Below are 144,179 nucleotides of genomic sequence, written 5' to 3'. Positions count from 1 at the left end.
GTCTGTTTGGCCCTGTCCTTGGGTATCGTCGGACGGGGCCACAGTGTCTCTCGACCCCTCCTGTCTCAGCCTCCAGTATTTGTGCTGCAGGAGTTTTTGTGTCAAGGGGCTAGGGTCAGTCTGTTATATCTGGAGTATTTCTCATGTCTTATCCGGTGTCCTGTGTAATGTATGCTCCCTCTAATTCCCTCTATCTCTTTTTCTCTTGCCCTCTTTTTCTCTCTCTTTTCTCAGGGGACTTGAGCACTAGGACCATGCCTCAGGACTACCTGGCCTAATGACTCCAGTCCACCTGGTCATGCTGCTGCTCCAGTTTCAACTGTTCTGCCTATGGAACCCTGACCTGTTCACTGGACATGCAACCTTGTCCCGCACCTGCTGTTTTGGACTCTCTCTCTCTCTATCGCACCTACTGTCTCTAACTCTGAATGATCTACTATGAAAAGCCAACTGACATTTACTCCTGAGGTGCTTACCTTTTGCACCCTCTACAACCACTGTGATTATTATTATCTGACCCTGCTGGTCATCTATGAACAATTGAACATCTTGGCCATGTTCTGTTATAATCTCCACCCGGCTCAGCCAGAAGAGGACTGGCCACCCCTCATAGCCTGGTTCCTCTCTAGGTTTCTTCCTAGGTTTTGGCCTTTCTAGGGAGTTTTTCCTAGCCACTGTGCTTCTACACCTGGATTACTTGCTGTCAGTTGTCTAGTGTGTGTGTCTGTTGTCTAGTGTGTGTGTCTGTTGTCTAGTGTGTGTGTCTGTTGTCTAGTGTGTGTGTCTGTTGTCTAGTGTGTTTCTCAGTTGTCTAGTGTGTTTCTCAGTTGTCTAGTGTGTTGGTCTGTGGTCTAGTGTGTGTGTCTGTTGTCTAGTGTGTTTGTCAGTTGTCTAGTGTGTTGGTCTGTTGTCTAGTGTGTTTAACAGTTGTCTAGTGTGTTTGTCAGTTGTTTAGTGTGTTTCTCAGTTGTCTAGTGTGTTGGTCTGTTGTCTAGTGTGTTGGTCTGTTGTCTAGTGTGTTTGTCAGTTGTCTAGTGTGTTGGTCTGTTGTCTAGTGTGTTGGTCTGTTGTCTAGTGTGTTGGTCTGTTGTCTAGTGTGTTTAACAGTTGTCTAGTGTGTTGGTCTGTTGTCTAGTGTGTTTAACAGTTGTCTAGTGTGTTGGTCTGTTGTCTAGTGTGTTGGTCTGTTGTCTAGTGTGTTTGTCAGTTGTTTAGTGTGTTTCTCAGTTGTCTAGTGTGTTTGTCAGTTGTCTAGTGTGTTGGTCTGTTGTCTAGTGTGTGTGTCTGTTGTCTAGTGTGTTTGTCAGTTGTCTAGTGTGTTTCTCAGTTGTCTAGTGTGTTGGTCTGTTGTCTAGTGTGTTTAACAGTTGTCTAGTGTGTTTGTCAGTTGTTTAGTGTGTTTGTCGGTTGTCTAGTGTGTGTGTGTGTGTGTGTGTGTGTGTGTGTGTGTGTGTGTGTGTGTGTGTGTGTGTGTGTGTGTGTGTGTGTGTGTGTGTGTGTGTGTGTGTGTGTGTGTGTGTGTGTGTGTGTGTTAGTGACTGGTAATGCACTAGTGAGAGAGACAGTAATGGTTTGACCTTTTTAATTTTTTTTTACCTTTGTAATTGTGTTACTATTAAAACCTGCTGAGAATAGCAGCTGTAAATTCTTCCTTATTCCATGTTCCTTTTCAGAGTTTAATGACGTCTTTAAGGCTTCATCTCAACACTCCCGTCATTATTTTAAAATGCTTCTTCTGGTGTTAGTCCTTTATGCAAGCTGCCGCTTGTTGATTCGTTCGTGCATTATGTGTTAAAGGAAATAGCCACTTAGTGTGCACCAGACGGGGTTGAAAATAAAGGTGTGTACATTTTACAGACAACTTTAGTTATTTATTGAATAAACTTACACGGAACAAGATGAACCCATATTTCACTGTCCTGTAACAATACCATGACATTAATGGGTTGAGAGATGAAGAGGTTGTGGTGGTAATATTCCTCTTACACGCCAGACCACAGACACACACACACACACACACACATGCCAAGAACTAGAGGTGGAACGAGGATAGTCTGCTGGCTGACAACATGAAGGTGGGAGGAGGTGTGATGGAAAATGTGCTTTTCTAAGAACCAATTTCTATTTTCTATGTATGTGCCTTAATGACTTGGGCCATTTTGAAATCAGACACACAACCAGTGGTCTTTGATTAGTTGACGAGGGAAGTGACACGGTCTTCAGAGATGGTCTGGAGAAGATGGAGTTGAGTTAGCAGGTTGTCAGGCAGCCAGACCTCACTAGTCACAGGATTTCATCTGGAGAGAGAGGGAGGAAAGAGTTCACGGCGTAAGGTAGTTGTGTGGACTCAATAGGTTGAGTGAATGAGGAGCGGATGTCATCAACTTTCTTTTCAAAGTGGTTGACAAAGTTGTCCGCAGCGAGGAAAGGTTAGAGGCAGAAACTTAGTGGTCCCGTGTGGCTCAGTTGGTAGAGCATGGCGCTTGCAACGCCAGGGTTGTGAGCACGGGGGGACCAGTGCTCAATTCCCACGGGGGGGACCAGGATGAATATGTATGAACTTTCCAATTTGTAAGTTCCTCTGGATAAGAGCGTCTGCTAAAGGACTTAAATGTAAATAGAAAGTGGCTTTAGAAGTGGATACAGAGGAAGAGATAGGAGGGAGTGAAAGGATGATAAGTCCTCCGGAAGTTTATAAGTTTAGTTTTCCTCCATTTTTGCTAAGATGCCCGCAGCCCTGTTCTGTAAGCTCGCAATGAGTCACTCATTCACGGAGCACGAAGGGAGGTTGATGTCGCCAAGTACGAAAAGCGGTGAGTCCTCTTCAGGAAATGAAATGATCAAGTTTGTCAAGTTTATTGAGGAACTCTCCAAGGGCACCTGGAGAGTAGATGACAATAATGTTAAGTTTCAGTGGACAAGTGACAGTGACAGCATGTAATTCAAATGAGGAGATGGACAGGTGAGAGATGGAGAAAAGAGAAAATCTCCAGTTGGGAGAAATGAGTAGCCCTGTGCCATCACTACGACGACCATATGCTCTGTGACTACGAGAGAAAACACAGTCAGATGAAGAGAGAGAGCAGCTGGAGTAGCAGTGTTCTCTGTGGTGATCCATGTCTCTGTCAGGGCCAAAAAGAAGGGACTGATGTCGCACCCTGACCATAGAGAGCCATTGTTTCTCTATGATGAAGTAGGTCAGAGTGTGACTGGGGGGTATTCTAGTTTATTATTTCTATGTGTGGTTCTAGGTTATTATTTATATGTTGTTGATTTGTATGATTCCCAATTAGAGGCAGCTGGTAATCGTTGTCTCTAATTGGGGATCACATTTAAGTAGCTGTTTTTCCCTCCTGTGTTTGTGGGATATTGTTTATGGGTAGTTGTATGTCAGCACTCCATTGCCGTCACGTTTCGTTATTAATTTATTGTTTATTTTTTTGTTGCTAAGTTTCACTTTCTAATAAGCATTCGCTGCGCCTTGGTCCGTTTCTACACACAAAAGTGACGACTGACGGGCAGCATAGGCTGAGATGATCTTGTCATTCTTGACCGCAGATAGACAGTTCCAAACGTGACCAGAGACGCGGAATTCTACACGGGGTTGTGCGCGCGGGGTACACTCAACTAGAAGAGTTGCAGCGTCTGTGAAGCCTACAGGGAGAGGAGCGAACAGGTATAGAAAATACAAAACATAGTTGCCAAAGCTACAAAAAGAGTAAAAATGAGATCATCAGAAGATAACTTGGGTAAGATACTGAAGTGAGAGAGTGGAGCCTTCTTCTCTTTCCGTCCTCCAACAACTCGGGAGAACCGTCTTCGTTTCAGCGATGGTCTTCGTTTTGTGACAAGACCACCGCTTTACAGCTGCCTCTGAAAAAAAAACGGGGGAGACTGAAGTACTAATTGAATATTTGTCTGGTAAATGTGAAGAACACACCTCCCAGTACTAATTGTTGATTGTCTAGGAGAGGAGAAACCCCTCCCCCTCCAATACAGCCACTGATTACCAAAACAAGTCACAAATTGCCCCTTAATCTACAAGTTATGAGCAGTCAGCAGTTCAGTAGGCTACTGGGAATACAGGCAGCACTAAAAGTAGATGGCCCTAGCTTGCAAAAATACAGTCCCGTGACCACAACAAAGAAAGACAAAGTTGATACTTATCAGTCCTGGAGATATCAGGAGTCCTCTAGCTATAGAATGATGAGACACACACATTACCCACACATAAATAATAAACACTTACATGGTTTGGAAGGAGGGATTTTCTATCCAAGAAGGATCTTCCCTTAACAGGATCTTGACAGGTGCCTCATTGAATTGGGCTGTCTCTGAATGGGTTCTCTTTGTGCCATAAAAAGATACAGTAGTTCAAATATAAATGTACAGCTGAAAAAAGATTCAATACCACTCTGCCATAGACGGTTACCGGGTGACGTACCATGCCTCCTGGTAGCCATGTTGGAGACCACAACATCAATTCTTCCCGACAACAACAGCTGAGTGGCTATCCCAAAACTGCACACAACAGTACCTAAAACTACTTCATCATCAAAACTACTTCATCATATATCATCATCACCTATCATCACCTATCATCACCTATCATCATCTATCATCATCTATCATCATCACCTGTCATCATCACCTATCATCATCTATCATCACCTATCATCATCTATCATCATCTATCATCACCTATCATCATCTATCATCATCTATCATCATCACCTGTCATCATCATCTATCATCACCTATCATCACCTATCATCACCTATCATCATCTATCATCATCTATCATCATCTATCATCACCTATCATCACCTATCATCATCTATCATCATCTATCATCATCACCTGTCATCATCATCTATCATCACCTATCATCATCTATCATCATCTATCATCACCTATCATCACCTATCATCACCTATCATCATCTATCATCATCTATCATCATCTATCATCACCTATCATCACCTATCATCATCTATCATCATCACCTGTCATCATCATCTATCATCACCTATCATCATCTATCATCATCTATCATCACCTATCATCATCTATCATCATCTATCATCATCTATCATCACCTATCATCACCTATCATCATCTATCATCATCACCTATCATCATCTATCATCACATATCATCATCTATCATCATCTATCATCACCTATCATCATCATCTATCATCACCTATCATCTATCATCATCTATCATCACCTATCATCACCTATCATCACCGTCTATCATCACCTATCATCACCTATCATCATCTATCATCATCTATCATCACCTATCATCATCATCTATCATCACCTATCATCATCATCTATCATCACCTATCATCATCTATCATCATCTATCATCACCTATCATCATCTATCATCACCTATCATCATCATCTATCATCACCGATCATCATCATCTATCATCATCTATCATCATCATCATCTATCATCACCTATCATCATCTATCATCACCTATCATCATCTATCATCATCACCTATCATCATCTATCATCATCACCTATCATCATCTATCATCATCTATCATCATCACCTATCATCATCTACCATCATCACCTATCATCACCTATCATCATCTATCATCACCTATCATCACCTATCATCATCTATCATCACCTATCATCATCTATCATCATCTATCATCATCATCATCTATCATCATCTATCATCATCTATCATCACCTATCATCATCATCTATCATCACCTATCATCATCTACCATCATCTATCATCACCTATCCTCAACTATCATCACCTATCATCATCTATCATCATCTATCATCTATCATCACCTGTCATCATCTATCATCATCTATCATCATCTATCATCACCTATCATCATCTATCATCATCTATCATCATCTATCATCATCTACCATCATCTACCATCATCACCTATCATTACCTATCATCATCTATCATCATCTATCATCACCTATCATCATCTATCATCATCTATCATCACCTATCATCACCTATCATCATCGTCTATCATCACCTATCATCACCTATCATCATCTATCATCATCACCTGTCATCATCATCTATCATCACCTATCATCATCTATCATCATCTATCATCACCTATCATCACCTATCATCACCTATCATCATCTATCATCATCACCTGTCATCTATCATCATCACCTGTCATCATCATCTATCATCACCTATCATCATCTATCATCATCTATCATCACCTATCATCATCATCTATCATCACCTATCATCATCTATCATCATCTATCATCACCTATCATCACCTATCATCATCGTCTATCATCACCTATCATCACCTATCATCATCTATCATCACCTATCATCATCTATCATCACCTATCATCATCATCTATCATCACCTATCATCATCATCTATCATCACCTATCATCATCTATCATCATCTATCATCACCTATCATCATCTATCATCACCTATCATCATCATCTATCATCACCGATCATCATCATCTATCATCATCTATCATCATCATCTATCATCACCTATCATCATCTATCATCACCTATCATCATCTATCATCATCACCTATCATCATCTATCATCATCACCTATCATCATCTATCATCATCTATCATCATCACCTATCATCATCTACCATCATCACCTATCATCACCTATCATCATCTATCATCATCTATCATCACCTATCATCATCTATCATCACCTATCATCATCTATCATCATCTATCATCATCATCATCTATCATCATCTATCATCATCTATCATCACCTATCATCATCATCTATCATCACCTATCATCATCTACCATCATCTATCATCACCTATCCTCATCTATCATCACCTATCATCATCTATCATAATCTATCATCTATCATCACCTGTCATCATCTATCATCATCTATCATCATCTATCATCATCTATCATCACCTATCATCATCTATCATCATCTATCATCATCTATCATCATCTACCATCATCTACCATCATCACCTATCATCACCTATCATCATCTATCATCATCTATCATCACCTATCATCATCTATCATCATCATCATATATCATCATCTATCATCATCTATCATCATCTATCATCATCTATCATCATCTATCATCATCTACCATCATCACCTATCATCACCTATCATCATCATCATCTATCATCATCTATCATCACCTATCATCATCTATCATCATCTATCATCATCACCTATCATCATCTATCATCATTTATCATCATCTATCATCACCTATCATCATCTATCATCATCTTTCATCATCACCTATCATCATCTATCATCATCACATATCATCATCATCATCTATCATCTTCTATCATCATCTATCATCATCATCTATCATCATCACCTATCATCATCTATCATCATTTATCATCATCTATCATCACCTATCATCATCTATCATCATCTACCATCATCACCTATCATCACCTATCATCATCTATCATCATCACCTATCATCATCTATCAACATCACCTATCATCATCTATCATCATCACCTATCATCATCATCATCATCATCTATCATCACCTATCATCATCTATCATCATCTACCATCATCATTTATCATCACCTATCATCATCTATCATCATCATCTATCATCATCTATCATCACCTATCATCATCTATCATCATCTATCATCATCTATCATCACCTATCATCACCTATCATCACCTATCATCACCTATCATCTATCATCATCTATCATCACCTATCATCACCTATCATCATCTATCATCATCTATCATCACCTATCATCATCTATCATCATCTATCATCACCTATCATCATCTATCATCACCTATCATCACCTATCATCATCTATCATCATCTATCATCACCTATCATCATCTATCATCATCTATCATCATCTATCATCACCTATCATCTATCATCATCTATCATCATCTATCATCATCTATCATCACCTATCATCTATCATCACCTATCATCATCTATCATCATCTATCATCACCTATCATCATCTATCATCACCTATCATCATATATCATCATCTATCATCACCTATCATCATCATCACCTATCATCATCACCTATCATCATCTATCATCATCACCTATCATCATCGCCTATCATCACCTATCATCATCATCACCTATCATCTATCATCACCTATCATCATATATCATCATCATCATCTATCATCATCACCTATCATCATCATCTATCATCACCTATCATCATCATCACCTATCATCTATCATCACCTATCATCATATATCATCATCTATCATCACCTATCATCATCATCATCTATCATCATCACCTATCATCATCTATCATCATCATCTATCATCATCTATCATCACCTATCATCATCTATCATCACCTATCATCATCTATCATTTATCATCATCTATCATCACCTATCATCATCACCTATCATCATCATCTATCATCATCATCTATCATCATCACCTATCATCATCATCATCATCTATCATCATCTATCATCACCTATCATCATCTATCATCATCATCATCTATCATCATCTATCATCACCATCATCATCTATCATCACCTATCATCACCTATCATCATCTATCATCACTTATCATCACCTATCATCATCTATCACCTATCATCATCTATCATCATCTATCATCACCTATCATCACCTATCATCACCTATCGTCATCTATCATCACCTATCATCATCTATCATCACCTATCATCACCTATCATCATCTATCATCACCTATCATCATCTATCATCACCTATCATCACCTGTCATCATCTATCATCACCTTTCATCATCTGTCATCATCTATCATCATCTATTATCATCTATCATCATCTATCATCACCTATCATCATCATCTGTCATCATCTATCATCATCTATCATCATCTATCATCACCTATCATCACCTATCATCATCTATCATCACCTATCATCATCTATCATCACCTATCATCATCTGTCATCATCTATCATCATCTATTATCATCTATCATCACCTATCATCACCTATCATCACCTATCATCATCATCTATCATCACCTATCATCACCTATCGTCACCTATCATCACCTATCATCATCTGTCATCATCTATCATCATCTATCATCATCTATCATCATCTATCATCACCTATCATCACCTATCATCACCTATCATCATCATCATCATCTATCATCACCTATCATCACCTGTCATCATCTGTCATCATCTATCATCATCTATCATCATCTATCATCACCTATCATCACCTATCATCACCTATCATCATCTATCATCATCACCTATCATCACCTATCATCACCTATCATCATCATCTATCATCATCTATCATCACATATCATCATCTGTCATCATCTATCATCATCTGTCATCATCTATCATCACCTATCATCATTTGTCATCATCTATCATCATCTATCACCTATCATCATCTATCATCACCTATCATCACCTATCATCACCTGTCATCATCTATCACCTATCATCATCTATCATCATCATCATCTATCATCATCTATCATCATCTATTATCATCTATCATCATCTATCATCACCTATCATCATCTATCATCACCTATCATCATCTATCATCACCTATCATCATCTGTCATCATCATCATCTATCATCACCTATCATCATCTATCATCACCTATCATCATCTGTCATCATCTATCATCTATCATCATCTATCATCATCTATCATCACCTAACATCATCTATCATCACCTATCATCATCTATCATCACCTATCATCACCTATCATCATCATCTATCATCACCTATCATCATCTATCATCACCTATCATCATCTGTCATCATCTATCATCATCATCATCATCTATCATCACCTATCATCATCTATCATTACCTATCATCATCTATCATCATCTATCATCATCTATCATCACCTATCATCATCACCTATCATCATCATCTATCATCACCTATCATCATCTATCATCACCTATCATCATCTATCATCATCTATCATCATCTATCATCACCTATCATCATCTATCATCATCTATCATCACCTATCATCATCTATCATCACCTATCATCATCTATCATCATCTATCATCATCATCATCATCATCTATCATCATCTATCATCACCTATCATCACCTATCATCATCTACCATCATCACCTATCATCACCTATCATCACCTATCATCGCCTATCATCACCTTTCATCATCTATCATCATCACCTATCATCATCATCATCATCACCTATCATCTATCATCACCTATCATCACCTATCATCATCTACCATCATCTATCATCATCTATCATCATCTACCATCATCACCTATTATCTATCATCACCTATCATCATCTATCATCATCTATCATCTTCTATCATCATCTATCATCACCTATCCTCATCTATCATCATCTATCATCATCTATCATCACCTATCATCATCTATCATCACCTATCATCATCTATCATCACCTATCATCATCTATCATCACCTATCATCATCTATCATCATCTACCATCATCATCTATCATCATCTATCATCACCTATCATCATCTATCATCATATATCATCATCTATCATCATCTATCATCATATATCATCATCTATCATCACCTATCATCTACCATCATCACCTATCATCACCTATCATCACCTATCATCACCTATCATCACCTATCATCATCACCTATCATCATCTATCATCATCTATCATCACCTATCATCATCACCTATCATCATCTATCATCATCTATCATCACCTATCATCACCTATCATCACCTATCATCATCTATCATCATCTATTATCACCTATCATCATCTACCATCATCTATCATCATCTATCATCATCTATCATCATCTATCATCACCTATCATCATCTATCATCATCTATCATCACCTATCATCATCTATCATCATCTATCATCACCTATCATCATCTATCATCATCTATCATCACCTATCATCATCTATCATCATCTATCATCACCTATCATCATCTACCATCATCACCTATCATCACCTATCATCATCATCATCTATCATCATCTATCATCACCTATCATCATCTATCATCATCACCTATCATCATCTATCATCATTTATCATCATCTATCATCATCTATCATCATCTTTCATCATCACCTATCATCATCTATCATCATCACATATCATCATCATCATCTATCATCTTCTATCATCATCTATCATCATCTATCATCATCTATCATCATCACCTATCATCATCTATCATCATTTATCATCATCTATCATCACCTATCATCATCTATCATCATCTACCATCATCACCTATCATCACCTATCATCATCTATCATCATCACCTATCATCATCTATCATCATCGCCTATCATCATCACCTATCATCATCATCATCTATCATCATCTACCATCATCATTTATCATCACCTATCATCATCTATCATCATCATCATCATCATCTATCATCACCTATCATCACCTATCATCACCTATCATCACCTATCATCACCTATCATCATCTATCATCACCTATCATCACCTATCATCATCTATCATCATCTATCATCACCTATCATCATCTATCATCATCTATCATCATCTAGCATCATCTATCATCATCTATCATCACCTATCATCATCTATCATCATCTATCATCATCTATCATCATCTATCATCACCTATCATCATCTATCATCACCTATCATCACCTATCATCTATCATCACCTATCATCACCTATCATCTATCATCATCTATCATCATCTATCATCACCTATCATCTATCATCACCTATCATCATCTATCATCACCTATCATCATCTATCATCATCTATCATCACCTATCATCATATATCATCATCTATCATCACCTATCATCATCATCACCTATCATCATCTATCATCATCACCTATCATCATCGCCTATCATCACCTATCATCATCATCACCTATCATCTATCATCACCTATCATCATATATCATCATCATCATCTATCATCATCACCTATCATCATCATCTATCATCACCTATCATCATCATCACCTATCATCTATCATCACCTATCATCATATATCATCATCTATCATCACCTATCATCATCATCATCTATCATCATCGCCTATCATCAGCTATCATCATCACCTATCATCATCATCCTCTATCATCATCTATCATCACCTATCATCATCTATCATCTATCATCATCTAACATCACCTATCATCATCACCTATCATCATTATCTATCATCATCATCTATCATCATCACCTATCATCATCATCATCTATCATCATCTATCATCACCTATCATCATCTATCATCATCATCATCTATCATCATCTATCATCACCATCATCATCTATCATCACCTATCATCACCTATCATCACCTATCATCATCTATCATCAACTATCATCATCTGTCATCATCTATCATCATCATCTATCATCATCTATTATCATCTATCATCATCTATCATCACCTATCATCACCTATCATCATCTATCACCTATCATCATCTATCATCATCTATCATCACCTATCATCACCTATCGTCATCTATCATCACCTATCATCATCTATCATCACCTATCATCACCTATCATCATCTATCATCACCTATCATCATCTGTCATCATCTATCATCATCTATTATCATCTATCATCATCTATCATCACCTATCATCACATATCATCATCATCTGTCATCATCTATCATCATCTGTCATCATCTATCATCTATCATCATCTATCATCACCTATCATCACCTATCATCATCTATCATCATCTGTCATCATTTGTCATCATCTATCATCATCTATTATCATCTATCATCATCTATCATCACCTATCATGATCATCTATCATCACCTATCATCACCTATCATCACCTATCATCATCTATCATCATCTATCATCACCTATCATCACCTATCATCACCTATCATCATCATCATCTATCATCATCTATCATCATCTATCATCACCTATCATCACCTATCATCACCTGTCATCATCTGTCATCATCTATCATCATCTATCATCACCTATCATCACCTATCATCACCTATCATCACCTATCATCATCTATCATCATCTATCATCACCTATCATCACCTATCATCATCGTCTATCATCACCTATCATCATCTATCATCACCTATCATCATCATCTATCATCACCTATCATCATCTATCATCATCATCATCTATCATCATCTATCATCACCATCATCATCTATCATCACCTATCATCACCTATCATCACCTATCATCATCTATCATCAACTATCATCATCTGTCATCATCTATCATCATCATCTATCATCATCTATTATCATCTATCATCATCTATCATCACCTATCATCACCTATCATCATCTATCACCTATCATCATCTATCATCATCTATCATCACCTATCATCACCTATCGTCATCTATCATCACCTATCATCATCTATCATCACCTATCATCACCTATCATCATCTATCATCACCTATCATCATCTGTCATCATCTATCATCATCTATTATCATCTATCATCATCTATCATCACCTATCATCACATATCATCATCATCTGTCATCATCTATCATCATCTGTCATCATCTATCATCTATCATCATCTATCATCACCTATCATCACCTATCATCATCTATCATCATCTGTCATCATTTGTCATCATCTATCATCATCTATTATCATCTATCATCATCTATCATCACCTATCATCATCATCTATCATCACCTATCATCACCTATCATCACCTATCATCATCTATCATCATCTATCATCACCTATCATCACCTATCATCACCATCATCTATCATCATCTATCATCATCTATCATCATCTATCATCACCTATCATCACCTATCATCACCTATCATCACCTATCATCACCTGTCATCATCTGTCATCATCTATCATCATCTATCATCACCTATCATCACCTATCATCGCCTATCATCACCTATCATCACCTATCATCATCTATCATCATCACCTATCATCATCTATCATCACCTATCATCACCTATCATCACCTATCATCACCTATCATCATCTATCATCACCTATCATCACCTATCATCACCTATCATCACCTATCATCACCTATCATCATCATCTATCATCATCTATCATCACCTATCATCATCTGTCATCATCTATCATCATCTATCATCATCTATCATCACCTATCAACACCTGTCATCATCTATCATCATCTATCACCTCTCATCATCTATCATCACCTATCATCACCTATCATCACCTGTCATCATCTATCATCACCTATCATCACCTATCATCACCTATCATCATCTGTCATCATCTATCACCTATCATCACCTATCATCATCTATCACCTATCATCACCTATCATCATCTATCATCATCTATCATCACCTATCATCACCTATCATCACCTATCACCACCTATCATCATCTATCATCACCTATCATCACCTATCATCACCTATCACCACCTATCATCATCTATCACCTATCATCACCTATCATCACCTATCATCATCTATCACCTATCATCACCTATCATCACCTATCATCACCTATCATCATCTGTCATCATCTATCATCATCTATCACCTATCATCACCTATCATCACCTATCATCACCTATCATCACCTATCATCATCTATCATCATCACATATCATCATCTATCATCATCATCTATCATCACCTATCATCTATCATCATCTATCATCATCTATCATCACCTATCATCATCTATCATCATCTATCATCACCTATCATCACCTATCATCATCTATCATCATCACCTATCATCATCTACCATCATCACCTATCATCATCTATCATCACCTATCATCATCTATCATCATCTATCATCACCTATCATCATCATCATCTATCATCATCTATCATCATCATCTATCATCATCATCATCATCATCATCATCATCTATCATCACCTATCATCATCTATCATCACCTATCATCATCTATCATCACCTATTATCATCTATCATCATCTATCATCACCTATCATCATCTATCATCATCTATCATCACCTATCATCACCTATCATCATCATCATCTATCATCATCTATCATCATCTATCATCACCTATCATCATCATCATCTATCATCATCTATATCATCTATCATCACCTATCATCACCTATCATCACCTATCATCATCATCTATCATCATCTATCATCATCTATCATCACCTATCATCATCTATCATCACCTATCATCATCTGTCATCATCTATCATCATCATCATCTATCATCATCTATCATCACCTATCATCACCTATCATCACCTATCATCATCATCATCATCTATCATCATCATCATCATCATCATCATCTATCATCATCTATCATCACCTATCATCACCTATCATCATCATCTATCATCACCTATCATCATCTATCATCACCTATCATCATCTGTCATCATCTATCATCATCATCATCTATCATCACCTATCATCATCTATCATCACCTATCATCATCTGTCATCATCTATCATCATCATCATCTATCATCACCTATCATCATCTATCATCATCTATCATCATCTATCATCACCGATCATCATCTATCATCACCTATCATCACCTATCATCATCATCTATCATCACCTATCATCATCTATCATCACCTATCATCATCACCTATCATCATCTATCATCATTTATCATCATCTATCATCACCTATCATCATCTATCATCATCTACCATCATCACCTATCATCACCTATCATCATCTATCATCATCACCTATCATCATCTATCATCATCGCCTATCATCATCACCTATCATCATCATCATCTATCATCACCTATCATCATCTATCATCATCTACCATCATCATTTATCATCACCTATCATCATCTATCATCATCATCATCATCTATCATCACCTATCATCACCTATCATCACCTATCATCACCTATCATCACCTATCATCACCTATCATCATCTATCATCACCTATCATCATCTATCATCACCTATCATCATCTATCATCATCTATCATCACCTATCATCATCTATCATCATCTATCATCACCTATCATCATCTAGCATCATCTATCATCATCTATCATCACCTATCATCATCTATCATCATCTATCATCATCTATCATCATCTATCATCACCTATCATCATCTATCATCACCTATCATCACCTATCATCTATCATCACCTATCATCACCTATCATCTATCATCATCTATCATCATCTATCATCACCTATCATCTATCATCACCTATCAATATCTATCATCACCTATCATCATCTATCATCATCTATCATCACCTATCATCATATATCATCATCTATCATCACCTATCATCATCATCACCTATCATCATCACCTATCATCATCTATCATCATCACCTATCATCATCGCCTATCATCACCTATCATCATCATCACCTATCATCTATCATCACCTATCATCATATATCATCATCATCATCTATCATCATCACCTATCATCATCATCTATCATCACCTATCATCATCATCACCTATCATCTATCATCACCTATCATCATATATCATCATCTATCATCACCTATCATCATCATCATCTATCATCATCGCCTATCATCAGCTATCATCATCACCTATCATCATCATCCTCTATCATCATCTATCATCACCTATCATCATCTATCATCTATCATCATCTAACATCACCTATCATCATCACCTATCATCATTATCTATCATCATCATCTATCATCATCACCTATCATCATCATCATCTATCATCATCTATCATCACCTATCATCATCTATCATCATCATCATCTATCATCATCTATCATCACCATCATCATCTATCATCACCTATCATCACCTATCATCACCTATCATCATCTATCATCAACTATCATCATCTGTCATCATCTATCATCATCATCTATCATCATCTATTATCATCTATCATCATCTATCATCACCTATCATCACCTATCATCATCTATCACCTATCATCATCTATCATCATCTATCATCACCTATCATCACCTATCGTCATCTATCATCATCTATCATCACCTATCATCACCTATCATCATCTATCATCACCTATCATAATCTGTCATCATCTATCATCATCTATTATCACCTATCATCATCATCATCTATCATCATCGCCTATCATCAGCTATCATCATCACCTATCATCATCATCCTCTATCATCATCTATCATCACCTATCATCATCTATCATCTATCATCATCTAACATCACCTATCATCATCACCTATCATCATTATCTATCATCATCATCTATCATCATCACCTATCATCATCATCATCTATCATCATCTATCATCACCTATCATCATCTATCATCATCATCATCTATCATCATCTATCATCACCATCATCATCTATCATCACCTATCATCACCTATCATCACCTATCATCATCTATCATCAACTATCATCATCTGTCATCATCTATCATCATCATCTATCATCATCTATTATCATCTATCATCATCTATCATCACCTATCATCACCTATCATCATCTATCACCTATCATCATCTATCATCATCTATCATCACCTATCATCACCTATCGTCATCTATCATCACCTATCATCATCTATCATCACCTATCATCACCTATCATCATCTATCATCACCTATCATCATCTGTCATCATCTATCATCATCTATTATCATCTATCATCATCTATCATCACCTATCATCACATATCATCATCATCTGTCATCATCTATCATCATCTGTCATCATCTATCATCTATCATCATCTATCATCACCTATCATCACCTATCATCATCTATCATCATCTGTCATCATTTGTCATCATCTATCATCATCTATTATCATCTATCATCATCTATCATCACCTATCATCATCATCTATCATCACCTATCATCACCTATCATCATCTATCATCACCTATCATCACCTATCATCACCTATCATCATCATCATCTATCATCATCTATCATCATCTATCATCACCTATCATCACCTGTCATCACCTGTCATCATCTATCATCATCTATCATCACCTATCATCACCTATCATCACCTATCATCACCTATCATCACCTATCATCATCTATCATCATCACCTATCATCATCTATCATCACCTATCATCACCTATCATCACCTATCATCATCTATCATCACCTATCATCACCTATCATCACCTATCATCACCTATCATCACCTATCATCATCATCTATCATCATCTATCATCACCTATCATCATCTGTCATCATCTATCATCATCTATCATCATCTATCATCACCTATCATCACCTGTCATCATCTATCATCATCTATCACCTATCATCATCTATCATCACCTATCATCACCTATCATCACCTGTCATCATCCATCATCACCTATCATCACCTATCATCACCTATCATCATCTGTCATCATCTATCACCTATCATCACCTATCATCATCTATCACCTATCATCACCTATCATCACCTATCATCATCTATCATCATCTATCATCACCTATCATCACCTATCATCACCTATCACCACCTATCATCATCTATCATCACCTATCATCACCTATCATCACCTATCATCATCTGTCATCATCTATCACCTATCATCACCTATCATCACCTATCATCATCTATCACCTATCATCACCTATCATCACCTATCATCATCTGTCATCATCTATCATCATCTATCACCTATCATCGCCTATCATCACCTATCATCACCTATCATCACCTATCATCATCTATCATCATCACATATCATCATCTATCATCATCATCTATCATCAACTATCATCTATCATCATCTATCATCATCTATCATCACCTATCATCATCTATCATCATCTATCATCACCTATCATCACCTATCATCATCTATCATCATCACCTATCATCATCTACCATCATCACCTATCATCATCTATCATCACCTATCATCATCTATCATCACCTATCATCATCATCATCTATCATCATCTATCATCATCATCTATCATCATCATCATCATCATCATCATCTATCATCATCTATCATCATCACCTATCATCACCTATCATCATCTATCATCACCTATCATCATCTATCATCATCTATCATCACCTATCATCACCTATCATCACCTATCGTCATCTATCATCACCTATCATCATCTATCATCACCTATCATCACCTATCATCATCTATCATCACCTATCATCATCTATCATCACCTATCATCACCTGTCATCATCTATCATCACCTTTCATCATCTGTCATCATCTATCATCATCTATTATCATCTATCATCATCTATCATCACCTATCATCATCATCTGTCATCATCTATCATCATCTATCATCATCTATCATCACCTATCATCACCTATCATCATCTATCATCACCTATCATCATCTATCATCACCTATCATCATCTGTCATCATCTATCATCATCTATTATCATCTATCATCACCTATCATCACCTATCATCACCTATCATCATCATCTATCATCACCTATCATCACCTATCGTCACCTATCATCACCTATCATCATCTGTCATCATCTATCATCATCTATCATCATCTATCATCATCTATCATCACCTATCATCACCTATCATCACCTATCATCATCATCATCATCTATCATCACCTATCATCACCTGTCATCATCTGTCATCATCTATCATCATCTATCATCATCTATCATCACCTATCATCACCTATCATCACCTATCATCATCTATCATCATCACCTATCATCACCTATCATCACCTATCATCATCATCTATCATCATCTATCATCACATATCATCATCTGTCATCATCTATCATCATCTGTCATCATCTATCATCACCTATCATCATTTGTCATCATCTATCATCATCTATCACCTATCATCATCTATCATCACCTATCATCACCTATCATCACCTGTCATCATCTATCACCTATCATCATCTATCATCATCATCATCTATCATCATCTATCATCATCTATTATCATCTATCATCATCTATCATCACCTATCATCATCTATCATCACCTATCATCATCTATCATCACCTATCATCATCTGTCATCATCATCATCTATCATCACCTATCATCATCTATCATCACCTATCATCATCTGTCATCATCTATCATCTATCATCATCTATCATCATCTATCATCACCTAACATCATCTATCATCACCTATCATCATCTATCATCACCTATCATCACCTATCATCATCATCTATCATCACCTATCATCATCTATCATCACCTATCATCATCTGTCATCATCTATCATCATCATCATCATCTATCATCACCTATCATCATCTATCATTACCTATCATCATCTATCATCATCTATCATCATCTATCATCACCTATCATCATCACCTATCATCATCATCTATCATCACCTATCATCATCTATCATCACCTATCATCATCTATCATCATCTATCATCATCTATCATCACCTATCATCATCTATCATCATCTATCATCACCTATCATCATCTATCATCACCTATCATCATCTATCATCATCTATCATCATCATCATCATCATCTATCATCATCTATCATCACCTATCATCACCTATCATCATCTACCATCATCACCTATCATCACCTATCATCACCTATCATCGCCTATCATCACCTTTCATCATCTATCATCATCACCTATCATCATCATCATCATCACCTATCATCTATCATCACCTATCATCACCTATCATCATCTACCATCATCTATCATCATCTATCATCATCTACCATCATCACCTATTATCTATCATCACCTATCATCATCTATCATCATCTATCATCTTCTATCATCATCTATCATCACCTATCCTCATCTATCATCATCTATCATCATCTATCATCACCTATCATCATCTATCATCACCTATCATCATCTATCATCACCTATCATCATCTATCATCACCTATCATCATCTATCATCATCTACCATCATCATCTATCATCATCTATCATCACCTATCATCATCTATCATCATATATCATCATCTATCATCATCTATCATCATATATCATCATCTATCATCACCTATCATCTACCATCATCACCTATCATCACCTATCATCACCTATCATCACCTATCATCACCTATCATCATCACCTATCATCATCTATCATCATCTATCATCACCTATCATCATCACCTATCATCATCTATCATCATCTATCATCACCTATCATCACCTATCATCACCTATCATCATCTATCATCATCTATTATCACCTATCATCATCTACCATCATCTATCATCATCTATCATCATCTATCATCATCTATCATCACCTATCATCATCTATCATCATCTATCATCACCTATCATCATCTATCATCATCTATCATCACCTATCATCATCTATCATCATCTATCATCACCTATCATCATCTATCATCATCTATCATCACCTATCATCATCTACCATCATCACCTATCATCACCTATCATCATCATCATCTATCATCATCTATCATCACCTATCATCATCTATCATCATCACCTATCATCATCTATCATCATTTATCATCATCTATCATCATCTATCATCATCTTTCATCATCACCTATCATCATCTATCATCATCACATATCATCATCATCATCTATCATCTTCTATCATCATCTATCATCATCTATCATCATCTATCATCATCACCTATCATCATCTATCATCATTTATCATCATCTATCATCACCTATCATCATCTATCATCATCTACCATCATCACCTATCATCACCTATCATCATCTATCATCATCACCTATCATCATCTATCATCATCGCCTATCATCATCACCTATCATCATCATCATCTATCATCATCTACCATCATCATTTATCATCACCTATCATCATCTATCATCATCATCATCATCATCTATCATCACCTATCATCACCTATCATCACCTATCATCACCTATCATCACCTATCATCATCTATCATCACCTATCATCACCTATCATCATCTATCATCATCTATCATCACCTATCATCATCTATCATCATCTATCATCATCTAGCATCATCTATCATCATCTATCATCACCTATCATCATCTATCATCATCTATCATCATCTATCATCATCTATCATCACCTATCATCATCTATCATCACCTATCATCACCTATCATCTATCATCACCTATCATCACCTATCATCTATCATCATCTATCATCATCTATCATCACCTATCATCTATCATCACCTATCATCATCTATCATCACCTATCATCATCTATCATCATCTATCATCACCTATCATCATATATCATCATCTATCATCACCTATCATCATCATCACCTATCATCATCTATCATCATCACCTATCATCATCGCCTATCATCACCTATCATCATCATCACCTATCATCTATCATCACCTATCATCATATATCATCATCATCATCTATCATCATCACCTATCATCATCATCTATCATCACCTATCATCATCATCACCTATCATCTATCATCACCTATCATCATATATCATCATCTATCATCACCTATCATCATCATCATCTATCATCATCGCCTATCATCAGCTATCATCATCACCTATCATCATCATCCTCTATCATCATCTATCATCACCTATCATCATCTATCATCTATCATCATCTAACATCACCTATCATCATCACCTATCATCATTATCTATCATCATCATCTATCATCATCACCTATCATCATCATCATCTATCATCATCTATCATCACCTATCATCATCTATCATCATCATCATCTATCATCATCTATCATCACCATCATCATCTATCATCACCTATCATCACCTATCATCACCTATCATCATCTATCATCAACTATCATCATCTGTCATCATCTATCATCATCATCTATCATCATCTATTATCATCTATCATCATCTATCATCACCTATCATCACCTATCATCATCTATCACCTATCATCATCTATCATCATCTATCATCACCTATCATCACCTATCGTCATCTATCATCACCTATCATCATCTATCATCACCTATCATCACCTATCATCATCTATCATCACCTATCATCATCTGTCATCATCTATCATCATCTATTATCATCTATCATCATCTATCATCACCTATCATCACATATCATCATCATCTGTCATCATCTATCATCATCTGTCATCATCTATCATCTATCATCATCTATCATCACCTATCATCACCTATCATCATCTATCATCATCTGTCATCATTTGTCATCATCTATCATCATCTATTATCATCTATCATCATCTATCATCACCTATCATGATCATCTATCATCACCTATCATCACCTATCATCACCTATCATCATCTATCATCATCTATCATCACCTATCATCACCTATCATCACCTATCATCATCATCATCTATCATCATCTATCATCACCTATCATCACCTATCATCACCTGTCATCATCTGTCATCATCTATCATCATCTATCATCACCTATCATCACCTATCATCACCTATCATCACCTATCATCATCTATCATCATCTATCATCACCTATCATCACCTATCATCATCGTCTATCATCACCTATCATCATCTATCATCACCTATCATCATCATCTATCATCACCTATCATCATCTATCATCATCATCATCTATCATCATCTATCATCACCATCATCATCTATCATCACCTATCATCACCTATCATCACCTATCATCATCTATCATCAACTATCATCATCTGTCATCATCTATCATCATCATCTATCATCATCTATTATCATCTATCATCATCTATCATCACCTATCATCACCTATCATCATCTATCACCTATCATCATCTATCATCATCTATCATCACCTATCATCACCTATCGTCATCTATCATCACCTATCATCATCTATCATCACCTATCATCACCTATCATCATCTATCATCACCTATCATCATCTGTCATCATCTATCATCATCTATTATCATCTATCATCATCTATCATCACCTATCATCACATATCATCATCATCTGTCATCATCTATCATCATCTGTCATCATCTATCATCTATCATCATCTATCATCACCTATCATCACCTATCATCATCTATCATCATCTGTCATCATTTGTCATCATCTATCATCATCTATTATCATCTATCATCATCTATCATCACCTATCATCATCATCTATCATCACCTATCATCACCTATCATCACCTATCATCATCTATCATCATCTATCATCACCTATCATCACCTATCATCACCATCATCTATCATCATCTATCATCATCTATCATCATCTATCATCACCTATCATCACCTATCATCACCTATCATCACCTATCATCACCTGTCATCATCTGTCATCATCTATCATCATCTATCATCACCTATCATCACCTATCATCGCCTATCATCACCTATCATCACCTATCATCATCTATCATCATCACCTATCATCATCTATCATCACCTATCATCACCTATCATCACCTATCATCACCTATCATCATCTATCATCACCTATCATCACCTATCATCACCTATCATCACCTATCATCACCTATCATCATCATCTATCATCATCTATCATCACCTATCATCATCTGTCATCATCTATCATCATCTATCATCATCTATCATCACCTATCAACACCTGTCATCATCTATCATCATCTATCACCTCTCATCATCTATCATCACCTATCATCACCTATCATCACCTGTCATCATCTATCATCACCTATCATCACCTATCATCACCTATCATCATCTGTCATCATCTATCACCTATCATCACCTATCATCATCTATCACCTATCATCACCTATCATCATCTATCATCATCTATCATCACCTATCATCACCTATCATCACCTATCACCACCTATCATCATCTATCATCACCTATCATCACCTATCATCACCTATCACCACCTATCATCATCTATCACCTATCATCACCTATCATCACCTATCATCATCTATCACCTATCATCACCTATCATCACCTATCATCACCTATCATCATCTGTCATCATCTATCATCATCTATCACCTATCATCACCTATCATCACCTATCATCACCTATCATCACCTATCATCATCTATCATCATCACATATCATCATCTATCATCATCATCTATCATCACCTATCATCTATCATCATCTATCATCATCTATCATCACCTATCATCATCTATCATCATCTATCATCACCTATCATCACCTATCATCATCTATCATCATCACCTATCATCATCTACCATCATCACCTATCATCATCTATCATCACCTATCATCATCTATCATCATCTATCATCACCTATCATCATCATCATCTATCATCATCTATCATCATCATCTATCATCATCATCATCATCATCATCATCATCTATCATCACCTATCATCATCTATCATCACCTATCATCATCTATCATCACCTATTATCATCTATCATCATCTATCATCACCTATCATCATCTATCATCATCTATCATCACCTATCATCACCTATCATCATCATCATCTATCATCATCTATCATCATCTATCATCACCTATCATCATCATCATCTATCATCATCTATATCATCTATCATCACCTATCATCACCTATCATCACCTATCATCATCATCTATCATCATCTATCATCATCTATCATCACCTATCATCATCTATCATCACCTATCATCATCTGTCATCATCTATCATCATCATCATCTATCATCATCTATCATCACCTATCATCACCTATCATCACCTATCATCATCATCATCATCTATCATCATCATCATCATCATCATCATCTATCATCATCTATCATCACCTATCATCACCTATCATCATCATCTATCATCACCTATCATCATCTATCATCACCTATCATCATCTGTCATCATCTATCATCATCATCATCTATCATCACCTATCATCATCTATCATCACCTATCATCATCTGTCATCATCTATCATCATCATCATCTATCATCACCTATCATCATCTATCATCATCTATCATCATCTATCATCACCGATCATCATCTATCATCACCTATCATCACCTATCATCATCATCTATCATCACCTATCATCATCTATCATCACCTATCATCATCACCTATCATCATCTATCATCATTTATCATCATCTATCATCACCTATCATCATCTATCATCATCTACCATCATCACCTATCATCACCTATCATCATCTATCATCATCACCTATCATCATCTATCATCATCGCCTATCATCATCACCTATCATCATCATCATCTATCATCACCTATCATCATCTATCATCATCTACCATCATCATTTATCATCACCTATCATCATCTATCATCATCATCATCATCTATCATCACCTATCATCACCTATCATCACCTATCATCACCTATCATCACCTATCATCACCTATCATCACCTATCATCATCTATCATCACCTATCATCATCTATCATCACCTATCATCATCTATCATCATCTATCATCACCTATCATCATCTATCATCATCTATCATCACCTATCATCATCTAGCATCATCTATCATCATCTATCATCACCTATCATCATCTATCATCATCTATCATCATCTATCATCATCTATCATCACCTATCATCATCTATCATCACCTATCATCACCTATCATCTATCATCACCTATCATCACCTATCATCTATCATCATCTATCATCATCTATCATCACCTATCATCTATCATCACCTATCAATATCTATCATCACCTATCATCATCTATCATCATCTATCATCACCTATCATCATATATCATCATCTATCATCACCTATCATCATCATCACCTATCATCATCACCTATCATCATCTATCATCATCACCTATCATCATCGCCTATCATCACCTATCATCATCATCACCTATCATCTATCATCACCTATCATCATATATCATCATCATCATCTATCATCATCACCTATCATCATCATCTATCATCACCTATCATCATCATCACCTATCATCTATCATCACCTATCATCATATATCATCATCTATCATCACCTATCATCATCATCATCTATCATCATCGCCTATCATCAGCTATCATCATCACCTATCATCATCATCCTCTATCATCATCTATCATCACCTATCATCATCTATCATCTATCATCATCTAACATCACCTATCATCATCACCTATCATCATTATCTATCATCATCATCTATCATCATCACCTATCATCATCATCATCTATCATCATCTATCATCACCTATCATCATCTATCATCATCATCATCTATCATCATCTATCATCACCATCATCATCTATCATCACCTATCATCACCTATCATCACCTATCATCATCTATCATCAACTATCATCATCTGTCATCATCTATCATCATCATCTATCATCATCTATTATCATCTATCATCATCTATCATCACCTATCATCACCTATCATCATCTATCACCTATCATCATCTATCATCATCTATCATCACCTATCATCACCTATCGTCATCTATCATCATCTATCATCACCTATCATCACCTATCATCATCTATCATCACCTATCATAATCTGTCATCATCTATCATCATCTATTATCACCTATCATCATCATCATCTATCATCATCGCCTATCATCAGCTATCATCATCACCTATCATCATCATCCTCTATCATCATCTATCATCACCTATCATCATCTATCATCTATCATCATCTAACATCACCTATCATCATCACCTATCATCATTATCTATCATCATCATCTATCATCATCACCTATCATCATCATCATCTATCATCATCTATCATCACCTATCATCATCTATCATCATCATCATCTATCATCATCTATCATCACCATCATCATCTATCATCACCTATCATCACCTATCATCACCTATCATCATCTATCATCAACTATCATCATCTGTCATCATCTATCATCATCATCTATCATCATCTATTATCATCTATCATCATCTATCATCACCTATCATCACCTATCATCATCTATCACCTATCATCATCTATCATCATCTATCATCACCTATCATCACCTATCGTCATCTATCATCACCTATCATCATCTATCATCACCTATCATCACCTATCATCATCTATCATCACCTATCATCATCTGTCATCATCTATCATCATCTATTATCATCTATCATCATCTATCATCACCTATCATCACATATCATCATCATCTGTCATCATCTATCATCATCTGTCATCATCTATCATCTATCATCATCTATCATCACCTATCATCACCTATCATCATCTATCATCATCTGTCATCATTTGTCATCATCTATCATCATCTATTATCATCTATCATCATCTATCATCACCTATCATCATCATCTATCATCACCTATCATCACCTATCATCATCTATCATCACCTATCATCACCTATCATCACCTATCATCATCATCATCTATCATCATCTATCATCATCTATCATCACCTATCATCACCTGTCATCACCTGTCATCATCTATCATCATCTATCATCACCTATCATCACCTATCATCACCTATCATCACCTATCATCACCTATCATCATCTATCATCATCACCTATCATCATCTATCATCACCTATCATCACCTATCATCACCTATCATCATCTATCATCACCTATCATCACCTATCATCACCTATCATCACCTATCATCACCTATCATCATCATCTATCATCATCTATCATCACCTATCATCATCTGTCATCATCTATCATCATCTATCATCATCTATCATCACCTATCATCACCTGTCATCATCTATCATCATCTATCACCTATCATCATCTATCATCACCTATCATCACCTATCATCACCTGTCATCATCCATCATCACCTATCATCACCTATCATCACCTATCATCATCTGTCATCATCTATCACCTATCATCACCTATCATCATCTATCACCTATCATCACCTATCATCACCTATCATCATCTATCATCATCTATCATCACCTATCATCACCTATCATCACCTATCACCACCTATCATCATCTATCATCACCTATCATCACCTATCATCACCTATCATCATCTGTCATCATCTATCACCTATCATCACCTATCATCACCTATCATCATCTATCACCTATCATCACCTATCATCACCTATCATCATCTGTCATCATCTATCATCATCTATCACCTATCATCGCCTATCATCACCTATCATCACCTATCATCACCTATCATCATCTATCATCATCACATATCATCATCTATCATCATCATCTATCATCAACTATCATCTATCATCATCTATCATCATCTATCATCACCTATCATCATCTATCATCATCTATCATCACCTATCATCACCTATCATCATCTATCATCATCACCTATCATCATCTACCATCATCACCTATCATCATCTATCATCACCTATCATCATCTATCATCACCTATCATCATCATCATCTATCATCATCTATCATCATCATCTATCATCATCATCATCATCATCATCATCTATCATCATCTATCATCATCACCTATCATCACCTATCATCATCTATCATCATCTATCATCACCTATCATCATCTATCATCACCTATCATCATCTATCATCACCTATTATCATCTATCATCATCTATCATCACCTATCATCATCTATCATCATCTATCATCACCTATCATCACCTATCATCATCATCATCTATCATCATCTATCATCATCTATCATCACCTATCATCATCATCATCTATCATCATCTATCATCATCTATCATCACCTATCATCACCTATCATCACCTATCATCATCATCTATCATCATCTATCATCATCTATCATCACCTATCATCATCTATCATCACCTATCATCATCTGTCATCATCTATCATCATCATCATCTATCATCATCTATCATCACCTATCATCACCTATCATCACCTATCATCATCATCATCATCTATCATCATCTATCATCATCTATCATCATCTATCATCATCTATCATCACCTATCATCACCTATCATCATCATCTATCATCACCTATCATCATCTATCATCACCTATCATCATCTGTCATCATCTATCATCATCATCATCTATCATCACCTATCATCATCTATCATCACCTATCATCATCTGTCATCATCTATCATCATCATCATCTATCATCACCTATCATCATCTATCATCATCTATCATCATCTATCATCACCGATCATCATCTATCATCACCTATCATCACCTATCATCATCATCTATTATCACCTATCATCATCTATCATCACCTATCATCATCTGTCATCATCTATCATCATCATCATCTATCATCACCTATCATCATCTATCATCACCTATCATCATCTATCATCACCTATCATCATCACCTATCATCACCTATCATCATCTATCATCACCTATCATCATCTGTCATCATCTATCATCATCATCATCATCTATCATCACCTATCATCATCTATCATCATCTATCATCACCTATCATCATCTATCATCATCTATCATCATCTATCATCACCTATCATCATCTATCATCACCTATCATCATCTATCATCATCTACCATCATCATCTATCATCATCTATCATCACCTATCATCATCTATCATCATATATCATCATCTATCATCATCTATCATCATCTATCATCACCTATCATCATCTATCATCATCTATCATCATCTATCATCACCTATCATCACCTATCATCATCTACCATCATCTATCATCATCTATCATCATCTACCATCATCACCTATCATCTATCATCACCTATCATCACCTATCATCATCTATCATCTTCTATCATCACTCATCATCCTCATCTATCATCATCTATCATCACCTATCATCATCTACCATCACCTATCATCATCTATCATCACCTATCATCATCTATCATCATCTACCATCATCATCTATCATCATCTATCATCACCTATCATCATCTATCATAATATATCATCATCTATCATCATCTATCATCATATATCATCATCTATCATCACCTATCATCTACCATCATCACCTATCATCACCTATCATCACCTATCATCACCTATCATCATCACCTATCATCATCTATCATCATCTATCATCACCTATCATCATCACCTATCATCATCTATCATCATCTATCATCACCTATCATCACCTATCATCACCTATCATCATCTATCATCATCTATTATCACCTATCATCATCTACCATCATCTATCATCATCTATCATCATCTATCATCATCTATCATCACCTATCATCATCTATCATCACCTATCATCATCTATCATCACCTATCATCATCATCATATATCATCATCTATCATCATCTATCATCATCTATCATCATCTATCATCATCTATCATCATCTACCATCATCACCTATCATCATCATCATCTATCATCATCTATCATCACCTATCATCATCTATCATCATCTATCATCATCACCTATCATCATCTATCATCATTTATCATCATCTATCATCATCTATCATCATCACCTATCATCATCTATCATCATTTATCATCATCTATCATCATCTATCATCATCTTTCATCATCACCTATCATCATCTATCATCATCACATATCATCATCATCATCTATCATCTTCTATCATCATCTATCATCATCTATCATCATCTATCATCATCACCTATCATCATCTATCATCATTTATCATCATCTATCATCACCTATCATCATCTATCATCATCTACCATCATCACCTATCATCACCTATCATCATCTATCATCATCACCTATCATCATCTATCATCATCGCCTATCATCATCTATCATCATCACCTATCATCATCATCATCTATCATCACCTATCATCATCTATCATCATCTACCATCATCATTTATCATCACCTATCATCATCTATCATCACCTATCATCATCACCTATCATCACCTATCATCATCTATCATCACCTATCATCATCTGTCATCATCTATCATCATCATCATCATCTATCATCACCTATCATCATCTATCATCATCTATCATCACCTATCATCATCTATCATCATCTATCATCATCTATCATCACCTATCATCATCTATCATCACCTATCATCATCTATCATCATCTACCATCATCATCTATCATCATCTATCATCACCTATCATCATCTATCATCATATATCATCATCTATCATCATCTATCATCATCTATCATCACCTATCATCATCTATCATCATCTATCATCATCTATCATCACCTATCATCACCTATCATCATCTACCATCATCTATCATCATCTATCATCATCTACCATCATCACCTATCATCAATCATCACCTATCATCACCTATCATCATCTATCATCTTCTATCATCACCTATCCTCATCTATCATCATCTATCATCACCTATCATCATCTACCATCACCTATCATCATCTATCATCACCTATCATCATCTATCATCATCTACCATCATCATCTATCATCATCTATCATCACCTATCATCATCTATCATAATATATCATCATCTATCATCATCTATCATCATATATCATCATCTATCATCACCTATCATCTACCATCATCACCTATCATCACCTATCATCACCTATCATCACCTATCATCATCACCTATCATCATCTATCATCATCTATCATCACCTATCATCATCACCTATCATCATCTATCATCATCTATCATCACCTATCATCACCTATCATCACCTATCATCATCTATCATCATCTATTATCACCTATCATCATCTACCATCATCTATCATCATCTATCATCATCTATCATCATCTATCATCACCTATCATCATCTATCATCACCTATCATCATCTATCATCACCTATCATCATCATCATATCATCATCTATCATCATCTATCATCATCTATCATCATCTATCATCATCTATCATCATCTACCATCATCACCTATCATCATCATCATCTATCATCATCTATCATCACCTATCATCATCATCATCTATCATCATCCCTATCATCATCTACTCATCATCCTATCATCATCTATCATCACCTATCATCATCTATCATCATTTATCATCATCTATCATCATCTATCATCATCTTCATCATCCTATCATCATCTATCATCATCTATCATCATCATCATCTATCATCTTCTATCATCATCTATCATCATCTATCATCATCTATCATCATCTATCATCATCTATCATCATCACCTATCATCATCTATCATCATTTATCATCATCTATCATCACCTATCATCATCTATCATCATCTACCATCATCACCTATCATCACCTATCATCATCTATCATCATCACCTATCATCATCTATCATCATCGCCTATCATCATCTATCATCATCACCTATCATCATCATCATCTATCATCACCTATCATCATCTATCATCATCTACCATCATCATTTATCATCACCTATCATCATCTATCATCATCATCATCATCTATCATCACCTATCATCATCTATTATCATCTATCATCATCTATCATCATCTATCATCATCTATCATCACCTATCATCATCTATCATCACCTATCATCACCTATCATCACCTATCATCATCTATCATCACCTATCATCACCTATCATCACCTATCATCATCTATCATCATCTATCATCACCTATCATCATCTATCATCATCTATCATCACCTATCATCATCTATCATCATCTATCATCATCTATCATCACCTATCATCTATCATCACATCATCACCTATCATCACATCATCTATCATCATCTATCATCATCTATCATCACCTATCATCACCTCATCATCATCATCTATCATCACCTATCATCATCATACATCATCTATCATCATCTATCATCATCATCACCTATCATCACCTATCATCATCTTCATCATCATCACCTATCATCATCTATCATCACCTATCATCATCCATCATCTATCATCCTATATCATATCATCATCTATCATCACCATCATCACATCATCATCATCTTCATCCTATCATCATCCATCATCTATCATCACTATCATCATCTATCATCACCTATCATCACCTATCATCTATCATCATCTATCATCATCTATCATCACCTATCATCTATCATCACCTATCATCATCTATCATCACCTATCATCATCTATCATCATCTATCATCACCTATCATCATATATCATCATCTATCATCACCTATCATCATCATCACCTATCATCATCACCTATCATCATCTATCATCATCACCTATCATCATCGCCTATCATCACCTATCATCATCATCACCTATCATCTATCATCACCTATCATCATATATCATCATCATCATCTATCATCATCACCTATCATCATCATCTATCATCACCTATCATCATCATCACCTATCATCTATCATCACCTATCATCATATATCATCATCTATCATCACCTATCATCATCATCATCTATCATCATCGCCTATCATCATCTATCATCATCACCTATCATCATCATCCTCTATCATCATCTATCATCACCTATCATCATCTATCATCTATCATCATCTATCATCACCTATCATCATCACCTATCATCATCATCTATCATCATCACCTATCATCATCATCATCTATCATCATCTATCATCACCTATCATCATCTATCATCAACTATCATCATCTGTCATCATCTATCATCATCATCTATCATCATCTATTATCATCTATCATCATCTATCATCACCTATCATCACCTATCATCATCTATCATCATCTATCATCACCTATCATCATCATCTATCATCACCTATCATCACCTATCGTCATCTATCATCACCTATCATCATCTATCATCACCTATCATCATCTATCATCACCTATCATCATCTGTCATCATCTATCATCATCTATTATCATCTATCATCATCTATCATCACCTATCATCACATATCATCATCATCTGTCATCATCTATCATCATCTGTCATCATCTATCATCATCTATCATCATCTATCATCACCTATCATCACCTATCATCATCTATCATCATCTGTCATCATCTTTCATCATCTATCATCATCTATTATCATCTATCATCATCTATCATCACCTATCATCATCATCTATCATCACCTATCATCACCTATCATCACCTATCATCACCTATCATCATCTATCATCATCTATCATCACCTATCATCATCATCTATCATCATCTATCATCACCTATCATCATCTATCATCACCTATCATCATCTATCATCACCTATCATCATCTATCATCACCTATCATCATCTGTCATCATCTATCATCATCTATTATCATCTATCATCATCTATCATCACCTATCATCACATATCATCATCATCTGTCATCATCTATCATCATCTGTCATCATCTATCATCATCTATCATCATCTATCATCACCTATCATCACCTATCATCATCTATCATCATCTGTCATCATCTTTCATCATCTATCATCATCTATTATCATCTATCATCATCTATCATCACCTATCATCATCATCTATCATCACCTATCATCACCTATCATCACCTATCATCACCTATCATCATCTATCATCATCTATCATCACCTATCATCACCTATCATCATCATCATCACCTATCATCACCTATCATCACCTATCATCACCTATCATCATCTATCATCATCACCTATCATCACCTATCATCACCTATCATCACCTATCATCATCATGTATCATCACCTATCATCATCTGTCATCATCTATCATCATCTATCATCATCTATCATCACCTATCATCATCTGTCATCATCTGTCATCATCTATCATCATCTATCACCTATCATCATCTATCATCACCTATCATCACCTGTCATCATCTATCATCACCTATCATCACGTATCATCACCTATCATCATCTGTCATCATCTATCACCTATCATCACCTATCATCACCTATCATCATCTATCACCTATCATCACCTATCATCACCTATCATCATCTATCATCATCTATCATCACCTATCATCACCTATCATCATCTATCACCACCTATCATCACCTATCATCACCTATCATCACCTATCATCATCTGTCATCATCTATCACCTATCATCACCTATCATCACCTATCATCATCTATCACCTATCATCACCTATCATCACCTATCATCATCTGTCATCATCTATCATCATCTATCACCTATCATCACCTATCATCACCTATCATCATCTATCATCATCACATATCATCATCTATCATCATCTATCATCATCTATCATCACCTATCATCTATCATCATCTATCATCACCTATCATCATCTATCATCATCTATCATCACCTATCATCACCTATCATCATCTATCATCATCACCTATATCATCTACCATCATCACCTATCATCATCTATCATCACCTATCATCATCTATCATCATCTATCATCACCTATCATCATCATCATCTATCATCATCTATCATCATCATCTATCATCATCATCATCATCATCATCTATCATCATCTATCATCATCACCTATCATCACCTATCATCATCTATCATCACCTATCATCATCTATCATCATCTATCATCACCTATCATCATCTATCATCCCCTATTATCATCTATCATCATCTATCATCACCTATCATCATCTATCATCATCTATCATCACCTATCATCACCTATCATCATCATCATCTATCATCATCTATCATCATCTATCATCACCTATTATCATCATCATCTATCATCATCTATCATCATCTATCATCACCTATCATCACCTATCATCACCTATCATCATCTATCATCATCTATCATCACCTATCATCATCTATCATCACCTATCATCATCTGTCATCATCTATCATCATCATCATCTATCATCATCTATCATCACCTATCATCACCTATCATCACCTATCATCATCATCATCATCTATCATCATCTATCATCACCTATCATCATCTATCATCATCTATCATCACCTATCATCACCTATCATCACCTATCATCATCATCATCTATCATCATCTATCATCACCTATCATCACCTATCATCCCCTATCATCGCCTGTCATCATCTGTCATCATCTATCATCATCTATCATCACCTATCATCACCTATCATCACCTATCATCACCTATCATCATCTATCATCATCACCTATCATCACCTATCATCACCTATCATCACCTATCATCATCTATCATCATCACCTATCATCACCTATCATCACCTATCATCACCTATCATCACCTATCATCATCATCTATCATCATCTATCATCACCTATCATCATCTGTCATCATCTATCATCATCTATCATCACCTATCATCATCTGTCATCATCTATCATCATCTATCACCTATCATCATCTATCATCACCTATCATCACCTGTCATCATCTATCATCACCTATCATCACCTATCATCACCTATCATCATCTGTCATCATCTATCACCTATCATCACCTATCATCACCTATCATCATCTATCACCTATCATCACCTATCATCACCTATCATCATCTATCATCATCTATCATCACCTATCATCACCTATCATCACCTATCATCACCTATCATCATCTATCATCACCTATCATCACCTATCATCACCTATCATCATCTGTCATCATCATCACCTATCATCACCTATCATCACCTATCATCATCTATCACCTATCATCACCTATCATCACCTATCATCATCTGTCATCATCTATCATCATCTATCACCTATCATCACCTATCATCACCTATCAACACCTATCATCATCTATCATCATCACATATCATCATCTATCATCATCATCTATCATCACCTATCATCTATCATCATCTATCATCATCTATCATCACCTATCATCATCTATCATCATCTATCATCACCTATCATCACCTATCATCATCTATCATCATCACCTATCATCATCTACCATCATCACCTATCATCATCTATCATCACCTATCATCATCTATCATCATCTATCATCACCTATCATCATCATCATCTATCATCATCATCTATCATCATCATCATCATCATCATCATCATCATCATCATCATCATCTATCATCATCTATCATCATCACCTATCATCACCTATCATCATCTATCATCATCTATCATCACCTATCATCATCTATCATCACCTATCATCATCTATCATCACCTATTATCATCTATCATCATCTATCATCACCTATCATCATCTATCATCATCTATCATCACCTATCATCACCTATCATCATCATCATCTATCATCATCTATCATCATCTATCATCACCTATCATCATCATCATCTATCATCATCTATCATCATCTATCATCACCTATCATCACCTATCATAACCTATCATCATCATCTATCATCATCTATCATCATCTATCATCACCTATCATCATCTATCATCACCTATCATCATCTGTCATCATCTATCATCATCATCATCTATCATCATCTATCATCACCTATCATCACCTATCATCACCTATCATCATCATCATCATCTATCATCATCATCATCATCTATCATCATCTATCATCATCTATCATCACCTATCATCACCTATCATCATCATCTATCATCACCTATCATCATCTATCATCACCTATCATCATCTGTCATCATCTATCATCATCATCATCTATCATCACCTATCATCATCTATCATCACCTATCATCATCTGTCATCATCTATCATCATCATCATCTATCATCACCTATCATCATCTATCATCATCTATCATCATCTATCATCACCGATCATCATCTATCATCACCTATCATCACCTATCATCATCATCTATCATCACCTATCATCATCTATCATCACCTATCATCATCTGTCATCATCTATCATCATCATCATCTATCATCACCTATCATCATCTATCATCACCTATCATCATCTATCATCACCTATCATCATCACCTATCATCATCATCTATCATCACCTATCATCATCTATCATCACCTATCATCATCTGTCATCATCTATCATCATCATCATCATCTATCATCACCTATCATCATCTATCATCATCTATCATCACCTATCATCATCTATCATCATCTATCATCATCTATCAGCACCTATCATCATCTATCATCACCTATCATCATCTATCATCATCTACCATCATCATCTATCATCATCTATCATCACCTATCATCATCTATCATCATATATCATCATCTATCATCATCTATCATCATCTATCATCACCTATCATCATCTATCATCATCTATCATCATCTATCATCACCTATCATCACCTATCATCATCTACCATCATCTATCATCATCTATCATCATCTACCATCATCACCTATCATCTATCATCACCTATCATCATCTATCATCATCTATCATCTTCTATCATCATCTATCATCACCTATCCTCATCTATCATCATCTATCATCACCTATCATCATCTACCATCACCTATCATCACCTATCATCACCTATCATCATCTATCATCATCTACCATCATCATCTATCATCATCTATCATCACCTATCATCATCTATCATCATCTATCATCTTCTATCATCATCTATCATCACCTATCCTCATCTATCATCATCTATCATCACCTATCATCATCTACCATCACCTATCATCACCTATCATCACCTATCATCATCTATCATCATCTACCATCATCATCTATCATCATCTATCATCACCTATCATCATCTATCATAATATCATCATCTATCATCATCTATCATCATATATCATCATCTATCATCACCTATCATCTACCATCATCACCTATCATCATCTATCATCACCTATCATCACCTATCATCATCTATCATCACCTATCATCATCTTCATCATCTATCATCATCATCATCATCTATCATCACCTATCATCATCTATCATCATCTATCATCACCTATCATCATCTATCATCATCTATCATCATCTATCATCACCTATCATCATCTATCATCACCTATCATCATCTATCATCATCTACCATCATCATCTATCATCATCTATCATCACCTATCATCATCTATCATCATATATCATCATCTATCATCATCTATCATCATCTATCATCACCTATCATCATCTATCATCATCTATCATCATCTATCATCAACTATCATCACCTATCATCATCTACCATCATCTATCATCATCTATCATCATCTACCATCATCACCTATCATCTATCATCACCTATCATCATCTATCATCATCTATCATCTTCTATCATCATCTATCATCACCTATCCTCATCTATCATCATCTATCATCACCTATCATCATCTACCATCACCTATCATCACCTATCATCACCTATCATCATCTATCATCATCTACCATCATCATCTATCATCATCTATCATCACCTATCATCATCTATCATATATCATCATCTATCATCATCTATCATCATCTATCATCATCTATCATCACCTATCATCTACCATCATCACCTATCATCACCTATCATCACCTATCATCACCTATCATCACCTATCATCATCTATCATCATCTATCATCACCTATCATCATCACCTATCATCATCTATCATCATCTATCATCACCTATCATCACCTATCATCACCTATCATCATCTATCATCATCTATTATCACCTATCATCATCTACCATCATCTATCATCATCTATCATCATCTATCATCATCTATCATCACCTATCATCATCTATCATCACCTATCATCATCTATCATCACCTATCATCATCATCATATATCATCATCTATCATCATCTATCATCATCTATCATCATCTATCATCATCTACCATCATCACCTATCATCACCTATCATCATCATCATCTATCATCATCTATCATCACCTATCATCATCTATCATCATCTATCATCATCACCTATCATAATCTATCATCATTTATCATCATCTATCATCATCTATCATCATCTTTCATCATCTTTCATCATCACCTATCATCATCTATCATCATCACATATCATCATCATCATCTATCATCTTCTATCATCATCTATCATCATCTATCATCATCTATCATCATCACCTATCATCATCTATCATCATTTATCATCATCTATCATCACCTATCATCATCTATCATCATCTACCATCATCACCTATCATCACCTATCATCATCACCTATCATCATCTATCATCATCGCCTATCATCACCTATCATCATCACCTATCATCATCATCATCTATCATCACCTATCATCATCTATCATCATCTACCATCATCATTTATCATCACCTATCATCATCTATCATCATCATCATCATCTATCATCACCTATCATCATCTATCATCATCTATCATCATCTATCATCATCTATCATCATCTATCATCACCTATCATCATCTAACATCACCTATCATCACCTATCATCACCTATCATCATCTATCATCACCTATCATCACCTATCATCACCTATCATCACCTATCATCATCTATCATCACCTATCATCATCTATCATTATCTATCATCACCTATCATCATCTATCATCATCTATCATCACCTATCATCACCTATCATCTATCATCATCTATCATCACCTATCATCACCTATCATCTATCATCATCTATCATCATCTATCATCACCTATCATCATCTATCATCATCTATCATCACCTATCATCATATATCATCATCTATCATCATCTATCATCATCATCACCTATCATCATCACCTATCATCATCTATCATCATCACCTATCATCATCGCCTATCATCACCTATCATCATCATCACCTATCATCTATCATCACCTATCATCATATATCATCATCATCATCATCTATCATCATCACCTATCATCATCATCTATCATCACCTATCATCATCATCACCTATCATCTATCATCACCTATCATCATATATCATCATCTATCATCACCTATCATCATCATCATCTATCATCATCGCCTATCATCATCTATCATCATCATCCTCTATCATCATCTATCATCACCTATCATCATCTATCATCTATCATAATCTATCATCACCTATCATCATCACCTATCATCATCATCTATCATCATCATCTATCATCATCACCTATCATCATCATCATCTATCATCATCTATCATCACCTATCACATATCATCATCATCATCTATCATCTTCTATCATCATCTATCATCATCTATCATCATCACCTATCATCATCTATCATCATTTATCATCATCTATCATCACCTATCATCATCTATCATCATCTACCATCATCACCTATCATCACCTATCATCATCTATCATCATCACCTATCATCATCTATCATCATCGCCTATCATCATCTATCATCATCACCTATCATCATCATCATCTATCATCACCTATCATCATCTATCATCATCTACCATCATCATTTATCATCACCTATCATCATCTATCATCATCATCATCATATATCATCACCTATCATCATCTATCATCATCTATCATCATCTATCATCATCTATCATCATCTATCATCACCTATCATCATCTATCATCACCTATCATCACCTATCATCACCTATCATCATCTATCATCACCTATCATCACCTATCATCACCTATCATCACCTATCATCATCTATCATCACCTATCATCATCTATCATCATCTATCATCACCTATCATCATCTATCATCATCTATCATCACCTATCATCATCTATCATCATCTATCATCATCTATCATCACCTATCATCATCTATCATCATCTATCATCATCTATCATCATCTATCATCACCTATCATCACCTATCATCTATCATCATCTATCATCACCTATCATCACCTATCATCTATCATCATCTATCATCATCTATCATCACCTATCATCATCTATCATCATCTATCATCACCTATCATCATATATCATCATCTATCATCATCTATCATCATCATCACCTATCATCATCACCTATCATCATCTATCATCATCACCTATCATCATCGCCTATCATCACCTATCATCATCATCACCTATCATCTATCATCACCTATCATCATATATCATCATCATCATCATCTATGATCATCACCTATCATCATCATCTATCATCACCTATCATCATCATCACCTATCATCTATCATCACCTATCATCATATATCATCATCTATCATCACCTATCATCATCATCATCTATCATCATCGCCTATCATCATCTATCATCATCACCTATCATCATCATCCTCTATCATCATCTATCATCACCTATCATCATCTATCATCTATCATAATCTATCATCACCTATCATCATCACCTATCATCATCATCTATCATCATCATCTATCATCATCATCTATCATCATCACCTATCATCATCTATCATCACCTATCATCATCTATCATCATCATCATCTATCATCATCTATCATCACCATCATCATCTATCATCACCTATCATCACCTATCATCATCTATCATCAACTATCATCATCTGTCATCATCTATCATCATCATCTATCATCATCTATTATCATCTATCATCATCTATCATCACCTATCATCACCTATCATCATCTATCACCTATCATCATCTATCATCATCTATCATCACCTATCATCACCTATCGTCATCTATCATCCCCTATCATCATCTATCATCACCTATCATCACCTATCATCATCTATCATCACCTATCATCGTCTGTCATCATCTATCATCATCTATTATCATCTATCATCATCTATCATCACCTATCATCACATATCATCATCATCTGTCATCATCTATCATCATCTGTCATCATCTATCATCATCTATCATCATCTATCATCACCTATCATCACCTATCATCTATCATCATCTATCATCATCTATCATCACCTATCATCTATCATCACCTATCATCATCTATCATCACCTATCAACATCTATCATCGTCTATCATCACCTATCATCATATATCATCATCTATCATCACCTATCATCATCATCACCTATCATCATCACCTATCATCATCTATCATCATCACCTATCATCATCGCCTATCATCAGCTATCATCATCATCACCTATCATCTATCATCACCTATCATCATATATCATCATCATCTATCATCATCACCTATCATCATCATCTATCATCACCTATCATCATCATCACCTATCGTCTATCATCACCTATCATCATATATCATCATCTATCATCACCTATCATCATCATCATCTATCATCATCGCCTATCATCATCTATCATCATCACCTATCATCATCATCCTCTATCATCATCTATCATCACCTATCATCATCTATCATCTATCATCATCTATCATCACCTATCATCATCATCTATCATCATCATCTATCATCATCACCTATCATCATCATCATCTATCATCATCTATCATCACCTATCATCATCTATCATCATCATCATCTATCATCACCATCATCATCTATCATCACCTATCATCACCTATCATCACCTATCATCATCTATCATCACCTATCATCATCTGTCATCATCTATCATCATCTATTATCATCTATCATCATCTATCATCACCTATCATCACATATCATCATCATCTGTCATCATCTATCATCATCTGTCATCATCTATCATCATCTATCATCATCTATCATCACCTATCATCACCTATCATCATCTATCATCATCTGTCATCATCTTTCATCATCTATCATCATCTATTATCATCTATCATCATCTATCATCACCTATCATCATCATCTATCATCACCTATCATCACCTATCATCACCTATCATCATCTATCATCATCTATCATCACCTATCATCACCTATCATCACCTATCATCATCATCACCTATCATCACCTATCATCACCTATCATCACCTATCATCATCTATCATCATCACCTATCATCACCTATCATCACCTATCATCACCTATCATCATCATGTATCATCACCTATCATCATCTGTCATCATCTATCATCATCTATCATCATCTATCATCACCTATCATCATCTGTCATCATCTGTCATCATCTATCATCATCTATCACCTATCATCATCTATCATCACCTATCATCACCTATCATCACCTGTCATCATCTACAATCACCTATCATCACCTATCATCACCTATCATCATCTATCACCTATCATCACCTATCATCACCTATCATCATCTATCATCATCTATCATCACCTATCATCACCTATCATCATCTATCACCACCTATCATCACCTATCATCACCTATCATCATCTGTCATCATCTATCACCTATCATCACCTATCATCACCTATCATCATCTATCACCTATCATCACCTATCATCACCTATCATCATCTATCATCATCACATATCATCATCTATCATCATCTATCATCATCTATCATCACCTATCATCTATCATCATCTATCATCATCTATCATCACCTATCATCATCTATCATCATCTATCATCACCTATCATCACCTATCATCATCACCTATCATCATCTACCATCATCACCTATCATCATCTATCATCACCTATCATCATCTATCATCATCTATCATCACCTATCATCATCATCATCTATCATCATCTATCATCATCGTCTATCATCATCATCATCATCATCATCATCATCTATCATCATCTATCATCATCACCTATCATCACCTATCATCATCTATCATCACCTATCATCATCTATCATCATCTATCATCACCTATCATCATCTATCATCACCTATTATCATCTATCATCATCTATCATCACCTATCATCATCTATCATCATCTATCATCACCTATCATCACCTATCATCATCATCATCTATCATCATCTATCATCACCTATTATCATCATCATCTATCATCATCTATCATCATCTATCATCACCTATCATCACCTATCATCACCTATCATCACCTATCATCATCATCTATCATCATCTATCATCATCTATCATCACCTATCATCATCTATCATCACCTATCATCATTTGTCATCATCTATCATCATCATCATCTATCATCATCTATCATCACCTATCATCACCTATCATCACCTATCATCATCATCATCATCTATCATCATCTATCATCATCTATCATCATCTATCATCACCTATCATCACCTATCATCATCATCTATCATCACCTATCATCATCTATCATCACCTTTCATCATCTGTCATCATCTATCATCATCATCATCTATCATCACCTATCATCATCTATCATCACCTATCATCATCTGTCATCATCTATCATCATCATCATCATCTATCATCACCTATCATCATCTATCATCATCTATCATCATCTATCATCACCGATCATCATCTATCATCACCTATCATCACCTATCATCATCATCTATCATCACCTATCATCACCTATCATCACCTATCATCATCTGTCATCATCTATCATCTGTCATCATCTATCATCATCTATCATCATCTATCATCACCTATCATCATCTATCATCATCTATCATCATCTATCATCACCTATCATCATCACCTATCATCATCATCTATCATCACCTATCATCATCTATCATCACCTATCATCATCTGTCATCATCTATCATCATCATCACCTATCATCATCTATCATCATCTACCATCATCACCTATCATCACCTATCATCACCTATCATCATCTATCATCATCACCTATCATCATCATCATCATCACCTATCATCTATCATCACCTATCATCACCTAGCATCACCTATCATCACCTATCATCACCTATCATCACCTATCATCATCTGTCATCATCTATCACCTATCATCACCTATCATCACCTATCATCATCTATCACCACCTATCATCACCTATCATCACCTATCATCACCTATCATCATCTGTCACCTATCATCACCTATCATCATCTATCACCTATCATCACCTATCATCACCTATCATCATCTGTCATCATCTATCATCATCTATCACCTATCATCACCTATCATCACCTATCATCACCTATCATCACCTATCATCATCTATCATCACCACATATCATCATCTATCATCATCACATATCATCTATCATCATCTATCATCACCTATCATCTATCATCATCTATCATCATCTATCATCCCCTATCATCACCTATCACCATCTATCATCATCTATCATCACCTATCATCACCTATCATCATCATCTATCATCATCACCTATCATCATCTACCATCATCACCTATCATCATCTATCATCACCTATCATCATCTATCATCATCTATCATCACCTATCATCATCATCATCATCATCTATCATCATCACCTATCATCATCTATCATCATCTATCATCATCACCTATCATCACCTATCATCATCTATCATCACCTATCATCATCTATCATCATCTATCATCACCTATCATCATCTATCATCACCTATTATCATCTATCATCATCTATCATCATCTATCATCACCTATCATCATCTATAATCACCTATAATCACCTATCATCACCTATCATCACCTATCATCTATCATCATCTATCATCATCTATCATCACCTATCATCACCTATCATCATCATCATCTATCATCATCTATCATCATCTATCATCATCTATCATCACCTATCATCATCTATCATCATCTATCATCACCTATCATCATCTATCATCACCTATCATCATCATCATATATCATCATCTATCATCATCTATCATCATCTATCATCATCTATCATCATCTACCATCATCACCTATCATCACCTATCATCATCATCATCTATCATCATCTATCATCACCTATCATCATCTATCATCATCTATCATCATCACCTATCATAATCTATCATCATTTATCATCATCTATCATCATCTATCATCATCTTTCATCATCTTTCATCATCACCTATCATCATCTATCATCATCACATATCATCATCATCATCTATCATCTTCTATCATCATCTATCATCATCTATCATCATCTATCATCATCACCTATCATCATCTATCATCATTTATCATCATCTATCATCACCTATCATCATCTATCATCATCTACCATCATCACCTATCATCACCTATCATCATCACCTATCATCATCTATCATCATCGCCTATCATCACCTATCATCATCACCTATCATCATCATCATCTATCATCACCTATCATCATCTATCATCATCTACCATCATCATTTATCATCACCTATCATCATCTATCATCATCATCATCATCTATCATCACCTATCATCATCTATCATCATCTATCATCATCTATCATCATCTATCATCATCTATCATCACCTATCATCATCTAACATCACCTATCATCACCTATCATCACCTATCATCATCTATCATCACCTATCATCACCTATCATCACCTATCATCACCTATCATCATCTATCATCACCTATCATCATCTATCATTATCTATCATCACCTATCATCATCTATCATCATCTATCATCACCTATCATCATCCATCATCATCTATCATCATCTATCATCACCTATCATCATCTATCATCATCTATCATCATCTATCATCATCTATCATCACCTATCATCACCTATCATCTATCATCATCTATCATCACCTATCATCACCTATCATCTATCATCATCTATCATCATCTATCATCACCTATCATCATCTATCATCATCTATCATCACCTATCATCATATATCATCATCTATCATCATCTATCATCATCATCACCTATCATCATCACCTATCATCATCTATCATCATCACCTATCATCATCGCCTATCATCACCTATCATCATCATCACCTATCATCTATCATCACCTATCATCATATATCATCATCATCATCATCTATCATCATCACCTATCATCATCATCTATCATCACCTATCATCATCATCACCTATCATCTATCATCACCTATCATCATATATCATCATCTATCATCACCTATCATCATCATCATCTATCATCATCGCCTATCATCATCTATCATCATCATCCTCTATCATCATCTATCATCACCTATCATCATCTATCATCTATCATAATCTATCATCACCTATCATCATCACCTATCATCATCATCTATCATCATCATCTATCATCATCACCTATCATCATCATCATCTATCATCATCTATCATCACCTATCACATATCATCATCATCATCTATCATCTTCTATCATCATCTATCATCATCTATCATCATCACCTATCATCATCTATCATCATTTATCATCATCTATCATCACCTATCATCATCTATCATCATCTACCATCATCACCTATCATCACCTATCATCATCTATTATCATCACCTATCATCATCTATCATCATCGCCTATCATCATCTATCATCATCACCTATCATCATCATCATCTATCATCACCTATCATCATCTATCATCATCTACCATCATCATTTATCATCACCTATCATCATCTATCATCATCATCATCATATATCATCACCTATCATCATCTATCATCATCTATCATCATCTATCATCATCTATCATCATCTATCATCACCTATCATCATCTATCATCACCTATCATCACCTATCATCACCTATCATCATCTATCATCACCTATCATCACCTATCATCACCTATCATCACCTATCATCATCTATCATCACCTATCATCATCTATCATCATCTATCATCACCTATCATCATCTATCATCATCTATCATCACCTATCATCATCTATCATCATCTATCATCATCTATCATCACCTATCATCATCTATCATCATCTATCATCATCTATCATCATCTATCATCACCTATCATCACCTATCATCTATCATCATCTATCATCACCTATCATCACCTATCATCTATCATCATCTATCATCATCTATCATCACCTATCATCATCTATCATCATCTATCATCACCTATCATCATATATCATCATCTATCATCATCTATCATCATCATCACCTATCATCATCACCTATCATCATCTATCATCATCACCTATCATCATCGCCTATCATCACCTATCATCATCATCACCTATCATCTATCATCACCTATCATCATATATCATCATCATCATCATCTATCATCATCACCTATCATCATCATCTATCATCACCTATCATCATCATCACCTATCATCTATCATCACCTATCATCATATATCATCATCTATCATCACCTATCATCATCATCATCTATCATCATCGCCTATCATCATCTATCATCATCACCTATCATCATCATCCTCTATCATCATCTATCATCACCTATCATCATCACCTATCATCATCATCTATCATCATCATCTATCATCATCATCTATCATCATCACCTATCATCATCTATCATCACCTATCATCATCTATCATCATCATCATCTATCATCATCTATCATCACCATCATCATCTATCATCACCTATCATCACCTATCATCATCTATCATCAACTATCATCATCTGTCATCATCTATCATCATCATCTATCATCATCTATTATCATCTATCATCATCTATCATCACCTATCATCACCTATCATCATCTATCACCTATCATCATCTATCATCATCTATCATCACCTATCATCACCTATCGTCATCTATCATCCCCTATCATCATCTATCATCACCTATCATCACCTATCATCATCTATCATCACCTATCATCGTCTGTCATCATCTATCATCATCTATTATCATCTATCATCATCTATCATCACCTATCATCACATATCATCATCATCTGTCATCATCTATCATCATCTGTCATCATCTATCATCATCTATCATCATCTATCATCACCTATCATCACCTATCATCTATCATCATCTATCATCATCTATCATCACCTATCATCTATCATCACCTATCATCATCTATCATCACCTATCAACATCTATCATCGTCTATCATCACCTATCATCATATATCATCATCTATCATCACCTATCATCATCATCACCTATCATCATCACCTATCATCATCTATCATCATCACCTATCATCATCGCCTATCATCACCTATCATCATCATCACCTATCATCTATCATCACCTATCATCATATATCATCATCATCATCTATCATCATCACCTATCATCATCATCTATCATCACCTATCATCATCATCACCTATCGTCTATCATCACCTATCATCATATATCATCATCTATCATCACCTATCATCATCATCATCTATCATCATCGCCTATCATCATCTATCATCATCACCTATCATCATCATCCTCTATCATCATCTATCATCACCTATCATCATCTATCATCTATCATCATCTATCATCACCTATCATCATCATCTATCATCATCATCTATCATCATCACCTATCATCATCATCATCTATCATCATCTATCATCACCTATCATCATCTATCATCATCATCATCTATCATCACCATCATCATCTATCATCACCTATCATCACCTATCATCACCTATCATCATCTATCATCACCTATCATCATCTGTCATCATCTATCATCATCTATTATCATCTATCATCATCTATCATCACCTATCATCACATATCATCATCATCTGTCATCATCTATCATCATCTGTCATCATCTATCATCATCTATCATCATCTATCATCACCTATCATCACCTATCATCATCTATCATCATCTGTCATCATCTTTCATCATCTATCATCATCTATTATCATCTATCATCATCTATCATCACCTATCATCATCATCTATCATCACCTATCATCACCTATCATCACCTATCATCATCTATCATCATCTATCATCACCTATCATCACCTATCATCACCTATCATCATCATCACCTATCATCACCTATCATCACCTATCATCATCTATCATCATCACCTATCATCACCTATCATCACCTATCATCACCTATCATCATCATGTATCATCACCTATCATCATCTGTCATCATCTATCATCATCTATCATCATCTATCATCACCTATCATCATCTGTCATCATCTGTCATCATCTATCATCATCTATCACCTATCATCATCTATCATCACCTATCATCACCTATCATCACCTGTCATCATCTACAATCACCTATCATCACCTATCATCACCTATCATCATCTATCACCTATCATCACCTATCATCACCTATCATCATCTATCATCATCTATCATCACCTATCATCACCTATCATCATCTATCACCACCTATCATCACCTATCATCACCTATCATCATCTGTCATCATCTATCACCTATCATCACCTATCATCACCTATCATCATCTATCACCTATCATCACCTATCATCACCTATCATCATCTATCATCATCACATATCATCATCTATCATCATCTATCATCATCTATCATCACCTATCATCTATCATCATCTATCATCATCTATCATCACCTATCATCATCTATCATCATCTATCATCACCTATCATCACCTATCATCATCACCTATCATCATCTACCATCATCACCTATCATCATCTATCATCACCTATCATCATCTATCATCATCTATCATCACCTATCATCATCATCATCTATCATCATCTATCATCATCGTCTATCATCATCATCATCATCATCATCATCATCTATCATCATCTATCATCATCACCTATCATCACCTATCATCATCTATCATCACCTATCATCATCTATCATCATCTATCATCACCTATCATCATCTATCATCACCTATTATCATCTATCATCATCTATCATCACCTATCATCATCTATCATCATCTATCATCACCTATCATCACCTATCATCATCATCATCTATCATCATCTATCATCACCTATTATCATCATCATCTATCATCATCTATCATCATCTATCATCACCTATCATCACCTATCATCACCTATCATCACCTATCATCATCATCTATCATCATCTATCATCATCTATCATCACCTATCATCATCTATCATCACCTATCATCATTTGTCATCATCTATCATCATCATCATCTATCATCATCTATCATCACCTATCATCACCTATCATCACCTATCATCATCATCATCATCTATCATCATCTATCATCATCTATCATCATCTATCATCACCTATCATCACCTATCATCATCATCTATCATCACCTATCATCATCTATCATCACCTTTCATCATCTGTCATCATCTATCATCATCATCATCTATCATCACCTATCATCATCTATCATCACCTATCATCATCTGTCATCATCTATCATCATCATCATCATCTATCATCACCTATCATCATCTATCATCATCTATCATCATCTATCATCACCGATCATCATCTATCATCACCTATCATCACCTATCATCATCATCTATCATCACCTATCATCACCTATCATCACCTATCATCATCTGTCATCATCTATCATCTGTCATCATCTATCATCATCTATCATCATCTATCATCACCTATCATCATCTATCATCATCTATCATCATCTATCATCACCTATCATCATCACCTATCATCATCATCTATCATCACCTATCATCATCTATCATCACCTATCATCATCTGTCATCATCTATCATCATCACCTATCATCATCTATCATCATCTACCATCATCACCTATCATCACCTATCATCACCTATCATCACCTATCATCATCTATCATCATCACCTATCATCATCATCATCATCACCTATCATCTATCATCACCTATCATCACCTAGCATCACCTATCATCACCTATCATCACCTATCATCACCTATCATCATCTGTCATCATCTATCACCTATCATCACCTATCATCACCTATCATCATCTATCACCACCTATCATCACCTATCATCACCTATCATCACCTATCATCATCTGTCACCTATCATCACCTATCATCATCTATCACCTATCATCACCTATCATCACCTATCATCATCTGTCATCATCTATCATCATCTATCACCTATCATCACCTATCATCACCTATCATCACCTATCATCACCTATCATCATCTATCATCACCACATATCATCATCTATCATCATCACATATCATCTATCATCATCTATCATCACCTATCATCTATCATCATCTATCATCATCTATCATCCCCTATCATCACCTATCACCATCTATCATCATCTATCATCACCTATCATCACCTATCATCATCATCTATCATCATCACCTATCATCATCTACCATCATCACCTATCATCATCTATCATCACCTATCATCATCTATCATCATCTATCATCACCTATCATCATCATCATCTATCATCATCACCTATCATCATCTATCATCATCTATCATCATCACCTATCATCACCTATCATCATCTATCATCACCTATCATCATCTATCATCATCTATCATCACCTATCATCATCTATCATCACCTATTATCATCTATCATCATCTATCATCATCTATCATCACCTATCATCATCTATAATCACCTATAATCACCTATCATCACCTATCATCACCTATCATCTATCATCATCTATCATCATCTATCATCACCTATCATCACCTATCATCATCATCATCTATCATCATCTATCATCATCTATCATCATCTATCATCACCTATCATCATCTATCATCACCTATCATCATCTGTCATCATCTATCATTATCATCATCTATCATCATCTATCATCATCTATCATCACCTATCATCACCTATCATCATCATCATCTATCATCATCTATCAGCATCTATCATCATCTATCATCACCTATCATCATCATCATCTATCATCATATATCATCATCTATCATCACCTATCATCACCTATCATCACCTATCATCATCATCATCTATCATCATCTATCATCATCTATCATCACCTATCATCATCTATCATCACCTATCATCACCTCTCATCATCATCTATCATCACCTATCATCATCTATCATCACCTATCATCATCTGTCATCATCTATCATCATCATCATCTATCATCACCTATCATCATCTATCATCACCTATCATCATCTGTCATCATCTATCATCATCATCATCAATCATCATCTATCATCACCTATCATCTATCATCATCTATCATCACCTATCATCATCTATCATCACCTATCATCATCTATCATCACCTATCATCATCTGTCATCTTCTATCATCATCATCATCATCTATCATCATCTATCATCACCTATCATCATCTATCATCACCTATCATCATCTATCATCACCTATCATCATCTATCATCACCTATCATCATCTATCATCACCTATCATCATCTATCATCATCTATCATCATCTATCATCACCTATCATCATCTATCATCATCTACCATCATCATCTATCATCACCTATCATCACCTATCATCACCTATCATCACCTATCATCATCTATCATCATCTATCATCATCACCTATCATCATCATCATCTATCATCATCTATAATCACCTATCATCATCTATCATCATCACCTATCATCATCATCACCTATCATCACCTATCATCATCACCTATCATCATCATCGCCTATCATCACCTATCATCATCTATCATCATCTGTCATCATCTATCATCATCATCATCTATCATCATCTATCATCACCTATCATCTATCATCATCTATCATCACCTATCATCATCTATCATCACCTATCATCACCTATCATCATCTATCATCACCTATCATAATCTGTCATCATCTATCATCACCTATCATCATCTATCATCATCTATCAACACCTATCATCTATCATCATCTATCATCATCTATCATCACCTATCATCATCACCTATCATCATCTATCATCATCTATCATCACCTATCATCATCACCTATCATCATCACCTATCATCATCTATCATCATCATCATCTATCATCATCTATCATCACCTATCATCATCTGTCATCATCTGTCATCATCTATCATCATCATCATCTATCATCACCTATCATCATCTGTCATCATCTATCATCATCATCATCATCTATCATCATCTATCATCATCTATCATCACCTGTCATCACCTATCATCATCTGTCATCATCTATCATCATCTATCATCACCTATCATCATCTATCATCACATATCATCATCTGTCATCATCTATCATCATCTATCATCACCTGTCATCATCATCTATCATCACCTATCATCATCTATCATCACCTATCATCATCACCTGTCATCACCTATCATCATCTATCATCACATATCATCATCTATCATCATCTATCATCACCTATCATCATCTATCATCACATATCATCATCTATCATCACATATCATCACCTATCATCATCTATCATCACCTGTCATCATCATCTATCATCACCTATCATCATCTATCATCACATATCATCACCTATCATCATCTATCATCACCTGTCGTCATCATCATCTATCATCATCTATCATCACCTATCATCACCTATCATCATCTATCATCACCTATCATCATCATCATCTATCATCACCTGTCATCATCATCTATCATCCCCTATCATCACCTATCATCATCATCTATCATCACCTATCATCATCTATCATCATCTATCATCACCTATCATCATCATCATCTATCATCATCACCTATCATCATCTATCATCATCTATCATCATCACATATCATCACCTATCATCATCTATCATCACCTGTCATCATCATCTATCATCACCTATCATCATCTATCATCACATATCATCACCTATCATCATCTATCATCACCTGTCGTCATCATCATCTATCATCATCTATCATCACCTATCATCACCTATCATCATCTATCATCATCTATCATCACCTATCATCATCACCTATCATCATCACCTATCATCATCTATCATCATCATCATCTATCATCATCTATCATCACCTATCATCATCTGTCATCATCTGTCATCATCTATCATCATCATCATCTATCATCACCTATCATCATCTGTCATCATCTATCATCATCATCATCATCTATCATCATCTATCATCATCTATCATCACCTGTCATCACCTATCATCATCTGTCATCATCTATCATCATCTATCATCACCTATCATCATCTATCATCACATATCATCATCTGTCATCATCTATCATCATCTATCATCACCTGTCATCATCATCTATCATCACCTATCATCATCTATCATCACCTATCATCATCACCTGTCATCACCTATCATCATCTATCATCACATATCATCATCTATCATCATCTATCATCACCTATCATCATCTATCATCACATATCATCATCTATCATCACATATCATCACCTATCATCATCTATCATCACCTGTCATCATCATCTATCATCACCTATCATCATCTATCATCACATATCATCACCTATCATCATCTATCATCACCTGTCGTCATCATCATCTATCATCATCTATCATCACCTATCATCACCTATCATCATCTATCATCACCTATCATCATCATCATCTATCATCACCTGTCATCATCATCTATCATCCCCTATCATCACCTATCATCATCATCTATCATCACCTATCATCATCTATCATCATCTATCATCACCTATCATCATCATCATCTATCATCATCACCTATCATCATCTATCATCATCTATCATCATCACATATCATCACCTATCATCATCTATCATCACCTGTCATCATCATCTATCATCACCTATCATCATCTATCATCACATATCATCACCTATCATCATCTATCATCACCTGTCGTCATCATCATCTATCATCATCTATCATCACCTATCATCACCTATCATCATCTATCATCACCTATCATCATCATCATCTATCATCACCTGTCATCATCATCTATCATCCCCTATCATCACCTATCATCATCTATCATCATATATGTCTGACTGAGACATGGCTGGACCAATCTGCTCCGCTGTATGTCTGACTGAGACATGACTGGACCAATCTGCTCCGCCGTATGTCTGACTTAGACATGACTGGACCAATCTGCTCCGCCGTATGTCTGACTGAGACATGGCTGGACCAATCTCCTCCGCCGTATGTCTGACTGAGACATGGCTTGACCAATCTGCTCCGCCGTATGTCTGACTGAGACATGGCTGGACCAATCTGTTCCACCGTATGTCTGACTGAGACATGGCTGGACCAATCTGCTCCACCGTATGTCTGACTGAGACATGGCTGGACCAATCTCCTCCGCCGTATGTCTGACTGAGACATGACTGGACCAATCTGCTCCACCGTATGTCTGACTGAGACATGGCTGGACCAATCTGCTCCGCCGTATGTCTGACTGAGACATGACTGGACCAATCTGCTCCGCCGTATGTCTGACTGAGACATGGCTGGACCAATCTCCTCCGCCGTATGTCTGACTGAGACATGGCTTGACCAATCTGCTCCGCCGTATGTCTGACTGAGACATGGCTGGACCAATCTGTTCCACCGTATGTCTGACTGAGACATGGCTGGACCAATCTGCTCCACCGTATGTCTGACTGAGACATGGCTGGACCAATCTGCTCCGCCGTATGTCTGACTGAGACATGACTGGACCAATCTGCTCCGCCGTATGTCTGACTGAGACATGGCTGGACCAATCTGCTTCGCCGTATGTCTGACTGAGACATGGCTGGACCAATCTCCTCCGCCGTATGTCTGACTGAGACATGGCTGGACCAATCTGTTCCACCGTATGTCTGACTGAGACATGGCTGGACCAATCTGCTCCGCCGTAGGTCTGACTGAGACATGGCTGGACCAATCTGTTCCACCGTATGTCTGACTGAGACATGGCTGGACCAATCTGTTCCGCCGTATGTCTGACTGAGACATGGCTGGACCAATCTGTTCCGCCGTATGTCTGACTGAGACATGGCTGGACCAATCTGTTCCACCGTATATCTGACTGAGACATGGCTGGACCAATCTGTTCCGCCGTATGTCTGACTGAGACATGGCTGGACCAATCTGTTCCGCCGTATGTCTGACTGAGACATGGCTGGACCAATCTGTTCCGCCGTATGTCTGACTGAGACATGACTGGACCAATCTGTTCCGCCGTATGTCTGACTGAGACATGGCTGGACCAATCTGTTCCGCCGTATGTCTGACTGAGACATGGCTGGACCAATCTATTCCGCCGTATGTCTGACTGAGACATGACTGGACCAATCTGTTCCGCCGTATGTCTGACTGAGACATGGTTGGACCAATCTGCTCCGCCGTATGTCTTACTGAGACATGGCTGGACCAATCTGCTCCGCCGTATGTCTGACTGAGACATATGGTCAGTGAAATTGTCTCTAAAATCATGAGGTGGTATCTGCTCATGATAATGTAGTGCTGGTGTACCAACTCCTCAGTACTATATCAATCATCCTCCCACAACCTTGAATTCCTAGCTATAATTTGTTGACCATTCTATCTCCTGAGGGAATTCGCTTCAATTGTGCTAACCGGTGTTTACATCCCACCACAAGCTAAAGCCAGCAATGCCATCGGCGAACTAGCAAATCACATATACACAGTGGAAAGATCTCTCCCCGACGCCACAACAATTCCAACGGATACATTTGACCTCGTGTAAACAAAAACTCAAAACTCTTAAACCAACGTCCAAAACGATAAAAATATGGTTCACAGATGCCGTTGAAACTCTGAAAGGCTGTTTTGAGTGTACAACAGTCGATGAGAACACAGAGCCTCGTGTACAACAGTCGATGAGAACACAGAGCCTCGTGTACAACAGTCGATGAGAACACAGAGCCTCGTGTACAACAGTCGATGAGAACACAGAGCCTCGTGTACAACAGTCGATGAGAACACAGAGCCTCGTGTACAACAGTCGATGAGAACACAGAGCCTCGTGTACAACAGTCGATGAGAACACAGAGCCTCGTGTACAACAGCCGATGAGAACACAGAGCCTCGTGTACAACAGTCGATGAGAACACAGAGCCTCGTGTACAACAGTCGATGAGAACACAGAGCCTCGTGTACAACAGTCGATGAGAACACAGAGCCTCGTGTACAACAGTCGATGAGAACACAGAGCCTCGTGTACAACAGTCGATGAGAACACAGAGCCTCGTGTACAACAGTCGATGAGAACACAGAGCCTCGTGTACAACAGCCGATGAGAACACAGAGCCTCGTGTACAACAGTCGATGAGAACACAGAGCCTCGTGTACAACAGTCGATGAGAACACAGAGCCTCGTGTACAACAGTCGATGAGAACACAGAGCCTCGTGTACAACAGTCGATGAGAACACAGAGCCTCGTGTACAACAGTCGATGAGAACACAGAGCCTCGTGTACAACAGTCGATGAGAACACAGAGCCTCGTGTACAACAGTCGATGAGAACACAGGGACTGTGACATCTAACGGCAACAGCAGGCCCAGGATCTCAAAACAACTAGCTTTACTACATAGGAAGAATAACTCTGTCTACATCAGGGGAGATAAAGACAAATACAAATCAGCCAAATATGAACTGTGCTCTGCAATAAGGAAGAAAAAAACAAACCACACAAAAAAACTGGAAGCGCAATTCATTGACAAAGACTCCAAATCAGACTAGAAAAGCTTACAGGAGATGACAAATTACAAGAAACGACCCTCTCCTTCAAATGAGGACCCTGACCTCCTAGACCCTGACCTACCAGACCCTGACCTCCCAGACCCTGACCTCCTAGACCCTGACCTCCTAGACCCTGACCTCCTAGACCCTGACCTCCTAGACCATGACCTACCAGACCCTTACCTCCCAGACCCTGACCTCCTAGACCCTGACCTCCTAGACCCTGACCTCCTAGACCCTGACCTACCAGACCCTGACCTCCCAGACCCTGACCTCCTAGACCCTGACCTCCTAGACCCTGACCTCCTAGACCCTGACCTCCTAGACCCTGACCTACCAGACCCTGACCTCCCAGACCCTGACCTCCTAGACCCTGACCTCCTAGACCCTGACCTCCTAGACCCTGACCTCCTAGACCCTGACCTCCTAGACCCTGACCTCCTAGACCATGACCTACCAGACCCTGACCTCCCAGACCCTGACCTCCTAGACCCTGACCTCCTAGACCCTGACCTCCTAGACCCTGACCTCCTAGACCCTGACCTCCTAGACCCTGAACTCCTAGACCCTGACCTCCTAGACCCTGACCTCCCTGACCCTGACCTCCCAGACCCTGACCTCCCAGACCCTGACCTCCAATACCCTGACCTCCCAGACCTTGACCTCCTAGACCCTGACCTCCTAGACCCAGACCCAGACCCTGACCTCCCAGAACCTGACCTCCCTGACCTCCCAGACCCTGACCTCCCAGACCCAGACCCTGACCTCCCAGACCCTGACCTCCCAGACCCAGATCCTGACCTCCCAGACCCTGACCTCCTAGACCCTGACCTCCTAAACCCTGACCTCCCAGACCCTGACCTCCCTGACCCTGACGTCCCTGACCCTGACCTCCCAGACACTGAACTCCCTGACCCTGACCTCCTAGACCCTGAACCTGACCTCCCAGACCCTGACCTCCTGGATCTTGACCTCCCAGACCCTGACCTCCTAGACCCTGACCTCCCTAGACCCTGACCTCCCTGACCCTGACCTCCCCGACCCTGACCTCCTAGATACAGGAGGATGAGGTGAGAGTACCCCCCCTCCCACCACCATACAGGAGGATGAGGTGAGAGTACCCCCCTCCCAGCACCATACAGGAAGATGAGGTGAGAGTACCCCCCCTCCCACCAACATACAGGAGGATGAGGTGAGAGTACTCCCCCTCCCACCACCATACAGGAGGATGAGGTGAGAGTACCCCCCCTCCCACCACCATACAGGAGGATGAGGTGAGAGTACCCCCCTCCCACCACCATACAGGAGGATGAGGTGAGAGTACCCCCCCTCCCACCACCATACAGGAGGATGAGGTGAGAGTACCCCCCTTCCACCACCATACAAGAGGATGAGGTGAGAGTACCCCCCTCCCACCACCATACAGGAAGATGAGGTGAGAGTACCCCCCCTCCCACCACCATACAGGAGGATGAGGTGAAAGTACCCCCCTCCCAGCACCATACAGGAGGATGAGGTGAGAGTACCCCCCTCCCACCACCATACAGGAGGATGAGGTGAGAGTACCCCCCTCCCAGCACCATACAGGAGGATGAGGTGAGAGTACCCCCCTCCCACCACCATACAGGAGGATGAGGTGAGAGTACCCCCCTCCCACCACCATACAGGAGGATGAGGTGAGAGTACCCCCCTCCCAGCACCATACAGGAGGATGAGGTGAGAGTACCCCCCTCCCAGCACCATACCGGAGGATGAGGTGAGAGTACCCCCCTCCCACCACCATTCAGGAGGATGAGGTGAGAGTACCCCCCTTCCACCACCATACAGGAGGATGAGGTGAGAGTACCCCCCTCCCACCACCATACAGGAGGATGAGGTGAGAGTACCCCCCTCCCACCACCATACAGGAGGATGAGGTGAGAGTACCCCCCTCCCAGCATCATACAGGAGGATGAGGTGAGAGTACCCCCCTCCCAGCACCATACAGGAGGATGAGGTGAGAGTACCCCCCTCCCAGCACCATACAGGAAGATGAGGTAAGAGTACCCCCCCTCCCACCACCATACAGGAGGATGAGGTGAGAGTACCCCCCTCCCGTCACCATACAGGAGGATGAGGTGAGAGTACCCCCTTCCCACCACCATACAGGAGGATGAGGTGAGAGTACCCCCCTCCCACCACCATACAGGAGGATGAGGTGAGAGTACCCCCCTCCCACCACCATACAGGAGGATGAGGTGAGAGTACCCCCCCTCCCACCATACAGGAAGATGAGGTGAGAGTACCCCCCTCCCACCACCATACAGGAGGATGAGGTGAGAGTACCCCCCTCCCAGCACCATACAGGAGGATGAGGTAAGAGTACCCCCCCTCCCACCACCATACAGGAGGATGAGGTGAGAGTACCCCCCTCCCACCACCATACAGGAAGATGAGGTGAGAGTACCCCCCTCCCAGCACCATACAGGAGGATGAGATGAGAGTACCCCCCCTCCCACCACCATACAGGAAGATGAGATGAGAGTACCCCCCTCCCACCACCATACAGGAGAACGAGGTGAGAGTACCCCCCTCCCACCACCATACAGGAAGATGAGGTGAGAGTACCCCCCTCCCACCACCATACAGGAGGATGAGGTGAGAGTACCCCCCTCCCACCACCATACAGGAGGATAAGGTGAGAGTACCCCCCTCCCACCACCATACAGGAGGATGAGGTGAGAGTACCCCCCTCCCACCACCATACAGGAGGATGAGGTGAGAGTACCCCCCCTCCCACCACCATACAGGAGGATGAGGTGAGAGTACCCCCCCCCCCCTCCCACCACCATACAGGAGGATGAGGTGAGAGTACCCCCCCCCCCCCCCACCACCATACAGGAGGATGAGGTGAGAGTACCCCCCCTCCCACCACCATATAGGACGATGAGGTGAGAGTTCCCCCCTCCCATCACCATACAGGAAGATGAGGTGAGAGTACCCCCCTCCCACCACCATACAGGAGGATGAGGTGAGAGTACCCCCCCCTCCCACCACTATACAGGAGGATGAGGTGAGAGTACCCCCCCTCCCACCACTATACAGGAGGATGAGGTGAGAGTACCCCCCCTCCCACCACCATACAGGAGGATGAGGTGAGAGTACCCCCCTCCCAGCACCATACAGGAGGATGAGGTGAGAGTACCCCCCCTCCCACCACCATACAGGAGGATGAGGTGAGAGTACCCCCCCTCCCAGCACCATACAGGAGGATGAGGTGAGAGTACCCCCTCCCACCACCATACAGGAGGATGAGGTATGAGTACCCCCCTCCCACCACCATTCACCATACAGGAGGATGAGGAGAGAGTACCCCCCTCCCACCACCATACAGGAGGATGAGGTGAGAGTACCCCCCCTCCCACCATCATACAGGAGGATGAGGTGAGAGTACCCCCCTCCCACCACCATTCAGGAGGATGAGGTGAGAGTACCCCCTTCCCACCACCATACAGGAGGATGAGGTGAGAGTACCCCCCTCCCACCAACATACAGGAGGATGAGGTGAGAGTACCCCCCTCCCACCACCATACAGGAGGATGAGGTGAGAGAACCCCCCTCCCATCACCATACAGGAGGATGAGGTGAGAGTACCCGCCCCTCCCAGCACCATACAGGAGGATGAGGTGAGAGTACCCCCTCCCACCAAAATACAGGAGGATGAGGTGAGAGTACCCCCCCTCCCACCACTATACAGGAGGATGAGGTGAGAGTACCCCCCCCCCCTCCCACCACTATACAGGAGGATGAGGTGAGAGTACCCCCCTCCCACCACCATACAGGAGGATGAGGTGAGAGTACCCCCTCCCACCAAAATACAGGAGGATGAGGTGAGAGTACCCCCCCTCCCACCACTATACAGGAGGATGAGGTGAGAGTACCCCCCTCCCACCACCATACAGGAGGATGAGGTGAGAGTACCCCCCCCCTCCCACCACCATACAGGAGGATGAGGGTTTTTCAAAAACCTAAACATAAGGAAACTGTTATGTATCAACCTGCCACAGCTGTACTCCATCACTGTTATGTATCAACCAGCTCTACTCCATCACTGTTATGTATCAACCTGCCCCAGCTCTACTCCATCACTGTTATGTATCAACCAGCTCTACTCCATCACTGTTATGTATCAACCTGCCCCAGCTCTACTCCATCACTGTTATGTATCAACCAGCTCTACTCCATCACTGTTATGTATCAACCTGCCCCAGCTCTACTCCATCACTGTTATGTATCAACGTGCCCCAGCTGTACTCCATCACTGTTATGTATCAACCAGCTCTACTCCATCACTGTTATGTATCAACCAGCTCTACTCCATCACTGTTATGTATCAACCAGCTCTACTCCATCACTGTTATGTATCAACCAGCTCTACTCCATCACTGTTATGTACCAACCTGCCCCAGTCGTACTCCATCACTGTTATGTATCAACCTGCCCCAGCTATACTCCATCACTGTTATGTATCAACCTGCCCCAGCTGTACTCCATCACTGTTATGTATCAACCAGCTGTACTCCATCACTGTTATGTATCATCCTGCTGTACTCCATCACTGTTATGTATCATCCTGCCCCAGCTGTTCTCCATCCTGCCCCAGCTGTACTCCATCACTGTTATGTATCAACCTGCCCCAGCTGTTCTCCATCCTGCTCCAGCTGTACTCCATCCTGCCCCAGCTGTTCTCCATCACTGTTATGTATCATCCTGCCCCAGCTGTTCTCCATCCTGCCCCAGCTGTACTCCATCACTGTTATGTATCAACCTGCCCCAGCTGTTCTCCATCCTGCTCCAGCTGTACTCCATCCTGCCCCAGCTGTTCTCCATCACTGTTATGTATCATCCTGCCCCAGCTGTTCTCCATCACTGTTATGTATCATCCTGCCCCAGCTGTTCTCCATCCTGCCCCAGCTGTACTCCATCACTGTTATGTATCATCCTGCCCCAGCTGTTCTCCATCCTGCCCCAGCTGTACTCCATCACTGTTATGTATCATCCTGCCCCAGCTGTTCTCCATCCTGCCCCAGCTGTTCTCCATCACTGTTATGTATCATCCTGCCCCAGCTGTTCTCCATCCTGCCCCAGCTGTTCTCCATCCTGCCCCAGCTGTTCTCCATCCTGCCCCAGCTGTTCACCATCCTGCCCCAGCTGTTCTCCATCCTGCCCCAGCTGTTCTCCATCCTGCCCCAGCTGTTCTCCATCCTGCCCCAGCTGTTCTCCATCCTGCCCCAGCTGTACTCCATCCTGCCCCAGCTGTACTCCATCCTGCCTCAGCTGTTCTCCATCCTGCCCCAGCTGTTCTCCATCCTGCCCCAGCTGTTCTCCATCCTGCCCCCAGCTGTTCTCCATCCTGCCCCCAGCTGTTCTCCATCCTGCCCCAGCTGTACTCCATCACTGTTATGTATCATCCTGCCCCCAGCTGTTCTCCATCCTGCCCCAGCTGTACTCCATCACTGTTATGTATCATCCTGCCCTCAGCTGTTCTCCATCCTGCCCCAGCTGTTCTCCATCCTGCCCCAGCTGTACTCCATCACTGTTATGTATCATCCTGCCCCCAGCTGTTCTCCATCCTGCCCCAGCTGTACTCCATCACTGTTATGTATCATCCTGCCCCCAGCTGTTCTCCATCCTGCCCCCAGCTGTTCTCCATCCTGCCCCAGCTGTACTCCATCACTGTTATGTATCATCCTGCCCCAGCTGTTCTCCATCCTGCCCCAGCTGTTCTCCATCCTGCCCCAGCTGTTCTCCATCCTGCCCCAGCTGTTCTCCATCACTGTTATGTATCATCCAACCCCAGCTGTTCTCCATCCTGCCCCAGCTGTTCTCCATCACTGTTATGTATCATCCTGCCCCAGCTGTACTCCATCACTGTTATGTATCATCCTGCCCCAGCTGTTCTCCATCCTGCCCCAGCTGTACTCCATCACTGTTATGTATCATCCTGCTGTACTCCATCACTGTTATGTATCATCCTTCCCCAGCTGTTCTCCATCCTGCCCCAGCTGTACTCCATCACTGTTATGTATCAACCTGCCCCAGCTGTTCTCCATCCTGCTCCAGCTGTACTCCATCCTGCCCCAGCTGTTCTCCATCACTGTTATGTATCATCCTGCCCCAGATGTTCTCCATCCTGCCCCAGCTGTACTCCATCACTGTTATGTATCAACCTGCCCCAGCTGTTCTCCATCCTGCTCCAGCTGTACTCCATCCTGCCCCAGCTGTTCTCCATCACTGTTATGTATCATCCTGCCCCAGCTGTTCTCCATCACTGTTATGTATCATCCTGCCCCAGCTGTTCTCCATCCTGCCCCAGCTGTACTCCATCACTGTTATGTATCATCCTGCCCCAGCTGTTCTCCATCCTGCCCCAGCTGTACTCCATCACTGTTATGTATCATCCTGCCCCAGCTGTTCTCCATCCTGCCCCAGCTGTTCTCCATCACTGTTATGTATCATCCTGCCCCAGCTGTTCTCCATCCTGCCCCAGCTGTTCTCCATCCTGCCCCAGCTGTTCTCCATCCTGCCCCAGCTGTTCACCATCCTGCCCCAGCTGTTCTCCATCCTGCCCCAGCTGTTCTCCATCCTGCCCCAGCTGTTCTCCATCCTGCCCCAGTTGTTCTCCATCCTGCCCCAGCTGTACTCCATCCTGCCTCAGCTGTTCTCCATCCTGCCCCAGCTGTTCTCCATCCTGCCCCAGCTGTTCTCCATCCTGCCCCCAGCTGTTCTCCATCCTGCCCCCAGCTGTTCTCCATCCTGCCCCAGCTGTACTCCATCACTGTTATGTATCATCCTGCCCCCAGCTGTTCTCCATCCTGCCCCAGCTGTACTCCATCACTGTTATGTATCATCCTGCCCCCAGCTGTTCTCCATCCTGCCCCAGCTGTTCTCCATCCTGCCCCAGCTGTACTCCATCACTGTTATGTATCATCCTGCCCCCAGCTGTTCTCCATCCTGCCCCAGCTGTACTCCATCACTGTTATGTATCATCCTGCCCCCAGCTGTTCTCCATCCTGCCCCCAGCTGTTCTCCATCCTGCCCCAGCTGTACTCCATCACTGTTATGTATCATCCTGCCCCAGCTGTTCTCCATCCTGCCCCAGCTGTTCTCCATCCTGCCCCAGCTGTTCTCCATCCTGCCCCAGCTGTTCTCCATCACTGTTATGTATCATCCTGCCCCAGCTGTTCTCCATCCTGCCCCAGCTGTTCTCCATCACTGTTATGTATCATCCTGCCCCAGCTGTTCTCCATCCTGCCCCAGCTGTTCTCCATCCTGCCCCAGCTGTTCTCCATCCTGCCCCAGCTGTTCACCATCCTGCCCCAGCTGTTCTCCATCCTGCCCCAGCTGTTCTCCATCCTGCCCCAGCTGTTCTCCATCCTGCCCCAGCTGTTCTCCATCCTGCCCCAGCTGTACTCCATCCTGCCTCAGCTGTTCTCCATCCTGCCCCAGCTGTTCTCCATTCTGCCCCAGCTGTTCTCCATCCTGCCCCCAGCTGTTCTCCATCCTGCCCCCAGCTGTTCTCCATCCTGCCCCAGCTGTACTCCATCACTGTTATGTATCATCCTGCCCCCAGCTGTTCTCCATCCTGCCCCAGCTGTACTCCATCACTGTTATGTATCATCCTGCCCCCAGCTGTTCTCCATCCTGCCCCAGCTGTTCTCCATCCTGCCCCAGCTGTACTCCATCACTGTTATGTATCATCCTGCCCCCAGCTGTTCTCCATCCTGCCCCAGCTGTACTCCATCACTGTTATGTATCATCCTGCCCCCAGCTGTTCTCCATCCTGCCCCCAGCTGTTCTCCATCCTGCCCCAGCTGTACTCCATCACTGTTATGTATCATCCTGCCCCAGCTGTTCTCCATCCTGCCCCAGCTGTTCTCCATCCTGCCCCAGCTGTTCTCCATCCTGCCCCAGCTGTTCTCCATCACTGTTATGTATCATCCTGCCCCAGCTGTTCTCCATCCTGCCCCAGCTGTTCTCCATCACTGTTATGTATCATCCTGCCCCAGCTGTACTCCATCACTGTTATGTATCATCCTGCCCCAGCTGTTCTCCATCCTGCCCCAGCTGTACTCCATCACTGTTATGTATCATCCTGCCCCAGCTGTTCTCCATCCTGCCCCAGCTGTTCTCCATCACTGTTATGTATCATCCTGCCCCAGCTGTTCTCCATCCTGCCCCAGCTGTTCTCCATCCTGCCCCAGCTGTTCTCCATCACTGTTATGTATCATCCTGCCCCAGCTGTTCTCCATCCTGCCTCAGCTGTTCTCTATCCTGCCCCAGCTGTTCTCCATCCTGCCCCAGCTGTTCTCCATCCTGCCCCAGCTGTTCTCCATCCTGCCCCAGCTGTTCTCCATCCTGCCTCAGCTGTTCTCCATCCTGCCCCAGCGGTTCTCCATCCTGCCCCAGCTGTTCTCCATCCTGCCCCAGCTGTTCTCCATCCTGCCTCAGCTGTTCTCCATCCTGCCCCAGCGGTTCTCCATCCTGCCCCAGCTGTTCTCCATCCTGCCCCAGCTGTTCACCATCCTGCCCCGGCTGTTCTCCATCCTGCCCCAGCTGTTCTCCATCCTGCCCCAGCTGTTCACCATCCTGCCCCAGCTGTTCTCCATCCTGCCCCAGCTGTTCTCCATCCTGCCCCAGCTGTACTCCATCACGTACTGAACCACTGGCTCCAGTTACATTTGAACATTTCCTTGTGCCACATATCTGTAAAGTACCACAGTGTTCAAAGTATCCACCATCATCCCCGTCCCCAAATCACCCAAAACAACCTGCCTTAATGACTTCAGACCCGTCACCCTGACTCCTGCGGCCACGAAAGCGTTTGAACGCCTAATCCTGCCTTCTTAAATCATGCACATCCCCATTGATCGACCCACAGTCTGCCTACAGAGCTGGTCGGTTGACGATTCTGTCATCCTGGGACGTCACCACATACTGCATCACCTGGAGACACCTAACACCTACGCAGGCATCTTGTTCATAGACTTCAAGCTCAGTCTTCAATCCCCACAAACTATTGACTAAGCTGCAGGACATGAACATCAACCGAGCTTTATGCCACTGGATACTGGTCCTCCTCAGGAGCAGAACGAGACTGTCAAGGTAAATAAATCTGCCATTTCACCCTCTGACCCTCAGTACTGGACCTTCTGAGGAGCAGAACCAGACTAAGATAAACCATCTGTCATTTCTCCCTCTGACCCTCAGTCCTGGACCTTCTGAGGAGCAGAACTAGACTAAGATAAACCATCTGCCATTTCACCCTCTGACCCTCAGTCCTGGACCTTCTGAGGAGCAGAACCAGACTAAGATAAACCATCTGCCATTTCACCCTCTGACCCTCAGTCCTGGACCTTCTGAGGAGCAGAACCAGACTAAGATAAACCATCTGCCATTTCACCCTCTGACCCTCAGTACTGGACCTTCTGAGGAGCAGAACCAGACTAAGATAAACCATCTGCCATTTCACCCTCTGACCCTCAGTCCTGGACCTTCTGAGGAGCAGAACCAGACTAAGATAAACCATCTGCCATTTCACCCTCTGACCCTCAGTACTGGACCTTCTGAGGAGCAGAACCAGACTAAGATAAACCATCTGCCATTTCACCCTCTGACCCTCAGTACTGGACCTTCTGAGGGGCAGAACCAGACCAAGATAAACCATCTGCCATTTCACCCTCTGACCCTCAGTACTGGACCTTCTGAGGGGCAGAACCAGACTAAGATAAACCATCTGCCATTTCACCCTCTGACCCTCAGTCCTGGACCTTCTGAGGAGCAGAACCAGACTAAGATAAACCATCTGCCATTTCTCCCTCTGACCCTCAGTACTGGTGCACCATAGGGCTGGGTGCTGTACCCCTGCTCTTCTCCCTCTTCGCGAACCAGTTTACACATCAGCACACCTCAGATAAGGCCTTTAGATATGCTGACGACACCAGCATAGTAGGCCTCATCACAGACCATGATGAAACACAGTATCGCCATGGAGTGTCTTGGGCGGTGACGTGTTCTAAGGACTACGACCTGAAGCTCAGAGACCACAGTACATTTACATAATTTACATTTAAGTCATTTAGCAGACGCTCTTATCCAGAGCGACTTACAAATTGGTGCATTCACCTTATGACATCAGTAGAAAGACCCTCGAGGCCCCGTCATAATCACTGACCAATCACTAACCCTGACAGATGCCTTCCATGGCACGTACTGTACATCAGTGACTCGGTGGAACGGGACATCAACTTCAACCAACCGTTGTGCCAATAACCGAAAGGTTGCTGGATCGAATACCTGAGCTGACAAGGTAAAAAACATCTGTCGTTCTGTCCCTGAATCAAGGCAGTTAACCCATTGTTTCCCGGTTGGCCGTCATTGTGATTAAGAATTTGTTCTTCACTGACCTGCCTAGTTACAGTTTTTTTGTTTACAATCGCTAGGACCCATTTCTCAATACTTAGGTCACTTTTTCAAAACTCTTCACACAGTGAGCACAACAGCAGTCTATGTGGACTAAACTGTGGATCATTTTTCATTGCTTTGACAGAACATGCATTCAATGACTACATCTTTCAAATGTCATGAATTATTTTCTCACTCTGTCACAACCACCACCAGCACTCTATATACCTACAGGACATCCACCACCAACACTCTATATACCTACAGGACAACCACCACCAACACTATATATACCTACAGGACAACCACCACCAACACTCTATATACCTACAGGACAACCACCACCAACACTCTATATACCTAGAGGACAACCACCACCAACACTATATATACCTACAGGACAACCACCACCAACACTATATATACCTACAGGACAACCACCACCAACACTCTATATACCTACAGGACAACCACCACCAACACTCTATATACCTACAGGACAACCACCACCAACACTCTATATACCTACAGGACAACCACCACCAACACTATATATACCTACAGGACAACCACCACCAACACTATATATACCTACAGGACAACCACTACCAACACTATATATACCTACAGGACAACCACCACCAACACTATATATACCTACAGGACAACCACCACCAACACTATATATACCTACAGGACAACCACCACCAACACTATATATACCTACAGGACAACCACCACCAACACTCTATATACCTACAGGACAACCACCACCAACACTATATATACCTACAGGACAACCACCACCAACACTATATATACCTACAGGACAACCACCACCAACACTATATATACCTACAGGACAACCACCACTAACACTATATATACCTACAGGACAACCACCACCAACACTATATATACCTACAGGACAACCACCACCAACACTCTATATACCTACAGGACAACCACCACCAACACTCTATATACCTACAGGACAACCACCACCAACACTATATATACCTACAGGACAACCACCACCAACACTATATATACCTACAGGACAACCACCACCAACACTATATATACCTACAGGACAACCACCACCAACACTATATATACCTACAGGACAACCACCATCAGAACTCTATATACCTACAGGACAACCACCACCACCACTATATATACCTACAGGACAACCACCACCAACACTATATATACCTACAGGACAACCACCACCAAAACTCTATATACCTACAGGACAACCACCACCAACACTATATATACCTACAGGACAACCACCACCAACACTATATATACCTACAGGACAACCACCACCAACACTCTATATACCTACAGGACAACCACCACCAACACTATATATACCTACAGGACAACCACTAACACTATATATACCTACAGGACAACCACCACCAACACTCTATATACCTACAGGACAACCACCACCAACACTATATATACCTACAGGACAACCACCACCAACACTATATACAGGACAACCACCACCAACACTATATATACCTACAGGACAACCACCACCAACACTATATACAGGACAACCACCACCAACACTATATATACCTACAGGACAACCACCACCAGCACTATATATACCTACAGGACAACCACCACCAACACTATATATACCTACAGGACAACCACCACCAACACTATATATACCTACAGGACAACCACCACCAACACTATATATACCTACAGGACAACCACCACCAACACTATATATACCTACAGGACAACCACCACCAACACTATATATACCTACAGGACAACCACCACCAGCACTATATATACCTACAGGACAACCACCACCAACACTATATATACCTACAGGACAACCACCACCAACACTCTATATACCTACAGGACAACCACCACCAACACTATATATACCTACAGGACAACCACCACCAACACTATATACAGGACAACCACCACCAACACTCTGTATACCTACAGGACAACCACCACCACCACTATATATACCTACAGGACAACCACCACCAACACTATATACAGGACAACCACCACCAACACTCTGTATACCTACAGGACAACCACCACCAACACTCTATATACCTACAGGACAACCACCACCAACACTATATATACCTACAGGACAACCACCACCAAAGCTATATACAGGACAACCACCACCAACACTATATACAGGACAACCACCACCAACACTATATACAGGACAACCACCACCAACACTATATACAGGACAACCACCACCAACACTATATATACCTACAGGACAACCACCACCAACACTATATATACCTACAGGACAACCACCACCAACACTATATATACCTACAGGACAACCACCACCAACACTATATATACCTACAGGACAACCACCACCAAAACTATATACAGGACAACCACCACCAACACTATATACAGGACAACCACCACCAACACTATATATACCTACAGGACAACCACCACCAACACTATATATACCTACAGGACAACCACCACCAACACTATATATACCTACAGGACAACCACCACCAACACTATATATACCTACAGGACAACCACCACCAACACTATATATACCTACAGGACAACCACCATCAGAACTCTATATACCTACAGGACAACCACCACCACCACTATATATACCTACAGGACAACCACCACCAACACTATATATACCTACAGGAAAACCACCACCAACTCTATATACAGGACAACCACCACCAACACTATATATACCTACAGGACAACCACCACCAACACTCTATATACCTACAGGACAACCACCACTAACACTATATATACCTACAGGACATCCACCACCAACACTCTATATACCTACAGGACAACCACCACCAACACTACATACAGGACAACCACCACCAACACTCTATATACCTACAGGACAACCACCACCAACACTCTATATACCTACAGGACAACCACCACCAACACTATATATACCTTACAGGACAACCACCACCACCAAAAACTATATACCTACAGGACATACACCACCAAAACTCTATATACCTACAGGACAACCACCACCAACACTATATATACCTACAGGACAACCACCACCAACACTATATATACCTACAGGACAACCACCACCAACACTATATATACCTACAGGACAACCACCACAAACACTATATATACATACAGGACAACCACCACCAACACTATATATACCTACAGGACAACCACCACCAAAACTATATATACCTACAGGACAACCACCACCAACACTATATATACCTACAGGACAACCACCACCAACACTCTATATACCTACAGGACAACCACCACCAACACTCTATATACCTACAGGACAACCACCACCAACACTCTATATACCTACAGGACAACCACCACCAACACTATCTATACCTACAGGACAACCACCACCAACACTATATATACCTACAGGACAACCACCACCAACACTATATATACCTACAGGACAACCACCACTAACACTATATATACCTACAGGACAACCACCACCAACACTATATATACCTACAGGACAACCACCACTAACACTATATATACCTACAGGACAACCACCACTAACACTATATATACCTACAGGACAACCACCACTAACACTATATATACCTACAGGACAACCACCACCAACACTATATATACCTACAGGACAACCACCACTAACACTATATATACCTACAGGACAACCACCACTAACACTATATATACCTACAGGACAACCACCACTAACACTATATATACCTACAGGACAACCACCACTAACACTATATATACCTACAGGACAACCACCACCAACACTATATATACCTACAGGACAACCACCACTAACACTATATATACCTACAGGACAACCACCACCAACACTATATATACCTACAGGACAACCACCACCAACACTATATATACCTACAGGACAACCACCACCAACACTCTATATACCTACAGGACAACCACCACCAACACTATATATACCTACAGGACAACCACCACCAACACTATATATACCTACAGGACAACCACCACCAACACTATATATACCTACAGGACAACCACCACCAACACTATATATACCTACAGGACAACCACCACCAACACTATATATACCTACAGGACAACCACCACCAACACTATATATACCTACAGGACAACCACCACCAACACTATATACAGGACAACCACCACCAACACTATATACAGGACAACCACCACCAACACTATATATACCTACAGGACAACCACCACCAACACTATATACAGGACAACCACCACCAACACTATATATACCTACAGGACATCCACCACCAACACTATATATACCTACAGGACAACCACCACCAACACTATATATACTTACAGGACAACCACCACCAACACTATATATACCTACAGGACAACCACCACCAACACTCTATATACCTACAGGACAACCACCACCAACACTATATATACCTACAGGACAACCACCACCAACACTATATATACCTACAGGACAACCACCACCAACACTCTATATACCTACAGGACAACCACCACCAACACTATATATACCTACAGGACAACCACCACCAACTCTATATACAGGACAACCACCACCAACACTATATATACCTACAGGACAACCACCACCAACACTATATATACCTACAGGACAACCACCACCAACACTATATATACCTACAGGACAACCACCACCAACACTATATATACCTACAGGACAACCACCACCAACACTCTATATACCTACAGGACAACCACCACCAACACTATATATACCTACAGGACAACCACCACCAACACTCTATATACCTACAGGACAACCACCACCAGCACTATATATACCTACAGGACAACCACCACCAACACTATATATACCTACAGGACAACCACCACCAACACTATATATACCTACAGGACAACCACCACCAACACTATATATACCTACAGGACAACCACCACCAACACTCTATATACCTACAGGACAACCACCACCAACACTCTATATACCTACAGGACAACCACTACCAGCACACTCTATATACCTACAGGACAACCACCACCAACACTATATATACCTACAGGACAACCACCACCAAAACTCTGTATACCTACAGGACAACCACCACCAACACTATATATACCTACAGGACAACCACCACCAACACTATATATACCTACAGGACAACCACCACCAACACTCTATATACCTACAGGACAACCACCACCAAAACTCTATATATACCTACAGGACAACCACCACCAACACTATATATACCTACAGGACAACCACCACCAACACTATATATACCTACAGGACAACCACCACCAACACTATATATACCTACAGGACAACCACCACCAAAACTATATATACCTACAGGACAACCACCACCAACACTATATATACCTACAGGACAACCACCACCACCAAAAACTATATACCTACAGGACAACCACCACCAACACTATATATACCTTACAGGACAACCACCACCACCAAAAACTATATACCTACAGGACAACCACCACCAACACTATATATACCTACAGGACAACCACCACCAACACTCTATATACCTACAGGACAACCACCACCAACACTATATATACCTACAGGACAACCACCACCAACACTCTATATACCTACAGGACAACCACCACCAACACTATATATACCTACAGGACAACCACCACCAAAACTATATATACCTACAGGACAACCACCACCAACACTATATAGACCTACAGGACAACCACCACTAACACTATATATACCTACAGGACAACCACTACCAACACTATATATACCTACAGGACAACCACCACCAACACTATATATACCTACAGGACAACCACCACTAACACTATATATACCTACAGGACAACCACCACCAACACTATGTATACCTACAGGACAACCACCACCAACACTATATATACCTACAGGACAACCACCACCAACACTATATACAGGACAACCACCACCAACTCTCTATATACCTACAGGACAACCACCACCAACACTATATATACCTACAGGACAACCACCACCAACACTATATATACCTACAGGACAACCACCACCAACACTCTATATACCTACAGGACAACCACCACCAACACTCTATATACCTACAGGACAACCACCACCAACACTATATATACCTACAGGACAACCACCACCAACACTATATATACCTACAGGACAACCACCACCAACACTATATATACCTACAGGACAACCACCACCAACACTATATATACCTACAGGACAACCACCACTAACACTATATATACCTACAGGACAACCACCACCAACACTATATATACCTACAGGACAACCACCACTAACACTATATATACCTACAGGACAACCACCACCAACACTATATATACCTACAGGACAACCACCACCAACACTATATATACCTACAGGACAACCACCACCAACACTCTATATACCTACAGGACAACCACCACCAACACTATATACAGGACAACCACCACCAACACTCTATATACCTACAGGACAACCACCACCAACACTATATATACCTACAGGACAACCACCACCAACACTATATATACCTACAGGACAACCACCACCAACACTATATATACCTACAGGACAACCACCACCAACACTATATATACCTACAGGACAACCACCACCAACACTATATATACCTACAGGACAACCACCACCAACACTCTATATACCTACAGGACAACCACCACCAACACTATATATACCTACAGGACAACCACCACCAACACTATATATACCTACAGGACAACCACCACCAACACTATATATACCTACAGGACAACCACCACCAACACTATATACAGGACAACCACCACCAACACTATATATACCTACAGGACAACCACCACCAACACTATATATACCTACAGGACAACCACCACCAACACTCTATATACCTACAGGACAACCACCACCAACACTATATACAGGACAACCACAACCAACACTCTATATACCTACAGGACAACCACCACCAACACTATATATACCTACAGGACAACCACCACCAACACTATATATACCTACAGGACAACCACCACTAACACTATATATACCTACAGGACAACCACCACCAGCACTATATATACCTACAGGACAACCACCACCAACACTATATACCTACAGGACAACCACCACCAACACTATATATACCTACAGGACAACCACCACCAACACTATATATACCTACAGGACAACCACCACTAACACTATATATACCTACAGGACAACCACCACTAACACTATATATACCTACAGGACAACCACCACCAACACTCTATATACCTACAGGACAACCACCACCAACACTATATATACCTACAGGACAACCACCACCAACACTATATATACCTACAGGACAACCACTACCAACACTCTATATACCTACAGGACAACCACCACCAGCACACTATATACCTACAGGACAACCACCACCAACACTATATATACCTACAGGACAACCACCACCAACACTATATATACCTACAGGACAACCACCATCAAAACTATATATACCTACAGGACAACCACCACCAACACTATATATACCTACAGGACAACCACTACCAGCACACTATATATACCTACAGGACAACCACCACCAACACTATATATACCTACAGGACAACCACTACCTGCACACTCTATATACCTACAGGACAACCACCACCAACACTATATATACCTACAGGACAACCACTACCAACACTCTATATACCTACAGGACAACCACCACCAACACTATATATACCTACAGGACAACCACCACCAACACTCTATATATACCTACAGGACAACCACCACCAACACTATATATACCTACAGGACAACCACTACCAACACTCTATATACCTACAGGACAACCACCACCAGCACACTATATACCTACAGGACAACCACCACCAGCACTATATATACCTACAGGACAACCACCACCAACACTCTATATACCTACAGGACAACCACCACCAACACTCTATATACCTACAGGACAACCACCACCAACACTCTATATACCTACAGGACAACCACCACCAACACTCTATATACCTACAGGACAACCACCACCAGCACACTATATATACCTACAGGACAACCACCACCAACACTATATATGCCTACAGGACAACCACCACCAACACTATATATACCTACAGGACAACCACTACCAACACTCTATATACCTACAGGACAACCACCACCAGCACACTATATACCTACAGGACAACCACCACCAACACTATATATACCTACAGGACAACCACCACCAACACTATATATACCTACAGGACAACCACCACCAACACTATATATACCTACAGGACAACCACTACCAGCACACTATATATACCTACAGGACAACCACCACCAAAACTCTATATACCTACAGGACAACCACCACCAACACTATATATACCTACAGGACAACCACCACCAAAACTATATATACCTACAGGACAACCACCACCAACACTCTATATACCTACAGGACAACCACCACCAACACTCTATATACCTACAGGACAACCACCACCAACACTCTATATACCAACGCTATATATACCTACAGGACAACCACCACCAACACTATATATACCTACACTATATATACCTACAGGACAACCACCACCAACACTATATATACCTTACAGGACAACCACCACCAACACTATATATACCTACAGGACAACCACCACCAAAACTCTATATACCTACAGGACAACCACCACCAAAACTATATATACCTACAGGACAACCACCACCAACACTATATATACCTACAGGACAACCACCACCAACACTATATATACCTACAGGACAACCACCACCAACACTATATATACCTACAGGACAACCACCACCAACACTATATATACCTACAGGACAACCACCACCAACACTATATATACCTACAGGACAACCACCACCAACGCTATATATACCTACAGGACAACCACCACCAACACTATATATACCTACAGGACAACCACCACCAAAACTCTATATACCTACAGGACAACCACCACCAACACTATATATACCTACAGGACAACCACCACCAACACTATATATACCTACAGGACAACCACCACCAACACTATATATACCTACAGGACAACCACCACCAACACTATATATACCTACAGGACAACCACCACCAACACTATATATACCTACAGGACAACCACCACCAACACTATATATACCTACAGGACAACCACCACCAACACTATATATACCTACAGGACAACCACCACCAACACTATATATACCTTACAGGACAACCACCACCAACACTATATATACCTACAGGACAACCACCACCAACACTATATATACCTACAGGACAACCACCACCAACACTATATATACCTACAGGACAACCACCACCAACACTATATATACCTACAGGACAACCACCACCAACACTATATATACCTACAGGACAACCACCACCAACACTCTATATACCTACAGGACAACCACTACCTGCACACTCTATATACCTACAGGACAACCACCACCAACACTATATATACCTACAGGACAACCACTACCAACACTCTATATACCTACAGGACAACCACTACCTGCACACTCTATATACCTACAGGACAACCACCACCAACACTATATATACCTACAGGACAACCACCACCAACACTATATATACCTACAGGACAACCACCACCAACACTATATATACCTACAGGACAACCACCACCAACGCTATATATACCTACAGGACAACCACCACCAACACTATATATACCTACAGGACAACCACCACCAAAACTCTATATACCTACAGGACAACCACCACCAACACTATATATACCTACAGGACAACCACCACCAACACTATATATACCTACAGGACAACCACCACCAACACTATATATACCTACAGGACAACCACCACCAACACTATATATACCTACAGGACAACCACCACCAACACTATATATACCTACAGGACAACCACCACCAACACTATATATACCTACAGGACAACCACCACCAACACTATATATACCTACAGGACAACCACCACCAACACTATATATACCTTACAGGACAACCACCACCAACACTATATATACCTACAGGACAACCACCACCAACACTATATATACCTACAGGACAACCACCACCAACACTATATATACCTACAGGACAACCACCACCAACACTATATATACCTACAGGACAACCACCACCAACACTATATATACCTACAGGACAACCACCACCAACACTCTATATACCTACAGGACAACCACTACCTGCACACTCTATATACCTACAGGACAACCACCACCAACACTATATATACCTACAGGACAACCACTACCAACACTCTATATACCTACAGGACAACCACTACCTGCACACTCTATATACCTACAGGACAACCACCACCAACACTATATATACCTACAGGACAACCACTACCAACACTCTATATACCTACAGGACAACCACCACCAACACTATATATACCTACAGGACAACCACCACCAACACTCTATATATACCTACAGGACAACCACCACCAACACTATATATACCTACAGGACAACCACTACCAACACTCTATATACCTACAGGACAACCACCACCAGCACACTATATACCTACAGGACAACCACCACCAGCACACTATATATACCTACAGGACAACCACCACCAACACTATATATACCTACAGGACAACCACCACCAACACTCTATATACCTACAGGACAACCACCACCAACACTCTATATACCTACAGGACAACCACCACCAACACTCTATATACCTACAGGACAACCACCACCAGCACACTATATATACCTACAGGACAACCACCACCAACACTATATATGCCTACAGGACAACCACCACCAACACTATATATACCTACAGGACAACCACTACCAACACTCTATATACCTACAGGACAACCACCACCAGCACTATATATACCTACAGGACAACCACCACCAACACTCTATATACCTACAGGACAACCACCACCAACACTATATATACCTACAGGACAACCACCACCAACACTATATATACCTACAGGACAACCACCACCAACACTATATATACCTACAGGACAACCACTACCAGCACACTATATATACCTACAGGACAACCACCACCAAAACTCTATATACCTACAGGACAACCACCACCAACACTATATATACCTACAGGACAACCACCACCAAAACTATATATACCTACAGGACAACCACCACCAACACTCTATATACCTACAGGACAACCACCACCAACACTCTATATACCTACAGGACAACCACCACCAACACTCTATATACCAACACTATATATACCTACAGGACAACCACCACCAACACTATATATACCTACACTATATATACCTACAGGACAACCACCACCAACACTATATATACCTTACAGGACAACCACCACCAACACTATATATACCTACAGGACAACCACCACCAAAACTCTATATACCTACAGGACAACCACCACCAAAACTATATATACCTACAGGACAACCACCACCAACACTATATATACCTACAGGACAACCACCACCAACACTATATATACCTACAGGACAACCACCACCAACACTATATATACCTACAGGACAACCACCACCAACACTATATATACCTACAGGACAACCACCACCAACACTATATATACCTACAGGACAACCACCACCAATGCTATATATACCTACACGACAACCACCACCAACACTATATATACCTACAGGACAACCACCACCAAAACTCTATATACCTACAGGACAACCACCACCAACACTATATATACCTACAGGACAACCACCACCAACACTATATATACCTACAGGACAACCACCACCAACACTATATATACCTACAGGACAACCACCACCAACACTATATATACCTACAGGACAACCACCACCAACACTATATATACCTACAGGACAACCACCACCAACACTATATATACCTACAGGACAACCACAACCAACACTATATATACCTACAGGACAACCACCACCAACACTATATATACCTTACAGGACAACCACCACCAACACTATATATACCTACAGGACAACCACCACCAACACTATATATACCTACAGGACAACCACCACCAACACTATATATACCTACAGGACAACCACCACCAACACTATATATACCTACAGGACAACCACAACCAACACTATATATACCTACAGGACAACCACCACCAACACTATATATACCTTACAGGACAACCACCACCAACACTATATATACCTACAGGACAACCACCACCAACACTATATATACCTACAGGACAACCACCACCAACACTATATATACCTACAGGACAACCACCACCAACACTCTATATACCTACAGGACAACCACCACCAACACTATATATACCTACAGGACAACCACCACCAACACTCTATATACCTACAGGACAACCACCACCAACACTATATATACCTACAGGACAACCACCACCAAAACTCTATATACCTACAGGACAACCACCACCAACACTCTATATACCTACAGGACAACCACCACCAACACTCTATATACCTACAGGACAACCACCACCAACACTATATATACCTACAGGACAACCACCACCAGCACTCTATATACCTACAGGACAACCACCACCAGCACTATATATACCTACAGGACAACCACCACCAACACTATATATACCTACAGGACAACCACCACCCCCACTATATATACCTACAGGACAACCACCACCAACACTATATATACCTACAGGACAACCACCACCAACTCTATATACAGGACAACCACCACCAACACTATATATACCTACAGGACAACCACCACCAACACTATATATACCTACAGGACAACCACCACTAACACTTTATATACCTACAGGACAACCACCACCAACACTATATATACCTACAGGACAACCACCACCAACACTATATATACCTACAGGACAACCACCACCAACACTATATATACCTTACAGGACAACCACCACCAACACTATATATACCTACAGGACAACCACCACCAAAACTCTATATACCTACAGGACAACCACCACCAAAACTATATATACCTACAGGACAACCACCACCAACACTATATATACCTACAGGACAACCACCACCAACACTATATATACCTACAGGACAACCACCACCAACACTATATATACCTACAGGACAACCACCACCAACACTATATATACCTACAGGACAACCACCACCAACACTATATATACCTACAGGACAACCACCACCAATGCTATATATACCTACAGGACAACCACCACCAACACTATATATACCTACAGGACAACCACCACCAAAACTCTATATACCTACAGGACAACCACCACCAACACTATATATACCTACAGGACAACCACCACCAACACTATATATACCTACAGGACAACCACCACCAACACTATATATACCTACAGGACAACCACCACCAACACTATATATACCTACAGGACAACCACCACCAACACTATATATACCTACAGGACAACCACCACCAACACTATATATACCTACAGGACAACCACAACCAACACTATATATACCTACAGGACAACCACCACCAACACTATATATACCTTACAGGACAACCACCACCAACACTATATATACCTACAGGACAACCACCACCAACACTATATATACCTACAGGACAACCACCACCAACACTATATATACCTACAGGACAACCACCACCAACACTATATATACCTACAGGACAACCACAACCAACACTATATATACCTACAGGACAACCACCACCAACACTATATATACCTTACAGGACAACCACCACCAACACTATATATACCTACAGGACAACCACCACCAACACTATATATACCTACAGGACAACCACCACCAACACTATATATACCTACAGGACAACCACCACCAACACTCTATATACCTACAGGACAACCACCACCAACACTATATATACCTACAGGACAACCACCACCAACACTCTATATACCTACAGGACAACCACCACCAACACTATATATACCTACAGGACAACCACCACCAAAACTCTATATACCTACAGGACAACCACCACCAACACTCTATATACCTACAGGACAACCACCACCAACACTCTATATACCTACAGGACAACCACCACCAACACTATATATACCTACAGGACAACCACCACCAGCACTCTATATACCTACAGGACAACCACCACCAGCACTATATATACCTACAGGACAACCACCACCAACACTATATATACCTACAGGACAACCACCACCCCCACTATATATACCTACAGGACAACCACCACCAACACTATATATACCTACAGGACAACCACCACCAACTCTATATACAGGACAACCACCACCAACACTATATATACCTACAGGACAACCACCACCAACACTATATATACCTACAGGACAACCACCACTAACACTTTATATACCTACAGGACAACCACCACCAACACTATATATACCTACAGGACAACCACCACCAACACTATATATACCTACAGGACAACCACCACCAACACTATATATACCTACAGGACAACCACCACCAGCACTATATATACCTACAGGACAACCACCACCACCACTATATATACCTACAGGACAACCACCACCAACACTATATATACCTACAGGACAACCACCACCAAAACTATATATACCTACAGGACATCCACCACTAACACTATATATACCTACAGGACAACCACCACTAACACTATATATACCTACAGGACAACCACCACCAACACTATATATACCTACAGGACAACCACCACCAACACTATATATACCTACAGGACAACCACCACCAACACTATATATACCTACAGGACATCCACCACTAACACTATATATACCTACAGGACAACCACCACCAACACTATATATACCTACAGGACAACCACCACCAACACTATATATACCTACAGGACATCCACCACTAACACTATATATACCTACAGGACAACCACCACCAACACTATATATACCTACAGGACAACCACCACCAACACTATATATACCTACAGGACAACCACCACCAACACTCTATATACCTACAGGACAACCACCACCAACACTCTATATACCTACAGGACAACCACCACCACCACTATATATACCTACAGGACAACCACCACCAAAACTATATATACCTACAGGACATCCACCACTAACACTATATATACCTACAGGACAACCACCACCAACACTATATATACCTACAGGACAACCACCACCAACACTATATATACCTACAGGACAACCACCACCAACACTATATATACCTACAGGACAACCACCACCAACACTATATATACCTACAGGACAACCACCACCAACACTATATATACCTACAGGACAACCACCACCAACACTATATATACCTACAGGACAACCACCACCAACACTATATATACCTACAGGACAACCACCACCACCACTATATATACCTACAGGACAACCACCACCAACACTATATATACCTACAGGACAACCACCACCAACTCTATATACAGGACAACCACCACCAACACTATATATACCTACAGGACAACCACCACCAAAACTATATATACCTACAGGACATCCACCACTAACACTATATATACCTACAGGACAACCACCACCAACACTATATATACCTACAGGACAACCACCACCAACACTATATATACCTACAGGACAACCACCACCAACACTATATATACCTACAGGACATCTAACACTATATATACCTACAGGACAACCACCACCAACACTATATATACCTACAGGACAACCACCACCAACACTATATATACCTACAGGACATCCACCACTAACACTATATATACCTACAGGACAACCACCACCAACACTATATATACCTACAGGACAACCACCACCAACACTATATATACCTACAGGACAACCACCACCAACACTCTATATACCTACAGGACAACCACCACCACCACTATATATACCTACAGGACAACCACCACCAACACTATATATACCTACAGGACAACCACCACCAACACTCTATATATACCTACAGGACATCCACCACTAACACTATATATACCTACAGGACAACCACCACCAACACTATATATAGCTACAGGACAACCACCACCAACACTATATATACCTACAGGACAACCACCACCACCACTATATATACCTACAGGACAACCACCACCAACACTATATATACCTACAGGACAACCACCACCAACACTATATATACCTACAGGACAACCACCACAAACACTATATATACCTACAGGACAACCACCACCAACACTCTATATACCTACAGGACAACCACCACCAACACTATATATACCTACAGGACAACCACCACCAACACTATATATACCTACAGGACAACCACCACCAACACTATATATACCTACAGGACAACCACCACCAACACTATATATACCTACAGGACAACCACCACCAACACTCTATATACCTACAGGACAACCACCACCAACACTATATATACCTACAGGACAACCACCACCAACACTCTATATACCTACAGGACAACCACCACCAACACTCTATATACCTACAGGACAACCAACACCAACACTATATATACCTTACAGGACAACCACCACCACCAAAAACTATATACCTACAGGACAACCACCGCCAACACTATATATACCTACAGGACAACCACCACCAACACTATATATACCTACAGGACAACCACCACTAACACTATATATACCTACAGGACAACCACCACCAACACTATATATACCTACAGGACAACCACCACCAACACTATATATACCTACAGGACAACCACCACCAACACTCTATATACCTACAGGACAACCACCACCAACACTCTATATACCTACAGGACAACCACCACCAACACTATATATACCTACAGGACAACCACCACCAACACTATATATACCTACAGGACAACCACCACCAGCACTATATATACCTACAGGACAACCACCACCAACACTCTATATACCTACAGGACAACCACCACCAGCACTATATATACCTACAGGACAACCACCACCAACACTATATACACCTACAGGACAACCACCACCAACACTATATATACCTACAGGACAACCACCACCAACACTATATACAGGACAACCACCACCAACACTCTATATACCTACAGGACAACCACCACCAACACTATATATACCTACAGGACAACCACCACCAGCACTATATATACCTACAGGACAACAACCACCAACACTATATACAGGACAACCACCACCAACACTCTATATACCTACAGGACAACCACCACCAACACTATATATACCTACAGGACAACCACCACTAACACTATATATACCTACAGGACAACCACCACCAGCACTATATATACCTACAGGACAACCACCACCAACACTATATACAGGACAACCACCACCAACACTATATATACCTACAGGACAACCACCACTAACACTATATATACCTACAGGACAACCACCACCAACACTATATATACCTACAGGACAACCACCACCAACACTCTATATACCTACAGGACAACCACCACCACCACTATATATACCTACAGGACAACCACCACCAACACTCTATATATACCTACAGGACATCCACCACTAACACTATATATACCTACAGGACAACCACCACCAACACTATATATACCTACAGGACAACCACCACCAACACTATATATACCTACAGGACAACCACCACCACCACTCTATATACCTACAGGACAACCACCACCAACACTCTATATACCTACAGGACAACCACCACCACCACTATATATACCTACAGGACAACCACCACCAACACTCTATATATACCTACAGGACATCCACCACTAACACTATATATACCTACAGGACAACCCCCACCAACACTATATATACCTACAGGACAACCACCACCAACACTATATATACCTACAGGACAACCACCACCACCACTATATATACCTACAGGACAACCACCACCAACACTATATATACCTACAGGACAACCACCACCAACACTATATATACCTACAGGACAACCACCACCAAAACTATATATACCTACAGGACAACCACCACCAACACTATATACAGGACAACCACCACCAACACTCTATATACCTACAGGACAACCACCACCAACACTATATACAGGACAACCACCACCAACACTCTATATACCTACAGGACAACCACCACCAACACTATATATACCTACAGGACAACCACCACCAACACTATATATACCTACAGGACAACCACCACCAACACTATATATACCTACAGGACAACCACCACCAACACTATATATACCTACAGGACAACCACCACCAACACTATATATACCTACAGGACAACCACCACCAACACTATATATACCTACAGGACAACCACCACCAACACTCTATATACCTACAGGACAACCACCACCAACACTATATATACCTACAGGACAACCACCACCAACACTATATATACCTACAGGACAACCACCACCAACACTATATATACCTACAGGACAACCACCACCAACACTATATATACCTACAGGACAACCACCACCAACACTATATATACCTACAGGACAACCACCACCAACTCTATATACAGGACAACCACCACCAACACTATATATACCTACAGGACAACCACCACCAACACTATATATACCTACAGGACAACCACCACCAACACTATATATACCTACAGGACAACCACCACCAACACTATATATACCTACAGGACAACCACCACCAACACTATATATACCTACAGGACAACCACCACCAACACTATATATACCTACAGGACAACCACCACCAACACTATATATACCTACAGGACAACCACCACCAACACTATATATACCTACAGGACAACCACCACCAACACTATATATACCTACAGGACAACCACCACCAACACTATATACAGGACAACCACCACCAACACTATATATACCTACAGGACAACCACCACCAACACTATATATACCTACAGGACAACCACCACCAACACTATATATACCTACAGGACAACCACCACCAACACTATATACAGGACAACCACCACCAACACTCTATATACCTACAGGACAACCACCACTAACACTATATATACCTACAGGACAACCACCACCAACACTATATATACCTACAGGACAACCACCACTAACACTATATATACCTACAGGACAACCACCACCAACACTATATATACCTACAGGACAACCACCACTAACACTCTATATACCTACAGGACAACCACCACCAACACTATATATACCTACAGGACATCCACCACCAACACTATATACAGGACAACCACCACCAACACTATATATACCTACAGGACAACCACCACTAACACTATATATACCTACAGGACAACCACCACTAACACTATATATACCTACAGGACAACCACCACCAACACTATATATACCTACAGGACAACCACCACCACCACTATATATACCTACAGGACAACCACCACCACCACTATATATACCTACAGGACAACCACCACTAACACTCTATATACCTACAGGACAACCACCACCAACACTCTATATACTTACAGGACAACCACCACCAAAACTATATATACCTACAGGACAACCACCACTAACACTCTATATACCTACAGGACAACCACCACCAACACTATATATACCTACAGGACAACCACCACCAACACTATATATACCTACAGGACAACCACCATCAAAACTATATATACCTACAGGACAACCACCACCAACACTATATATACCTACAGGACAACCACCACCAACACTATATATACCTACAGGACAACCACCACCAACACTATATATACCTACAGGACAACCACCACCAACACTATATATACCTACAGGACAACCCCCACCAACACTATATATACCTACAGGACAACCACCACCAACACTATATATACCTACAGGACAACCACCACCAACACTATATATACCTACAGGACAACCACCACCAAAACTCTATATATACCTACAGGACAACCACCACCAACACTATATATACCTACAGGACAACCACCACCAACACTATATATACCTACAGGACAACCACCACCAACACTATATATACCTACAGGACAACCACCACCAACACTATATATACCTACAGGACAACCACCACCAACACTATATATACCTACAGGACAACCACCACCAACACTATATATACCTACAGGACAACCACCACCAACACTATATATACCTACAGGACAACCACCACCAACACTATATATACCTACAGGACAACCACCACCAACACTATATACAGGACAACCACCACCAACACTCTATATACCTACAGGACAACCACCACTAACACTATATATACCTACAGGACAACCACTACCAACACTATATATACCTACAGGACAACCACCACCAACACTATATATACCTACAGGACAACCACCACCAACACTATATATACCTACAGGACAACCACCACCAACACTATATATACCTACAGGACAACCACCACCAGCACTATATATACCTACAGGACAACCACCACCAACACACTATATATACCTACAGGACAACCACCACCAACACTATATATACCTACAGGACAACCACCACCAACACTATATATACCTACAGGACAACCACCACCAACACTATATATACCTACAGGACAACCACCACCAACACTATATATACCTACAGGACAACCACCACTAACACTATATATACCTACAGGACAACCACCACCAAAACTATATACAGGACAACCACCACCAACACTATATACAGGACAACCACCACCAACACTATATATACCTACAGGACAACCACCACCAACACTATATATACCTACAGGACAACCACCACCAACACTCTATATACCTACAGGACAACCACCACTAACACTATATATACCTACAGGACAACCACCACCAACACTCTATATACCTACAGGACAACCACCACTAACACTATATATACCTACAGGACAACCACCACCAACACTATATATACCTACAGGACAACCACCACCAACACTCTATATACCTACAGGACAACCACCACCAACACTCTATATATACCTACAGGACAACCACCACCAACTCTCTATATACCTACAGGACAACCACCACCAACACTATATACAGGACAACCACCACCAACACTCTATATACCTACAGGACAACCACCACCAACACTCTATATACCTACAGGACAACCACCACCAACACTATATACAGGACAACCACCACCAACACTATATATACCTACAGGACAACCACCACCAACACTCTATATACCTACAGGACAACCACCACCAACACTATATACAGGACAACCACCACCAACACTCTATATACCTACAGGACAACCACCACCAAAACTATATACAGGACAACCACCACCAACACTATATACAGGACAACCACCACCAACACTCTATATACCTACAGGACAACCACCACCAAAACTATATACAGGACAACCACCACCAACACTATATACAGGACAACCACCACCAACACTCTATATACCTACAGGACAACCACCACCAACACTATATATACCTACAGGACAACCACCACTAACACTATATATACCTACAGGACAACCACCACCAACACTCTATATACCTACAGGACAACCACCACTAACACTATATATACCTACAGGACAACCACCACCAACACTCTATATACCTACAGGACAACCACCACCAACACTATATATACCTACAGGACAACCACCACCAACACTATATACAGGACAACCACCACCAACACTCTATACAGGACAACCACCACCAACACTATATACAGGACAACCACCACCAACACTATATACAGGACAACCACCACCAACACTCTATATACCTACAGGACAACCACCACCAACACTATATATACCTACAGGACAACCACCACCACCACTATATATACCTACAGGACAACCACCACCACCACTATATATACCTACAGGACAACCACCACCAACACTATATATACCTACAGGACAACCACCACCAACACTATATATACCTACAGGACAACCACCACTAACACTATATATACCTACAGGACAACCACCACCAACACTCTATATACCTACAGGACAACCACCACTAACACTATATATACCTACAGGACAACCACCACCAACACTCTATATACCTACAGGACAACCACCACCAACACTATATATACCTACAGGACAACCACCACCAACACTATATACAGGACAACCACCACCAACACTCTATACAGGACAACCACCACCAACACTATATACAGGACAACCACCACCAACACTATATACAGGACAACCACCACCAACACTCTATATACCTACAGGACAACCACCACCAACACTATATATACCTACAGGACAACCACCACCACCACTATATATACCTACAGGACAACCACCACCACCACTATATATACCTACAGGACAACCACCACCAACACTATATATACCTACAGGACAACCACCACCAACACTATATATACCTACAGGACAACCACCACTAACACTCTATATACCTACAGGACAACCACCACCACCACTCTATATACCTACAGGACAACCACCACCACCACTCTATATACCTACAGGACAACCACCACCAACACTATATATACCTACAGGACAACCACCACTAACACTCTATATACCTACAGGACAACCACCACCAACACTCTATATACCTACAGGACAACCACCACCACCACTATATATACCTACAGGACAACCACCACCACCACTATATATACCTACAGGACAACCACCACCAACACTATATATACCTACAGGACAACCACCACCAACACTATATATACCTACAGGACAACCACCACCAACACTATATATACCTACAGGACAACCACCACCAACACTATATATACCTACAGGACAACCACCACCAACACTATATATACCTACAGGACAACCACCACCAACACTATATATACCTACAGGACAACCACCACCAACACTATATATACCTACAGGACAACCACCACCAACACTATATACAGGACAACCACCACCAACACTCTATATACCTACAGGACAACCACCACTAACACTATATATACCTACAGGACAACCACTACCAACACTATATATACCTACAGGACAACCACCACCAACACTATATATACCTACAGGACAACCACCACCAACACTATATATACCTACAGGACAACCACCACCAACACTATATATACCTACAGGACAACCACCACCAGCACTATATATACCTACAGGACAACCACCACCAACACTATATATACCTACAGGACAACCACCAACAACACTATATATACCTACAGGACAACCACCACCAACACTATATACAGGACAACCACCACCAACACTCTATATACCTACAGGACAACCACCACTAACACTATATATACCTACAGGACAACCACCACCAACACTATATATACCTACAGGACAACCACCACTAACACTATATATACCTACAGGACAACCACCACCAACACTATATATACCTACAGGACAACCACCACTAACACTCTATATACCTACAGGACAACCACCACCAACACTATATATACCTACAGGACATCCACCACCAACACTATATACAGGACAACCACCACCAACACTATATATACCTACAGGACAACCACCACTAACACTATATATACCTACAGGACAACCACCACTAACACTATATATACCTACAGGACAACCACCACCAACACTATATATACCTACAGGACAACCACCACCACCACTATATATACCTACAGGACAACCACCACCACCACTATATATACCTACAGGACAACCACCACTAACACTCTATATACCTACAGGACAACCACCACCAACACTCTATATACTTACAGGACAACCACCACCAAAACTATATATACCTACAGGACAACCACCACTAACACTCTATATACCTACAGGACAACCACCACCAACACTATATATACCTACAGGACAACCACCACCAACACTATATATACCTACAGGACAACCACCACCAAAACTATATATACCTACAGGACAACCACCACCAACACTATATATACCTACAGGACAACCACCACCAACACTATATATACCTACAGGACAACCACCACCAACACTATATATACCTACAGGACAACCACCACCAACACTATATATACCTACAGGACAACCACCACCAACACTATATATACCTACAGGACAACCACCACCAACACTATATATACCTACAGGACAACCACCACCAACACTATATATACCTACAGGACAACCACCACCAAAACTCATATATACCTACAGGACAACCACCACCAACACTATATATACCTACAGGACAACCACCACCAACACTATATATACCTACAGGACAACCACCACCAACACTATATATACCTACAGGACAACCACCACCAACACTATATATACCTACAGGACAACCACCACCAACACTATATATACCTACAGGACAACCACCACCAACACTATATATACCTACAGGACAACCACCACCAACACTATATATACCTACAGGACAACCACCACCAACACTATATATACCTACAGGACAACCACCACCAACACTATATACAGGACAACCACCACCAACACTCTATATACCTACAGGACAACCACCACTAACACTATATATACCTACAGGACAACCACTACCAACACTATATATACCTACAGGACAACCACCACCAACACTATATATACCTACAGGACAACCACCACCAACACTATATATACCTACAGGACAACCACCACCAACACTATATATACCTACAGGACAACCACCACCAGCACTATATATACCTACAGGACAACCACCACCAACACACTATATATACCTACAGGACAACCACCACCAACACTATATATACCTACAGGACAACCACCACCAACACTATATATACCTACAGGACAACCACCACCAACACTATATATACCTACAGGACAACCACCACCAACACTATATATACCTACAGGACAACCACCACTAACACTATATATACCTACAGGACAACCACCACCAAAACTATATACAGGACAACCACCACCAACACTATATACAGGACAACCACCACCAACACTATATATACCTACAGGACAACCACCACCAACACTATATATACCTACAGGACAACCACCACCAACACTCTATATACCTACAGGACAACCACCACTAACACTATATATACCTACAGGACAACCACCACCAACACTCTATATACCTACAGGACAACCACCACTAACACTATATATACCTACAGGACAACCACCACCAACACTATATATACCTACAGGACAACCACCACCAACACTCTATATACCTACAGGACAACCACCACCAACACTCATATATACCTACAGGACAACCACCACCAACACTCTATATACCTACAGGACAACCACCACCAACACTATATACAGGACAACCACCACCAACACTCTATATACCTACAGGACAACCACCACCAACACTCTATATACCTACAGGACAACCACCACCAACACTTTATACCTACAGGACAACCACCACCAACACTATATATACCTACAGGACAACCACCACCAACACTCTATATACCTACAGGACAACCACCACCAACACTATACTACAGGACAACCACCACCAACACTCTATATACCTACAGGACAACCACCACCAACACTATATATCAGGACAACCACCACCAACACTATATACAGGACAACCACCACCAACACTCTATATACCTACAGGACAACCACCACCAAAACTATATACAGGACAACCACCACCAACACTATATACAGGACAACCACCACCAACACTCTATATACCTACAGGACAACCACCACCAACACTATATATACCTACAGGACAACCACCACTAACACTATATATACCTACAGGACAACCACCACCAACACTCTATATACCTACAGGACAACCACCACCAACACTATATATACCTACAGGACAACCACCACCAACACTCTATATACCTACAGGACAACCACCACCAACACTATATATACCTACAGGACAACCACCACCAACACTATATACAGGACAACCACCACCAACACTCTATACAGGACAACCACCACCAACACTATATACAGGACAACCACCACCAACACTATATACAGGACAACCACCACCAACACTCTATATACCTACAGGACAACCACCACCAACACTATATATACCTACAGGACAACCACCACCACCACTATATATACCTACAGGACAACCACCACCACCACTATATATACCTACAGGACAACCACCACCAACACTATATATACCTACAGGACAACCACCACCAACACTATATATACCTACAGGACAACCACCACTAACACTATATATGCCTACAGGACAACCACCACCAACACTCTATATACCTACAGGACAACCACCACTAACACTATATATACCTACAGGACAACCACCACCAACACTCTATATACCTACAGGACAACCACCACCAACACTATATATACCTACAGGACAACCACCACCAACACTATATACAGGACAACCACCACCAACACTCTATACAGGACAACCACCACCAACACTATATACAGGACAACCACCACCAACACTATATACAGGACAACCACCACCAACACTCTATATACCTACAGGACAACCACCACCAACACTATATATACCTACAGGACAACCACCACCACCACTATATATACCTACAGGACAACCACCACCACCACTATATATACCTACAGGACAACCACCACCAACACTATATATACCTACAGGACAACCACCACCAACACTATATATACCTACAGGACAACCACCACCAACACTCTATATACCTACAGGACAACCACCACCAACACTCTATATACCTACAGGACAACCACCACCACCACTCTATATACCTACAGGACAACCACCACCAACACTATATATACCTACAGGACAACCACCACTAACACTCTATATACCTACAGGACAACCACCACCAACACTCTATATACCTACAGGACAACCACCACCACCACTATATATACCTACAGGACAACCACCACCACCACTATATATACCTACAGGACAACCACCACCAACACTATATATACCTACAGGACAACCACCACCAACACTATATATACCTACAGGACAACCACCACCAACACTATATATACCTACAGGACAACCACCACCAACACTATATATACCTACAGGACAACCACCACCAACACTATATATACCTACAGGACAACCACCACCAACACTATATATACCTACAGGACAACCACCACCAACACTATATATACCTACAGGACAACCACCACCAACACTATATACAGGACAACCACCACCAACACTCTATATACCTACAGGACAACCACCACTAACACTATATATACCTACAGGACAACCACTACCAACACTATATATACCTACAGGACAACCACCACCAACACTATATATACCTACAGGACAACCACCACCAACACTATATATACCTACAGGACAACCACCACCAGCACTATATATACCTACAGGACAACCACCACCAACACTATATATACCTACAGGACAACCACCACCAACACTATATATACCTACAGGACAACCACCACCAACACTATATATACCTACAGGACAACCACCACCAGCACTATATATACCTACAGGACAACCACCACCAACACACTATATATACCTACAGGACAACCACCACCAACACTATATATACCTACAGGACAACCACCACCAACACTATATATACCTACAGGACAACCACCACCAACACTATATATACCTACAGGACAACCACCACCAACACTATATATACCTACAGGACAACCACCACTAACACTATATATACCTACAGGACAACCACCACCAAAACTATATACAGGACAACCACCACCAACACTATATACAGGACAACCACCACCAACACTATATATACCTACAGGACAACCACCACCAACACTATATATACCTACAGGACAACCACCACCAACACTCTATATACCTACAGGACAACCACCACTAACACTATATATACCTACAGGACAACCACCACCAACACTCTATATACCTACAGGACAACCACCACTAACACTATATATACCTACAGGACAACCACCACCAACACTATATATACCTACAGGACAACCACCACCAACACTCTATATGCCTACAGGACAACCACCACCAACACTCTATATATACCTACAGGACAACCACCACCAACACTCTATATACCTACAGGACAACCACCACCAACACTATATACAGGACAACCACCACCAACACTCTATATACCTACAGGACAACCACCACCAACACTCTATATACCTACAGGACAACCACCACCAACACTCTATATACAGGACAACCACCACCAACACTATATATACCTACAGGACAACCACCACCAACACTCTATATACCTACAGGACAACCACCACCAACACTCTATATATACCTACAGGACAACCACCACCAACACTCTATATACCTACAGGACAACCACCACCAAAACTATATACAGGACAACCACCACCAACACTATATACAGGACAACCACCACCAACACTCTATATACCTACAGGACAACCACCACCAAAACTATATACAGGACAACCACCACCAACACTATATACAGGACAACCACCACCAACACTCTATATACCTACAGGACAACCACCACCAACACTATATATACCTACAGGACAACCACCACTAACACTATATATACCTACAGGACAACCACCACCAACACTCTATATACCTACAGGACAACCACCACCAACACTATATATACCTACAGGACAACCACCACCAACACTCTATATACCTACAGGACAACCACCACCAACACTATATATACCTACAGGACAACCACCACCAACACTATATATACCTACAGGACAACCACCACCAACACTCTATATACCTACAGGACAACCACCACCAACACTATATATACCTACAGGACAACCACCACCAACACTATATACAGGACAACCACCACCAACACTCTATACAGGACAACCACCACCAACACTATATACAGGACAACCACCACCAACACTATATACAGGACAACCACCACCAACACTCTATATACCTACAGGACAACCACCACCAACACTATATATACCTACAGGACAACCACCACCACCACTATATATACCTACAGGACACCCACCACCACCACTATATATACCTACAGGACAACCACCACCAACACTATATATACCTACAGGACAACCACCACCAACACTATATATACCTACAGGACAACCACCACTAACACTCTATATACCTACAGGACAACCACCACCAACACTCTATATACCTACAGGACAACCACCACCAACACTATATATACCTACAGGACAACCACCACCAACACTCTATATACCTACAGGACAACCACCACCAACACTATATATACCTACAGGACAACCACCACCAACACTATATATACCTACAGGACAACCACCACCAACACTATATATACCTACAGGACAACCACCACCAACACTATGTACAGGACAACCACCACCAACACTATATATACCTACAGGACAACCACCACCAACACTATATATACCTACAGGACAACCACCACCAACACTATATATACCTACAGGACAACCACCACCAAAACTCTATATACCTACAGGACAACCCCCACCAACACTATATATACCTACAGGACAACCACCACCAACACTATATATACCTACAGGACAACCACCACCAACACTATATATACCTACAGGACAACCACCACCAAAACTCTATATATACCTACAGGACAACCACCACCACCACTATATATACCTACAGGACAACCACCACCAACACTATATATACCTACAGGACAACCACCACTAACACTCTATATACCTACAGGACAACCACCACCACCACTATATATACCTACAGGACAACCACCACTAACACTATATATACCTACAGGACAACCACCACCAACACTCTATATACCTACAGGACAACCACCACTAACACTATATATACCTACAGGACAACCACCACCAACACTCTATATACCTACAGGACAACCACCACCAACACTATATATACCTACAGGACAACCACCACCACCACTATATATACCTACAGGACAACCACCACCAACACTCTATATACCTACAGGACAACCACCACCAACACTATATATACCTACAGGACAACCACCACCAACACTATATACAGGACAACCACCACCAACACTCTATACAGGACAACCACCACCAACACTATATACAGGACAACCACCACCAACACTATATACAGGACAACCACCACCAACACTCTATATACCTACAGGACAACCACCACCAACACTATATATACCTACAGGACAACCACCACCACCACTATATATACCTACAGGACAACCACCACCAACACTATATATACCTACAGGACAACCACCACCAACACTATATATACCTACAGGACAACCACCACCAACACTATATATACCTACAGGACAACCACCACTAACACTCTATATACCTACAGGACAACCACCACCAACACTCTATATACCTACAGGACAACCACCACCACCACTATATATACCTACAGGACAACCACCACCAACACTCTATATACCTACAGGACAACCACCACCAAAACTATATATACCTACAGGACAACCACCACCAACACTATATATACCTACAGGACAACCACCACCAACACTATATATACCTACAGGACAACCACCACCAACACTATGTACAGGACAACCACCACCAACACTATATATACCTACAGGACAACCACCACCAACACTATATATACCTACAGGACAACCACCACCAACACTATATATACCTACAGGACAACCACCACCAAAACTCTATATACCTACAGGACAACCCCCACCAACACTATATATACCTACAGGACAACCACCACCAACACTATATATACCTACAGGACAACCACCACCAACACTATATATACCTACAGGACAACCACCACCAAAACTCTATATATACCTACAGGACAACCACCACCACCACTATATATACCTACAGGACAACCACCACCAACACTATATATACCTACAGGACAACCACCACTAACACTCTATATACCTACAGGACAACCACCACCACCACTCTATATACCTACAGGACAACCACCACCACCACTATATATACCTACAGGACAACCACCACCAACACTATATATACCTACAGGACAACCACCACTAACACTCTATATACCTACAGGACAACCACCACCAACACTCTATATACCTACAGGACAACCACCACCACCACTATATATACCTACAGGACAACCACCACCACCACTATATATACCTACAGGACAACCACCACCAACACTATATATACCTACAGGACAACCACCACCAACACTATATATACCTACAGGACAACCACCACCAACACTATATATACCTACAGGACAACCACCACCAACACTATATATACCTACAGGACAACCACCACCAACACTATATATACCTACAGGACAACCCCCACCAACACTATATATACCTACAGGACAACCACCACCAACACTATATATACCTACAGGACAACCACCACCAACACTATATATACCTACAGGACAACCACCACCAAAACTCTATATACCTACAGGACAACCCCCACCAACACTATATATACCTACAGGACAACCACCACCAACACTATATATACCTACAGGACAACCACCACCAACACTATATATACCTACAGGACAACCACCACCAAAACTCTATATACCTACAGGACAACCACCACCAACACTATATATACCTACAGGACAACCACCACTAACACTATATATACCTAAGGGACAACCACTACCAACACTATATATACCTACAGGACAACCACCACCACCACTATATATACCTACAGGACAACCACCACCAACACTATATATACCTACAGGACAACCACCACCAACACTATATATACCTACAGGACAACCACCACCAACACTATATATACCTACAGGACAACCACCACCAACACTATATATACCTACAGGACAACCACCACCAACACTATATATACCTACAGGACAACCACCACCAACACTCTATATACCTACAGGACAACCACCACCAACACTATATATACCTACAGGACATCCACCACCAACACTATATATACCTACAGGACAACCACCACCACCACTATATATACCTACAGGACAACCACCACCAACACTATATATACCTACAGGACAACCACCACCAACACTATATATACCTACAGGACAACCACCACCAACACTATATATACCTACAGGACAACCACCACCAACACTATATATACCTACAGGACAACCACCACCAACACTATATATACCTACAGGACAACCCCCACCAACACTATATATACCTACAGGACAACCACCACCAACACTATATATACCTACAGGACAACCACCACCAACACTATATATACCTACAGGACAACCACCACCAAAACTCTATATACCTACAGGACAACCCCCACCAACACTATATATACCTACAGGACAACCACCACCAACACTATATATACCTACAGGACAACCACCACCAACACTATATATACCTACAGGACAACCACCACCAAAACTCTATATACCTACAGGACAACCACCACCAACACTATATATACCTACAGGACAACCACCACTAACACTATATATACCTAAGGGACAACCACTACCAACACTATATATACCTACAGGACAACCACCACCACCACTATATATACCTACAGGACAACCACCACCAACACTATATATACCTACAGGACAACCACCACCAACACTATATATACCTACAGGACAACCACCACCAACACTATATATACCTACAGGACAAACACCACCAACACTATATATACCTACAGGACAACCACCACCAACACTATATATACCTACAGGACAACCACCACCAACACTCTATATACCTACAGGACAACCACCACCAACACTATATATACCTACAGGACATCCACCACCAACACTATATATACCTACAGGACAACCACCACCAACACTATATATACCTACAGGACAACCACCACCAACACTATATACAGGACAACCACCACCAACACTCTATATACCTACAGGACAACCACCACTAACACTATATATACCTACAGGACAACCACTACCAACACTATATATACCTACAGGACAACCACCACCAACACTATATATACCTACAGGACAACCACCACCAACACTATATATACCTACAGGACAACCACCACCAACACTATATATACCTACAGGACAACCACCACCAACACTCTATATACCTACAGGACATCCACCACCAACACTATATATACCTACAGGACAACCACCACCAACACTATATATACCTACAGGACAACCACCACCAACACTATATACAGGACAACCACCACCAACACTCTATATACCTACAGGACAACCACCACTAACACTATATATACCTACAGGACAACCACCACCAACACTATATATACCTACAGGACAACCACCACCAACACTATATATACCTACAGGACAACCACCACCAGCACTATATATACCTACAGGACAACCACCACCAACACTATATATACCTACAGGACAACCACCACTAACACTATATATACCTACAGGACAACCACCACCAAAACTATATACAGGACAACCACCACCAACACTATATACAGGACAACCACCACCAACACTATATATACCTACAGGACAACCACCACCAACACTATATATACCTACAGGACAACCACCACCAACACTCTATATACCTACAGGACAACCACCACCAAAACTCTATATACCTACAGGACAACCCCCACCAACACTATATATACCTACAGGACAACCACCACCAACACTATATATACCTACAGGACAACCACCACCAACACTATATATACCTACAGGACAACCACCACCAAAACTCTATATACCTACAGGACAACCACCACCAACACTATATATACCTACAGGACAACCACCACTAACACTATATATACCTAAGGGACAACCACTACCAACACTATATATACCTACAGGACAACCACCACCACCACTATATATACCTACAGGACAACCACCACCAACACTATATATACCTACAGGACAACCACCACCAACACTATATATACCTACAGGACAACCACCACCAACACTATATATACCTACAGGACAAACACCACCAACACTATATATACCTACAGGACAACCACCACCAACACTATATATACCTACAGGACAACCACCACCAACACTCTATATACCTACAGGACAACCACCACCAACACTATATATACCTACAGGACATCCACCACCAACACTATATATACCTACAGGACAACCACCACCAACACTATATATACCTACAGGACAACCACCACCAACACTATATACAGGACAACCACCACCAACACTCTATATACCTACAGGACAACCACCACTAACACTATATATACCTACAGGACAACCACTACCAACACTATATATACCTACAGGACAACCACCACCAACACTATATATACCTACAGGACAACCACCACCAACACTATATATACCTACAGGACAACCACCACCAACACTATATATACCTACAGGACAACCACCACCAACACTCTATATACCTACAGGACATCCACCACCAACACTATATATACCTACAGGACAACCACCACCAACACTATATATACCTACAGGACAACCACCACCAACACTATATACAGGACAACCACCACCAACACTCTATATACCTACAGGACAACCACCACTAACACTATATATACCTACAGGACAACCACCACCAACACTATATATACCTACAGGACAACCACCACCAACACTATATATACCTACAGGACAACCACCACCAGCACTATATATACCTACAGGACAACCACCACCAACACTATATATACCTACAGGACAACCACCACTAACACTATATATACCTACAGGACAACCACCACCAAAACTATATACAGGACAACCACCACCAACACTATATACAGGACAACCACCACCAACACTATATATACCTACAGGACAACCACCACCAACACTATATATACCTACAGGACAACCACCACCAACACTCTATATACCTACAGGACAACCACCACCAACACTATATATACCTACAGGACAACCACCACTAACACTATATATACCTACAGGACAACCACCACCAACACTATATATACCTACAGGACAACCACCACCAACACTCTATATACCTACAGGACAACCACCACCAACACTATATATACCTACAGGACAACCACCACCAACACTATATATAGCTACAGGACAACCACCACCAACACTATATAAACCTACAGGACAACCACCACCAACACTATATATACCTACAGGACAACCACCACCAACACTATATATACCTACAGGACAACCACCACCAACACTATATACAGGACAACCACCACCAACACTCTGTATACCTACAGGACAACTACCACTAACACTATATATACCTACAGGACAACCACCACCAACACTCTATATACCTACAGGACAACCACCACTAACACTATATATACCTACAGGACAACCACCACCAACACTATATATACCTACAGGACAACCACCACCAACACTCTATATACCTACAGGACAACCACCACCAACACTATATATACCTACAGGACAACCACCACCAACACTCTATATACCTACAGGACAACCACCACCAACACTATATACAGGACAACCACCACCAACACTCTATATACCTACAGGACAACCACCACCAACACTCTATATACCTACAGGACAACCACCACCAACACTATATACAGGACAACCACCACCAACACTATATATACCTACAGGACAACCACCACCAACACTATATACAGGACAACCACCACCAACACTCTATATACCTACAGGACAACCACCACCAAAACTATATACAGGACAACCACCACCAACACTATATACAGGACAACCACCACCAACACTATATATACCTACAGGACAACCACCACAAACACTATATATACCTACAGGACAACCACCACCAACACTATATATACCTACAGGACAACCACCACCAACACTCTATATACCTACAGGACAACCACCACCAACACTATATATACCTACAGGACAACCACCACCAACACTCTATATACCTACAGGACAACCACCACCAACACTATATATACCTACAGGACAACCACCACCAACACTATATATACCTACAGGACAACCACCACCAACACTCTATATACCTACAGGACAACCACCACCAACACTATATATACCTACAGGACAACCACCACCAACACTATATATACCTACAGGACAACCACCACCAACACTATATATACCTACAGGACAACCACCACCAACACTATATATACCTACAGGACAACCACCACCAACACTATATACAGGACAACCACCACCAACACTATATACAGGACAACCACCACCAACACTATATACAGGACAACCACCACCAACACTATATATACCTACAGGACAACCACCACCACCACTATATATACCTACAGGACAACCACCACCAACACTATATATACCTACAGGACAACCACCACCAACACTATATATACCTACAGGACAACCACCACCAACACTATATATACCTACAGGACAACCACCACCAACACTATATATACCTACAGGACAACCACCACCAACACTATATATACCTACAGGACAACCACCACTAACACTATATATACCTACAGGACAACCACCACCAACACTCTATATACCTACAGGACAACCACCACCAACACTATATATACCTACAGGACAACCACCACCAACACTATATATACCTACAGGACAACCACCACCAACACTATATATACCTACAGGACAACCACCACCAACACTATATATACCTACAGGACAACCACCACCAACACTATATACAGGACAACCACCACCAACACTATATATACCTACAGGACAACCACCACTAACACTATATATACCTACAGGACAACCACCACCAACACTATATATACCTACAGGACAACCACCACCAACACTATATATACCTACAGGACAACCACCACCAACACTCTATATACCTACAGGACAACCACCACCAACACTATATATACCTACAGGACAACCACCACTAACACTATATATACCTACAGGACATCCACCACTAACACTATATATACCTACAGGACAACCACCACTAACACTATATATACCTACAGGACAACCACCACCAACACTATATATACCTACAGGACATCCACCACTAACACTATATATACCTACAGGACAACCACCACCAACACTATATATACCTACAGGACAACCACCACCAACACTACATACAGGACAACCACCACCAACACTCTATATACCTACAGGACAACCACCACCAACACTATATATACCTACAGGACAACCACCACCAACACTCTATATACCTACAGGACAACCACCACCAACACTATGTATACCTACAGGACAACCACCACCAACACTATATATACCTACAGGACAACCACCACCAACACTATATATACCTACAGGACAACCACCACCAACACTATATATACCTACAGGACAACCACCACCAAAACTCTATATACCTACAGGACAACCACCACCAACACTATATACAGGACAACCACCACCAACACTATATATACCTACAGGACAACCACCACTAACACTATATACAGGACAACCACCACCAACACTATATATACCTACAGGACAACCACCACCAACACTATATATACCTACAGGACAACCACCACCAACACTATATATACCTACAGGACAACCACCACCAACACTATATATACCTACAGGACAACCACCACCAACACTATATATACCTACAGGACAACCACCACCAACACTATATATACCTACAGGACAACCACCACCAACACTATATACAGGACAACCACCACCAACACTATATATACCTACAGGACAACCACCACCAACACTATATATACCTACAGGACAACCACCACCAACACTATATATACCTACAGGACAACCACCACCAACACTATATACAGGACAACCACCACCAACACTATATACAGGACAACCACCACCAACACTATATATACCTACAGGACAACCACCACCAACACTATATATACCTACAGGACAACCACCACCAACACTATATACAGGACAACCACCACCAACACTATATACAGGACAACCACCACCAACACTATATATACCTACAGGACAACCACCACCAACACTATATATACCTACAGGACAACCACCACCAACACTATATATACCTACAGGACAACCACCACTAACACTATATACAGGACAACCACCACCAACACTATATATACCTACAGGACAACCACCACCAACACTATATATACCTACAGGACAACCACCACCAACACTATATACAGGACAACCACCACCAACACTCTATATACCTACAGGACAACCACCACCAACACTATATACAGGACAACCACCACCAACACTATATATACCTACAGGACATCCACCACCAGCACTCTATATACCTACAGGACAACCACCACCAACACTATATATACCTACAGGACAACCACCACTAACACTATATGTACCTACAGGACAACCACCACCAACACTATATATACCTACAGGACAACCACCACCAACACTATATGTACCTACAGGACAACCACCACCAACACTATATATACCTACAGGACAACCACCACTAACACTATATATACCTACAGGACAACCACCACCAACACTATATACCTACAGGACAACCACCACCAACACTATATATACCTACAGGACAACCACCAACAACACTATATATACCTATAGGACAACCACCACCAACACTATATATACCTACAGGACAACCACCACCAACACTATATATACCTACAGGACAACCACCACCAACACTATATATACCTACAGGACAACCACCACCAACACTATATATACCTACAGGACAACCACCACCAACACTATATACAGGACAACCACCACCAACACTATATATACCTACAGGACAACCACCACCAACACTATATATACCTACAGGACAACCACCACTAACACTATATACAGGACAACCACCACCAACACTATATATACCTACAGGACAACCACCACTAACACTATATGTACCTACAGGACAACCACCACCAACACTATATATACCTACAGGACAACCACCACTAACACTATATACAGGACAACCACCACCAACACTATATATACCTACAGGACAACCACCACCAACACTATATATACCTACAGGACAACCACCACTAACACTATATACAGGACAACCACCACCAAAACTATATATACCTACAGGACAACCACCACCAGCACTATATATACCTACAGGACAACCACCACCAACACTATATATACCTACAGGACAACCACCACCAACACTATATACACCTACAGGACAACCACCACTAACACTATATATACCTACAGGACAACCACCACCAACACTATATATACCTACAGGACAACCACCACCAACACTATATGTACCTACAGGACAACCACCACCAACACTATATACAGGACAACCACCACCAACACTATATACAGGACAACCACCACCAACACTATATATACCTACAGGACAACCACCACCAAAACTATATACAGGACAACCACCACCAACACTATATACAGGACAACCACCACCAAAACTATATACAGGACAACCACCACCAAAACTATATATACCTACAGGACAACCACCACCAAAACTATATACAGGACAACCACCACCAACACTATATATACCTACAGGACAACCACCACTAACACTATATATACCTACAGGACAACCACCACCAACACTATATACACCTACAGGACAACCACCACCAACACTATATATACCTACAGGCCAACCACCACCAACACTATATATACCTACAGGACAACCACCACCAACACTATATATACCTACAGGCCAACCACCACCAACACTATATACAGGACAACCACCACCAACACTATATATACCTACAGGACAACCACCACCAACACTATATATACCTACAGGACAACCACCACCAACACTATATATACCTACAGGACAACCACCACCAACACTATATATACCTACAGGACAACCACCACCAACACTATATATACCTACAGGACAACCACCACCAACACTATATATACCTACAGGACAACCACCACCAACACTCTATATACCTACAGGACAACCACCACCAACACTATATATACCTACAGGACAACCACCACCAAAACTCTATATACCTACAGGACAACCACCACCAACACTATATACAGGACAACCACCACCAACACTATATACAGGACAACCACCACCAACACTATATATACCTACAGGACAACCACTACCAACACTATATATACCTACAGGACAACCACCACCAACACTATATATACCTACAGGACAACCACCACCAACACTCTATATACCTACAGGACAACCACCACCAACACTATATATACCTACAGGACAACCACCACCAAAACTCTATATACCTACAGGACAACCACCACCAACACTATATACAGGACAACCACCACCAACACTATATATACCTACAGGACAACCACCACTAACACTATATATACCTACAGGACAACCACCACCAAAACTCTATACAGGACAACCACCACCAACACTATATATACCTACAGGACAACCACCACCAACACTATATATACCTACAGGACAACCACCACCAACACTATATATACCTACAGGACAACCACCACCAACACTCTATGTACCTACAGGACAACCACCACCAAAACTCTATATACCTACAGGACAACCACCACCAACACTATATACAGGACAACCACCACCAACACTATATATACCTACAGGACAACCACCACCAACACTATATATACCTACAGGACAACCACCACCAACACTATATATACCTACAGGACAACCACCACCAACACTATATATACCTACAGGACAACCACCACCAACACTATATACACCTACAGGACAACCACCACCAACACTATATATACCTACAGGACAACCACCACCAACACTATATATACCTACAGAACAACCACCACCAACACTATATATACCTACAGGACAACCACCACCAAAACTCTATATACCTACAGGACAACCACCACCAACACTGTATATACCTACAGGACAACCACCACCAACACTATATATACCTACAGGACAACCACCACCAACACTATATACACCTACAGGACAACCACCACCAACACTATATATACCTACAGGACAACCACCACCAACACTATATATACCTACAGGACAACCACCACTAACACTATATACAGGACAACCACCACCAAAACTATATATACCTACAGGACAACCACCACCAGCACTATATATACCTACAGGACAACCACCACCAACACTATATATACCTACAGGACAACCACCACCAACACTATATACACCTACAGGACAACCACCACTAACACTATATATACCTACAGGACAACCACCACCAACACTATATATACCTACAGGACAACCACCACCAACACTATATGTACCTACAGGACAACCACCACCAACACTATATACAGGACAACCACCACCAACACTATATACAGGACAACCACCACCAACACTATATATACCTACAGGACAACCACCACCAAAACTATATACAGGACAACCACCACCAACACTATATACAGGACAACCACCACCAAAACTATATACAGGACAACCACCACCAAAACTATATATACCTACAGGACAACCACCACCAAAACTATATACAGGACAACCACCACCAACACTATATATACCTACAGGACAACCACCACTAACACTATATATACCTACAGGACAACCACCACCAACACTATATACACCTACAGGACAACCACCACCAACACTATATATACCTACAGGCCAACCACCACCAACACTATATATACCTACAGGACAACCACCACCAACACTATATATACCTACAGGCCAACCACCACCAACACTATATACAGGACAACCACCACCAACACTATATATACCTACAGGACAACCACCACCAACACTATATATACCTACAGGACAACCACCACCAACACTATATATACCTACAGGACAACCACCACCAACACTATATATACCTACAGGACAACCACCACCAACACTATATATACCTACAGGACAACCACCACCAACACTATATATACCTACAGGACAACCACCACCAACACTCTATATACCTACAGGACAACCACCACCAACACTATATATACCTACAGGACAACCACCACCAAAACTCTATATACCTACAGGACAACCACCACCAACACTATATACAGGACAACCACCACCAACACTATATACAGGACAACCACCACCAACACTATATATACCTACAGGACAACCACTACCAACACTATATATACCTACAGGACAACCACCACCAACACTATATATACCTACAGGACAACCACCACCAACACTCTATATACCTACAGGACAACCACCACCAACACTATATATACCTACAGGACAACCACCACCAAAACTCTATATACCTACAGGACAACCACCACCAACACTATATACAGGACAACCACCACCAACACTATATATACCTACAGGACAACCACCACTAACACTATATATACTTACAGGACAACCACCACCAAAACTCTATACAGGACAACCACCACCAACACTATATATACCTACAGGACAACCACCACCAACACTATATATACCTACAGGACAACCACCACCAACACTATATATACCTACAGGACAACCACCACCAACACTCTATGTACCTACAGGACAACCACCACCAAAACTCTATATACCTACAGGACAACCACCACCAACACTATATACAGGACAACCACCACCAACACTATATATACCTACAGGACAACCACCACCAACACTATATATACCTACAGGACAACCACCACCAACACTATATATACCTACAGGACAACCACCACCAACACTATATATACCTACAGGACAACCACCACCAACACTATATACACCTACAGGACAACCACCACCAACACTATATATACCTACAGGACAACCACCACCAACACTATATATACCTACAGGACAACCACCACCAACACTATATATACCTACAGGACAACCACCACCAAAACTCTATATACCTACAGGACAACCACCACCAACACTGTATATACCTACAGGACAACCACCATCAACACTATATATACCTACAGGACAACCACCACCAACACTATATACACCTACAGGACAACCACCACCAACACTATATATACCTACAGGACAACCACCACCAACACTATATATACCTACAGGACAACCACCACCAACACTATATATACCTACAGGACAACCACCACCAACACTATATATACCTACAGGACAACCACCACCAACACTATATATACCTACAGGACAACCACCACCAACACTCTATATACCTACAGGACAACCACCACCAACACTATATATACCTACAGGACAACCACCACCAAAACTCTATATATACCTACAGGACAACCACCACCAACACTATATATACCTACAGGACAACCACCACCACTAACACTATATATACCTACAGGACAACCACCACCAAAACTCTATATACCTACAGGACAACCACCACCAACACTATATACAGGACAACCACCACCAACACTATATATACCTACAGGACAACCACCACCAACACTATATACACCTACAGGACAACCACCACTAACACTATATATACCTACAGGACAACCACCACCAACACTATATATACCTACAGGACAACCACCACCAACACTATATGTACCTACAGGACAACCACCACCAACACTATATACAGGACAACCACCACCAACACTATATACAGGACAACCACCACCAACACTATATATACCTACAGGACAACCACCACCAAAACTATATAAAGGACAACCACCACCAACACTATATACAGGACAACCACCACCAAAACTATATACAGGACAACCACCACCAAAACTATATATACCTACAGGACAACCACCACCAAAACTATATACAGGACAACCACCACCAACACTATATATACCTACAGGACAACCACCACTAACACTATATATACCTACAGGACAACCACCACCAACACTATATACACCTACAGGACAACCACCACCAACACTATATATACCTACAGGCCAACCACCACCAACACTATATATACCTACAGGACAACCACCACCAACACTATATATACCTACAGGCCAACCACCACCAACACTATATACAGGACAACCACCACCAACACTATATATACCTACAGGACAACCACCACCAACACTATATATACCTACAGGACAACCACCACCAACACTATATATACCTACAGGACAACCACCACCAACACTATATATACCTACAGGACAACCACCACCAACACTATATATACCTACAGGACAACCACCACCAACACTATATATACCTACAGGACAACCAACACCAACACTCTATATACCTACAGGACAACCACCACCAACACTATATATACCTACAGGACAACCACCACCAACACTATATACAGGACAACCACCACCAACACTATATACAGGACAACCACCACCAACACTATATATACCTACAGGACAACCACTACCAACACTATATATACCTACAGGACAACCACCACCAACACTATATATACCTACAGGACAACCACCACCAACACTCTATATACCTACAGGACAACCACCACCAACACTATATATACCTACAGGACAACCACCACCAAAACTCTATATACCTACAGGACAACCACCACCAACACTATATACAGGACAACCACCACCAACACTATATATACCTACAGGACAACCACCACTAACACTATATATACCTACAGGACAACCACCACCAAAACTCTATACAGGACAACCACCACCAACACTATATATACCTACAGGACAACCACCACCAACACTATATATACCTACAGGACAACCACCACCAACACTATATATACCTACAGGACAACCACCACCAACACTCTATGTACCTACAGGACAACCACCACCAAAACTCTATATACCTACAGGACAACCACCACCAACACTATATACAGGACAACCACCACCAACACTATATATACCTACAGGACAACCACCACCAACACTATATACACCTACAGGACAACCACCACCAACACTATATATACCTACAGGACAACCACCACCAACACTATATATACCTACAGGACAACCACCACCAACACTATATATACCTACAGGACAACCACCACCAACACTATATATACCTACAGGACAACCACCACCAACACTATATATACCTACAGGACAACCACCACCAACACTCTATATACCTACAGGACAACCACCACCAACACTATATATACCTACAGGACAACCACCACCAAAACTCTATATATACCTACAGGACAACCACCACCAACACTATATATACCTACAGGACAACCACCACCACTAACACTATATATACCTACAGGACAACCACCACCAAAACTCTATATACCTACAGGACAACCACCACCAACACTATATACAGGACAACCACCACCAACACTATATATACCTACAGGACAACCACCACCAACACTATATATACCTACAGGACAACCACCACCAACACTATATATACCTACAGGACAACCACCACCAACACTATATATACCTACAGGACAACCACCACCAACACTCTATATACCTACAGGACAACCACCACCAACACTATATATACCTACAGGACAACCACCACCACCACTATATATACCTACAGGACAACCACCACCAACACTATATATACCTACAGGACAACCACCACCAACACTATATATACCTACAGGACAACCACCACCAACACTATATATACCTACAGGACAACCACCACCAACACTATATATACCTACAGGACAACCACCACCAACACTATATATACCTACAGGACAACCACCACCAACACTATATATACCTACAGGACAACCACCACCAACACTATATATAGCTACAGGACAACCACCACCAACACTATATATACCTACAGGACAACCACTACCAACACTATATATACCTACAGGACAACCACCACCAACACTATATATACCTACAGGACAACCACCACCAACACTATATATACCTACAGGACAACCACCACCAACACTATATATACCTACAGGACAACCACCACCAACACTATATATACCTACAGGACAACCACCACCAACACTATATATACCTACAGGACATCCACCACCAACACTATATATACCTACAGGACAACCACCACCAACACTATATATACCTACAGGACATCCACCACCAACACTATATATACCTACAGGACAACCACCACCAACACTATATATACCTACAGGACAACCACCACCAACACTATATACAGGACAACCACCACCAACACTATATATACCTACAGGACAACCACCACCAACACTATATATACCTACAGGACAACCACCACCAACACTATATACAGGACAACCACCACCAACACTATATATACCTACAGGACAACCACCACCAACACTATATATACCTACAGGACAACCACCACCAACACTATATACAGGACAACCACCACCAACACTATATACCTACAGGACAACCACCACCAACACTATATATACCTACAGGACAACCACCACCAACACTATATACAGGACAACCACCACCAACACTATATATACCTACAGGACAACCACCACCAATACTATATATACCTACAGGACAACCACCACCAACACTATATATACCTACAGGACATCCACCACCAACACTATATATACCTACAGGACAACCACCACCAACACTATATATACCTACAGGACATCCACCACCAACACTATATATACCTACAGGACAACCACCACCAACACTATATATACCTACAGGACAACCACCACCAACACTATATACAGGACAACCACCACCAACACTATATATACCTACAGGACAACCACCACCAACACTATATATACCTACAGGACAACCACCACCAACACTATATACAGGACAACCACCACCAACACTATATATACCTACAGGACAACCACCACCAACACTATATATACCTACAGGACAACCACCACCAACACTATATACAGGACAACCACCACCAACACTATATATACCTACAGGACAACCACCACCAACACTATATATACCTACAGGACAACCACCACCAACACTATATACAGGACAACCACCACCAACACTATATACCTACAGGACAACCACCACCAACACTATATATACCTACAGGACAACCACCACCAACAGTATATATACCTACAGGACAATTTGAAACATGTTAACATACTCTTTTCAAAAACTGTTAAACTTAAGTTCAAAACCTAACATAACACAAAATTGAATAAGACAGCAATTTGCTACATTTCTACAGTAATACCGTATTGAAATATATTACAAATCTAAACAATGAAATACTATCAAAACAATTAGACCAACCACAGCTGATTCCCATTGTAGCTGAACACCTACCCAGGTGTTAGTCTTTCAATTTCATTACCATCTATACAAAAGGGGCAATTTTAGGAATAATACTGTACTGTAATGTAAACATGGACCCAGCCAGAGATAGAGAAGTGGCTGACAGAGGAAAAAGAGTGGCTGGGAGAGGAAGAGGAAGAGGAAGAGGGAGAGGGAGAGGGAGAGGGAGAGGAAGTGGAAGAGGAAGAGGGAGAGGAAGAGGAAGAGGGAGAGGAAGTGGAAGAGGAAGTGGGAGAGGAAGAGGGAGAGGGAGAGGAAGAGGGAGAGGAAGAAGAAGAGGAAGAGGGAGAGGAAGAGGGAGAGGAAGAAGAAGAGGAAGAGGGAGAGGGAGTGGAAGAGGGAGAGAGAGAGGAAGAGGAGTACGTATGCGTGGTGGAAGAAGACTGAGAGGAAGATCACGAGCTGTAGTCTCAGATGAGATTAGGGCCACTATAACTGATCATGTTATAAATCATGATCTATCAATGAGAGAGGCTGGTCTGAGAGTGCAGACAAATCTGCAACGCTCAACAGTATCATCTCTTGTGAGAAACTTCCGGCAAAACAACAGGTACGATGTGCATTCTGCAAGGCCATCTGACTGAACTGCACATTACAGAAGTAAATTGAGCAAAGCCTCCAAACCCACTTGTGTGTAATTGTTTTTGTATTTCTGCTTAGGACCCAACGGTTACCTCCCACAGGCGGGAGAGGTAGGATTTTCACTGCTGTGCAGTTAACTACCATCGTTGATATGGTCATCAGAAACAATGGCATAAAACTCACAGAGATTCGGAACGAGTGTTGGCAGACAATGTAAGCATAACAAATATTTCTAGAGTCCTGAAACAACATCAAGTCAGGATGAAGCAGTTGTACACTGTCCCCTTTGAGAGGAACTCTGAACGAGTCAAGCAACTCAGGAACTAATATGTCCAGGAAAGATGACTATAAAATACAGAACTGGTTTTGAACAGAACCAAACAGGGCAGAGGCACACAATGGCATGTTTTATGGTATAATGTAAACTACCGTAATAGACTGACTCTTATATTGCCTTGTGGATTTATTTTAGAGAGTCATGGAGATTGAAGACAGTCAAACACCCCACATATTCATCTTTGTGGACGAGGCTGGTTTCAACTCGGCCAAAACACGGCGACGAGGAAGGAATGTGATTGGGAAAAGAGCCACAGTGGATGTCCCGGGCCAGAGGGGTGCCAACATCACAATGTGTGCAGCGATATCCTCTGATGGATTGCTGTTACACAAACCGCTAATTGGGCCAAACAGCGTCTCATTTCATTCCTGGATGACCTCTATGGAAGGGTTGTGCCAGGGGAGGAAAGGGTTGCAGTGAGGCGGAATCGGCCAACGTTTGTAAGGGGACAATGTGGCATTTCACCACTCCCGTGCCGTCACAGAGCGGTTTGCAGCCCATCCCAGGATGGTGTCACTTTTCCTCCCACCTTACTCGCCATTCCTCAACCCCACAGAGGAATTATTTTCCTCATGGAGGTGGAAGGTTTATGACCACCATCCACATGATCAAATGTCCCTCCTGGGCGCAATGCATGCTGGATGCCTGGACGTATCTGCAGAAGATTGCCAGGGATGGACCAGGCCTAAAGATTCTTTCCTAGGTGTATTGCCCAAAGATGACATAAGATGTGATGTGAATGAGAACCTGTGGCCAAATGCAGAAGACAGGGTTGACTAGCATTGCCACTGTATCCGTATCGGTAGATGATGTGTATATACAAATTCTTGTATTTTTGGAATCACTCAATGCCAAACAAATGACATAAAACATATTGAAGCATATTGCATCTTGTCTGATTCATTCCTGTCACATAAACTGCAGTGAATTGTAAACAGTAGAGAGGTGTCAGTCTTGTTATGTAAAGACGTTTTTACAGAAGAAAACATTGTGTAGTGCTACCTGTTGTTAGTGTTTAAGTCATTGTTTTATGAGTGACAACGTGGGCTTGTTGCGTGCCAACCGTTGCTAGTGTTCTGGAAGAGTTGATTTGAGACGTGTATGAAGTGTTTTGGTCGTTTTAGGGCATTTTGAACGTGAAATGAACTGCCGTGCCCAAGCTGAAAGTTAGGAGAACTGTGTGAAGAGTTTTGAAAAAGGGACCTAAGTATTGAGAAATTGGGTCCTAGCATTTGTAAAACACTGTAAATAAAGGTTACATATTTAAAAAAAATAGTTCCTGTACTGTTTGTTAACATCCTGGTAGGTTGATGAATAACCTGAACCAGATTACAGGCACTGGTTACAGTGAGCAGCTTCCTCTTGAGCAGACAGCTTCAAGTCATCCAAAGAACAGACCTCTCTGTTACCATCACACACATGTTCAATAATTGCACACATACTGTATTATCCAGATAATGAATGGAAGAAGAGCCTTTTGACGAGGCAGCTGAAACCAAAACACTTCAACAGCATTAGACATGAGATCCTCTCTAAGCTTGACAGGAAGTTCTGCAGCAACACCTCCTCCACAGCCCCTTCCTGTGTCTTCTGTAGATGTTACATCCTCGTATAGCCACTGCTGTATTATCCAAGTGAGTCTCAGAGATGGCCAATATATGACCGTTATCTGAAGGCTACATTAATACGGGCTATGTTCAGCCCTTTGCCTGGGTAGCTTATCAGAGATAACACGGGCTACGGTGGAAAACACACTAATCATGACATTGTTTGGCTAATAGACTCAGTCAATCAGGCACGTGTGAGTGTCAGTTGTTTGTGTGTGTGTGTGTGTGTGTGTGTGTGTGTGTGTGTGTGTGTGTGTGTGTGTGTGTGTAAGTGTGTGTGTGTGTGTGTAAGTGTGTGTGTGTGTGTGTGTGTAAGTGTGTGTGTAAGTGTGTGTGTGTAAGTGAGTGTGTGTAAGTGAGTGACTATTCGCCTGAGTCTGTCACCTGGGGCTGTTTACAATTTGTCCAGTCCTGTGGGCGTGCTCCACCTCAGTCTTCCTATCCATCTGCAGCTTTTAATTTCCCTCACTTTCTCCTCAGTAAAATAAAGGTCAAATACATTTCAAAAGAGTCTGTAATCATAATAATTGTAATAATCCAATAATAATATATTAATAATAATAATACAATCATAATTATAATAATAATAATCTAATAATAATTAATAATAATAGTAATCTAATAATAATAATAATCTGATAATAATAATAATAATTAATACAAATCATAATAATCTAATAGTAATCTGTTTTCCCAGTAATTGTTATTAATATTGATCTCTCGTGGATTTAAAGTTTGTTGTCATCTTGCTGCAAACCTCTTTCAGGACATCTCCCTGGGAGAACTACAAGTCTCTTTCAGGACATCTCCCTGGGAGAACTACAAGTCTCTTTCAGGACATCTCCCTGGGAGAACTACAAGTCTCTTTCAGGACATCCACCTCTCCCTGGGAGAACTACAATCCTCTTTCAGGACATCTCCCTGGGAGAACTACAAGTCTCTTTCAGGACATCTCCCTGGGAGAACTACAGGCCTCTTTCAGGACATCCACCTCTCCCTGGGAGAACTACAGGCCTCTTTCAGGACATCCACCTCTCCCTGGGAGAACTACAGGCCTCTTTCAGGACATCCACCTCTCCCTGGGAGAACTACAATCCTCTTTCAGGACATCTCCCTGGGAGAACTACAAGTCTCTTTCAGGACATCTCCCTGGGAGAACTACAAGCCTCTTTCAGGACATCTCCCTGGGAGAACTACAAGCCTCTTTCAGGACATCTCCCTGGGAGAACTACAAGTCTCTTTCAGGACATCCACCTCTCCCTGGGAGAACTACAATCCTCTTTCAGGACATCCACCTCTCCCTGGGAGAACTACAAGCCTCTTTCAGGACATCTCCCTGGGAGAACTACAATCCTCTTTCAGGACATCTCCCTGGGAGAACTACAATCCTCTTTCAGGACATCCACCTCTCCCTGGGAGAACTACAGGCCTCTTTCAGGACATCCACCTCTCCCTGGGAGAACTACAAGCCTCTTTCAGGACATCTCCCTGGGAGAACTACAAGTCTCTTTCAGGACATCTCCCTGGGAGAACTACAATCCTCTTTCAGGACATCTCCCTGGGAGAACTACAGGCCTCTTTCAGGACATCTCCCTGGGAGAACTACAAGTCTCTTTCAGGACCTCTCCCTGGGAGAACTACAATCCTCTTTCAGGACATCTCCCTGGGAGAACTACAGGCCTCTTTCAGGACATCTCCCTGGGAGAACTACAAGTCTCTTTCAGGACATCTCCCTGGGAGAACTACAAGCCTCTTTCAGGACATCCACCTCTCCCTGGGAGAACTACAAGCCTCTTTCAGGACATCCACCTCTCCCTGGGAGAACTACAATCCTCTTTCAGGACATCTCCCTGGGAGAACTACAAGTCTCTTTCAGGACATCTCCCTGGGAGAACTACAATCCTCTTTCAGGACATCTCCCTGGGAGAACTACAGGCCTCTTTCAGGACATCCACCTCTCCCTGGGAGAACTACAATCCTCTTTCAGGACATCCACCTCTCCCTGGGAGAACTACAGGCCTCTTTCAGGACATCTCCCTGGGAGAACTACAAGTCTCTTTCAGGACATCTCCCTGGGAGAACTACAAGTCTCTTTCAGGACATCTCCCTGGGAGAACTACAATCCTCTTTCAGGACATCTCCCTGGGAGAACTACAGGCCTCTTTCAGGACATCCACCTCTCCCTGGGAGAACTACAAACCTCTTTCAGGACATCTCCCTGGGAGAACTACAAGTCTCTTTCAGGACATCTCCCTGGGAGAACTACAAGTCTCTTTCAGGACATCTCCCTGGGAGAACTACAAGTCTCTTTCAGGACATCTCCCTGGGAGAACTACAAGTCTCTTTCAGGACATCTCCCTGGGAGAACTACAAGCCTCTTTCAGGACATCTCCCTGGGAGAACTACAAGCCTCTTTCAGGACATCTCCCTGGGAGAACTACAATCCTCTTTCAGGACATCTCCCTGGGAGAACTACAGGCCTCTTTCAGGACATCCACCTCTCCCTGGGAGAACTACAAACCTCTTTCAGGACATCTCCCTGGGAGAACTACAAGCCTCTTTCAGGACATCCACCTCTCCCTGGGAGAACTACAAGTCTCTTTCAGGACATCTCCCTGGGAGAACTACAAGCCTCTTTCAGGACATCTCCCTGGGAGAACTACAAGTCTCTTTCAGGACATCTCCCTGGGAGAACTACAAGTCTCTTTCAGGACATCTCCCTGGGAGAACTACAAGTCTCTTTCAGGACATCTCCCTGGGAGAACTACAAGCCTCTTTCAGGACATCTCCCTGGGAGAACTACAATCCTCTTTCAGGACATCTCCCTGGGAGAACTACAGGCCTCTTTCAGGACATCCACCTCTCCCTGGGAGAACTACAGGCCTCTTTCAGGACATCCACCTCTCCCTGGGAGAACTACAAGTCTCTTTCAGGACATCTCCCTGGGAGAACTACAGGCCTCTTTCAGGACATCTCCCTGGGAGAACTACAAGTCTCTTTCAGGACATCTCCCTGGGAGAACTACAATCCTCTTTCAGGACATCTCCCTGGGAGAACTACAGGCCTCTTTCAGGACATCTCCCTGGGAGAACTACAAGTCTCTTTCAGGACATCTCCCTGGGAGAACTACAAGCCTCTTTCAGGACATCTCCCTGGGAGAACTACAGGCCTCTTTCAGGACATCCACCTCTCCCTGGGAGAACTACAATCCTCTTTCAGGACATCCACCTCTCCCTGGGAGAACAACAGGCCTCTTTCAGGACATCTCCCTGGGAGAACTACAATCCTCTTTCAGGACATCTCCCTGGGAGAACTACAGGCCTCTTTCAGGACATCCACCTCTCCCTGGGAGAACTACAAACCTCTTTCAGGACATCTCCCTGGGAGAACTACAAGTCTCTTTCAGGACATCTCCCTGGGAGAACTACAAGTCTCTTTCAGGACATCTCCCTGGGAGAACTACAAGTCTCTTTCAGGACATCTCCCTGGGAGAACTACAAGTCTCTTTCAGGACATCTCCCTGGGAGAACTACAAGCCTCTTTCAGGACATCTCCCTGGGAGAACTACAAGCCTCTTTCAGGACATCCACCTCTCCCTGGGAGAACTACAAGTCTCTTTCAGGACATCTCCCTGGGAGAACTACAAGCCTCTTTCAGGACATCTCCCTGGGAGAACTACAAGTCTCTTTCAGGACATCTCCCTGGGAGAACTACAAGTCTCTTTCAGGACATCTCCCTGGGAGAACTACAAGTCTCTTTCAGGACATCTCCCTGGGAGAACTACAAGCCTCTTTCAGGACATCTCCCTGGGAGAACTACAAGCCTCTTTCAGGACATCCACCTCTCCCTGGGAGAACTACAAGTCTCTTTCAGGACATCTCCCTGGGAGAACTACAAGCCTCTTTCAGGACATCCACCTCTCCCTGGGAGAACTACAGGCCTCTTTCAGGACATCCACCTCTCCCTGGGAGAACTGCAAGTTGTTGTTAATGTCCTGGACTATTATTTTGTTGAATCCATCAGTATTTGGACAAAGCTCTTGAAGCTATTTTCCTGTTGCTGTGACATCTGCTTGCAAACATCTTTTTGTTGATTTAAATGAAGCCTGAGCTGGAATGTGAAGCTAAGTGAAGCTGGTTACCTTTAGAAATGTCACAATCGTCGTATGGTGGAAGAGAGGAGGACCAAGGCGCAGCGTGAAGTGAATACATACTACGTTTAATGACACGAAACGAAGAACACTTGACAAACTAAACAAAACAACCAACGTGACGCTAAAGCTAAACAATGCAGACACAGGCAACTGACATAGACATAGACAATAACCCACCAACTACCCAATGAATATGGCTGCCTAAATATGGTTCCCAATCAGAGACAACGATAGACAGCTGTCTCTAATTGAGAACCAATCTAGGCAATCATAGACATACATCACACCTATACTAGAAAACACCCATAGACAAGAACAAAAACACCTGCATCCCCCATGTCACACCCTGACCTAACTAAAATAATAAAGAGAACAAAGATAACTAAGGCCAGGGCGTGACAAGAAAACCCTGAGTAGATCTAGCTTGCTTCGTAGGATACCGCTCTGGATTGCAGTTGAGATTACACCGTTCAAGATTATGTGCAAATTATTACAGCAATTATATGATTACATAAGAAGAAATGTATAGTTACAGTAGCCTCAAAATATGGCCATGGATGTTATATTAATTTTAGAGTTTCTAAAATATCTTTCCTTACCTTTAGGTAAAAGTAATATTGTCGTCGTATGGTGGAAGAGAGGAGGACCAAAGCGCAGCGTGGTTAGAATACATTCTTCTATTTATTGAAGACGAAAACGAAGAACACTTTACAAACTAATCAAAACAACAAACCGACGAACGTGAAGCTATATAAACAATATGCTAACATGCAACATAGACATAGACAATCACCCACGAACTACCCAATGAATATGGCTGCCTAAATATGGTTCCCAATCAGAGACAACGATAGACAGCTGTCTCTAATTGAGAACCAATCTAGGCAACCATAGACATACATACACCTAGACTAGACACTGCCCCATAAACATACAAACCCCCTAGACAATACAAAACACATACATCCCCCATGTCACACCCTGACCTAAAATAATAAAGAAAACAAAGATAACTAAGGCCAGGGCGTGACAAATATTGAATTGCATTTGGTTGACAGTGCAACCAAATATCAACATTTAAAGGAGATTGTATTGTATCTACTGCTTGGAGAGTTCCCTTTTAGCCACCGGCTTAATCCAATTTTTTTAGTAAATACAAATTTGAGTCGAAGACGAGAATCCAACATATAATTTGTTAACTTGTCGACAAGTTAATAGGTTATTTTTTTTGTATTTCAAAAGTGATATGGAATTGCGTTTGGTTGTCAACGCAACCGTATATAAAGATTTGAATGAGATGTATCTTCTGCTTGGAGAGTTCCATCTGTGACGTTAACTTAGTCTGGCTTTTAATTACACTTTGTCTGACAAATTAATAATTAATATGTTGGATTTCAAGTCTCCATCTCAACCAAACATCAACGTTAAAGAATAGGACTAAATCAAATCCAAACCTTACGTAAAGGTTTTGTCTTTGTTTGAAAATGGGTTACCGTGACAACGTAACCCTGTGGTAGAAATCCCATTGCTCAGAACAACCGATTACTTTTTGGTCAAATCCGATGTCTTTTCCATGTAGATTCCACGTCACAATACATTGATAAAGTTACGTTGAAACAGCGTCAGATTTAACCAGTTTGTGCCCAACGGGCTACCGGATAACATTTCTGTCTGAAGATCTGAACTCGTAGTAAGCATCAACCGGAGGGGTTTCTCACTCAGCTATCACATTAACCATCTACGCCCTATGGGAACGTGTGTGTGTGTGTGTGTGTGTGTGTGTGTGTGTGTGTGTGTGTGTGTGTGTGTGTGTGTGTGTGTGTGTGTGTGTCTGTGTGCGTGTGCGTGTGCGTGTGCGTGTGCGTGTGCGTGCGCGTGCGCGTGCGCGTGCGCGTGCGTCTGTGTGTGTGTGTGTGTGTGTGTGTGTGTGTGTGTGTCTGTGTCTGTGTCTGTGTCTGTGTGTGTGTGTGCGTGTGCGTGTGCGTGTGCGTGTGCGTGTGCGTGTGCGTGCGCGTGCGCGTGCGCGTGCGTCTGTGTGTGTGTGTGTGTGTGTGTGTGTGTGTGTGTGTGTGCGTGTGCGTGTGTGTGTGTGTGTGTGCGTGTGTGTGTGTGAATGTCAGCACATATCTATGTGGATGTTCTCCAGCTTAATGTGACTTCCTTTTAGTTCCTCTCTCCAGGGGAATTGGCTTGGTTCTACAATATTGATGTAATTCCTGTAGGTTGGCATGCCATCCATTAAGCACAATTAAATCAAACCATGGCTCTGTGTTAATTATGAATGATCGACATTAGAAGGTCTTGGATATAAAAGCCATGAAGAGATAGATCACTCACAGGGATAGGTCACACACAGAGATAGGTCACACACAGAGATAGGTCACACACAGAGAGATAGGTCACACACAGAGATAGGTCACACACAGAGATAGGTCACACACAGAGAGATAGGTCACACACAGAGAGATAGGTCACACACAGAGAGATAGGTCACACACAGGGATAGGTCACTCACAGGGATAGGTCACTCACAGAGATAGGTCACTCACAGAGATAGGTCACCCACAGAGATAGGTCACACACAGAGAGATAGGTCACACACGGGGATAGGTCACTCACAGGGATAGGTCACACACAGAGAGATAGGTCACTCACAGGGATAGGTCACACACAGGGATAGGTCACTCACAGGGATAGGTCACACACAGAGAGATAGGTCACTCACAGGGATAGGTCACTCACAGGGATAGGTCACTCACAGGGATAGGTCACACACAGAGAGATAGGTCACTCACAGAGATAGGTCACACACAGAGAGATAGATCACTCACCGGGATAGGTCTTACACAGGGATAGGTCACTCACAGGGATAGGTCACTCACAGGGATAGGTCACACACAGAGAGATAGGTCACTCACAGGGATAGGTCACACACAGGGATAGGTCACTCACAGGGATAGGTCACACACAGAGAGATAGGTCACTCACAGGGATAGGTCACACACAGAGAGATAGGTCACTCACAGGGATAGGTCACACACAGAGAGATAGGTCACTCACAGGGATAGGTCACACACAGAGAGATAGGTCACTCACAGGGATAGGTCACACACAGAGAGATAGGTCACTCACAGGGATAGGTCACACACAGGGATAGGTCACTCACAGGGATAGGTCACACACAGAGAGATAGGTCACTCACAGGGATAGGTCACTCACAGGGATAGGTCACACACAGAGAGATAGGTCACTCACAGGGATAGGTCACACACAGAGAGATAGGTCACTCACAGGGATAGGTCACACACAGGGATAGGTCACTCACAGGGATAGGTCACACACAGAGAGATAGATCACTCACAGGGATAGGTCACACACAGAGATAGGTCACACACAGAGAGATAGGTCACTGGCTTACTGGTGCTCTTTCATGCCGTCCCTAGGAGGGGTGCGTCACTTGAGTGGGTTGAGTCACTGACGTGATCTTCCTGTCTGGGTTGGCGCCCCCCCTTGGTTTGTGCTGTGGCGGAGATCTTTGTGGGCTATACTCGGCCTTGTCTCAGGATGGTAAGTTGGTGATTGAAGATATCCCTCTAGTGGTGTGGGTGCTGTGCTTTGGCAAAGTGGGTGGGGTTATATCCTTCCTGTTTGGCCCTGTCCGGGGGTATCATCGGATGGGGCCACAGTTTCTCCTGACCCCTCCTGTCTCAGCCTCCAGTATTTTTGCTGCAGTAGTTTGTGTCGTGGGGCTAGGGTCAGTCTGTTATATCTGGAGTACTTCTCCTGTCTTATCCAGTGTCCTGTGTGAATTTAAGTATTCTCTCTCTCTCTCTCTCTCTCTCTCTCTCTCTCTCTCTCTCTCTCTCTCTCTCTCTCTCTCTCTCTCTCTCTCTCTCTCTCTCTCTCTCTCTCTCTCTCTCTCTCTCTCTCTCTCTCTCTCTCTCTCTCTCTCTCTCTCTCTCTCTCTCTCTCTCTCTCTCTCTCTCTCTCTCTCTCTCTCTCTCTCTCTCTCTCTCTCTCTCTCTCTCTCTCTCTCTCTCTCTCTCTCTCGCACAGCCAGAAGAGGACTGGCCACCCCTCAGAGCCTGGTTCCTCTCTAGGTTTCTTCCTAGGTTTTGGCCTTTCTAGGGAGTTTTTCCTAGCCACCGTGCTTCTACACCTGCATTGCTTGCTGTTTGGGGTTTTAGGCTGGGTTTCTGTACAGCACTTCGAGATATTAGCTGATGTACGAAGGGCTATATAAATAAACTTGATTGATTGATTGATGGTCACACACGGAGATAGGTCACACACGGAGATATGTCACACACAGAGATATGTCACACACGCAGATAGGTCACACACAGGGATAGGTCACACACAGGGATAGGTCACACACAGCGATAGGTCACACGCAGACATAGGTCACACACGCAGAGATAGGTCACACACAGAGATAGGTCACACACGGGGATATGTCACACACGGGGATAGGTCACACACAGAGATAGGTCACACACAGAGATAGTTTTTTTTTTCTCTCTCTCTCTCTCTCTCTCTCTCTCTCTCTCTCTCTCTCCCAGTCTCTCTCTCTCTCTCTCTCTCTCTCTCTCCCAGTCTCTCTCTCTCTCTCTCTCTCTCTCCCAGTCTCTCTCTCTCTCTCTCTCTCTCTCTCTCTCTCTCTCTCTCTCTCTCTCTCTCTCTCTCTCTCTCTCTCTCTCTCTCTCTCTCTCTCTCTCTCTCTCTCTCTCTCTCTCTCTCTCTCTCTCTCTCTCTCTGTGAATACACATTCAGTCTCAGAGCATTCAAAATAAATGTTTAAAGTAATGAATAATTTGAGGAACTTTGTTAAATAAAAGCATAGCTGGTTTAACCACCAGTGACACGTGTATGTATTTGTAATGTTAAGATGAGAAGAGGGGGAGGGAGAGGAGGATGAGGAGGAGGAGGAGGAGAGAGAGAACGTACACATGTGGCCCCGATAACTCACATCACTGAGAGAAAATAAGGATAGAATCCTTCTTTGAAAGTCCCTGGACTGAGAGTTATTTGATCAGGCATAATAAGTCCATCCACACAGCGCTATTAAAGCTTAAAACGCCCGTCCCTTGGATGTAGAACAAAGGCATGGAAACACCACTCTGATAAATTATTCACATCTAACTTGTCAAAACCCCCCCCCCCACCTTCCGCTTTTTATTAGTTGAAAATCCCTGTTTTTCTCAAAGACGTTCAAAACGGATTCAACTCCTTCCCTCCATCCCTGGTGTGTCATCAGAACCATGTTCTGGTAAGATGTTCTGATGTTCTCCTCCCTGCCAACATTCTAGAGGAAGTGGAACAGTGGAACACCAGGGGAAACAGTTCAGAGTCTTGATAGGGTTATGTTATGAAATGGAGGCATAAACTGACTGGAGAATAAGACACAGGATACAGGGCCCAGGACACAGGATACAGGACACAGGACACAGGACACAGGACACAGAGCCCAGGGCCCAGGACACAGGACACAGGACACAGGGCCCAGGACACAGAACCCAGGACACAGGGCCCAGGGCCCAGGACACAGGACACAGGGCCCAGGACACAGGACACAGGACACAGGGCCCAGGACACAGAACCCAGGACACAGGGCCCAGGACACAGGGCCCAGGACACAGGACACAGGGCCCAGGGCCCAGGACACAGGGCCCAGGACACAGGACACATTACACAGGACACAGGGCCCAGGACACAGGACACGGGTGGATAGCAGCTCTCTGTGTGGGTGGATAGCAGCTCTCTGTGTGGGTGGATAGGAGCTCTCTGTGTGGGTGGATAGGAGCTCTCTGTGTGGGTGGATAGGAGCTCTCTGTGTGGGTGGATAGGAGCTCTCCTTGTGGGTGGATAGCAGCTCTCTGTGTGGGTGGATAGGACTGGATCTGTGGTTGATATAATAGTTTCTCTGTTAGATGTTGTTCTCTACAAACTCTCTGTTTTTTTTGTATTCATATGAACATGTATCTCCAACACCACCTTTGATCTCTACCAGCTAGCTACCGGCCAAAGACTCAAATCCTATTTCCTGTTTTGCTAGAGAGAGCAACATGATGGAAGGCAATCATCTGGCTGTTAGAACATTGATGACGGCCTACCCCGGCCAAACCCGGACGACGTTGGGCCAATTGTACTCCCAATCACGGCCGGTTGTGATACAGCCTGGAATCGAACCAGGGTTTTTAGTGACGCCTCAGATGCAGTGCCTTAGACCACTGTGCCACTCGGGAGCCCTCGAAGTGGCCCCCCTACTGTTACAATAGCTGTTGATGCTGTTAATACAATAGCTGTTTATAGCTTTGTAACTAAACCCATTGACGGGGATTCAATCATTAGTGATTAATCCCATGGGCCGAGTTTCAATCACTACTGACTAATCCCATGGGCCGGGATTCAATCATTAGTGATTAATCCCATGGGCCGGGTTTCAATCATTACTAACTAATCCCATGGGCCGGGTTTCAATCATTACTAACTAATCCCATGGGCCGGGTTTCAATCATTACTAACTAATCCCATGGGCCGGGTTTCAATCATTACTAACTAATCCCATGGGCCGGGTTTCAATCATTATTAACTAACCCCATGGGCCGGGTTTCAATCATGACTAACTAATCCCATGGGCCGGGTTTCAATCATTACTAACTAATCCCATGGGCCGGGTTTCAATCATTACTAACTAATCCCATGGGCCGGGTTTCAATCATTACTAACTAATCCCATGGGCCGGGTTTCAATCATTACTAACTAATCCCATGGGCGGGTTTCAATCATTACTAACTAATCCCATGGGCCGGGTTTCAATCATTACTAACTAATCCCATGGGCCGGGTTTCAATCATTACTAACTAATCCCATGGGCCGGGTTTCAATCATTACTAACTAATCCCATGGGCCGGGTTTCAATCATTACTAACTAATCCCATGGGCCGGGTTTCAATCATTACTGACTAATCCCATGGGCCGGGTTTCAATCATTACTAACTAATCCCATGGGCCGGGTTTCAATCATTACTGACTAATCCCATGGGCCGGGTTTCAATCATTACTGACTAATCCCATGGGCCGGGTTTCAATAATTACTGACTAATCCCATGGGCCGGGTTTCAATCACTCCTGACTAATCCCATGGGCCGAGTTTCAATAATTACTGACTAATCCCATGGGCCGGGTTTCAATCACTCCTGACTAATCCCATGGGCCGGGTTTCAATCATTACTGACTAATCCCATGGGCCGAGTTTCAATCATTACTGACTAATCCCATGGGCCGAGTTTCAATAATTACTGACTAATCCCATGGGCCGGGTTTCAATCATTACTGACTAATCCCATGGGCCGGGTTTCAATCACTACTGACTAATCCCATGGGCCGGGTTTCAATCATTACTGACTAATCCCATGGGCCGGGTTTCAATCATTACTGACTAATCCCATGGGCCGGGTTTCAATCATTACTAACTAATCCCATGGGCCGGATTTCAATCATTACTGACTAATCCCATGGGCCGGGTTTCAATCATTACTGACTAATCCCATGGCCCGGGTTTCAATCATTACTAACTAATCCCATGGGCCGGGTTTCAATCATTACTGACTAATCCCATGGGCCGGGTTTCAATCATTACTGACTAATCCCATGGGCCGGGTTTCAATAATTACTGACTAATCCCATGGGCCGGGTTTCAATCACTCCTGACTAATCCCATGGGCCGAGTTTCAATAATTACTGACTAATCCCATGGGCCGGGTTTCAATCACTCCTGACTAATCCCATGGGCCGGGTTTCAATCATTACTGACTAATCCCATGGGCCGGGTTTCAATAATTACTGACTAATCCCATGGGCCGGGTTTCAATCATTACTGACTAATCCCATGGGCCGAGTTTCAATAATTACTGACTAATCCCATGGGCCGGGTTTCAATCATTACTGACTAATCCCATGGGCCGGGTTTCAATCACTACTGACTAATCCCATGGGCCGGGTTTCAATCATTACTGACTAATCCCATGGGCCGGGTTTCAATCATTACTGACTAATCCCATGGGCCGTGTTTCAATCACTACTAACTAATCCCATGGGCCGGATTTCAATCATTACTGACTAATCCCATGGGCCGGGTTTCAATCATTACTGACTAATCCCATGGGCCGGGTTTCAATCATTACTAACTAATCCCATGGGCCGGGTTTCAATCATTACTGACTAATCCCATGGGCCGGGTTTCAATCATTACTGACTAATCCCATGGGCCGGGTTTCAATAATTACTGACTAATCCCATGGGCCGGGTTTCAATCACTCCTGACTAATCCCATGGGCCGGGTTTCAATCATTACTGACTAATCCCATGGGCCGGGTTTCAATAATTACTGACTAATCCCATGGGCCGGGTTTCAATCATTCCTGACTAATCCCATGGGCCGAGTTTCAATAATTACTGACTAATCCCATGGGCCGGGTTTCAATCATTACTGACTAATCCCATGGGCCGGGTTTCAATAATTACTGACTAATCCAATGGGCCGGGTTTCAATCATTACTGACTAATCCCATGGGCCGGGTTTCAATCATTACTGACTAATCCCATGGGCCGGGTTTCAATCATTACTAACTAATCCCATGGGCCGGATTTCAATCATTACTGACTAATCCCATGGGCCGGGTTTCAATCATTACTGACTAATCCCATGGGCCGGGTTTCAATCATTACTAACTAATCCCATGGGCCGGGTTTCAATCATTACTGACTAATCCCATGGCCTGGGTTTCAATCATTACCGACTAATCACATGGGCCGGGTTTCAATCATTACTAACTAATCCCATGGGTCGGGTTTCAATCATTACTAACTAATCCCATGGGCCGGGTTTCAATCATTACTGACTAATCCCATGGGCCGGGTTTCAATCATTACTAACTAATCCCATGGGCCGGGTTTCAATCATTACTGACTAATCCCATGGGCCGGGTTTCAATCATTAGTGAATAATCCCATGGACCGGGTTTCAATCATTACTGACTAATCCCATGGGTCGGGTTTCAATCATTACTGACTAATCCCATGGGCCGTGTTTCAATCACTACTGGCTAATCCCATGGCCCGGGTTTCAATCATTACTGACTAATCCCATGGGCCGTGTTTCAATCACTACTAACTAATCCCATGGGCCGGGTTTCAATAACTACTGACTAATCCCATGGGCCGGGTTTCAATCATTACTAACTAATCCCATGGGCCGGGATTCAATCATTACTGACTAATCCCATGGGCCGGGTTTCAATCATTACTAACTAATCCCATGGGCCGGGTTTCAATCATTACTAACTAATCCCATGGGCCGGGTTTCAATCATTACTAACTAATCCCATGGGCCGGGTTTCAATCATTACTAACTAATCCCATGGGCCGGGTTTCAATCATTACTAACTAATCCCGTGGGCCGGGTTTCAATCACTACTAACTAATCCCATGGGCCGGGTTTCAATCACTACTAACTAATCCCATGGGCCGGGTTTCAATCACTACTGACTAATCCCATGGGCCGGGTTTCAATCATTACTGACTAATCCCATGGGCCGGGTTTCAATCATTAGTGACTAATCCCATGGGCCGGGTTTCAATCATTACTAACTAATCCCATGGGCCGGGTTTCAATCAATACTAACTAATCCCATGGGCCGGGTTTCAATCAATACTGACTAATCCCATGGGCCAGGTTTCAATCATTACTGACTAATCCCATGGGCCGGGTTTCAATCAGGGCGGATGTGGTTTTGCAGCATATGATATTTGGGGTGCATTAAAAACACGTCTTGAAGATGCAGATATTTGCCATCAGGATATGATAATTGCGTCCACACTGCCCTCACACACCTAGATAATGTGCTTTTTCATTGACTACAGCTCAGCATTCTACACCATTTTCCCTTCTAAGCTTTTGATATGGGAAGCAGCAAACCTTCACTGTGGGGACGACGTCGCCGATGCATTTCCTTATGAAGCCGGCGACGAAGGTAGTTAGCTCTGATAAACTCTGATTTCTCAATGGAGCGAGTTACGAGTACTTCCTGTTTTGAGTTTATGCAACAGGAAGCAGGAGTATGGAGTCATGATCTGATTTGCCAAATGGAGGACGAGGGAGGGCCTTGTATGCTTGCTTGTGGGTAGACTAACAGTGGTCTAGGACTTTATCACCATTAGAGACTAGTAATTGGCGCCATACAGTATGGATGCTGTAACCCAACTTTGCTATTTTGTGATTATTTTGGCGTATATTTGTACTTTATTTTCACTAACTGTATCCACTATCACTTCTTACAACCGACAATAACTTTAGAACATCAGATCGGCAGTTACTCACCTCAATTCCAGCTTCAACTTTGCCGCCGATTCATCTGCCCTGAGCTCTTCCTGTAATTCTGACCCAATTTTTCAGGGTATCCAAGACTAGTGCACTACTTCTGACCAGAGCCCCTAAGGCATAGGGAGTATTAGGAAAATATTATTTGTTGTGAGGGTGTGATATATTTTTATCTCCCAGGCAGTAACCTCTAAACATCAGAAACCTTCTTCCGCCTTCGAGGGTAACACATTTCATCAGCTTTCTAGTTGCCTTCTGGACATCCCCCGCTCCATATCCATCTCCCCTCCGCCTGCATTCCAAATGGAACACTACTAACTATTGCCTATAGTGCACTACTTTGGGCCAGAGCCCTATGCGTCCAGGCCAAAACCAGTGCACTATGAAGGGAATAGGGTGGGATGCAATCTCTCGACTAGTTCCATTTCAACCTCAGAACCTCACTGCATAGTCGTTTCACTGCTGTCACATCAATTTTGTTTTAATTTCTCCTCGTTCATCGTCTTTCTACAGCTGCTTCCAGGTCCTTCTGCCTGCTTGTCTGTCTGTCTGTTTGTTTGCAAGGTCTGTCTGTCGGCCCGCCTGCCTGCCTGCCTCTCTGTCTGTGACTGGCTGGCTGATCCCATCACTCATTCTCGGAAGACCCGGTGTAGGTCAGACACTCATAAGGCAGAAGTTGTGGGGAGTTACACACCCGTTATTTATTATTTATTTGCATGTACTATGTATGCAAATCTATGCACTACGTCATCGGATTGTCATTCTGTACTTTGCATCACGAATAACAAAACACAACACAATTCTCGTCATGCCAGTTTTACTCCTATTTCGCCTTTTTGAGCAATGATTGAAACCCGGCCCATGGGATTAGTTAGTAATGATTGAAACCTGGCCCATGGGATTAGTTAGTAGTGATTGAAACCCGGCCCATGGGATTAGTTAGTAGTGATTGAAACCCGGCCCATGGGATTAGTTGGTCATGATTGAAACCCGGCCCATGGGATTAGTTAGTAGTGATTGAAACCCGGCCCATGGGATTAGTTAGTAGTGATTGAAACCCGGCCCATGGGATTAGTTAGTAGTGATTGAAACCCGGCCCATGGGATTAGTTAGTAATGATTGAAACCCGGCCCATGGGATTAGTTAGTAATGATTGAAACCCGGCCCATGGGATTAGTTAGTAGTGATTGAAACCCGGCCCATGGGATTAGTTAGTAATGATTGAAACCCGGCCCATGGGATTAGTTAGTAGTGATTGAAACCTGGCCCATGGGATTAGTTAGTAGTGATTGAAACCCGGCCCATGGGATTAGTTAGTAATGATTGAAACCCGGCCCACTGTCAATCAAATGTCCTCGTAACCAACTTGTACTGCTTTAATCACTAAATTGACGTGATTCAAATGTGTAATTGGTTTGGTAAACATTACTGGTGTTGTATGGACTGGCTGCTGGTTATTTTGGCAAGTCAGTTAAGAACAAATTCTTATATACAAGGACGGCCTACCCCGGCCAAACCCGGCATACCCCGGCCAAACCCGGCATACCCCGGCCAAACCTGGCCTACCCCGGCCAAACCCGGCCAAACCTGGACGATGCTGGGCCAAACCCGGCCTACCCCGGCCTACCCCGGCCAAACCCGGCCTACCCCGGCCAAACCTGGTCCCAGTCACGGCCGGATGTGATACAGCCTGTGATTCAGTCTGGCGTGGTGTGGTCTGGACTGGCTGGTCTGGTGTGGTAAACAGTGCTTACAATAGAATGTCTCAGACCTTCAGGCTTTCAGGTGAAAACATGTTGTTGTGTACTAGGCCTTTTCTGAGGGGAAAAACATCATATCCTCATTTTCATTGAGACCCAACCTGTGGCTACAACCTCACCTCTTGCAGTAGTAATCTGACCTGTGGCTACAACCTCACCTCTTGCAGTAGTAATCTGACCTGTGGCTACAACCTCACCTCTTGCAGTAGTAATCTGACTTGTGGCTACAACCTCACCTCTTGCAGTAGTAATCTGACCTGTGGCTACAACCTCACCTCTTGCAGTAGTAATCTGACCTGTGGCTACATCCTCACCTCTTGCAGTAGTAATCTGACCTGTGGCTACAACCTCACCTCTTGCAGTAGTAATCTGACCTGTGGCTACATCCTCACCTCTTGCAGTAGTAATCTGACCTGTGGCTACATCCTCACCTCTTGCAGTAGTAATCTGACTTGTGGCTACAACCTCACCTCTTGCAGTAGTAATCTGACCTGTGGCTACATCCTCACCTCTTGCAGTAGTAATCTGCTGTGAGAGGATGGTTCAGAGAGAGAGAGAGACATACACAGAGAGAGAGAGAGAAAGGTCAGTTAGCTGTCAGAGGGGTCAGAGAGAGAGAGAGAGAGAGAGAGAGAGAGAGAGAGAGAGAGAGAGAGATCAGTTAGCTGTCAGAGAGAGAGATCAGTTAGCTGTCAGAGAGAGAGATCAGTTAGCTGTCAGAGAGAGAGATCAGTTAGCTATCAGAGAGAGAGAGATCAGTTAGCTGTCAGAGAGAGAGATCAGTTAGCTGTCAGAGAGAGAGATCAGTTAGCTGTCAGAGAGAGAGATCAGTTAGCTGTCAGTGAGAGAGATCAGTTAGCTGTCAGAGAGAGAGATCAGTTAGCTGTCAGAGAGAGAGAGATCAGTTAGCTGTCAGAGAGAGAGATCAGTTAGCTGACAGAGAGAGAGATCAGTTAGCTGTCAGAGAGAGAGATCAGTTAGCTGTCAGAGAGAGAGATCAGTTAGCTGTCAGAGAGAGAGATCAGTTAGCTGTCAGAGAGAGAGAGATCAGTTAGCTGTCAGAGAGAGAGATCAGTTAGCTGTCAGAGAGAGAGAGATCAGTTAGCTGTCAGAGAGAGAGAGATCAGTTAGCTGTCAGAGAGAGAGATCAGTTAGCTGTCAGAGAGAGAGAGATCAGTTAGCTGTCAGAGAGAGAGAGAGATCAGTTAGCTGTCAGAGAGAGAGAGATCAGTTAGCTGTCAGAGAGAGAGATCAGTTAGCTGACAGAGAGAGAGAGATCAGTTAGCTGTCAGAGAGAGAGATCAGTTAGCTGTCAGAGAGAGAGATCAGTTAGATGCCAGAGAGAGAGATCAGTTAGCTGAAAGAGAGAGAGATAAGTTAGCTGTCAGAGAGAGAGAGATCAGTTAGCTGACAGAGAGAGAGAGATCAGTTAGCTGACAGAGAGAGAGATCAGTTAGCTGACAGAGAGAGAGAGAGATCAGTTAGCTGTCAGAGAGAGAGATCAGTTAGCTGACAGAGAGAGAGAGATCAGTTAGCTGTCAGAGAGAGAGATCAGTTAGCTGTCAGAGAGAGAGATCAGTTAGCTGACAGAGAGAGAGAGATCAGTTAGCTGTCAGAGAGAGAGATCAGTTAGCTGTCAGAGAGAGAGATCAGTTAGCTGACAGAGAGAGAGAGATCAGTTAGCTGACAGAGAGAGAGAGATCAGTTAGCTGTCAGAGAGAGAGATCAGTTAGCTGTCAGAGAGAGAGAGATCAGTTAGCTGACAGAGAGAGAGATCAGTTAGCTGACAGAGAGAGAGAGAGATCAGTTAGCTGTCAGAGAGAGAGATCAGTTAGCTGTCAGAGAGAGAGATCAGTTAGCTGACAGAGAGAGAGAGAGATCAGTTAGCTGACAGAGAGAGAGAGAGATCAGTTAGCTGTCAGAGAGAGAGATCAGTTAGCTGTCAGAGAGAGAGATCAGTTAGCTGACAGAGAGAGAGATCAGTTAGCTGTCAGAGAGAGAGATCAGTTAGCTGTCAGAGAGAGAGATCAGTTAGCTGTCAGAGAGAGAGATCAGTTAGCTGTCAGAGAGAGAGAGATCAGTTAGCTGTCAGAGAGAGAGATCAGTTAGCTGTCAGAGAGAGAGAGATCAGTTAGCTGACAGAGAGAGAGAGAGATCAGTTAGCTGTCAGAGAGAGAGATCAGTTAGCTGTCAGAGAGAGAGATCAGTTAGCTGTCAGAGAGAGAGATCAGTTAGCTGTCAGAGAGAGAGATCAGTTAGCTGTCAGAGAGAGAGATCAGTTAGCTGTCAGAGAGAGAGATCAGTTAGCTTTCAGAGAGAGAGATCAGTTAGCTGTCAGAGAGAGAGAGATCAGTTAGCTGTCAGAGAGAGAGATCCGTTAGCTGTCAGAGAGAGAGATCAGTTAGCTGTCAGAGAGAGAGAGATCAGTTAGCTGACAGAGAGAGAGAGATCAGTTAGCTGTCAGAGAGAGAGAGATCAGTTAGCTGACAGAGAGAGAGAGAGATCAGTTAGCTGTCAGAGAGAGAGATCAGTTAGCTGTCAGAGAGAGAGAGATCAGTTAGCTGACAGAGAGAGAGATCAGTTAGCTGTCCGAGAGAGAGATCAGTTAGCTGTCAGACAGAGAGAGATCAGTTAGCTGTCCGAGAGAGAGATCAGTTAGCTGTCCGAGAGAGAGATCAGTTAGCTGACAGAGAGAGAGATAGATCAGTTAGCTGACAGAGAGAGAGATCAGTTAGCTGTCAGAGAGAGAGATCAGTTAGCTGTCCGAGAGAGAGATCAGTTAGCTGACAGAGAGAGAGAGAGATCAGTTAGCTGTCAGAGAGAGAGATCAGTTAGCTGTCAGAGAGAGAGATCAGTTAGCTGTCCGAGAGAGAGATCAGTTAGCTGACAGAGAGAGAGAGAGATCAGTTAGCTGTCAGAGAGAGAGATCAGTTAGCTGTCAGTGAGAGATCAGTTAGCTGTCAGAGAGAGAGATCAGTTAGCTGTCAGAGAGAGAGAGAGAAATCAGTTAGCTGTCAGAGAGAGAGACCAGTTAGCTGTCAGAGAGAGATCAGTTAGCTGTCAGAGAGAGAGATCAGTTAGCTGTCAGAGAGAGAGATCAGTTAGCTGTCAGAGAGAGAGATCAGTTAGCTGTCAGAGAGAGAGAGATCAGTTAGCTGTCAGAGAGAGAGATCAGTTAGCTGACAGAGAGAGAGAGAGATCAGTTAGCTGTCAGAGAGAGATCAGTTAGCTGTCAGAGAGAGATCAGTTAGCTGTCAGAGAGAGAGATCAGTTAGCTGACAGAGAGAGAGATCAGTTAGCTGTCCGAGAGAGAGATCAGTTAGCTGACAGAGAGAGAGAGAGAGATCAGTTAGCTGTCAGAGAGAGAGATCAGTTAGCTGTCAGAGAGAGAGATCAGTTAGCTGTCAGAGAGAGAGATCAGTTAGCTGTCAGAGAGAGAGATCAGTTAGCTGTCAGAGAGAGAGATCAGTTAGCTGACAGAGAGAGAGATCAGTTAGCTGTCAGAGAGAGAGGTCAGTTAGCTGTCAGAGAGAGAGATCAGTTAGCTGTCAGAGAGAGAGATCAGTTAGCTGTCAGAGAGAGAGAGAGATCAGTTAGCTGACAGAGAGAGAGATCAGTTAGCTGACAGAGAGAGAGATCAGTTAGCTGACAGAGAGAGAGATCAGAGAGAGAGAGAGAGATTAGTTAGCTGTCAGAGAGAGAGAGATCAGTTAGCTGCCAGAGAGAGAGATCAGTTAGCTGTCAGAGAGAGAGATCAGTTAGCTGTCAGAGAGAGAGATCAGTTAGCTGACAGAGAGAGAGAGAGATCAGTTAACTGTCCGAGAGAGAGATCAGTTAGCTGTCAGAGAGAGAGAGAGATCAGTTAGCTGTCCGAGAGAGAGATCAGTTAGCTGTCCGAGAGAGAGATCAGTTAGCTGACAGAGAGAGAGAGAGATCAGTTAGCTGACAGAGAGAGAGAGATCAGTTAGCTGTCAGAGAGAGAGATCAGTTAGCTGACAGAGAGAGAGAGAGATCAGTTAGCTGTCCGAGAGAGAGAGAGATCAGTTAGCTGACAGAGAGAGAGAGAGATCAGTTAGCTGACAAAGAGAGAGATCAGTTAGCTGTCAGAGAGAGAGATCAGTTAGCTGACAGAGAGAGAGAGAGATCAGTTAGCTGTCCGAGAGAGAGAGATCAGTTAGCTGTCAGAGAGAGAGATAGATCAGTTAGCTGTCAGAGAGAGAGATCAGTTAGCTGACAGAGAGAGAGAGATCAGTTAGCTGTCAGAGAGAGAGAGATCAGTTAGCTGTCAGAGAGAGAGATCAGTTAGCTGTCCGAGAGAGAGATCAGTTAGCTGACAGAGAGAGAGAGAGATCAGTTAGCTGTCAGAGAGAGAGACCAGTTAGCTGTCAGAGAGAGAGAGATCAGTTAGCTGTCCGAGAGAGAGATCAGTTAGCTGACAGAGAGAGAGAGAGATCAGTTAGCTGTCAGAGAGAGAGAGATCAGTTAGCTGTCAGTGAGAGATCAGTTAGCTGTCAGAGAGAGAGATCAGTTAGCTGTCAGAGAGAGAGAGAAATCAGTTAGCTGTCAGAGAGAGAGATCAGTTAGCTGTCAGAGAGAGATCAGTTAGCTGTCAGAGAGAGAGATCAGTTAGCTGTCAGAGAGAGAGATCAGTTAGCTGTCAGAGAGAGAGATCAGTTAGCTGTCAGAGAGAGAGAGATCAGTTAGCTGTCAGAGAGAGAGATCAGTTAGCTGACAGAGAGAGAGAGAGATCAGTTAGCTGTCAGAGAGAGAGATCAGTTAGCTGTCAGAGAGAGATCAGTTAGCTGTCAGAGAGAGATCAGTTAGCTGTCAGAGAGAGAGATCAGTTAGCTGACAGAGAGAGAGAGAGATCAGTTAGCTGTCAGAGAGAGAGATCAGTTAGCTGTCAGAGAGAGAGATCAGTTAGCTGTCAGAGAGAGAGATCAGTTAGCTGTCAGAGAGAGAGATCAGTTAGCTGTCAGAGAGAGAGATCAGTTAGCTGACAGAGAGAGAGATCAGTTAGCTGTCAGAGAGAGAGGTCAGTTAGCTGTTAGAGAGAGAGATCAGTTAGCTGTCAGAGAGAGAGATCAGTTAGCTGTCAGAGAGAGAGAGAGATCAGTTAGCTGACAGAGAGAGAGATCAGTTAGCTGACAGAGAGAGAGATCAGTTAGCTGACAGAGAGAGAGATCAGAGAGAGAGAGATCAGTTAGCTGTCAGAGTGAGAGAGATCAGTTAGCTGTCAGAGAGAGAGATCAGTTAGCTGACAGAGAGAGAGATCAGTTAGCTGACAGAGAGAGAGATCAGTTAGCTGTCAGAGAGAGAGATCAGTTAGCTGTCAGAGAGAGAGAGAGATCAGTTAGCTGTCAGAGAGAGAGATCAGTTAGCTGTCAGAGAGAGAGAGATCAGTTAGCTGTCAGAGAGAGAGATCAGTTAGCTGACAGAGAGAGAGATCAGTTAGCTGACAGAGAGAGAGATCAGTTAGCTGTCAGAGAGAGAGATCAGTTAGCTGTCAGAGAGAGAGAGATCAGTTAGCTGACAGAGAGAGGTCAGTTAGCTGTCAGAGAGAGAGATCAGTTAGCTGTCAGAGAGAGAGATCAGTTAGCTGTCACAGAGAGACATCAGTTAGCTGTCAGAGAGAGAGAGAGATCAGTTAGCTGTCAGAGAGAGAGATCAGTTAGCTGTCAGAGAGAGAGAGATCAGTTAGCTGTCAGAGAGAGAGAGATCAGTTAGCTATCAGAGAGAGAGATCAGTTAGCTGTCAGAGAGAGAGAGATCAGTTAGCTATCAGAGAGAGAGAGATCAGTTAGCTGACAGAGAGAGAGATCAGTTAGCTGTCAGAGAGAGAGATCAGTTAGCTGTCAGAGAGAGAGAGATCAGTTAGCTGTCAGAGAGAGAGATCAGTTAGCTGACAGAGAGAGATCAGTTAGCTGTCAGAGAGAGAGATCAGTTAGCTGACAGAGAGAGAGAGAGAGATCAGTTAGCTGACAGAGAGAGAGATCAGTTAGCTGTCAGAGAGAGAGAGAGATCAGTTAGCTGTCAGAGAGAGAGAGATCAGTTAGCTGTCAGAGAGAGAGATCAGTTAGCTGTCAGAGAGAGAGATCAGTTAGCTGTCAGAGAGAGAGATCAGAGAGAGAGATCAGTTAGCTGTCAGAGAGAGAGATCAGAGAGAGAGAGATCAGTTAGCTGTTAGAGAGAGAGAGATCAGTTAGCTGTCAGAGAGAGAGATCAGTTAGCTGTCAGAGAGAGAGAGATCAGAGAGAGAGAGATCAGTTAGCTGCCAGAGAGAGAGATCAGTTAGCTGTCAGAGAGAGAGATCAGTTAGCTGTCAGAGAGAGAGATCAGTTATCTGCCAGAGAGAGAGATCAGTTAGCTGACAGAGAGAGAGATCAGTTAGCTGTCAGAGAGAGAGAGATCAGTTAGCTGTCAGAGAGAGAGATCAGTTAGCTGTCAGAGAGAGAGATCAGTTAGCTGTCAGAGAGAGAGATCAGTTAGCTGTCAGAGAGAGAGATCAGTTAGCTGACATAGAGAGAGAGATCAGTTAGCTGTCAGAGAGAGAGAGATCAGTTAGCTGTCAGAGAGAGAGATCAGTTAGCTGTGAGAGAGAGAGAGATCAGTTAGCTGTCAGAGAGAGAGAGATCAGTTAGCTGT

The sequence above is a fragment of the Salvelinus fontinalis genome, chromosome 12, assembly GCF_029448725.1.
Source record: "Salvelinus fontinalis isolate EN_2023a chromosome 12, ASM2944872v1, whole genome shotgun sequence".
Classification (NCBI taxonomy): domain Eukaryota; kingdom Metazoa; phylum Chordata; class Actinopteri; order Salmoniformes; family Salmonidae; genus Salvelinus; species Salvelinus fontinalis.
This window is presented reverse-complemented; position numbering follows the sequence as displayed.